Source organism: Rhopalosiphum padi, chromosome 3, assembly GCF_020882245.1.
Source record: "Rhopalosiphum padi isolate XX-2018 chromosome 3, ASM2088224v1, whole genome shotgun sequence".
Classification (NCBI taxonomy): Eukaryota; Metazoa; Arthropoda; class Insecta; order Hemiptera; family Aphididae; genus Rhopalosiphum; species Rhopalosiphum padi.
Genome location: NC_083599.1, coordinates 5,197,928 through 5,342,106, shown reverse-complemented (window position 1 = coordinate 5,342,106; position 144,179 = coordinate 5,197,928). Strand labels below are relative to the sequence as shown.

The 144,179-nt window shown below is 27.1% G+C and overlaps 7 protein-coding genes across 9 annotated transcripts in view; 3 read left to right on the top strand and 4 right to left on the bottom strand.

The window, feature by feature from the left end:
• The window catches only part of LOC132927156 (uncharacterized), a 6,813-nt gene extending 5,199 nt beyond the window's left edge, over positions 1–1,614 (bottom strand). For all 3 annotated transcript variants that reach the window (XM_060991622.1, XM_060991624.1, XM_060991623.1), the window contains exon 1: positions 1,379–1,614. In XM_060991622.1, the coding sequence (XP_060847605.1) occupies positions 1,379–1,384 (6 nt within the window). In that variant the 5' untranslated portion in view covers positions 1,385–1,614. The remainder of the gene's footprint in view (positions 1–1,378) is intronic.
• Positions 1,615–13,956: 12,342 nt separating this feature from the next.
• On the top strand, positions 13,957–15,956 carry LOC132927690 (mitochondrial import inner membrane translocase subunit Tim23-like). The gene is made up of 3 exons (XM_060992278.1): positions 13,957–14,192; positions 14,308–14,480; positions 15,699–15,956. The coding sequence occupies exons 1-3, from the start codon at positions 14,068–14,070 to the stop codon at positions 15,824–15,826; spliced, it is 426 nt and encodes a 141-aa protein (XP_060848261.1). The 5' UTR covers positions 13,957–14,067; the 3' UTR covers positions 15,827–15,956.
• Positions 15,957–20,283: 4,327 nt separating this feature from the next.
• On the bottom strand, positions 20,284–21,518 carry LOC132924726 (uncharacterized). Its single transcript, XM_060989171.1, has 3 exons — positions 21,258–21,518; positions 21,087–21,182; positions 20,284–20,373 (listed from the first exon to the last, which is right to left on the bottom strand). Exons 1-3 carry the CDS (start codon positions 21,516–21,518, stop codon positions 20,284–20,286), a joined length of 447 nt encoding a protein of 148 aa, XP_060845154.1.
• Positions 21,519–28,524: 7,006 nt separating this feature from the next.
• LOC132927149 (venom dipeptidyl peptidase 4-like) lies at positions 28,525–42,505 on the bottom strand. The gene is made up of 16 exons (XM_060991612.1): positions 42,384–42,505; positions 41,502–41,706; positions 40,496–40,590; positions 40,345–40,419; positions 38,759–38,811; positions 37,419–37,622; positions 36,709–36,880; positions 36,532–36,629; positions 36,234–36,366; positions 35,937–36,154; positions 35,044–35,251; positions 33,701–33,888; positions 30,923–31,117; positions 30,150–30,310; positions 29,384–29,589; positions 28,525–29,319 (listed from the first exon to the last, which is right to left on the bottom strand). The coding sequence occupies exons 1-16, from the start codon at positions 42,384–42,386 to the stop codon at positions 29,230–29,232; spliced, it is 2,304 nt and encodes a 767-aa protein (XP_060847595.1). The 5' UTR covers positions 42,387–42,505; the 3' UTR covers positions 28,525–29,229.
• A 9,891-nt stretch (positions 42,506–52,396) lies between these two features.
• On the bottom strand, positions 52,397–65,743 carry LOC132926828 (relaxin receptor 2-like). Its single transcript, XM_060991234.1, has 20 exons — positions 65,447–65,743; positions 64,919–65,020; positions 62,155–62,266; positions 61,272–61,340; positions 61,117–61,188; positions 60,863–61,006; positions 60,730–60,798; positions 60,545–60,616; positions 60,364–60,435; positions 60,213–60,281; positions 60,082–60,153; positions 59,145–59,216; positions 59,002–59,072; positions 58,716–58,883; positions 58,476–58,621; positions 57,909–58,059; positions 54,072–54,201; positions 53,782–53,972; positions 53,545–53,691; positions 52,397–52,974 (listed from the first exon to the last, which is right to left on the bottom strand). Exons 1-20 carry the CDS (start codon positions 65,451–65,453, stop codon positions 52,835–52,837), a joined length of 2,076 nt encoding a protein of 691 aa, XP_060847217.1. The 5' UTR covers positions 65,454–65,743; the 3' UTR covers positions 52,397–52,834.
• A 12,802-nt stretch (positions 65,744–78,545) lies between these two features.
• LOC132926847 (SRSF protein kinase 3-like) lies at positions 78,546–123,468 on the top strand. The gene is made up of 10 exons (XM_060991255.1): positions 78,546–78,800; positions 113,497–113,715; positions 117,226–117,313; positions 117,996–118,190; positions 118,314–118,461; positions 120,307–120,405; positions 120,754–120,878; positions 121,157–121,264; positions 121,909–122,071; positions 123,016–123,468. The coding sequence occupies exons 1-10, from the start codon at positions 78,730–78,732 to the stop codon at positions 123,198–123,200; spliced, it is 1,401 nt and encodes a 466-aa protein (XP_060847238.1). The 5' UTR covers positions 78,546–78,729; the 3' UTR covers positions 123,201–123,468.
• A 12,107-nt stretch (positions 123,469–135,575) lies between these two features.
• Positions 135,576–137,019, top strand: LOC132928051 (uncharacterized). Its single transcript, XM_060992613.1, has 6 exons — positions 135,576–135,704; positions 135,872–136,015; positions 136,184–136,327; positions 136,495–136,605; positions 136,723–136,780; positions 136,917–137,019. Exons 1-6 carry the CDS (start codon positions 135,663–135,665, stop codon positions 136,979–136,981), a joined length of 564 nt encoding a protein of 187 aa, XP_060848596.1. The 5' UTR covers positions 135,576–135,662; the 3' UTR covers positions 136,982–137,019.
• Positions 137,020–144,179: the final 7,160 nt, after the last annotated feature.

Sequence of the window (144,179 nt, the reverse complement as noted above, 5' to 3'; positions counted from 1 at the left end):
ACATTAAAAAATATCTTTGTTTAGGCTTTATGTTCTATTTTAAATTACTTACAATGCCTTCTTTATTAATAGTTAAATTGCTTATATCATATTATATATGATAAAAATATTTATTATGAATATTGCACAATATGTAACGTAGTACGTAGCGTTATATATATATATATTATTATTATAAAAATATATAAATATAAGCTTAAAAAGATTAAATTCTGCAATTGTTATAACTTTTTAAATTTGTATTTGTTTTTTTTCATAACTTGTCATAAATAAAACCGATAATAAAAATAGGTACTCGTAATTACTCGTTTTAAAATATTTAATTTCCGAAAATAAAATAAATACAATTTCAATGGGGTTTTTTTTTTATTTTCATAATTGTTTCAGTTTAATTATTGGTATCTATATTTTATAGTAACTTACAAGAATTTTTGATTTAATCATAATGGTTTTATAAAAATGAGTACGTAGATATATTTTCTTAATGTTTAGGCAAATATTTAGTGATTTTTATTTCAAAAACAATATATTTAACGATGACACAAATAATAATATTAAAATAAAATACATTTTATTCAAATATACAAAAATTAAATTCATTTTAAAACCGTAGCGGATTTTTTTTTATGCAATTATCTACTTTAATTTTATCTCTTAATTCTATTCAACGGATTGTATATATCATTGCAAAAATATTACTGATATAACTATGTACAACGCAGAAATTCTAACAATGTGTGGAATTTAAATAACGATATAATTTTTATAATATTGTTGTAAAGAATTGATGTAAAATATTCAAAATCTTAAAAATATCAACTATAAAATGTCTCGAAAATGTAAAATTAGTACCGTTTATGTTTTAACGTAAGTATTTTTCACTTAAGTAACTACAAAGCAATTAACCACATGGTCTTTTAAAAATATTGAGTTCAAAAAAATTATTTATAATTACGAACATAGTTAGGTCGTTGCACAATGGTGGTTTTGTTTCATGCAAATGGTACATTAACAAAATACAACATTTCAATTTTTAACTATTTTACGATTTATCAATTAATTAAAAATTAAGTAGATAGAACAAATTGTTTTTTTCCTTGTAGATTATTATATCGTTTTTTTTTTTGTTATTGTTAATACCTACATCAAACGAATGATTATTACAGTCCCGAATTATCAAACTATAGGCATATCAATTTATAATATACGTAATGTATTATAATATTATCTATATATACTATATTATAATACATGTTTAATAATAAATTTATATTTGAAAAACTACGGTCGGTGAAAAAAAAAGATAGATAAAACCGAAAAATTGATTTAATATTATGATCACTGGTTGTACTGCCCGGGTAATAGATAAGTTACTCACGTTCATATTGCGGACGGATGAGTTTGTCGGAGTAAAAGACGGACGACTTCTACTATAAAGTGACGATAAATGGATGGCGACGAAAGTTTGAGCAGCAGCAGCAGCAGCAGCAGCCAAGTATCGACGACGGCAACAGAGCGACGACAACCACGATAGCGATTCGCGATTCCTGTGTACTCGTTGCAGCTAGTGTTGTGCGACTTGGAAGACGACGATGCGAATGATGCGGTTTCGGGGTATGGTCCGCGGGCTTATATACCCCGAAGAGACGGGTCTGGAGACCGCGGTTGAGCAACGTGTAGCCCCTCCACCGGCGGCTGTCCGAAAAGGTTTCGGTGTCGATCGCCGATCGTCAGGACGCGTGAATATAATAACGACGAAGAAGATCTACGCGGGATTATGTGATGACACCACCCCCTCGCCGCCACCCGCCATTCATGCGTACACTTCGTGTGTATAATAATAATATGTGTGTGTGTGTGTGTGTCTGGTTATGATATCAAACGGCATTTATTGTTATTACAATACCAAAATATATTATGCGTACATCGGTCGTGACGACGGGCGAGCGGGCGATATTGTGTGTGTGTGTGTGTGCAGAAGAGACGACCCACTACGGGCGTTAAGTCCCGGCAACGGGGGCGGGGTGAGGAGCGGAGTCGGCAGTCGTTCGACGTGTATAGGACACCGTGTAGGATCACGTGCATATGTATATATTATAGACGTGTACGACGACGACGACGACGATGATGATATTATTATTATTATTATTATTATTATAATCTCGTGGACAAGGACGCTGACAGTCGTCATCTGGTGTGGCGTATACATGACCGCAGTCTTGTGGGAAACGCGGAGACCGGGCCTTCGTACACGCATAAAGATCTCATATCGCGGATATTATGTGTTACTATTATTATTATTATCATCATCATCAAAGGCATGTGTCGTCGTCGTCGTCGTCGTGTCTCGCTCGCGTAAACCCGAAAAATTCGGCAAAATTGCGCAACGCCGCCGCCGTTTGTACAGCGCGCACAGGTAGGTATACACACACACACGCGCGCGCGCGCGCACCGCAGTGATCTAAATAGATGCGTTAAAAAAATAATAAAAACACAATATAACAAAACGATTGAATGAGAAACGGTACTCGTACACGTCGTCGCCTCGTCGCCGCCGCCCGCTGTATCGCATCACTCAGCCTCCGCCGCCACGATTTGCGCGCACGGAGTTGTGTCATTTCGATCACGGACGACGGATGATCTAGTTTTAATGCGTCTTCAATAACGCGTTACGTTATTAATTTCGTGTTATTACATCGTCGCCCGTCCGTCCGCGTCTCGACCGAACCTATTATATTGCACTTATAGCGGTCGTCTAGCCCGCCGCCGCCGCCGATACAATAATACAATAATATAATAATATAATAATTTTTATATATACGAATGAGACGGTGTTATATTGTACACGATATATATAATATACGAATACACATATTATTATCGTCATCGCCATCGCCGTCGCACCGTGTGTGTAACCGTTTGGTTTTATTTTATTTATTTCTATCACGGCACGTTTCTTTTTTCTTTATTGCCATGTATAAACGACTCGTTTTCGTATCCTCTCGTTTTCGAAACACTTACTTTTAACTTTTATTATTATTATTATTATTACTGCACGCCAAAAATACGGGTATACGCGTCTGCGCTATCGCGGTGTGTTTGTAAATCATAATGTAATATCCATAATAGTATTCGGTCGGTTTGTTTTTTTACAATATACCTAGCTGTACCTACATCGATATATTACCATATTTTCACAACCGTTATCACGCGGGAACGGCTTAAAATGCGAATTTATATCAACAATACTTGCTCGCGTTAAGTGCACAATACATTATGTTTGCGTGAATTTAGGTTTTTACAACAGCTAAAAAATATATTTAACTTAAAATATATATAGGTACACTATGATATTTACCGATTAATTAACGATGTATAAATTTGTAATTATAGGGTTTGAGCGAGTTAAATATAAAAAATATACACTGTTATAAAAGATAGTGTAGTTACTTCTAATAGTTTTGCAAAACATTGTTTTTAAAATGAATGGAAATCTGACAAGGGTGACCAAGAACTTAAAAGAGAAGAAAAAAGAATCAATTTTAAATAATGTTTAGAGGCCGTTAAATTAAAAAAAATACATAAATTATAACAATACTTCAATACAAATATGTTTTCAAACTTAAAATACAAACGTTATAAACATGTTACTATACTACAGTAATAACACTAATAACATTAGCCAGTATTATAGTAGTAGTAATATTAGTGTGATATTATAATAAAAGTCTACTGATAATATTATATTAGTATATCTTTAAAAAAATAATGCAACTATAAAACAAAACACCTAAAGAAACTTTTTATCACAAAATATTCAAAAAAAATTATTATAAAATGATTAATAACAGCCAACAGGTAAGGTTAAAACATATACTTTCAACTTAATAATATAAACATTATATGAATATAATAATAAAAAAAAAAGTTCTTTACTCAAAGAAGCCAGACTAGATAAACAAATACATAAATTATTACTTAATTAAAAATCAAGATAAATAAAATAAGGCCGTTTCGATAATAATATTAATTAGTAATTACTACCAGTGGTGTATATTTTTTTTGTGGGGGGGGGGGTGACCACGGTGTCTAGACACCCCCCAAACCAAAAAAAAAAATATATTTAATTTTGATAAATTTTGAAGGGAATTTGGCAAACAATTATATGTGATTCGTTATAAACTAATTTAATATTATATCAAGTCATAAACTTATTCGGAAAGAAAATTAATTTAGTTTTAAAAATTATACTTATTATCCTATTATATTTTTAATTATTTATAAAACTGTTATTCTTATAGCAGCACTACTGGTATCGAATGTAACAAACAAAATATATAGTAATAATTAGTAAATTATTGTGACTGATGATGTGTTTTAATAATATTATATTATTATTACCTATCCTATTACAGTAATCATGAAATTTATATTTTTATCTTGCGGCTCCATACCTTATTTATGTGTCTGTGTTAATTGTTTTTCCAGCGGAAATTTGTGTACGTTTAGATTATTATTTGCTTTTATTTTTAAAAATAAAATTATGTTTACAGTAGCCAGTAAGTGTTTTATACCTGTATGATTTAGATTACATAAAAATTACTACTATTAATTAAATAAATAAAAAATGTTTCATTACAATATTTTATGAGTATATTATGAGCTTAGTGGTATAGTAGATGTAAAACAGAGAAATATTGCAAATAATTAGCAAATAAGTATATACCATATACCTATATTATCTGGACACCCCCAAAACCATATAAAATACGCCACTGATTACTACAGTGATCGCATACTTTTTAAAAATAACTTTTAAGTTTTATTATTATTATCTTTTTATTATTTACAAAACTATAGTGGATAAATATTGAAAATATATTTAGAAAAATAAATTATTAATTATTATATATACTTAAACGTATTACGTAGTACGTAAATCATCATCATACCTATATATAATATATATGCATATAAATGTAGAACCATCATAATATGGAATAATATATTATAATCTGTTGGCTCAATTCAACGGTTTTTTTTTTCAAACAACGAGTAAATAATGTCGATGTAATATTAAAATGCCAAAATTATTTGAAAATAATAAGACTATGAAAAACATGTACATTTCCAAAACAATTGTTCAGCAGTTTATACTTAATGTATTTGACTAGCTTTTAAACAAAATTTTAAATACTTCTCACAGTCCCGCGAAATAGTGTACTTGAAAAATGGTTTTAACGCTGACATTCGCACAGTGGTATCTATTTTAGGTAAAGGTCACGTAGACCATAGTAGGTATTCTATGATGAGTTAGTGCAATAGTGCGTTGCATCTTTATACTGCTTTACTACTGTTATTATATGGTACTTCACTGCTGTCTACTATAATACTGTTAATAATTTGGTACGTAGCACGTTCAACTGCAAGCAACGAGTGTTTATTTGTGATGAAACATTATACTATATCACTCAAGTGCCAAAAACATAAATAAAGAAAAATTGGCCAGCTCAAGTCTAGATGTAAATTGAAAATTGAAAATTATTTCATTTATCGTTATTCATACATGTCTATGGGCTATGATGGAGCGTTAATCGGCACACACGTTATATAGTTAGGTATATTGAAAGAGGCAAAATATTTCTAAAATAAGAAATAACGCATAAACAAATTACCATCATCCAGGTATTTAACATAATGTTACCTACAACGTGGGTGATGGTATATCGAATAGATACTTTATACGGAGAATTATCTAAAAAGGCCCTCGTAAAGACTAAAAAGTTTTAAGTCATACTCAGTGCTGCTATAACACGTTTAAATATCTGAGAATATTAATCATGCCGTATCTATAGATATATAATTAATTTTGTTTAGGTATATTAAATACAATACATTTCAATAGGTAGCATTATTATTAATCATTTCAAATATATCCATTTTTACTTACTATTAAAAATATTTATCATATATTTTAAACCGAAACATTTTTATAAATAAACCAATTTTGAAATTGAATTCACTGTAATTATCAAAATGGATAAAATATTAAAGGAATATCTTAGTTAGCGCACTCTATTCTCCGTGTGGATACCCAATACACCACGAGCTAAACGCCACTATTACGTAAGTGGGTAACAAAGGAATAGATGGCGCCGGGTTAACCATCATGCTCCGTGTGTCATTAGTTTTAGGTCAAACTTCGCACTATATAAATTATTTATATTATTATACAATATGTATAATATACGTGACATAATATATTATACTCGTACTATGTATTTAGTTATTGAAATTAATATGAATGTTTTTTTTTTTAATTCTAGTTATTCATGTTTTTTGTTTAAATGATTGTATAATAATTTAATATTATGATTTATTAAAAAAAAAAATTAAAAATATTATTTGACTTATCTATCTTAAACAAAAATGTATTTAATTGCCTATGCAGTAAACTATACAGTATGAACTAGATTATTTAATTGAATTAAAAATGATTCATATTTATTATAATATAATAATTTACTAATTTACTAATTAATCCTTAGACAAAAACTTGAAGTATCAAGCATTGTGATATAAAATAATGATTTCGGAATAATGTACCATAGCAGTTCATTAAAAAGTATACAAGATACCTATGTCAGTAATACAGACTTAAACTTAATTTACCTAGCTACCACCAAACCACATACTTTAACTTTATACTAACTAATTATACTATTACTTGTATAAGTACTAAGTACGTCTACCTATGTATCAAAGTATTAAACAAATTTTTATAACATAATACATACTTACTATGTAAATTATTAATAAATACATTAAATATTAAAATATTATTATGTACATAATTTAGAAATAAAATTCAACAATAATCAAAAAATAAACAATCTTATTATAAAAAATTATACAATATTTAAATATTTTCGATAGTTTTTTTTAGACAACACTTTTGAGCAGTTAACATTTAAAATTAAAATATTCATTTTTTTTTATTTAAGATTTATTAATTATTTTATAATTATTAAATTAGGTATTAATAAATTAATTGTATTTAATTTACGTTTAATTATATTAAATGTAATACAATTTTTATATTTTTAAGCACTTTTTGAAATACTATTAAACTATTTCATAGTTTCACTATTACATTAACACTTTTATTAACATGATATAAAAAGATAACATTTCATAAAACGGATGGGTACTTCCTACTTATATAATAAAAAACAAAATCTGATGTAATTGTTTTCATTGTATTTGGACAACCATCTTGGAAAACACTAAAACAATTTTCAGTTTTGTTTTTGTTAGTTTTTGTTTTATTTTATTATTCAATACTAATTCGTGTTTTTCTTTTTTTATTATTTATTTATTACAATAACATAAAAATAAAAACAATTAGTAACATTATACATCACCATAACGTATTATTCATTAAAGAGTTAAAGGTAGTCCATGAATGATGCCCATTAGGTTATGTTATTTTTGTCAATATTTAATATTACGGCAATTAGTGGCAAGGATTTGGGAATCTGTTATATAATTTTGAACTGATTTCGGTAGCTTTTATAGTTTATTTGGAACAAATGGGATATTAAATGCATTTATTTAAAATTATACTATTATAAGTCTAATTTGAAATATTCAAATATAGTAGTACATTTTTATTTCACTAAATGTCTGATATATTTTAAAGTGTAAGTTTTTACTAAATAGTAAATTTGGTATTTAAACGAAGAATAACGATTTTAATTAATTCCCTAAGATTAAAAATATTATTCGCGGGGACTTAACATTTTTCCGATTATGTATTATTATTTTATTTTACTATACTTATATAGAACCAAGGCATTTTTACAATATTTAGATTTATTTTAAGCTTTTGTCTATTAAGCAATGAACCAATTCACACCGAATTGTTCTGCAATAAGTCGGCTACGACACAAAAGTTAATAATAATAATAATATATTATGTAAATTTAATATATTATTATAATAATTAATAATGAATGTAATGTATTCGGAAAAAAATGAATTCAACCTGCCGTATTATTATCGTAGTAAAATAAATTACTAATAGCGTTATAATTAATACAGTAAGTTATAGTGTTACAGCTGGCTGACAGACGATCTCCAATCCGAATATTGTTTTACGTACGAAACTATGATTTATCATTGAATTCAAATTCAACACATCCATTACAGTGACATACTCAATGATGAAGTGCACTCCATACCTACAACTGGTACAGCAGAGTGGTTACCTACTTGCCCGATTTTTTAAATTCCATTTCGTAACAGTTACAAATTCTGTGATGGGTATTTAAATATTAAAAATTTGAGAAATGGAACCTATCGTGGCTTAGCTCTGTTGCCGATAATTTTTCAATAAATCGTTATCTGCAATTGCTGTTAAAAACAACTGCGTTATAAAATGTTTCCAAATCATATTTTATCAATAACGCAATACATTTACATTGGAAACGCACACTTGTGAATAAATGCACCATCGCTATAATGCAAAGCGACACACATGCTCCGTTGGCAATATGTACGTATATATGCCGAACCGTAAGACATAATATTATAGTTATACGCGCAGTGCGCACGTAGCTTTTCCTCGACGTTCCGTTCAACCGGTACTCGTCGAAAGTAGAAGGGATAACATCGCAATAATCCTAGGTATATAAGGGTTAAACAACAACAACGCCGCGGCAGTCTCTGTCAGTAAACATTTCAAGACACATCGCCCATGCCAGTATATGCGCTACGATTTATTTTATTATTCAAACGAATACTTGCCGTGCGCGCACTGTGCAAACTTAAACATATCGGGTTTTTCAAACGTCCGGGTATGATCATCATAGGATTAACTATCTTGTATTCTTTTACTATTTAACTAAACTTATTTTATTTATTTATATGTCAAATCTACTATTACCTTATTTATTTTTAAGTCTTAAACTCTAAGTTGCAGATATCTATCAGCTTAATGTAATTTAAATCTCGTATTTATTACTATAGTTATATTTTATTAGGTCGTAATATTACTTAGATAATAACTAATTTGTTTAGTCAGAATTTTAAGATTGGTAGGTTTATTTAGGTTCTTATTTTATATTGTTCCGTTTCACATAACTAATCATGGTAAAAATCACACTATTCATCGTATGATATTTAGTGTTTGTGAAATGAGCAGTAAGCTTCTTTTAAATTTTTGTATTATTTTAATTAATTATTATTAGAAGTATGATTTATTATTATTATTATTTATTACCACAATATAAAGTATCTAGTTAATTTATTAATTTTATAAATTAATAGTATTATAGTATCTGATTATTTAAAGACATTTGATTGCAAATTAGAAAGCACCTGAAAAGATATCAATAATTATAGTTTAGTCTCGTGTGTATTCAAAGTGTATAGTATGCTAATAATTAAGTTTTTAAACGCCATATACCCGGGGTCACCAACTAATTTCTATGGAGGTCCGTTTTGAAACTTACGCCATACTGACTGCGGTCCCTAACAATTTTAATAATTTATACACGTTAATAAATACATTTTTATTTTTAATTAGTATTTATATAAATTTATTTATGCAATGTTCAATACAGATTAATTTAATTTTTTTGTTGTAATAAAAATTTTAAAATCTACTCCACGGATAAGGGTCTGTAAAAAATGTGTTCGCGGTCCAGATGCAGACTGTGGTCCGCCAGTTGGTGACTCCTGCCATATATGTTAAATAAATTATAACATTATGACTACTGTAAGATTACCGTTTATCAATAGTAAATTGTATGAAATGGAGCACATCTCAATATTGTATTAACTTTCTATTAAATGTATTACATCATAAACACATAATTGTACGCGTTAAAAAAAAAATTAAATTAGGATATAAATATTTTAGTGACACACTGATAAGTGATAGTTGATATACCGACCATCAAAGCAACCCTTTTGTGACATTTATCTGCAATCATCACATAGAATAGCAATTAAAACCAAAGTAAGTGCAATAAAGAACATATTATATAATAATAAACAGTAGTATTATTATAATACGCACACGCGTTAAAAATAAAGAGATGAAAATCAGTAAACGTTCTTAATGACCTCAAATATTTAAAATTGGCACATATCAACTGCGCCGATCAATATTTGAATGTAATACATTATTGTATGTTAATTTCGTCAATAGATTTCTAAAAATATATACTAATGTGAGTAGTATGAAAATGTGTACTAATTTGTATAATACTATTGTAAATTATTATTTATTTTAGTACTCAATATAAGCCATGTTGATCATTTGATAAATCGGAAATTTATAAATATTTTTGGTGACTTTAGACTTGAATAACTAAGAATCTGTTTTTAGCTGTCGGATTCCCTAGGTTTATCTAAAGTTTTTAGTTATCAAAAATCGACATTCAAGACATTTCAATTTAATGACATTCAGTACAAATACAAGTTGCAACGGCCGTGAAACTTGATAGTTTTTTAACATACTGACTCTGATATTAACGAGTTATAAATTAAAAAAAAAAAGATAAATCATAACTATATTAACTATACTATTTATACAAACTTAAATTATAAAAATTAAATTAATTAAGATTTAAGAAAGTTTTATAATAATATAAGCTAGCTATTATTTTTTAATGCACATACGAATTTTCAGTTTGTTAAAAATTCTTCGGCGTAATTGATGTGTACCTTTTTAATATAAATTTGTTGTACTGGTGCAATAAATGTATATTATATAGATAGTTTCCCAAATTCCGTGCAATTGATGATGAACACCTAGTATACCGTTTTCAACCTTTTTAGGCAGCTAGTCACCCATTATTAGTTTTTGTTAATTTCACTGGTCGAATTTGTAATAAAAACTTGTAGATATTAAATTATTAAAAATGTATCAATTAAATTATTAAAATTAAATATATAAATATAATATTTATATCATATATTATTATACTATTATTATTAATTGTTGAATCAATACCGCCTTACCGTTAAACAGTGATGTGAATACGCGCATGGTATAAATAGGTAGGTAATATCTTCATATCTTCAAATTTATCTACTTATTTTGAAAAATTCATTCTCTATAATTAATAATATATATATACAAGTTTAAAAGTAACTAAAATATTACAAAACACTTATTTTAATTGTATTATTGGATTTCCGTAAACATTACCGTTTTTTCTTAATTTTTTTTTTTTGTTTATTCTGATTATAAAATAGGGAATTTTATCTCTCCAAAGTGCAAACTAGATTCAATTTACTACCCAAAATCACGCTCAAAGTTGATAATCAAAGCTATCGAAGCTATTTTCGACTACATCTTGTACATAGACACAGAACAAAAGACATATCTTTGAGAAATCAATACAACACTGAATCTAAAATGTATTGAAAAATACTTATTATGTTAAAAACGTGTTCCCAAAATACCAGACTCTAAATAAAGACCAGGAAGGACACAGGTTGAATACCCCTAGTCTATATAGGCTCTGCCTTATAATGTCTTTTATATAAATACATGTATATTATATACTCGTACATATAACACAATAGCATGTGACACAATATATATAGTGGCCGGGACGGCCGGCCGGCCGGGTGCTTCGTAGCATTTATCTTTTGTAAAAGGATTACAACAACCAAACGGTGACAACTACCCGGACGGCTGTGCCCTAGGTAAAATGAAGGCAGCTGTGTTATGAATACCCCTGTTTTATCTACCTGTTTTATACGTATTTCACTGTTTATCACGTATTCCGTGGAAGCCGGGTGTCCTTATGGCATCTATCAAAAGTGAGAACACAAAACCGCTCGTATACGCGATGTCCTTTCGCCCATTCCTCCACAATCCACACAATGTTTTCTACATTTTTTTGCACAAAATATTTCCTTCTCATATTTTTATAATTATTGTATTTCCCTATACAACCATCTCAAGATTCGCGTGTATCACATCGATATTTAATTTCCTAATTTGTTTTAATTATAGTTCATAAAGATAATATTATTAGTTTATACATTCAAACAAATAGTTGACATAGGTATGAAATATGCAACTAAATTTATGTGTGATAGTATTTTTACTATATCTCAATATTTCATTCAGATTATTATTAATAGAGAACCATATTATAGATGTTAAATCATTCAAAATATTCATTGTCATATACGAATATATTATATTTCAAATAAGTTTGACAATAAATTAGATAAATAATTATTTTTTATGATGCGAATCAAAAATATACAGAATTATAATATTATTTGTAAATGTTTATTGTTAATTTTTTTGTATACACACAAGTGATTATTTCAATTGTATGTTTGGATCTGTGGAGAATATTGAACTTGATTCGAAATATTACTTTTAAACGAAAAACCGGTTTCACCGTGGATTACACTAATAACTGAACGTCTCAACTATACTGTACAGGCATAATACAAATTAAAAATTGTGAATATAAGTTTAATTCATATATTTTGCGTACATAATAAGTACCCGATAAGCAATAATTATAGGTTCGTACGCGATCGTATTTCGTTGTTTGAATAATAATCAGGCTTGGTTAGTATATTTACTATAATTTATATCATACGTCGTTTCAATATTGTCATTTACAACAGTGGGACTCAACCTAGGGAGTTGACTCCTAAAAGATGCACGTAATTTTTGTGAAGTCTAGCCAATCATTTTACACTAAATGTAAAAGTAAAAGTCATATATTGTGTATATTATTTTATACTATGTACAATTATATTGTACTATCGATGACCGCTTAATCGCGTGAATTATTTAACAAGCAGATTACGTAGAATTTATTATTTGACTTTGCTTATACGAATATAAATATAATATATATATATATATATATATATATGTGTGTGTGTGTGTGTGTGTGTATGTATACTTCATACTTATTTAGTTTTGGTAGGGGGTCGTCTTATCGAAATGAATTAATTCGATGGTCATGGTTCAAAGAAGGTTGCACATCACTGATTTACAATAATAACTAAGGAATTCTATTAGATACGATTATCGAATGTCTTTTCTGTGTATTATCACGGAGCGTTGACCAGTCACAACAATCAATAGGATGGGTGATCTGCGGGTAGGAGAGGATAAAACAGATGTACCTCGACCTCATCACCATTTGCATACCATCGTTAGTTGTTTTTGTGACGTGCAGAGCTACCCGGCAAGAATCGATCACAATATATCGCTGTGTCCAGCGCTAAAACATTTCACGAATAAAAACTACTATTATACTTCCTGCAGAAATCCGGTTTTATAAACGAAATACTTGATATTCTATCCCGGGAGTCGTACGCACTCGGGAATATTTATATGTTCGTCATCGACCACCGTTCGCAATGGAATCAATCCGGTATACTTCTATAGGTGGCGCCACTCCCGTGCTCACCGACATCAAAAGATGTGACCCTTTGGCACGACCCTGGTAAATAATAATATGTTCATTGGGGGCCGTCAGTACGTTCAATCTTTGTATACGGAGAAGATCGTATGTGTGCCGCAGTTTTCGTAGCGCTGTGTTTGTAGTGTACACAGTAATCGACAAAGCATTAGCATTTTTTTTTTTGTTTTGTTTTTTGTACACGTATTCTTCAAATCCGTATCGTCGACGCAAGTCACTGTGCGTGCAATCTTTGTGAAAAACGAAACAAAACAGAAAACCAACAGTTGTTTGTGATATTATTTATTTCGTTTTACATCGTTCTTAGTTCGGCTATAACATGGTAGATATAAAAGAGGATGATAAAGGTATTTAGTTTAGAGCGCTTTACACGCGCATAATATACACATAATATATATATATATATATAAATCACTTAATGTGTAAATAGCAGTAAACTTAATTATTCATAAACACTTCTGTCATTATAGATAATAAAAATGAAGTATTGGTTACATCACCAAACTACGGTCAACCGGTTCAGCCTCATCAATCGGAGTATATATTTCTAGAAGGCGCTGGTTCCAAACAACGCGGACGTTTTGAAATGTGTTATATTGAAATCGGTACATGTTACACGATAGGCGCGTCAATCGGTATTGCACGAGGAATACAAAATGGTATGAAAATTGTGGCGCGTGATAAACTGACTCCTACATATAACAGAACACAGTAAGTAACATTATAATATCGTTATTCAATTTGTTTGCGTACTTATAATTTTATATACTGTTATCATTGCACTTATTAGGAAGTAATAATATGATTAATAATATGTGATTTTTAGGTTGATAAATAGCGTTTTAAAACGTGGAACTGATATATCAAATACATTTGGAACGATAATGGTGTACTACAGTATTTTCGGTATAATACTAGAGAAGACTCGAGGCGATGAAAATTATATCTGTAATAATATTATTGCTGGAACAGGCACAGGACTTTTATATAAATCTACAAGTAAGTTTTTAATACATTTATTAGTATTTTAATTTTATAATACAGTTTATTTAAGTTTATTGCATCTTTAGGTTTAGATTTAATTTTTACGGTTTATACAGAATATTAAACGTTATTTACATAATTTAATTACAATACACGTTAGGCATCATCTTATAACTTAATCATAATAATAAACTGAAAATAGGATAATGTACTTTTTAGTTTTTTTTCTTTTTGATGTCTCAGTAATGAAAAAATGAATTAAAACAAAAACTGCAAAAATTATAAAAACTGGTACTGGAAAAATAATTTCTAATGATGCCCTTTTCCTCCTTAAAAAAAAATTCCTTGATGAATATTTACTTTATATACTTTATTAAATAATATTTACTTTTCTGCTAAATTTTTCTATAAGATATTTACAAGTTACCAGTAAAAATTCATTAGTAATTACTCTCCCTTCAAATTAAAAAAATATTTAAAAGTATAAGGTTGGTATATCATATCGTATGCAGTGGCGTATTTAGAATTTTTTCAATGGTGGGGATATAGATTGGCAAACGTGTAATTTAACCTTTATGTTCACCTACCATCACCACCGTTTCTCAAAAATATTGAAAATGTATATACTTATTGTCTTATTATCAATAAGTACCTACACATAAATATATAAAACTGTATTCTTTTGTTTTGAAGATTTATTCTTCATAGTCATTTTTTTATAAAATGGAAAAAATCATAAAAATACAATAGTAGTAGGTACCAATTGATAAATATACAAATATATATATGTAGGACGAAAACAGTAAAAAATAATACACCAGCCAGTGATCCGAACTTAAGAGTCTCAGGGCCTCAATAGAGCTACTAAAGAAGGGCCCTTTTTCGGTACTTGACGCGAGTCTGGATCCCGGGAAGGTAAAGGCCGCTAGGCGACTATCTAGTTTGCCTAGATGGAAGGTCGGCACTGGCACTAGCGCGAGTGTTCGACTATAATGAGTAGTGAATTATTACTACTATTGGTTTTTCGAAAATAATCATAATATCTTGCCTTAGTTGTAATACATACAACAATTATATGTTTAAATGCATAATGTATATTCTACTTATTATAATATAAAATAAACGTGCATTACAAAAATCCTTGTAAATCTGAGAATATGTAATGATTAATTTGTTTTAATTTAAACGTTTATTTTATAATAATGAAATTAAAATAAACTGGAAATATTTCAGGTGGTCTTAGAAATTGTGGTATTGGTGGTCTGATCGGCTTCGGTATAACAACGATGTACAGTTTGATTTCATCGAGGGTAACAATCATTGAAAATATTAAAAAAACCGTCATCCATTCAAAAAACTGAAAAAATTTTATTTAACTACATGACAGGTTTCCAATGTCTCACACTCCCGTCGATTTTGTTTAACTATAATAATATATCGTATAATTATACATTATATACATTATTATACTATATATATACTGATATACAATTCAACAGTTTTAATTAAAAAAAAAACTTTATTAATATTTACAAGAAATAGTCCTTTATCTTGAAATTTCGTAAAATTAAAAAGTTTTCTACCTAGTTATAATAAATGTTGCTCTTTAATGGTTATTTTAATACTTAATAATACAAATATAATTTTCAAACATCAAATTTAAAATATAATAATTAAAAAAAGTTATTGACAAGAGCAAACACTTGATATTAATTAATATTAATTATTAATTTTTATACAATTTTGGTAAATTCTGTGAAAAATGCAAAAATCTTATCACATTCTTTGTAAAATGATTTATATTTTTGGTTTAAAATATACATAGAAAGATATTGTAATTGTTATACGATATATCTATTACTTCATAGTTCACATATATAATATTATCTTTATTGACTTTATTATTTTAAAAGATGTATATTATTACATGTTATTTAAACTTTTTTTTATACAATTTTATTTGATTAACATAAAATATATATGATTTTCGTTTTATAAATGTTTAACACATTTTGTTTGTACAGGAATAGATATTTTTCCTATAATCTCGCCTAAATATATAGGTCATCTATATATTTATTGGTTCAACTATTACTATGTACCTAAAAATGTTTTATACTTAATTAAAATAAATTGTATGTACCTACCAATGTACTCGAATTTAATTTATTGTGTTAAGAACTAATTAATTATTTAAAATGCTATTGTTCTATGAATACTCAATGTATTGACAATATATTGTGTACACGTCGATCAATATAATATTCAATCAATTATTGTACAATCACTTTACGAGTACATCACTTGGGCACGATGTTAGTCCTTTCACACAGTTTTATTGTAATAATTTATTCAAACTTATTATAACGTTATAACAACTAATCATAGTTGTGATAAATTAATGTTCAAAGTAAGTTAAAATAATTGAGAGTCATGACATTTATCTGTATTTTTTTGTTGGATTACCATCTAAGTGATTTTTTTAAAATTATTATTGTTATTATTAACGGTGTACAATTAAATAATTTATAATAATAACTACCTCTTTTAAACAAGCTTGTAATAGCGACGGTAGAGAGTTACAATTTTTATACAATTATATTAAAATAACAATCATAACATAAATAACTATGAACACATATAAATAGTAATGTAAAATTATGTAATTAATAATTTATTATACATCTAACGTTATTATTGCATACTATATGACACTATACATAATAATATACAAACTGACTATTCCAATGATGTGAGTACTTAATTAATTAACAATTATTTTATTTATACTATACTTTTTATGAGTGTATATTTTGTGTACTTATAGCAGTTTATCACTCAACGAGAACTGAACATGTTCATTGTTCATCGAACTAATCTGGTGAATGCTAGTACCTACGTATTTGCAGGTGCAAGCCCGTATTTAGGGGCGGCAAAATATTTTAGCGAAATTAATTTTAAAAATGTAATGGAAAAAAAATCGCATTTTATTAAGATTTAAATTTTTTTTAACTATTAAACGGTTTTTAATTATTAACTGATCAGTTAGATTTTAGTAATAAAGAATCCTGATCATGGATACAATAGAATTAGTGTAATATTAATATTGAACTAATATTGTTGGTTGAGGGGGTTGCGTAAATTATATGCCCAGTGGCGCCAATTTTTTAAATACGGCCCTGTGCGGGTGGCGTGTATAAACTCATCACCGAGCAGCGATTTACGCACGCATAGAACGTATATAAGTTGATATTTATTAAGGATAACATGTAATTTTTAAGGTTTATTTACAAGTTGCAAAATTATGTTGTATTACACTAGTTTTATTACTCGCGTTAACATAAAATTTTGTGTTACGTGCTAAAAACATGGCCAACATGTTCATAGCACAATGTTAGTAAAAACTAATGTTTCGATAAGCATAAAAGATTTACCTATTATCAAAATATTTGTAAATTAAAAAATTATGTTTAAGAATAAGCTTATGAAATTATCCTTTATATTATTGTTTTAAAATAAGTCAACTAATTTTGTTGATCTATTTGTACGGTATAGTCACTATTACTTATCAGTGGCACAACTAGTATAATATACGGCTGCATACGAACTGAGTCCCAGTATAACCTTTTTTGACGAATTGAGTCCCGGGTTGTTTAAGGGTATATACCAATTGAGTCCAGTGAAATTTTAGGTATAATACTAATTGAGTCCATGTTTTAATACTAACTGAGTCCCGTCAAACTAAAAAAAAAAACATTTTCCTTCCCATTTTTATAGACTTAGGACTATCTGTAGCATGTTCTAACATGATGTATATTTTTTCGAATTAATTGTAAGTCATAGGTATTTAAAGTATCTGTATCATTCTCTCTGAGTTCTCTATGAATAATTTTTGAAGGTCTCTCAACTGGATCATCTAAAGCTTTACGTTTTAATTTATTGCTAATTTTCTGTCTATTTATTAAATTTTCACTCGGTTGTTCATGATTATGACTAATAGATTTCTCAACTATAGTATTAAATTCATTTAATTTAAAAAATGACTTACAGTTATTTTTGCAACAAGTCCAGCGTTGGTGATTATTGGCTAAATTCTTGTGAAAACGAAATTTGTATCCGTCGATTACAAGTATAGTTTTATTTCTTTCACTTAGTATAACTTCATCCATGATGCTTGGTGTACCTCGTAAACTAGAGTGTGTAATATAATAAAAAAAAAATTCCAAGTTGATATGAACAATATCAGTAGATATCGGTAATTATTTTACTAGCGACGATAGAAATAAAATCTAAAATTCCCGGCCTATAGTATAATAATATGTTACTATATTATCTGATGAAAGTCATAAAAATGATATGAACGAAATGTATATATAGTATTATATACGTATATTGTACATCCATTTTGACGCCCGGCACGGCTGTGCGGCATAATTTTCGCTTTGTCTGGACTCGGACGGTTGATTTTATATTTTACTCAAAATAATCCTCGGACTCAATTCGTATACTATTAGTTTCCTAACTCCGAACTCAATTAGTATATATCTCGTTAGTACCCAGGACTCAATTAGTATATATTATACCTGTCTATATTTTTTGTGATATAAGATCCAAAATAAACAACAACTGATTTATAAGAGGTTTATTTTCATTTTTTCTAACTGTCACTAATTGAATTCAAATATGGATAACATATTTATTGGATATAATAAAATTATTTATACCTGTTTAAAATAATTGCGATTTCAGTGTACTACTTAGGTTCCTATTTATTTTTGATTTTCAATAATATTACATGAGATTTTAACAATACATTTTTATATTTAAAATAAATAATAGTGTTATAAACAGTATATAATGTTACGTATTTATATTTTGTGTCAACATAATATATATTACCTACATTTTTATTGTTTGATGTTTGTATATTTTCTTTATTTAACATTATGTTCTATGCATAATTATACAAATTATTAAATTTTATAATATTTTGTATACAATGTTTTAATAAATTGTTATATGGAAACTTTTAAACTTTAATTTTACCTAACTGTTACCTTATGACTTAAATAATATTTCACGAACCCCTCATACAAACAAATATTACCTCGACGAAATAAACGTAAATAATTAAATAACTTGTAACTTTAAATATTACTAAGTTTCTTTAACTTGCGACCGGTTACTACCACATACCAGCCGGATATATATATATATATATATAATATTATTTAATATTGACAAAACTAAACAGAACATCATTACATTCATCGCCTCTCCCTACTCAGCACATCCACCGTGGAAACGATAATGAGTTTTACTCCATGATCATTGATGAGCGTTCTTGACGACCATCTAGTTGGAGGCAAGGATCAGGTCGATCAGGAATGTCTTTTTTTCTTAATATACTGGGCAGTTGTCAGCAGCGGCTATCGTCACACAAAGCGTAAGCGTAAGCGCGTGACGCGTTAGGCCTATAGATATTAATTTGTCGTATCTGTTTGTGTATATTAAATGTCACAAGTATTTTAATTTTTTCTATTTGCGATTATGTAGATAAACATTTTTTCTTAGTTAAAAATATTTAATATAAATAATATAATTATACGACGAGATTTCTCATAAGTTTCTTCTCAGCTGTTAGAAAATATTAAAAATACATAGTTACAATTTTTTTAAATGATAAATTAACAACGAAAAATAAACAATTTTAATTATTTCACTGTAATTCAAAAAGCATTAATCTTAAGCATTTATGTTTTTCATAATTCATTTTTAATATCTTTTAACACAATATATGTGTTTTTTCCCTTATTTACTACAATTGCAAGTCAGTGTTCTCAAATCCGCTAGTAATGTATTTCATCATTTCATTATACAAAAATTCCCAATCCTTCGACTCCAAATCCTATAAAATAGAGCAATTATATGTGTCAATTTCAAACCATTGTGTCGCTGATATCTAATCAAATAAATTTTGTTAGAAACCAAAATTACATCCAAAAAAAATTCTATAAACTTGTTGACTGCCAAACTATAAGACTAACTAATATAACCATATTGGATTTAATAACCTAACAGTATACTTTTAGTACTAGGCTTTATAGCAAGGGTGGCTAGCGAAAATAGACTCACGAGCCACCAAATATATTAATAATGGAAGAGCCAAAATGTAAAAAAAAAGGTCATACATAAATTTAATATAAATATACACAGAAAAATTCATATTAAAAAAATTTTTTTGTAAAAATATTACGATAAGATACGAGCCACGGTTTGGCCACCCCTGCTTTATAGGGTCTTCAAACTCTACGGTTTAAATTCATTTTTATGCCGCTTAGGGTTCTGATAACTGTCACAATACATAGTTTTATATGGGAAAATATTTTTCCATTACTTTCTTTAAAATTCTTAGAAATTTTGTTGAAAAACCAATATTGACCTATAATATTTTTTGTAAAATTGATATATTTAATGTGAAAAAATATCTAAGCATAAAAAATCATTAAAATTATCATGTCGATCTCCTCACATTGTTAGATAAATTCACCTTACATGGCAGTCGATCTTGTTTTTTTATCAATTTCATATAAACTATAAAGTGTTAAATAAATTACTAACAAAAATACTTTTTTCAGTAATAATATCACTATTTTTTAATTTAATTGGCACATCGTTTGGAAGTTTGTTGGTTTCTATTATCGATTGCATTTCATTCTAAAAATAAGCAACGCTCAAAAAAAAAATGTAAGAGTCCGTGTATGGGATGTAATTGGAAATTTTTAATATTACTTTCGGTGCTTCAGATTGACTTTCATTTAAACTTTCAATTTTCTCCTTACATTTATTTTTGTCAGGTACTATCGCTATTGAATTATCAGCCTGATTAATAAGCACAAATTCATCGTTTAACGTAGATACATTTCTATTACTTGATTTTTTAGGTTGATAGTAGGTCAATTTTTTACCTATTAAACCTTTAAAGAAAATAAATTTGAACAAACTGTATGAACATTTAAAAAAAAAAATTATTTTATTTATGATTTTAAACATATTTTTGTCTTCAAATAAATCCGACCTTAACAAATAATATGACAAAGCTTGCAAAACATATTATTATTAGGAAATCATTTGCATGGTGATTGCTTTAGTTTATTTTTTATTGTTGTTTATAGATAGATAAATTATTTACAAGGTACCAATCAAAATAATATCTATAGTAATATAATTGTAAATTCACAGCACTTTTTGGGAGGGAGATTTTAAAGTTAAAGGAGGATTATCCCTCTCAAAGCCATTTTTTTCGTGTAACACAAAATCACAACGATTCTCAAAAACCATAATGTGTGTTTACAGCATCTTTTCAAGATCATACACCCAAATATCATCATCGCACAAAAATATTAATCTTATACATATTATCATTTATCACACATGTTGGTTAAACTTTATTACTGTAACAGTTATTTTGCAAGAACGAGTGATCGACGATCGTGAAAAAAGCTGCGAACATACATTATGGTTTTGAAAATCACTGTGATTTTGTGTCCGCAAAAATAATGGCTTTGAGAGAGATGATCGATGATCCTCCTTAAACTTTAAAAATCTTCCTGCCAAAAATTGCTATAAACATTATACTACGAGTAAAAATATTATTATTATTATTGTGTTAAGCAATATTAGAATATACTATGAGTAAAATAAACTTATCATAAATATATTATAAGATTAGGTAACACTAAAACAAGATTTAAATAACATGAAATAAAATAAGTAAAATACAAATGGAATATAATACAAGTATATATATAATATATATGTATTTACTATAATGGTCATTCCCCTTTGCTTTGGTAGTTTCAATCTTTACTATCCAAACTGTCATAGTTAATTTACCAGTACTGAGCAATATTTAAAGCGTTCTGGTTTGCCTCTACGGGATCCTTGACATAGCGCAGGTTATTGGATATTTATTTCATTTCAGTAGATGCCAGATAGTCCATTGTTTGTTCTTCGCCACACTCGTATAATTTTAATGAGTCTTCTAAGTAGTCCCATTTTTTTAAATAAGCTTTGCATTGTATTACTTTTATTCGTAACCAGTGTAATATCCATTTTTTTTATGTCTTGGCGACAGGTTATCTGTTAGCATTATCCCTGTTGTTTCGTCCCCTATTTTTTCTCCATCTCTCGATTCTTTCTTCTTTAAGGTTTCGCGTAATGCACTTGGTCCTTTTCATGAAACTATTTATAGATTTAAATCGGTATGTGACTCCTTGTATCTAATAAATTATGTGTTTGAGTTCCCAGTCAGCCTGTACGAATCATCAGATTTTAGGCGGGGCTATACCTAATAGGGTGTACAGTTTGTTTACTGGTGTATTCTTTAAACGGCCGGTGATTAGTTAGCATGTCTCATTTCAAGATTTGTCTATTCTTATTGTGTAAACAAACCTTCCCTACTAGGAACTTGCAAAATCTCCGTTTGATAAAAAGAGTGTTAAAACTTTAACTCTTAAATCTTAATTCATGAGGTTCAGCACCCCCAAGGAGATCCAATTCGAGTCATCTGCATATTATTTAAAAATTTTGAAATTGTTGTCTTTAAGATTTGTTGATAATTTCTATATGTATTAAAAAATTTTTTTGTAACTGATGTAAGTAAACTTCTCCTTATCTTAAGAATTTTTCGTACTTTATGCAACTAAATAAATCTACTTTTTAGCCTTTGGTCCAAGGTTTTGAAGCATATATCATCGAGTCCGGCAGCCTTATAGATTTTCATTTTGTGTATGGCATTTTATAGACCATAGAAGCAAACTGTTCAAATAGGTAGCTTGTTTCATTAAATTTCTCAAGTAATATATTTTTTCCTTATTACACTGTTTCAATTACGTACGCAGGGGTAGGTTTAACCCTCCCTAAAATTTCTTCCTCCTCCCAATTTTTTTTATATGTCTATTTTCTATGAACTATTCTATGTTTATGTCTTTTGTCTTTTGAGAAAAAGAACTACTTGAACTAAGAACTGATTAAGATAGTGAGCATGGCTGAACTAATGGCCTAATGACTATGCCTATAACCTGGACTTACACCAAGGGCATTGACAAAAGACCTATTAACAATTTTTTTTTTATAGACTGCTATCACAACAACACTGCGTCATATTCATATCATAGTACAAATCATTATTCAAATATTTGATTAGATATAACATTTTTATTGATAATAATAATTTGTAGTAACTTTGAATAAACTTAATTTGTATCAAGATACTTAAATGCTGACTTAACACTTACAAATTACTTTGTTGAATTATTTTGTGTCATTAAATACTGGTGATATTTACTAGCTTATCTATAAAGTGGTGGAGTCCTTACAGGTCTCTGATCAATCCATAGTGAAAACCCAACCGAACTAAAATCCTGTATACACTACTACACTGTTTGTTTTAAGTGGTTTGCTATTTAAAAGTTCTGTATGAACGATTTAGTTTGGTGTTACTTGTGATTGTGTTGGCGGTTTTTATGGTGGGGGGGAGGTATTCGTTTCTAATCAATCCCAATGCTTTTCTATTATCTCTTTTTTCTATAATCTCTTTTATATATAAAGCTTATTTGTTTGTCTAGTTCTTTTATCTTTAGCAAAGGTCGACCAGCCAGCTTTTTTGAAATTAAATTTTCTTCTAAAAGGTGTGATAGGTGTTGAAATGTCACATAAAATAGACCTACGTTAGATACTTGGTATTGAAGACGTTAGGAATCGAAGCTAAAATCAATGCAATTAGGAACGTTTTACCAGTAAGTTACGCCATGTGTATCGAAGAAGAAGATTCATCCGTAGCCGTCTTTGACAACTATCATCAAATCATCAATGTGTCGTAGACAGTTTTCTGCTACAGATCCAAAAGTGGTATCTTTGTTCATACTGATTGACTCAAAGCATCTCAATCGTATTGTCCTTCTTGTTAAAATTCTAAATTAAATGCATCATATATGAAGCGGATTGTACGCTGGTATTCCTAATTCACACAACATTTTTCCGGTCATCATCAGGCCCAAATTCTTTATAGAGATAACATGATACTCTAAAGACTTAAAACATTATGATGACTAATGATTGTTGTTATTATTATTATTTTATGTAATAAAAATTGTAATTTTAAAGATTATTTTAAAATGAATAATAATTCAAAATATATCTTCAATAATATTATTCAGTCTTTGCGCGATGATTATCGTAACCAGTTGTGTTTCTGTAAAACACTTACTTATCTAATACCGTCGTATATAAGTCAAAAGTTCATTGCATGGTGAAAACCCTGCAAACATGCTGAATACCAGTCATCCCAAAGTTCTGGTAAACGTACAAGTGGTCTAGCACTCACCCAGTGGTATATCAATAAAAAGAAGAATTGATCCGCTCTCAGAGCTTAATGATACAAATTTCTCCAACACAGCAGTGATCAAAACGGACATCAAAGAGGTAAAGCAAAAAATGTCTTCATAAACAAAATCACGCCAATGATAGTTGAAAATTTCAATGTCCATAGTAAAAATATTTTTTAATGTTAAACTTAACAACCATCGATGACTATCGTAATGTTACAAAATATCTTTCCGAAATCGATATTTTAAACATAGTACATATCAACTTCTGTCATTCGCCTTCAAAACCTTCATAAGTCACCAATCCCAATTATCACTGCTATCTTGGATAAGTTAGAAAAAAACATTTTTTCTCTCGATCACCCCTTCAGTATGGTAATAACGGAAAAAAATCGTAAAAACATAAACTCTATTCATCAATCTCAATACTGTCAATGTTTCAATCATACAAAAAAGTACAGTAAGCTCCCATCTAAATGTATAAAATGCTCAACACAACACAAATACTCCAAATGCACTAAACATAAAAGTATTCCACCTACCCGTATAAGCTGAAACGAAAATCATCGTGAAAACATGCAAACTATAAGATTACAAAAAATGTATAAACAAATTAAAAATCATAACAAAGTCGATTCTTACAGAAATCCGTCTAAAGATAAACCTACAAACTATTTCCAAACTTCAAGAACAATATTAGACCCAATATTAGTTATCAAATTTTAAATCGGCAAAGCGAATCTTAATCCGGAAAAGTTAGAAAAAATATTAGGAAGAGATCAACTCCATCGAAAGAACAAACAAATGAAAAAAATATTACCAAATCAATATCAAATCTTTGATACTTATTTCACATCTCTTATTTTAGAAATTTTTTTTTAAAAAAGTGACCACTAATTTTATTTCTTTATTAACTTATCCCGATGGTCGATTAATTTAAATCATTTTGATAACCTCGTCATCATTAATTGGAAAGCAAACGGTATTAAACGTAATTATAACACCTTTGTTGCTTTATTATCTCATCAAACTCATCACAGTATCAATGTAGCCTATATAAGTGACGCAAATTCATGTGCAAATGACTCAATTAAATTTAATGGCTATTCAATCTATCATAATGATTAGTTAGCCGCTTAACTTTTAGGCAGCGTCGCGTTATTCATTTACATCAAAATTCAACATAAACAGGTAACTTTCACTGAGAACATTAGAACATAGAACCCATAGAAATTACACTATCAATCAATAATATTAATTCTACGATAGTCCGCGCATACTTATCTCCAAGTTGTAATATGCACACAAACGATTTCAATGAAATCGTAAATAACTACAATAAGATTATTATTATAGGTGACATAAATTTAAAATACGTAATTTGAAATTGTAACACAACAAATCTAAATGGAAGAAAATTATATAAGATAAGTAGGTATCTATCAAATTTCTCTACGATCATCGCTATATCTGATGGGCCCACTTATTACCCTTATGACCCTATGAAAGTCCAGATATTTTAAACATTATTTTACTAAATTCAACCTCTTTGATAATTAATTAAGAACCTTTATTCAAATTAGATTCGGATAATTTACCAGTTGAAATATCAGTAGACGCATCTCTAAGACTCACAAAACCAACCCACTCAATTTTAAAAGGAAAACCAGACTGGAATAAATTCAAGCAATACAATATGTCAAATAATATTTTTAATACATTAATGGCTTATGTTGCAATACGTATTTCACCTTAGGGAAACGATCACCTAAGCCGCTAAACAATGTACAACGATCCCAAATGCATTCCCGATAATAATTATGTCTAAAACTACTCCTCAAATTCAAAAATTAATAAAGAAGAAACATCACATAAGAAAACAATGGCAACTACCTAGAAGACTAGAAGACCATCAGAAACTAAACTTAACATAGCCAAAAAAGTCAAAATACTACTCGAAGAACTTTGAATTGACTCATGTCAACAATTATTATCTACGATACATCTCACTCCAAAGACCAAAACCTACATAAATAATAATTAAAATATCTGGCAAATATAACCTTGACCCTAACAATTATAGGTCCATCAGCTTAAAAAATCTGTTTAAAAATTATCTACTCTAGACTTCTTAGTTATTTAAACGTAACAGATGCAATTCCCCACTATCAAAATGGTTTTAAACTAAACCACTCGACAACTCAACAACTTCTTCGAATTACAGAGCATATAAATAATGGGTTCGAAAAAAAAAAACACACCGGATCTATTTTCACTCTTTGTGCGACCAAAAACTATAATAGGTACTCTTAAACTCAACGGACAACATATAGCATGGTCTCGTAATATTAAATATCTTGAAGTAATATTAGATTAAAAAAAAAAACTTACCTGAAATAACTCGCATATTTTCCAAATTACAGCAAGATTACCATCGCTTAAACATGTTGTTTCCACTAATATTAGTCGTCAAACTACACTGAGCTGGAACTATTCACTAATGTTATATAAATAAATTATTCGTCATCTACTACTAGATGATGTAATTGTCTGTGGTCAATGTGCTAAAACTCACACTAATAAAATACAAGTCCTACAATCAAAAGTATTAGCGTTATTTCAAATACCCCATGGTTTGTTCTAAATGATGCACTGCACATAGACTTCCGAATTCCAACTATCAAAAACTACATCAAAGACTTATCGGTAAACTTCTTCAGTCATTCATATAAAGAAATGAAGCAGTCTTCAACATTTTGAGTTTGAATTGAGCCCTAACAGACGCAAACTCCATTGTGATCGTCCTCATAACGTTTTAGATTAGTTCATTAACTTTACTAATGTAAGTATAGGTATTATAATATATTTTGCATAACTGTAACATTTCTAGCAAAACTGTACAATGTTAATTTGTAATTGTACTCTGTTCAATTTATCAACTAATCTTATTTGTTTTAAGAAATGTAAAAACATTGTAATTGTACATGTCTAAGTTTAAATGATTTTTTCAGGAAAACTTTAAAAATAATAAAAAAATTATAATATTATTATATTTATTAAGCTATGTAATATATTATAAAAAAAAAAATTACTATTTTATCAAATGAAAAATACAATTTTTAATAAAAATGAGTTTTGTTCGATAAAAAATATTGTTAATTAATGTGAGATAACAAATCCTCATAGAGTCAGTAAAATACACATTTCTACAGATGGGACAACGTTTAGGTAGCGATTTATACAATCTTTGCATAATAATCTATGACAACATAACATTAAAGCAGGCCACCTTTTATATTTTTCTATATCACTCCGAATAAAAAATACAAAATTGAGAATGTGTCATAAAAAATTAGTACTTATTATTTACTTTACAATACTATAATATTATAATATATAATATAACACATAATATAATATATTGTTATTTTATGTGATGCTAACGTGTCATTCAATAACGTCAAATGTTGTGCCACAAAAGGCACGCGTGCTACAAGTTGGTTCGCCCTACATTAAATCATGTATTCACTACGGCCTACGCCACAGACCACAGTACCTACATGCTATGCACATTTGATATTAATGTTTTGTAAAAGGAAATACGAGCGGAATTTGCACGAAAGGAATATTTTCCATCTTTAATTGCCGTTGCCTGGTAGTAAATTCCAGCATAACAGTCATGTTTTGATCTTTATTTTCCAGAATAAAATATTATATAATAATATGTTATAAATAAAATTCAAATACTAATAAATAAAATATATCAATAAACGTAATTTAATAATATTTAAACAACGTTATTAAAAATAAGGTTTGTCCTTTTTTACGCTTTTTCCTATAACATACATCACCATTCCAATGAACATTTGAATTTATATAAATATTTTTTTAAGATCTTTTAAGCACAATCAATTTATATTTTGCTAACTTTTATTAATAACAACAAATATTTTTTTTAATTTACTTATTAGTTATTACTTATTAGTATATTTCTATAATATACTACTATTACATATTTATATGTTAAATTTCAATGATGCTTACAATTATTATTTTTAATGTTAAACTTAAAACGTATAATTAAAATAACGTAAAACATTAACATTTTATAACTAAAATTAATCAAAAACGTAAAAAAAATAAAATGTATTTTTATCATTGTAAAAAAACCCTGATTTTCAATTAAAAAAAAAAACTTGCAAATTTTTGTTGAACGTTATTAAAAAATAAAAATTTTATTTAAAAATAGAATAATTTTATTAACAATTTAAAAAAATCTTGATACTCCATACAGTTAAAAACATACATAGGACATCGTTAAATTGTTTTCTTATAATATGACAACGTTTAAGGATATTAATACATCAAATTACACTTTATGTTAAAGATTCTAAAATAAATGAAATAATTGTACGGTAAAGATGATTTCTCACATTTAGAAGTCGATGAGATTCGTCTGGATAAAACTAAAATATAAAATTATTAACTCTGTTAGAATTTGTTCGAAAAAAAGAAATTTAAAACACATACTTGCTGTTGAAATGTTATGGCTTTGTGTTGTAGCTCTTTGGATAACATTACGGAGTGTTGAAAATGAACATTAGTGTCAGCTAATCCATGAATAATCATATATTTTTTGTAACGTAAATCATCTGATTTTTCTATCAAACTAGCATTTTGATAACTTTCAACGTTTCCCTTGTACGTGTCCATAAGCCGTTCGGTGAACATTGAGTCTAGAATTTATTTTAAATTAATATGAAATAACATTTATTAGTTTACCATTGAAAAAAGCACTCCACTCTGTGTTTGAAATTTAAAGATATTTATTATTTAGTTATTTTCATAGTTTTGTCTTCGACTACCATATATATTAACATGTATAAGTAAATGACATTTAATTTTAATTGTACCTAATAATGCGCCCTACCATTACATGTATTACATGACAAATGCTTCAAAACTAAATGAATCTTTTAGCTCTTTTACTCATAAACTATAACTAATAAAGCTAAAAATATGTATATTTTTTATCTTCTACCAATAGTTAGTATGTGGTCATAAAAAATAAGTCTTCGATAACCATATATCCCTTTATATAATACTAAAATGATTCTATGTTTTTATAAAATATTTCTGTAATTATATTACTATAAGTACCTAACACCAATACATTTAATTGTTTATCGCTGAGCTTTGGTCTTATGTAAGTAAATAAATAATAAATAAATAGGAAGTTAAAAATTACAATAATAATACTAAAAAAAAAAAAAAATGTTTTAAAAATATACAATACCATAATATATCCAGTCCGTGACAGGTGCAACGGACAATGCGCATTTAAATATCTTCTCGACATCTTTAGCTAAAACCATACCGGCAATGTAGCCACCAAAACTCCATCCCCAAATACCGACTTTATTTTTGTCAATAAACGATAGCTCGCTTTGTAGAAATCTATTTAGTATATTTATTGATTAGCAATAAGTTAATATTATATGTGAGTGTATCTATATAATATAATACATTAGTCGATTATCAACATTTTAATGTTACAAAAACAATATTTGCATTTGATTTAAATATTTCCATATTAGATATAGGTAATGCTAATAGTATATTGGGTACACCATTTTTAAGATATCAAATCAATCAGGTACTTTTTATTGAAATAAATTATTCCAAGACTAATTAACGCATAGAAAAATATTGATTAGTTTATAAAATATATTTAATATACAATTAATTTTGGTGTATATATTTCATCATATTATTATGGTCTTGCAAGACCTAAAATTATATTATTTTAGTATCATCTTTGTGTGTTGATTTTGATCCAAAAATCAATTTAAATAATAAAGTTGAATAATTTAGTGGTTTTTATTCAAATGGATAACCATATTAAATCATTAATCACATTAATAAGATATGCCTATGACTATTATAAAATATAAAAATATCCTATACATTTGCTGTTAGATTAGGTTATAGGTACATGTGTGTGTATTATATTATATAAATCATATTATATAATTTTAAAATTTAAGCGTTCTGTAATATTTTACTTACTTTGCGATAGTAATTTGGTCATAGATTTCAACTGTACCCAATTTTTTATAATTCGCAAATAATGTATTACTACCCCTTCGTTCTGTGCCACGACCATCCACTAAAGCCACAACAATCTCGTGGTTTGCACTTAAATACATATTCAAATCTATATTGAATTCGTCCAATGCTATATTTAATGTGGGACCACCATAACTATATCAAAAATAAATATCGTAATGAATTATTTTTAATTTTTTATCCGTCTGATGATTTTAAATATAATCAAAACTTATGTACCAGTAATACGAGTAAGCAGTATTTTTACAAAAAAAAAAGGTGAAGGCCGCATGTGTTTTTATCTTGGGCATTTAAAACATGTTTGATACCCTAGTTCAACCAGAGCAGAAGAGATGTCGGTACTTAAAGTAGAAAAGTGTAGGCTGCCTATCAAAGTAAATACCTACCCAATGATGTAGATGGTTGAGAATGTTGAGAAGCATTACAATAATGATAACATAATATACATAATTTGTGGTTAAAATTGTATATCCATTACTTTTGAAGAGGATTTCGTATCCTCGTGTGAGGTCACTGTTTAACTAACGCGGACCCATAGTTAATTCTATTTTCAGAACAATCCATTTTGTTTAAAATATTAGAGAAATTTGAACTGGTATACAATTTAAAGTTAAGAATATTGAATATTATTTAGGGAACCATCTCTTATATTTTAATTTTTAAAACAAGTTTTAAAGTGCTTAACTTTAAAATGTATAAAAATATTACAATGTTGACTATACAGTCCTTATTTAAAAGGTTATTTACTCGGATTGCTATTTTGTACTTTTATAAATAATAATCGTTATAAAAATTAAAAGGTACTAAAAAATAATAAAACAAACCACTTATTTATGAAAATAAAATATTAAATTTTATTATTATTATTATTGGTACTAAGAAAATTAAAATGTATAAAATAAATGAATTATTTATATTATATGCAATATCTACCTTTTTTAAATTTCTAACTTATCGTTATTGTAAATGTATTACTGAATCTACTTAACCCGAGTGTTTTATAAATCGGTTTTAATTTTTACTCGTTTTATATCTGTTCAGTTAAGTTTTTATTCTATTACACGGCCGTGATAGGTATAATTCCATTTTTATATTATTACTCTGTCTCTATATATACTATAACTACTACGATTTTAGATAAAAACGTTTTCATTATCGATTGGTATGTTTGGGATATTTGTCATATTGTTGTATTTATCAATAAATCTAATCAAACAATATCTAAATTATACACCTATATAATATTATGTACATATTACATGAAAAGACCTGTTTCCACGATAGATACCGGACCACGCTCTAAATCCTATTAGATTACCAGTTTGGCAGTTTCGTTTTTAAATTCTAACGAATAACTTTTCGAACAGATAATTTTTTGAATACATGAATTTTGTTGAAAAGACACGGTTTTTTAAAGACGTGAACACATGACTGTCATCCAGAAACGTGCTCAGCGTGTAGGCCTAGTAAGCCCATGTCTACCATGATTTTCAACCCTTAAATATATCCAAAATATGCATACATGCATTTTAAAATTAAAAACTAGAAATTTTTCATTTATATTTGTATTAAACACACCGAACACTCAATATGAAATGTGAACACACTGAATAGTGAGTACCATTGCGTAAGTAGTAGGTACCGGTGTGGCCGTGTAATGTTTATCGATCATATTTTGCGCCATAAAAAAATATCTATTTATAAATAAAATTAACAAACAAGGTTAATTGGAAATCGTTGATTGCTTCTACTGCTTCTAGGAAGAACGTGCATCTCCAAACAGTCAATAATAAAAAAATTAAAAAGTTCAAAGAAGAAAGAATTCAAAGGTTAGGTTAGGTCAATAATACATTAATACCATTTTTTTTTCAAAAAACTTATAATAAAATATTTATCCTAACATTTTATCAACTTCAACGTATTTTCAATAGATACACTTGCAATGTTCTCTCATGCGCTCTCGGAATAATTAAATATTTAAATTAAGTTGAAGCTACTATAACAAAGCTTGGATGTTTACATTCGGATGAAAGTTTTAGTAACTTTAATGCAAAATCTGAAACTACTGTTTCAAATTTAAATATTTCTTTATCAAATGATAAAAAACAATATAAGAAAGGTTATAGTGCATTTATTGATTATGTTATTACTTCAACGACTGGTTTCAAGATTAATAATAGGTACTACAATTCAAAAAAAGCTTGTTATGTTATTACAATGGTAGATAATATACTGGGTGAAATTAAAAAAAGGTTTAACAACAATGTCAATATTCAATTCGACGTTAAACATTTTTTTAAACGATAATTGTGTTTTTATAAAACAAAATGTTTATAAAAAATATTTTGAAGATGGTGAATATTTTTGGAATAATTGCCTTTGACTCGCTACAAAATATTTACATTGGCTGTAAAAATATTATCGATTTTTATAAAGAAAATAGGACAGTTATTTGAGGAAATGTAAATTAAACGCATGTTGGCTATACCATTAAGTTCGGCATCAGTGGAAAGAAGATTTTTAATGATGAGAAAAACAAAGACATTAAGTTTGGAATTATTGCAAAATCCTACAAAGGTAACGAAAACTCCTTAAAAAAATATTTATATTATTATACAACTTATTCTCATGACGTAACCGCCTCTGTTCTAAACTTTAACCCTAGACATGCCTCTGACCGTCACCATTTTATAATATAATAAATTAATCCCTACTTACGTGTAAATTAATAAAGGATATTTGTTTTTCGATGAAATATTAACTGTCGGCGGAATTAACAATTTGACACGAGCTTCGCAGTCATCAATAAGTGGCACGTTTAAAAATGTCACGCGAGGTAAAGCGACATTTTTTAATTCTGTAGCCAGTTTTTTATTATTTTCCCAAACAGTAATACTATCTTCATTCTTGAAAAAAAAAACATATTTATATATTGATAAATAAATAATAAAGATAAGAACTATTGACTAAATGTATGTATATTAAATATGACAAAAAGTTTAACGCATCTTATTATTATTTTAGTATTTTAGATAAAATATATGTCAATAATTGATTTTTCGTTGTCAAATTTATTTTAATTATTTGTTAAGAACTCACAGTTACATCATTTATAGCTATTAATTTTTAATAATACGACTCCTTTTTCGTTAAAATAATATTAATTATTTTATGATAATTTATAGCATTTCTCATATAAAATTCTTAATCATTTTATTTAACTACTCAAATAAAATAAAATATTATTAAAATAATTAATAAATTTTAATCTTTGAACGTCAAGGTGGGTATCAAAATATCTACGATAATACATTTTTATGATAATCGATATAAATATTATTTTATTTTATTTCCAAGATAAATTCATTATATTTTAGGTTGCATCCAAAAAACCGCACAATTTTGATTTTGATCCTAAAAAGGCCGATAGACAAAATCCGCACAGCTTATCGGTCATTTTATAAAAAACCGCACACTATTTTTAGTGAAAATAGTGAAAAGATAAGATTAAAAGATAAGTACTGTACAATAATCAAGTCTTTAGTTGCCACTAAAGTTACCTATTTATTTTTAGGAGCATTTGTTGCAATTTCGGGAAGAATTTTTACGTGACGGAAATCGTGTAAAGTTTTTAAATAACGTCGGCAGTCGGTTTCAGCTAATCAAACGTTGAAAGTTTTAAATTTTTTTGAAATTAATATTTGAAATTTTTGAATATATAAATTTTTTCGATGAAATATGAGAATAATGAAAATAAATAATTAATTATATATATAATTATGCATTTTTTGTTTATCGACCTTTATGAGGTCGAAATCATAACTGTGCGATTTTTGGAGACAACGATATTTTAAATAGATTTTGCATATTTGATATTTATATACAATCAATCGTTGTGGCAAACGACGAGGTTGAACTAAGTATAACATTTAACTATTATTGAAAAGAATAATTTTTTTTGTCTACAATCTACATATTATAATATAATTATTATATTATATGGTCGCTGTACGAAAATTTGACAAAGGAAAATAACGTTTATACTTAAGACAAGTGCATACAGTTTTCACTATGTTCACGTAAGGTATGTTTGGTCCTGTACATATATGTGCGTAATAGGTATTATTTTCACTGAGCACTGCTTTGCTGAAAGTACATCCCGTGTTACACGTCAAACACTCTGGTTTGCCGGGCTGTCGTTCCAAATCTATATGCACTCTGTACACGTGTTGTACTTCGGAACTATGCTCTGTATTGGCTAAATAATATCTGGAAAATTATTATTGCACATAATTTAACGAACGTCAGTCTGTCTAATAATACTTATAAACAAATATATCTAATACCTAAGTAAAAATAATGACTATATTATCACTGGTGCGTAGTATATAATTTGAATAATCACTATTGGCTACAAACTTTAATGCTTGTATATTATATAATATCATAAAACATTATGATGGCGTAAAAAAAAAGAAAAAAGTGTTCTTTTATCTTTATTTTATTAATTTTATGCGTAGAAGGAAAAAATATAAATTATTATTACGTTAATATTTTAGATTTTGAACAAAGGGAGGAACTTATTGATTTATGGTAATGTAATATTATTTCTTTTTTTTTTGGTTTTTTCTGCTATTATTTTACTAGAAAAATAAGTGTTTCAAAAGTTCCGTACAACTTTTTATCGTTTAATTGTAAAATGCATCTATCTAATTTCTAGGTACTTAGGAGATGAAATATCTGTGATTTTCTTATTAATTTCTTTAAGGGTAAAAAATTACTGAGCAACTCAGATATTTATGGAACAACTGTTTTTTGTTATTTACCCTTGTAGTAATTTCAAAAATAACGATCATAAAACTTAAATCTATTAAACTTTTGTAGTTTTAGATAATTTAAATAATTCAATCCTATCGTACTGTATGGTACCTACGTACAGTTAATTAGGGCTTACATATAATTCAATTCGAAGTCCCATTTTATGAGTTTATCAACTTCAAATTTACCAGTGGTTATTGGCATTACTTTGCCACTTGAGATCACACAAACATGTCTGTACATATCACCGTCGTCTTGTTCTATTGGGTATATTAATGCAATCTGATTAACGGGGTTAATAAAGAATGACTGTCGAAAATTGAGCCAACCGTTTTCTTGTCGAAATTCCATCATCTGCCAAACACGATTTCGATTTTAATTATACGTATGTTATACGCATCACATTATTTTATTATCGCTATAGTTTACTCACTTCCGAGACCTCAGCCGTATTATTGTGAATATAGTAATGTACAAGATGAGATTCGTTTTGAATTCTGTTCATCCACATTGCATACAGATGTTCATCATCTGACCATCCAACCGTATATAATATTGTCTCATTACTAGAAAAAAATGCACTGGTTTTTATTTTTTTTAATTACTTTCAAAGTTGCAATGTCTGTATAATATACGTCCCCTGATACTTTAAGTATATTTTATTCAATAGGTTTAATAGGTATATACTAAACGTACATACTTCTAAATATTGATATGTTGCCGGTACTTACGGGTATTGTTTTACTGGTTTTATTGGTATAGGCATGGGCTCATTTGTTATATTTAGAACTTGTACAAATAACTCGACTATTGGATTGGGGTCATCAACCTATATATTATAATATTGAACATTTGATTATTTAAATAAATTACATGACGTTTGAGTGTATACTATTTTGATAATATACTTTTGGATAATGATAACTAAACGTTCTGCTGTATTGGTCGTACATAGTATCTGGTATGCCATATGTTGGTAAATATACCGTTGGTACTAATTCTTCGTTAAATGTCGCGTAGGCTAAATTTTTTCCCCGTTTAGAAAACCACATTGCAGAATTTGATTCAAAGATTTCTTCTAAAACGTTAAATAAATAATTACTATACTTTTACATTATAAAGCTGTGGTATAAAAGTTAAAATTATTTATCAAAAATCCTTGTGAATAAATATTCTTATTATTTATATTAATTATTTTTAAATTTCTATTTCTATATTATTTAATATCATGATTATGCTAAATGTTTATTGATTATAACGTTTTATCAGTGATAGCTAGAGTGAAGAGACTATTGATTTAGTTTCTTTTGTAAATGCGGTAACTGGCTAATTGACCATACTATTATACCACTGATATCAGATGGGACGCAAGCTGATCATAGCCTACCATTTATTATTTTAGACCATTTGATGATTTAAAAATACATAATTTATACTGTGAAATTCACACGTATCAAAATGAGATAAGTACATATCGATTAAAAAAATTGTAAATGTTTGTATTGGTTTAAGTAACGATATTACAGTGAAGTTGATATTTCACAAACATAAATTATTATCTTCATACTCGAAATATCGAAATTCATACATCAATAATTATAAATAAATATACTTTCCTGTGTACACCCAATCAGGGATACCGTTATACAAATTTTCGGATCCGTGGAAAGTTATTTGCTTAACATGGTTTGGTTTTGCAGCTGTGGGGATATAATATATATTGTAGTTGTCGACAATGGCGAGACTTGAATCGTTAGGAGACCATTTGGCGACCATTATTTCCCTTGGATCATGTTTTGTGTCTCTAAGAGTTACTTGTTTTCTGACAAAATAAAATACAATTATTGAACAATTTATAGGTAGGTAAACCTAAAACTATACATTAGCACATTTTTTATTGTAATTTATAGACTTGTAATACACGTTACATCCCTTCTACACAGAAAAGGTTTAACGAACTCGGTTTATTACACTTTCAGTTACCTCTCAGCAATTTCATCACAGACCTGACAAATTATTTTACCGGTTATAATATTTCATGTTAACGAAGTATTATTGTACTGTTAGCCGTGTACACCACTTGTCGTAATGATTTGACCTATGCAGCTTTAATATAAGTGATTTTTTTTATTGGAATAATTAAAACACAAGTTAAGAATAAAATTACTTCCTAATTGCTCTCTTTCATTAATTTTCTACTAAATTGACAATTTTCATGATGTAAGATATATGTTATGTTGCAAATGCAACAGTGCTCCCAATGCTAAACTACGTATACCTACCTACTAAAATATTACGATATGCTTATTTTTACCTATTAATATTTACTACGCTATAATCTGCGTGCTAGTTTGCTATAATATGTCATATTAATATGAATCACCAACCATATCTAACTTATAATTTGTATACGTATACTTTTAAGTATTCTAATTTTTCAAAAATGTCTGAAACGTATGAATAACACAAGCAATACAATTAGAATGTTCGTAGTGAAAAAATGTACGTTAGATACCTGCGCAACCGAAATTTGAGCTCAAAGTAAAATTCTAGAATAACACTATGTTATATTGATGCCATTTAGTAGTTGAATATTAAATAAATATTTAAATATAATTTAAATATTTGAAGACTGAAATGACTTTAAAATATCATACGAAAACTTATAATTGGTTTTAACTGTTTTAAGTACTGAACTACATACAATCATAATACTTGTATTAAAATTGTATATATATATATACCTACATTTACATTTGATATATATTTGTCTGATTATGTTATGTATAGGAATACTATATCTTCTAATTGATTTATAACATTATTATTATTTATTACTGAGACATTGTACAATAATGTTATTCAATGCATATATTATTATTAAAATATGTGAATTTATCAAAATAATTCAAAATTAGCTTCGTAAATGTGTGAATTAGTTAAACGACTTTGACTTACCCAGTTTTGATGTTGATAACGTCATAGGTTGCAGTCGATAAATAACTATAAGTCTTCATCATGAAAAAAAAAAACATTTCAGATAAAACTTGAAGAGCGTTGTATGAAACTAGGAATATTATTTATTCAGAACACTTAAACAAAAATACAAACAAGTAGAAAATGTTATTCTGAAAATAATCATATACCAGAATAAAGTGGACTACTGAGGCGAATTTTTTTACATTTCAAAGGAATGAAAAGTTATTTTATTCTAGAAATGATTAGGTTGGAGTTTAGCTTAGTCAAATTGTTCAAGGTTTTGTTTTAAATGTATACTTATATAGCTACTTCTTTTCCATTTTTTATTATATCTCTCAGTTTTTTTTTCGAAAACATATGTAATGACCACTCTCAATTTAAAAAAAATAAACCAATACATATATAAAATGTTAGGAACTTGCCTTATTTTATTATTTAAAAAATATATGTAGCTATAATTAGTAATTATGTTTAACTTTACATTAAAATAATTTTAAGTATTTATTAATTTAAATACTAATTTTTTTTTTAAAAATTACTCACATACACAAATAAGATATACAATAAACTAGAAAGGGAAACTAAAATCAAATTATTTCAAACATTCTAATATATCTATACAGTTATAAAATTAATTTTATACGAATTTAATTTTTAGATGAGTATTATTTGATTTTAACAAGATAATAACTTCATTCCAGCCATTTTTTTTTTATCTTTTAGCCCATGAGTATTTCATAAATATTAAATACTATGTAATTAATTTAACAGCAAAAACTCATTATTTAAAAAAAAAAAATATAAATATAAAAATAACATAATTTTAATTAATTAGGTATAATAAAATTATTTTTCTCTTTTTATCATGTAGTTATAAGTTATAACTTTTTTTATAGTGCATTCAATTTTAATTTCATAGCAGAATATTTTTCTAAGAAATTTTTGTATAAAATCATATTTTTATCTAGTTGTTATATCTACTTTATAGATAATTAGATGCTTTATACGTATTTAAAGTTGTAACGAGCGGAATTGCGTGACACAAGGATACTCCGAAAAATTTGCTCTTATAAACTTTAGATAGGTACTACAATTAATTGCTTGAAATTCAATTTTTATTATGGTTTTGAATAATTAGAAATATTTAAAAAACTTTCAGAAAAATGTTATTCTTTATTTATTAAAAATGCATGTAGAAATTCAAAAAACTGAATACTTCAAGTATAATCAATGATGAAATATAAGTGTAAATAGATATTTTTATATTGTTTTGTAATGACTTTAAAAAATATTTTCAAAAACTTAAATAGTTTCAATGATACGAGCACGAGTTCACTAAGTCACCCTGTTATTATACCTAATTTAATACCTTCAATGACTTTTAAAACCTTTTTAGATATAAATTTATATTTAATCAATAGAATGAGTTACTATATTTAAATGTTAGATCAATTGTACTGCCTTTAAAGTGTTCTCTGTTGAACTTATTGAAACATCTATTGACTTACTGCATTTCTATGGCTTGGAATAAAAAATATGCTCGTAATATAATAAAAACAATTTACCTTATTGAGGTTATAAGCTATTAATAAATATTTCTTGTCAGCTGAAAGCTCATATTTATGACAGTATTTCATGTGCTAAAAATATAAAAATTTAAATAAACATGTTGTTTACATCTATGGAATCATTGAGTTATAAGTTGTATGTGTTTACCTGCATTGAATTGAATGCTAAAATAGATTTAATAGATTTATTTACATCCAATAAAATAATATTTCTTTTATCATCTTGTGTCAATATATGATCATCTAATTGGCAAATAAAAAAAGCAAAATTAAAATTAAACAACAAAAAAATTAGAGTATTCTATATTTAAAAAAAAAATATATTTTATTTTATAGATACATAATGGTTTTTTTAATATTAACAAAAAAAAAACATAATTATATACTCGTACATAGAAATTGCAGATAAAAAAAATGACTAATATAGGGTTTGAAAACCACATATATTTTGAGTCAAACATTTTTGTACGTCGGAATTAAAATCTAAAATATGTACCACGAATTCGTAAATTGTTTTCAATAAGCCGATGCGTGAATAAGGGAAACAAATATATGATCCACTTATTGGCTGGCAGCAGAATTTCCGAACGTAACAAAGGGAGATAAAAATGTTTTAGAGATGTTAAGTTTTATTTTCTAAAAATATGCATGATATTTCAACAAGTATTTCTTACTCTAAATTTAGCATTATGTTAAATATATATTGTTTTTGCTCTGCTTAAATTATTTTCATGCCGGATATATTGCTTATTATTTACAAAATAATCTAATGTAGTATACTTCTTATTTCCTAGTATAGTGTATTATTCAGACTGGTTATATTATATTATGGAATAAATTAATATGAATTTATATTCATATAAATAACAGTTTTTGAACATAAATTACCGCCAAAATACTGTTTTGTTAATAAGTACATTTGACAATTTCAAATAATTTAATTAAATTAAACTTTTTAAATGTATTAATTAAGCCTGTTATGTTTACAATTGTATTTAGAAAGCTATTATTTAGGTATAGAAAAAGACAAATATTGAAATAATTTTACTTAATAAATATACAAAAATAATATAAAAACCCATAATACTTATAAATTACTAAATTCCTATAACCAGATGAATTATAAAAATGATAACATGTGTATTAGAATATACCTGAAACCCAAGTTGCTTCGAAACCATGTAGATCATTATCCAATAATGTTTCAAATCTAAGTGGTCGTGATTCTATGATTTTATGTTTAGAATATTCAGGCTCATCAATAGTGAAGTAAACTATGATAGTTATTATTGTTACAATAAAACAGAATGATAACCACACTGTAATAAATCCCTTTCTAATTGTCATTAAAAAGTGTTCCTGAAAATATTAATAAAATTAAAATTAAAATATCAAACACAAAAAAATTATTATTTTTAATTCGCATTTTATACTTAATTTTCTAAAATTGAATTGGAGAGTAAGTTAACAAATTTTAAGCAAAGAAATTGACTTACGTTATCACTCACGTATCTTAATCACTTTTTATTCAATAATTTCCCAAAATCCCCCTATATTGTGCACACAACCTTGAATCTGCATCAATACAGTAACACATGTACAATTATTTAACTCTCGCCATATTTAAAAAAAATCGATCACGTAATAATTTATAAATTTATATTTATAACATTATATTGATGTTTGAAGCTTTCTGACAAGTAATTCCTATACTTTTAAAAATATTAAATTTAAATTATACATACTTATGTATAGTAAGTATATAATATTTCAATTACTAAATTTGTGAAATTCAAATATTTCCTAAATAAAATCCTTATATTGAATAATATATTATAACTATTTGAATTATTAATTCCATATCATCTAGTTGTCTCTCTAAACTCATTATTACTTATTAGTCTATATTATGTTATTAATCTTTATATTATGTTATATTTCATCCGTTTTTATGTTTAAATTAATTTTCAATCATAAAATAAACGTCAAATTGAAAAATAAATAAGATCAAAAATTCAATATTAAATATCACTTACCATTATCAAATGTTCTGTTTGACAATTTTTATTTACCAATGAAACTGTATAATGTCTAAATACAAAAACACGTATATGTGCGTATTACATACGTTCGCGTGCATTAATATGTTAAGTATGACTGCTTAGTATTCACTTAATGACAATCCACCAACCATATCTATGAAAACATTTGGTATTTAAACAGATGTTTCGGCATTGTGCTATTTAATAAATATTAAAATGTTATTTTCATTTCAATTTTAATTTATATTTTACTTTATATAGTCTAGTTAATATTAATATTATTATTTTTATGATTGGTGAAATAAATATTATTTTCTTTGGTTTTTTTTTTTTTTTATATGCTTATTTTTCTTTAAAAACCTATAGACATATTTAAAAGTATTAGTAACAATTATTTGAGTCCTAATGAGTCCTAATGAGTAGAACCAATTATATGCATTTGCATATTTTTCTTTATTAGTTTTAAAAGTAAGAAATTAATGCATTATACATTTGAATCTTAGCCTAATGAGTTAGTATTTTCATTGCTTTGCTTATTTTCAACATTTACCACAATACCTATAGATAAGTATATTATTTTAGCGTGTTTCCAATATAATGCATATATTGAAAAAATAGTACTAAATCATATTATAACCTAACTTAGGATATCATATTGACATTTCAATCATTTTAGATTTTTAACGGAGTGATGATAAAAATACTTTAGTCATTGAATTTAATATTTTTTCTGTTACTAGAAAAGTGAATATAGTTGGTACTTTGGAAGATTAAAAGAAAAAGTCCCCAGTACTTACTTTTCTTAATAATTGGGAAACACGGGAATTTTTACGCAAATCGATTTTCTTATTTTGTTGTGATTCAAAAACAAATTACCGTAGACACTTAAAATATTCACCTAATGTTAAACACTAAAATATAATTAAATATTAAAATGTTCAAATAATTTTACGCTTATTATAATATTATGTTTAATGTACACAACGACATTTTCAAAACATTAGAATTAAATATAATAATAGATAAAAGAATTACCCTATACATAAATATGTCTGTCATTTTTTAATAATATTAATTTTATATCAATTACCTAAAGAGTTATAACTGATGACTAAAGACGGTACACATTTTCAAATAATGATACAAGATATTTTTCATCCAATATGTTTATACTGAAACCAAAAAATTAAAAAATATATATATTTATAAAAACATTTGAGTTTCAAATTTGTTCGAAATTACATATTTAAACGACGAATAATGATATCAATCATTTTATTATACATATAATTATAAACCATTATTTTTGAGGACATAACTTTTACTTACATTACGAATTTTTCTGTATGCAATTGACTTTAAAAAATATGTAGATTGATTTATAGATAATAACTTATTTATACCACGAACCTATTCACACTGTTTTGCGTTAAAATGATATCGACTGAAAAAGTCAAAAGTTAATAACAACAATATTATTTGAAGTAAATACATATTATTTTAATAAACAAATATATTACATTGTATCTTTATGTATTATTAAAACGTGACAGTTTTCTCTGGACAGCTATATTATCTGCTATAAGTTCTACTACACCGAGTTTCGTGATTATTTTTTTTTTCAAACACAAGTACTTATAGTGAGCACAGCAAAAGAGCCATCTAATGAGAAACGACCGTAAACGTATCAATTAAATAGTTTTTGGAAATATTTTCTGTGAAGTTTCGTAGCGATGTGCTTCGATCGCCGCCGTGTGCGCCGTGCACACACACACAATATCATTACTAACTTTTGCGTCTACTGCAGTAGTATTGCCGCATCGTCGTCGACGTCGACGGCGAAGTGCGTTACTGTTATTTGGCGTATACATTGTACACTACGCACACGTCCTATATTACAGGGGTGACCAACTTTAATAGACTTGCGATCGACCTCCGAGATTTTCTAAAAAAATCTTTTCTTAAAAAAAAAAGGTTGTCAATAAAAAAAAATATGTATATTATATAATGTACATGCGTGTTACACTTCTTTTATTCGATATCTGCGTATAATCTCGTTTTGCATAGTTATTTATTGCATTTTCTAAGTATAATTTATATATTCGTTGATATAAAGATATACAAATGTACATCAAAAATTCAAAAATTCAAGAAAATCGACTCAAATTCATCTCGCGATCGACTGGTTGGCCACCCCTGCTATATTATACCTCTACTGCTGCGTTATCGTCGCCGTAAAAACCCTTAATAAAAACACTGTTTCCGATTTTTGTCATTTCGTGTACAACACTTACAACAGAGTACACTGAAAAGTAAACGTACATCTCTTACGGTGACATTTTTATATTATACATTTAGAGATTTTGATTAATATCCTTTAGACTTAGAATCCATAACTGGTCAAGGGACTAGCCAACGTATTTTATTGCGTAGAATTGATTTGACCCCGTCACATTGTATACTCTTCCCTTTTCGTTTACTATAGACGTAAATTTCCGATAAGAATGGCTTTTGCGCTATGACAATAAACAAAGCACTACAGGGTCAAACATTGCTGGATAAAGTAGGGTTGTATTTACCCCAACCTGTATTTAGTCACGATCAACGTTATGTCGTCCATAATTGAAAAATTAAAAATACATATACATAATACCAAACAACAGAAAAGATACAACGAATATAGTTTAGAAAGAATTTCTATATAGTATAATAGCACACGCATTCATTGAAATTTTTATTTTTGTTTGTTATGTGTGAAATATTTTCAGTTTTCCCGAATGAGAAAATGTCTTGCGTATAAATTGATTCATCTATAAATGTAGATAAGACTTACAACATTCAATATCTTTCCATTTCATGTTTTTCCTAAACATTAATGGCACATTATCATAACGGTTTCTACATTTTTTTGTACTTATTTATGTATATAATTATTCAACAATCTTATTTTTTTACCGTAACCCGGTAGGGCGGTAGCGACAGGTAATTCAGCTAGTTATGATAATCATATGTACAGTCATTAGGCCTAGTGTCGGGATCTAGCGTTTTTCTCTTTTAATATCTCGTTTATTTAAACGATGTTCGTTGTAGTAATTTCAATATGTTCATCAATAATTAAATCAACCTACCGTAATACCAATAATTGAATAAAATTGCAATATAAAAAATGAAATAAACTTAGTTATATAAACTGACTGCAGATCATCTCACTTGGAATCGTTCACGATGATATTATATCATTGTATTCAAAACAAACATAACATCCACCAACAGTGACCCACTCGACACCTAGTGTGCAATACAGCGGTACCCACTTACCTATCTTTTATTTTTATTTTTTTTTTTATTAAAATTTGTTAAGTTTTGATATTGAAAAAATAAAAACGTCACGGTACAGAAAAATAATATTCTTTATTGTAACATAAACATTTGGTTAATTTAATTTTATATAAATAGAGTATTCGTAAGTTTGTCTATATAATTTCATTATTACACAACAACCATTGTTGGTACTGGCATGGAACCAAATTTAAAATATTTTTAATTAGTTGTTATACATATTTAAGATTAAACATTTTAATCCTTCTCAAAATGTCATTTTAGTTGCTTATAAGCTCCTAAAATATTAGGTGTGTGGTTTTTTCTAAATCAAAATAAATTACATTAAATATATACATTATACATATATTATTTTAAAACAAAAAAATTCAATTAAAAATAAAAACACTGATTAAAAATGAATGATTTTAACATTTAATTTATAAACAATGTATAAACTGTACATACAATACATTTTACCATCTTTTTAAAAAGTTTATCGAGCAAGGATAAGACGGAAAATTCAAAAACAGTGACACACAACATAACCTGCAAGTTCCATAGACTGTAGAAAACTCTTTTCATTACCACTAAGTGCATTATTCATTTTATCTGTTTTATCTTACATCCCCACTCGTATATAATTTTTTTAAATCTTAAATATTTGTTAAGTTAAAATAAAATCTTTTTAATTGGTTCAAATTGTATTATTTTAAAATAGTAATAAAATGTAATAAATTCTTAATTATTGTAACCATTATTATCTAATTATAGAACGATCGTTCTCTGTATTTAAAAATGTGTTGACAGAAAACGTCACAGATTCACTGAAGAAAAATTAGAAATCCATAATATGGTTATTAATTTTAATAAAAACTATATTAATTTATAAATTTATAATATCTTTTTTACAATATTTAAATATAAGTACCAATATTAATATTTCTATTAATTTCGTAAAAAATTATGATGTATATAACTAAAATATTCTTGCATATTATATAGCCTATTTACATATTATTTTTTAGTGCATAAAAATCCGCGCTCTAGCTTATTATAACTAAATTGATTTGCGATGTACAATATTAAAATCCAGCGAAGGCTAAGTCAGACAGTTTAGATTATTGAAATGATATATAAATATAAATTAGTACTTGGTTTTATTTAACTTCTTTTTTGTTGTAATTTCCATTAAATATAAATGTATATTATAAACTTAATGTAATTGTTTTTATTAATATATCAAATCACATTCAACTTTCTTATTTTGTTCTTCGTGACTTCTAATGATGAATTGCACGAATAAGAGAAAATTCGTAGCTTATCGAGTTTTGTACGTTTTGTTAAATTGTTGAAAAGATCTAAAGGATCTTGTAAGGCAAGACCTTCAACACGAAAGCTATTTTTCAATTTTATACCCCATTCAATAAGTTTACCATTTTTTGGGGGGTCAAAACCTAATACATCTGGATTCATCATTGGAACGTTATACATATTGTCTTTGGGTATAGAAGCTCCAATAACTGGACAAAGTAAATTCGGTTAAGTCTATTAGAATCTAAATAAAATTTTAAAAATCCCAATAATAAGTTCCAACGAGAAATAGTTGGTACTCTCCATATTTGTTTGGCTTTTTCTACAGTACAGAAGGTACAGTTCCAGCCTAAAAAAAAAAACATATCAATTAATATTACGTTTAACATATAAAATAATGTACCTACTTATTACCTTCTATAAATATGACATCTGATGTAAATGAATTCGAATGATCTGCATGTTCTCTGAGTAATAATAACGGAGGTACAACTTTTATGACCATCAAATAAAAGAGAACCAACCATGCTAAAGCATAGCTGTTAAACATACATTGTTCTTTTATATAACTGTTTAATGCCCAACATTTAGCAACTGCACAAACTACCCAGTAAACACGTTCGTCCAATGATAAGTACAACCTGAAATGTCGAATGCAAATAGTTAATATTACTATAAAATAATCATTAATAATAAAATATGTATAATTTACTTGACTAATTTAGTGCTATATATACTTAAGCCACTTCTAAAAGATAAATCACAATGAAAGCCAGTAGGGACATGCAAAAATTTAATAATAGGCACGCGTGCAGTAGTATATTTGTGAATATACATATTTTTGAGACCGAAATAATTTTTCAACGTAACGTATTAGATCATTTTGAGAATATAGATCATAACTTAATTCTCCGCAAAAGCTGTTAGCTATAGTATTTAATTAAAATTTGTACTGTTATTATTTAAGTATCTTCAAAAAATGCAATTCAGTTTGATAGTTAATTAATTTCTAACATTATTTATTCATAATTATATAAACGAACATAATTCCTTTAAAAGAATATATATTCAGGGCAAATCCAATTTATAGCATTATTATCTACACTGGAAAAATACTCCTTAAACGTTCAACACTATAGTGATTAAAAAAAAACATACCTACGTCATACATCATTAAAAAAAGTACAATCACACAATATATACAACATACAACTTAAAGTCCATGTGAAATATAAATCAAGCAGTTGACATACACACTTCAGTCATAAACAGCTAGTAATTAATTCCAAGATCTACCACCATGGATATGGGGGAGCTTACACTAAACACCAATCTCCCCGGTCACTGTAAAAACGACGTAAACAACGTCATATTACTTCTCAATTTTAAAATATAAAACAAACTTTCTCTGACTATTTACAAAATATACGCAGGCGCATCAAAATCAAAACATGGAGTAAACCTCGAAGACGTCAAAGATAAATTTATCATACAGCATCAACTACCAAAAATTTACTATTGAATATAACATATTCTATACTACAACATTTCCACGAACAATATCAAAATCTCTATTCCTAAAAACAATCCTAACTATATGGAAAAATCATTGGAATTCAATACTAACAACAAATAAACTCAAAAACATTAAAAACATTAAAAAAAACAACTTAAAAATTGCATACATGTATCGATTTATCGAAGACGAAACATCGCATTATCGCAATCATCCATATCATAATTAGATACACTTCTACTCGATTAGTAAAGAATAAGAACCAAAAAAAATGTGACATATCCCAAAAAACACTAATAATAAAACATATATTCGAGCAATATATAAAATATTTTATAGTACACACGAATCTGAATACCTACACCACCCAACACAGCAAAAATCCTCAAAGAAGACAAAACTATGGAAATAATCAAATTCTTTAGTAATACTTAAACAAATTATAATTAAAACAATATAATATATTTGTAATAACTAATATGTATTATGTTATGTAAAACTATTTTAAAAGCTATTTGTTTTCGATTTGTAAAATATGAAAACAAGAAATTTAAACAATACCAACCAAATCCAAAATAATAATAATAATAATAATAACAAGATATTTAATAAATGACGATTTTACTTCATCAAAAGCCTTACTTAGTTTATAGTTATATTATATAGTAATAATTAAACAACTATTAATAACTTTTTTTCCTAAATAAATGACAGCATAATACTATTGCTTATTTCTGTTGCTAGTCATTATTATATTTTTATTATTATTTTTACTTATGTTTTTAAATATATAATATTAATATTACCGATTTTAATGTATAAATCCACGTCACTATGTTTATTTTCAAGACCTGTTATACGTGATCCAAAAGCGTATATTCTACTTCCTTTGAAATGATGGCAAACACAAATACGTATTGAATTTAATAACAAATCTAATCTATCGATTATATCATAATTGTAAATTTCTTGATTAATTGCCGCGAGTTGCGTGTTAATAGACTTTATAAGTGATTTATTATTTACAAACTGCATTACTTCTGTTTTATTTAACTCGGATGGATAAACTGTCGCCTATAATAAATTAAAAATAAAATAAAATATTTTATATTAATGACTACACAGTACAAACCAATACATTTATAAGCAATAATAAATATATAATAATATTAGATAATACCAAATAATTTTAAAAACTGTATCTAGTAGTTTCTGCCGTTTCAAAAAATGTATAAGTAATAAACTAAATAAACGATCTATGATCAATCTGCCTTTTTATATAAAAAAAAAAAATTATAATTAATTAAAAGCTCACCGTATATTAATCCAATAAACAAATAAAATCCATTAAAACGTTTTTCAAACACTATAAGTAAAAAGCTTAGTTTTTTTATTGTACCTTAGAAAAAAATTTATATTTGAAGTTTTAATTTTTTTTTCCACTAATTTTCGATACTACTAAAAATTTTAAATCAAAATTTTAATATCTTTATCTTAACATATAAAATATTTATCAAGAGTAAAACATAAATTAAAAATATAATGGAAACTTGCCTTCAGTTAAAATACTTTTTTTTTCCAACATTTTTTCATTATTTAAAAAATTGTTCATTATATTATAATATTAAAAACGATACACTTAAAACTTAAGTTTAAAATAAAATAACAACTTCACTTTTTTTTTATAATTACCTTTTAATTTCCTAATATTAGTGTTTATTTAAAAAACTTTTTTACTAACATTGGAATCACAATATATTTTTTTGTTATGGTATTTTATTGTTTTTATATTTTTAGTACTATAGAATGAAATCTGTCATTTGAACATTGACATCAATGTTTTTAAATATTTATTAAAATAGTAATCTATTATTAATTATAATATTTTTTTTTTTCATTAACCTTGTGTATTACTTGGTACTTACTTATATCGCTTACACCTCAGTTTAATTAAATACTAGACATAAAATCCACAGTTATTTTTATCAATATTCATATTTATTAGTTCCAACTTTACCTCCGTATATATTTGCTTGTACATTCACTTTCATCTAATTTATAGTTTTTACCTATACAAAATTCCACTAGAAAAGTTGATAATTTAATGTGAACTCGAAACCCATCATCGAGTAACGCCGTGAGGCCTATTATTCCAAATTGTACATAGTGATACGACTATACGAGTGAAACTATCACTCATTATGTATTTATGCCTGACTACGTGTACTTAAATGTATAGTACATATTTTATTACTCATACAAACGAGCAAATGCGCATCAACACATACAAATGTTCTACACGTATGTGTACTACTTCACGCAGCTAAATGTTCATTTCTAATCCTCATCATGATTCCCATTCCGCAAACGACATAGGATCGAAGGGAAAAACTATAGGTAATTCTGTGGTGTTATTAAAAACAATATAAAAACACCACGTCGTTTATCCATGATATAAATATAAATAAATCAACGCACTTACCGCGTTTAATAGGTTTATTTTTAAATGTTAACACTACATTTATACTTACAAGCAACAACTTGAACGTAAATTGACTCCATGTGATCATGTATTAAGCGAAAAATATAGTCACGAATAAAATATCGTGATGCGATTGATAATATAACAGGCTGAAATACAATATTATAACATGATGTTATCCCTTATTAGACGATGTTATGCTACGCGTGTTTTTAATAATTTGTTTGTATCAAATTGTAAAATTTCATTTAAGCAATGACGTAGCCAGGATTCTTTTTTTTTGGGGAGGGGGGGGGGGGGTGGGCGGGGGGTTGTAATAAAATAAAATAAATCTACAACCATAGTAAAATAATAAAATAATTGAATGATAATGATTATTATCACCAGTGCAGTCGACAACGTGAATACGGCATAACAAAATACATTTTACCATTTACCACGACCAAATGATCGTATTTCTATATTATAAACAATATATTTTTGATAAAAATACGGGCTGAAGGGAGGGGGGGTTAAATACCCAACCCTCCCCCTGGCTATGCCACTGCATTTAAGGGTATAGATTTAACACAATATAATATCATATTTTATCATGTGTATATAGATTCAGTATATATAATACGACGCTACACTCGAAACGTTTCGATCGAAAAATATAAACAGATTTCCTAGCGGTTCTTACGCCAGTATAAGCACTAAGCTGTCCTCAGATCTCGTCAATATCCCTCAGCACAATATGAATGTCTGAATGTCCTATGGTATTTTAGTAATAATCTAACCACACAACAAACATCTGAGTAGGTATAGCTTTAAACTTTAACAAACGGTTCCACAAAAAAAAAACTACATCTTTATTCAAATCCTCTGATTCCAATATATCTTCTCTTAATCTAATAAATGTCACTCTTTGTCTAAAAAAAAAAAAAAAAAATAATAATAATCTAACTTCACTCGTTCTCGTTATTTATATACACACATATACAGGCGCTAGGATCATTTCTCATCGTTACGCAGGAATCGTATAAAATAATGTAATAAATTTAAGTGACTACACATATTTTTTGTTGTTTATTCGTTTTGTATTTACTTAATGACTAATGCTATAATAAATTAAAAGCTTCAAGTGTAATAGATAAAATATGATATGTCAAAAAAAAAAAAAAGTACAATAAACGTACAACTTGATAATCCCGAATATGATAAGTCCGATAAAATTTTGACTGTTTCAAAATATGTGCATCATACAGTGTATCATGTGCATTGTAAAATACCTATTACGAGTATATTATAATATATGTTAAACATAATTCAAAAGTTAAAATTAAACTACAATAATGAATACAATAAATATATTTGCTTCTAATGAGAAGCAGGAAAAAATATAAAATTTAAATACAACATATCGTTTAATATTTGTTTGAAAAATATCATAAAATGCTTCAATACACATAGACTGTATGGTTGGATAAAATGTAAATTTATTGTAAAATAGGCTGTTTTTCAACACTATTTAGATATTCTACTATCATAATAAATTTATTTATAATATTTGTAATTAGCTGTTACGTATTATAACCGAAATAAATATTAGGTATTTAGTCTGGTACCCATTATTCCGTGTCGTAAATAGCTGAATATTCGGCTTGTAGGTAATGTGGTCTCGATTTTTTTTACCTACCTACAATGTACCTATCCACCTACAGTGTAATGTAAATGCATTTTTGGTTAATTAAAAACAGACTAAATAGTATTTACTTAAACTAATTTTAAAAGCGGTTTACACAATACTATACATAATAGTATTTCGTCGAGAAATTATTCACCATTTGTTGTTTCTAAACTGTTTTCTTGAGTTCTATTTTTTTCCTCCCGCTTTTCTTCAAGTGCCTTCTTCCTATTTTTCTTGATGTATTTCCTACTGTATATGGATATTGGATGCGATGATTGTGACATTTCTACATTTGGAAAATTATCAAAATAAAATTTACATAATTCATATCAAAAAAATTTATCGGAATGTCAATATCAATATAAAAGGTATACACTTTTAATTCGTCCCACTTTTTACAAAAAAATACGTTTTTTAAAAGTTATAAAGTATAAATACATATTTATGACATAATTAAAATAATAAGTTCTTAATAGTATCTTAAGACCAGAATAAGTCTATTAAAATAAATTAGTTTAATTACTAATTAATATTAATATTTTGTATATTTTATCATCATTATTGTATTATACAGTTACTAACTTACTATCACCAGTTATCACATAATATTATATATGTTATAAACTATTATTGGAAATTTTATACAGATATTCAGAGCCCCCGTAAATTCTAATTTCTGATTTTAATTGTCATTCCAGTTTCTCGTTCTCATATAATTAACTACCTTAGAATTTTCTGAGCTTGTACGGCGTACGCGTATTAATCACAAAATATCAATAGTCCAATTTTATGAGTTTAATAACAATTATTAATAACTATGAGATTTTTATGGGATTTTAATATTTAATTGGATTACCACTGCTCGAGTAACGGTAAGTCATCTTGAAAAAATTTGTTGAAGTTACGGCTGTTATATATTTCGGTGTTGTAAAAGTATATAGCAATGGATTTACTAACGCATTGATTGGTACAACAAATATAATTAACCACACGTACAGTTTACCTACAAAACATATATTATTGTAGTTTAATTAGAATACAATAGCTATTATAAGAATGCTTTGATTCATCAATAATGAAAACAATACTGTACTTGAAATATGGTACTTCCTTAACGCTGCCAATTTCAAAACGATTATGGGTGACCAACATAAAATGTTCGCCAAAACAATGAAAAAGCAACGAATTGCAAAATCGAAATCACCAGCGGAAATGCGAGCAGCATGTCTTGTTTGTCTAACATTTATAAACATTAATGCATACAGAACGGACATCAGTAATAAACTGTAAAATCAACCAAATAGTATTACTTATAACCTTATAATAAACATTACTAACTGTAAATAATATTGTGATTGATTGAAAATATAATTTTAAAACTACCTTGTTGTATATAATCCCAAAAACATAAATGCCGAATATTGCCATCCATTAACAAATGGATCTTCGATATATAAAGGATAGCACAAACCGTTGGAACCGTAGAATTTTGACGAATGCTTCCATAAAATCACTATAATTAATTATATTATGATATATAATAGTCATATCAAAAGTATATAAGTAAATAAAATGTAATATTACATTATATAGAATTATTCAATAAGTATGATCACCCCAATTTTTCTTCAGCAATATAGTTATTTAAAATCTTATTTTTGAAATTTTTAAGATTTCTTATACTGTTAAAAGATTGTTCTTCGTTAAATAATTAACAGTATAAAATAGGAGTTCTCTAACTAAACTAAGAATTTTTATAGCCACGGGATACTTGTAAGTATAAAATAATAATTAGAAATTGTATAATTAATAAACCTGCAATAGGGTATTAAGATAACACCAACCATGTATCTTTTAACTAGAAAATTAAAAAATAACAATGGTATATTAAAAAAAGCACCAAGATTTTTTAATACCAGGCTTACAGAATTTCTATGCAAATTTAAATAAAATTCCAGTGACGTAGATAGCTGTGTATTTATAAATAATTTAAAATTATGAGAAAATTATTTTGGTTTTATTTATCGAAGATGGGTCGATAGTAGCAAACAATTGTATTTTAAATGTTTATATAAACAGTTAAAAACACTAAAGCAAAATTTCAAATAACAAGTGTTTCGTTCAATTATTTTCTTGGTATAAATAAATGTGTAAGTTTTAAAATGGGTCAATATTATACACAATATAACCAAAGCAATTACGCGAACAAAATAATACGTAAATATAAAATGTTAGATGGTAAGTAATAAATAATAATCTATACCAATATATAGTTCATTTACAATTAATGACCTCCAAATTCAAATGCAATTAAGAATGATATACCTATTACTTAATCAGCAAACAATAATATTATCCTATTGATTTTATCTAAGATAATTAGACCAGTGAGAACATGTTAACTTCGCCACAAGTATCTTTTTTTAGCATAAACCCCGCAAAGAAAAAAAAACAAGTAAAATTAAGTTCATGTAAACTCCGCCAGTAAAGAAAATCAGGTAATACTATAAAATTAATACCTATTATTATTATTATTATTAAAAAAAAAAAAAAATGTCCACATTAAATAGTAGTTAGGCACCTATGCGTAATATTTCGTATAAAATATACAAAACTTAAAAATAAAAATAATGATTGTCTGAACAAATCAATAACACAAATTTTGTAATGTGTATTACGTTAAATAATCTTAATAAGTAATAGTAATAGTCATTAAATTTGTAGGTTATTATATTATTAATATTTTGAACCGTGAGCTAAAATGATGTGATACAAATTACAATTTGTAGATATTCTAAGTCTAATCTATAAGTTGTATTTATTATATTATTACCATGTATAGTATTGTCCAACACAATCATTTTTTTTTTTTAATTTTTGAGCTTACTTAGTACAGAAATTTAAAAATCAACTTTAGAAATTTCGGCGTATGTCATCGCACAAAAGTATATTTAATGTGAGAAAGCTTTAACACTGGTGGAATTTCCATACACACATTAAAACTTAGAAAATAAAACTGGAGGAGTTTACATTATACCTTTTCATCACCTTTTTATCTAACCGGTATTCTGGAGGAGCTTACAATCGCCCGAGACCAGCACAACATAAACAGTCAGTTATGTAAATTATTTAAGTGATTATTTTTATCAAACCCTAATCAAGAAAATTAGGAGCAAAAATGCAAGTAAAAGTTTATGTTCGTAATAAATAAAAGACGGTTAATTATGGACTACGATATAAATCAAATATACGTAAGTATTTTCACTAGAAATATTACGAAATACTATTTATATTTATATTTTTCGTAATTATGCTGATTCAAAAATAACGTTCAAACAGGATGTTCATCACCAGGACAAACATTTTAAATGGGATCTTCTGGATCTTCAATAAATTCATAGACATCACAAAGGCAACACAATAATTTACTTTCATCGGCAGAACCGTTATAAACTTCATTGAGTGAACTAAAAAAAGGTATTGTAATATGGTTGATTAGACTTATTCACAACATAAAAAGGTAGACAAGTGAGCACCACTCTGCTGTACATTAGATACCGAGTAGATAACTATTATGGATGTGTTAAATTTAAATTAAATTAAATAGAATAGAATATATATTTTTACAAACAAACAGATAACATAATACTTTAGTTATATAACAATAATTACAATTGTTTATACACTTTCCTTAAGCTATAATGCTTGTGTTGAAGGCGTGAGTTCATAAAATAATAATATATCATTGTAAACAAAAAGCGATTCTGAACGGAGAAGGTCTGCCAACATATTATATATATATATAAATCATTAAGTTTATTTAAAATGGTTTTTTGGTATAGGCATTGAAGTCGTTTATTTTATTTTTAGTATTGTGGAAATTTAATATAGCATTCTCTGAAAATATTGCATTTTTATCGTATGATTAGAATTTAATTATTATAATAATATATATTTATAACGTATCTAATGTAATAACTCAAAATATAATAAGATTTTTCTGTAAAACCCGTAAAACAGTAAAAATAGATATTATATAGTATTTATAATACAATCTATTAAAATAAATCAAAAAATTAATTTTATACAATAAAATTCATAATAATATAATATACGATAAGGTTTTGGGTTCCCATTAATAATGTTTTTAAACTATAACAAAATAATTTACATCGTTATTAATCTTTAAATAAGCAATTGCATCCAAACTTGAACTTAAAATGTCTATAGAAAATAAATGCCTTGATATATTTTTTATACTTGATGGTTTCAGTATGAAATACCAACGAGAAATCTTATATTACATTTTTAAATCTTAGGTATAAGAATAAACTTTTATATAAATTTACAACTAAAAAATAATTTGCTAATTTTCGCTATTTTATTAATTTTGTCAAAATTCTAATTTTAAACACTATGAAAAAGTATTTTATTGATAAATTTTCGATATTTTTTGTATTAAAAGAAACTAAAAACTTATGAAGAACTTTGTATTAAATTTTCAAACAATTATAAACCCAATGAATAATTTTTAATAGACGTTTATAAAAAAAAAAAATTAATTTAAAATGTATCATCTCTTTAAATAGCTCAACAATTTTCGAAATATTTTTAAAATTTTATCGTGAATATAAAATGCTGTTATAAACGTTTTTTAAGAATATACTTTACAAGTATCGACGAGTTATACCATAAAAACAAAATCGGTTTCGTCAAAAATTCAATTTACTTAAAAATGCCCGGTTTTCTTTTAATTATTTATTTTTTGTTTTTCCTAATTAAAAAAAAAATATTGGGAATCAACGTAAAAGTATCGATTAGATCCAATTATCTACCAGAAACCACGCTCTTTTTAAAAATCAAAGCATTTTTACTTTACTTTTACAAGAAGATGATAGAGAAAAAAAAAAGAAAAAACACATCGTTGTAAATCAAATCATTCTTTTCATCGCTCCGCTCAGAATCTAAAATTAATAATTACGAAGGCCAAGTTAATCTTACTATACATTGACAATCAACAATCAGCTATTCAATTAATGAATAATTAAAGTACCTATAAATTATAATACACGTCAATTGTTTGTTTATTTGTAATCATAAGTCTAATAGTATTATTACTGTTAATCATTATATCTGTGTATTATTTAATCCAAATACTTGACGTACATTCATATCTCCTAATTCAATAAAAAAAAAAACAATTTCTTGCTTAATACTTACATGGTGCGATTGATATACTTATACCGACCACCCAAATTGATAACATACAGTATACGGCTGTTTTCATTTTCAATACTTGATAACCAGAAAATGGCACAGCTATGAGTAGAAATCTGTCCAAGCTGAGAAACACCAATATAAGCATAGATACCTATAAACAAAAATATTTAAAAATTATTTCGAAGTGGTGAATGTTCTTACGCATTTAGATTAAGGTAAGCATATTACAAGTACGTAATTCCAGTTGTCAAATCGTTAAGACATACTACTTTAATGATAATTTGCATAATATTTGGTAGATTATGAAATGTGAATAAAAAAGTTTTAAATTTAATTATTAAGCAATTGAAAAAATCAAAATACATTTAAAAAGAAGCAAAAAACAATAAGTTGTTTCCACAGATGCTTGAAAAGGAGCAAATGCGTTTTTAAAAGATTCATTATCAGTATCTAATTTCTTAATGTTTTCTTAATTATTTCAAAAATAATACGTTGTGCAAAAAAATATTAAACAGATTGCTCTAAATGACTTTTTTGTAATTATTATAAATATTTCGAATAATATACTTCTGACGAAATCACAGCCATAATGCCGACTATGGTACACAAATTAGATGACTCCCACTCATGTGCATATAAATAATATTCATTCCTGTATATTTGATCGTGATAACCAATAAACATTAAGTATATCACCATGAACAAATCAGCAACTGAAATTTATTTGTATATAAATATTATTTGTACGTTTACAATTTATAATATTATATTGACTTTGAAAACCAATATAACATTATTTGTTTTTACCAGCTAAATTCCGTATGACAAAGTTTATCGCTTTATTTTCATCTTTGAATATATTAAACATCCGACCGTATAAAACTAATGAGTTAAATATCAAGGTTAGAACTGTTACCATCCATAGGAACCATCGAAAAGTCGAATTTGGGAGGAGATTATAACTTGATGATAACCCTTTATGTATTGTATAATTTATATTTCATGAAACAATAATATTATGCTTAGATGATTATTAAAATTTTAATCGTTATTAATTTGCCTAAATAATATTTAATTGTCATTGGGCACTTACCATCTGTGTTTGGATAACAAAATTTAACATGTTGGGCGTACAAAACACAATAATGAAATTCTTTTAAGTAACTGAAACAAAATCATTAGAATAGTTTAAATTGCAGTGTCCACAATTTTTAATTTTTAATCAATTTAACTCACAGAAATTCCAGTGTAGTCAAGTTATTAAATAATGACAATTCAATATTTTCTTTATTTATGCCTTTCATATCTCTGTAAAATATATTAAAATGTATATTATACAAAGTATATTATTTTATTTCAATTTATATAAACATTCAATATATTCATAATACTAATAATAAATATACTTAAATTATCTTAAAAATGGCAAAAATAACAATTATTTCACAAAAAAATTGAAAAAAAACTCAACAATCACCTATTACTACTAATTATAATAATATCTAAAATAATGTTTACAATGAAGTAATACAGTTTATTTAAAATATTAAATTTGACAATATAATTTATTAATATTGTAGTGTACCTAAAACGTAAAGCTAACTTATCTCTTACTCCTATTGATCTTAAAATTACCTACCCTCCCACCATTCATAACATATGAACATTGCTTTTTTATTCAATATCTTCTAATGCCCATTTTTAAATTCTAATTATGAATATTATTTGTTAATTGTTGTATCTTAAAAAGTGTGGGCGTATTTTCGTTCGAAAATAAGATATCGTTTTACTCTACTGTTCTCCACTGTTTTCACTTTATTTGATTTGCAATAAAATTTGTATTTTTAAAAATAAAATATTATTTACAAAATTTTACTATTTTCGTGTTTATTTAAATACATAATTATTTTACGAGACATGTTATGTCAAATAAGAAACATTAAGTTTCGGCACGTACTTAAATAATTAATATCTATATAAATAAAAGCGAAAAATACTTATATAATAGTTTATTGTATTACGTTTATATCATAAATATAATAAATATACATGTTTTTTAACTATGTCAATTTAATACATCTCAATTACCATAAACAAGGGTATGCATTGCGGGTAATTAGGTTAATACATATTTAAGTAATGTAGTATTCGTCTCTAAATAAGTACTACTTACAACGAAAAGAGATTTTTCATTTCTGAGAAAACAACTTTGTTTATTCTTGTAATTGGATTATTTCCTAAAAATCTAAAAAAATCAAAAATAAATCTTATTCACTGAATTCAAAAATGTTTACGTAACATTACAATTTATTTAATATTTTTAATGGCTGTAATTCATGCGTGATTGTTGTAATCTGATTGTAAGCTATATCTCTGTAAAATTCATTATACAATATTATTATCATATAAAAATAAAAATTTCAATATTATTTATAAATAAAACTTGTATCATTACAATTCGGAAAGACTCAATAAGTTTTTAAACGCATTTTTATGAATCGATGTAATTGCGTTGCTACTTAAATTCCTGAAAATAATAAAAATACTAAGTACAAATACAATTTAATAATTTATAAGAACAATATTGGTATGTTATTATTATTTTATTTTCAATCAAATTAAATATATTGTCTTACAAGGCCAATAGTGTTGGCAAGTATGCGAACAGGAACTCATTTATTGTTTCGATACGATTCCCTTGTAAATCTCTATTACATAATGTAAAGGATAATTATTTATAACAATTATTATTTTTTATAAACTGTTATGTTCATCTAATACATTAGTAATATAATAAAATTATATACAAGAAAATACTTACAACATAAAGAGATTCGGTAAGTGTGGAAAACATTCGTTCTTAAAAGTCAACATATTATATGATAAATCTCTAAAAAAAAAGTATGATCGAAGCAATTGAAAAAAAAAAATATATCAAAAATTTTGATTCTTACATAACTTTTACATTGATCATGTGTTTCCAGGAGTTTAAATTTAAAAATACCAAATAATTATTATCCAACATTAAGTGTTCAACATTAACCAATCCGTAAAGTGCATCTTTTTCCAAAATACTCAACTCATTATGTAGTAAAATACTGAAAAAACATAGGTACTTGTATTAAATAAAAATTAATTAACATTAATTATTTATTGAAATTTTTTTAATTGATTAAGTTATTTATAAATGCAATAACAAACTACTTACAGAAATTTTAATTTATTTTGATGTTTAAAGACAAATGGAGGTATTACAGACAATCTATTATATTGTAAGTGGCTGAGAAAAAAAATATTCTATATAATTTTATGATTTATATTGATTTTGTAGTTTTTTTCTTTTTGCATATTTTCATAACTTACATAACTTTCAACGAATAATACCCATCAAATGAATCGTTAGAAAGAACTATATTGTTGCTCCTCATTGATCTAAAATACATTAAGACAATGTTGCATGACTTTATTTATGGCGGTAATAATATTATTAGGTATTGTTTTAAAAGGAATTAATTATGCATGACATTTATGATAAATAATATTACTCTTATATCAGAAATTGTGAGTTAAAAAAAAAACTATAAAAATACTTAAATATTTAATTATGTAATAAGATTGATTCATATTCAAAAACTAATACATATTAATAACATTTTATTAATAAATAATGATAAATATCATAATTTAAGTCATACAAAAATATTTGAATGCTTTTATATAAATTTATGATTTGTTGAGACTCTTCAGAGTATTAGAATCCTAGCTTAGAACTGCTGGTTTTTTGGTATTTTAGAATACGATGATAAGGTATTCATCGATTTTACTAAAACTAACGAGCCAGCCATGACGAAAACAACTGTTTTAAATACTGAGTTTGTTTTAAACTATAATATAGGTATACTATGATTCGAAAATTACCGAAAATATCAAGTTTCAATAATTACCAAAAATACCGTGTAGAGTTAATAACTAAAAACACAATATATTGTCAGTTATATGTTATACCGTTGATGTAAAAAAATATTAACATCGACATTTAAAAAACACCATCAGCCTTATGATGTACTGAGTGAATTAAAAAATTATGTAACTTATGTAACATAAATAGTACAAAACATATCGATTACTATGAAATACTTATTATTATGTGCATATTATTAATAAATTTGTTACGATTTCGGATTAGTAAGTTATTTAGATTATTAAATAATCAAAAAAAAAATGCAAATATACATTTTATACTTACATTTTTTTTAGATTAGAAGATATATTTCTAGGCACTTTTGTTAGTCCAATATTATTACATCGTAACCACGTTTCATTGAAACAATCGCATTCGGCGGGATAATTGCTTAAAGCTAAAGGGCAGTACAACAGATAGTTAAAAAGCGATTATATTATACTATATACGACGATATATTTTGTATTTATGTCGTTATTATGTTCTTAATTGTATTTAGTTTTATTCTAATGTATTCGAATTCAACACTTTTATAATTTTTCATTGAGGTACTATCATATTTTACGTCTATGATAATTTTAATATTGACATTGATATTTTATCATTTGGATACCAGTTAATCTGGAATTTAAACTATTACAATTATTCTTAAAACCAAAAATGTGTGACAACTCAATGTACAAGTAGGCAGTGCCTAACTAGCACACAAAAAACAACAAAATATTCGGCACGGCGTAATATATAGGCAATATAGCTACATACTCGTGTTCAATGAACTATAAAGAACTCCGAAGAGGCTTGAGTTTAATTGAATGTGTTTCGTTTAATAAAAATATATTCCCGCATAAAGATAACAGACAGATAAAAATAAAAATTGCTTCTTTAATTAATCCTTTTATATTTATTTTGTACACATATCTATGTCGGGTTGAGGTAGGTTACGTACTTACGTATTCTGTGGTGGACATTTCGTTAGGAAGTGAGTAGGTATTAAAATAACAAACATAATATATTATTCAATTATTCAAAAGGTTATTTAAATTTGCATAACAAACTAGAGACTAGTGGTACCGAAATATCAAAGTACCGACTACCGAGTATACAGTATCAACTCATTTATGTTCAAACAAAAACATAATGGAAATACGTGTTGTTAATATTCTAAATGATTAATTTCAATCCATATTTTAAGCAAATATTCTTGAGTTGTTATTGATTCAGTAGTCACAACATGATGATATTTAAGCGATAACGCAATTTGTTATAACATTGAGTTTTATAACGATTATATAATTACTATGTATTATAATTTTTTTATATAAATTATATATATAATATATAAATAGTACTTAATTAATATTTATCATTATAAATTCATAAATATTTATTTGCTAAAATATATAAATGCGAATGTTTAGATATATATATATATTATATATGTATAATGTATATAATCCGCTGTAGTTCGTCAATTTTAATTATAGGCAAATGAAAAACTAATAACAGTGATCAAATCTCTCGTATTTAATACTCATCCATTACAATAAATTACTTTGTGATGAAGTGTTCTCGACATAAACTCTATAGGACTATAATAGCAGACCAATTTAACCATTTTTTTCTTACAAAAAATATAAAATATAAATATGTTATCAGATTAAGTTTATTTTCTTCGAGATTTTTAGTGATTATTCATTTGAATATTAAAAAAATTATATCAAAGTTGACGATTTTTTATAAAAAAAAAATGGTGTAAAGATTTAAGTTCAAAACTTTTCATATTTCTCTGCTCCCAATAAACAATACAAGTATACTACGTGATTTATTAGTATTTGATTATTTTGTATAGTTATTACTTATTATACATTTTGTAATTTTTGTACTTATTTCATAAAATAGTTGCTAAATTGAAATTTGTAAAGAAAATAAATTAAATAAAACTAAATTTACAATAACTTTTGTCATATTATTTGTTTAGATATATCAAACTTGCTGTGAGCTTTACTGAAAATAACGTTTTATTTTTACATTTCCGTGAATATTTGTTAAACTTAGGCATAAATCAACAGTTTTTTCATTTTTTATTTAAAATTAAATAAATCGATATGAAAAATTTGCATAATAAATCTTTTTATTTTAATAGTATTATATATTTATATTGATACACACAATTATAAAAACAAGATAAACTCAAATACCAATTATAATGTTTAAAATATATTTACTCTATAGTGTTCAGGGGGGGGGGGGTTCTGTACTCAAAATGCATTATAAATTTTAGATTAGTACTGTTTGCTTATTTGCATGTCAATACATTTACTAAAAAATAAATGTGAATTTAAGTAAATTATATGTTCTAAGTAATAAAAGCCTTATGCTGTATTTTGATATATTTGTTATAAAATACAATAATATACATATATTGTATATAATAAATATATATATATGCATAATATACAACGTAGTATTGTACATTTTAATATCCAACGTAAGTATATTAATCTAACACAGTATACTATAATAATATTGTAACCTATTTTCCCTACCTTTCCTGCTTTTGTAAATGTAAATATATGAACTAAATAACTAAATATAAATATAAATAAACGTTTATTGATACATTTTTGTTTATTATTTTTTCGATTAACGGATTAACCAACACGGCTTTGGTATTGACGGTGACGGTTATTCGAAATTCTACTGTACTCAACAACTTCAAACTTAAAAAAAACTCTATCTATTTTTTGCCTAGATTGTACTAATTATATATTACTAAGTTATGAATAAATCAAAAATATTATGATATTATTAAGAGAATAAATAATATTACAATTTAAAGTCACTAATCATCTATATTTATTAAAATGTTCTAGAAAATCTAAAAATCATTAAAACCAATAGTATTTATGCATTTAATTTAGATTGTATATTTTATCTACGCGATTCAAAATATTTATTGAACCTAAACCCAACTAATTTGATAATAATTAATTATATTAATATATATTATTATGTAGGTATAATAACTTTAATTTGGTTGCTAACTTACCACAAAGCGGAATTGATTCATTACAAGTTGAATTTTGTTCTGGATCCGGTTTTGTAATATTAATCACTTTGTCATAATGTTGCATACTTCCAAAAAAATCGGCTATAAAAGTATTAATTTGATGAAATACCTTACATATTATTATAAATACATTAAAAACCAATAATCAGTTTTACATTTTATATTTGCAAGTTTGCATTATATAATTAACTCTCTATTATATATGGAGTATACTCGTATATATATATATTGTATAATTAATTTAGATTAAAGACTTAAAAACTTTTTTAAACAACATTTTAGTCGGAATTTTATACTTAAAGAAAAAAAATGCGTATTTAAATAATTAAAATACCAAAAGATAAAATATACAAATTTATCACAGTTCACGAGATAACGAAAGTAATTTTTTTTCTAAACTTTAAAAATATTTTTATGCAACATAGTTACTTATCGCTAACCTGCCAAACATAACGTTAATATATATTTTTCAAATAATTTAAATATTTATAATTTGTATATACTAACTGCACATAAGAATGTCTTCATCTTCTCCATCTTGGCAATCAGAAAAATTATTACATTTATATTTATTTGCAATACAAATGTCTGACTGACTGCACAAAAATGAACCTTCGTGACAATCGTTTGAGCCTAAATGTGATTGAATGACATTATCCGTTTATAATACTAATAACATACTTAAACATTGCAAAAACAAAATTACTGACCATAATTTAAATACAGAGTAATAAGGGTCAGTGAAAAGAAACAGGAAATAATGAAAGTACTAATAATGGCCGATCGAGATGCAAGCATTGTGATTTTCAGAGATATGAACGTTGTTGAACACAACGAGATAGTGACTATATAAGCTTGGACATTTATTCAAATTTGCCAATTGTTTACAATTTGTGTTTGTTCGACATTATCCCTCACTGTTCTAATCTGTGATGAACTCAATGATTACAATATTATTTAATGGCAACTAAAATTCAAATTGAATGCAGTAGTGGGTGGACGGAGTTCGCATTTAAACCCTTCGGTACACTTTGCATAATAATTTATTACAATGTATAACTAGTGTGTTCGGATTATGAATAAACAAATCTAAATGTATGGTCTATTCGTGTCAATGGATTATTAGTACATAACACATTAAACAATTTTACAATGGAAAATTAAATCAAAAATATTCTATTGACCAGTTTAAGTATACAGAATGACTTGCCGATCATGTTCATCCCATTTTTTTCACTTAATAGTCTATTCAAATTATTTTTTTTTTTTTTTAATCTTTGTATAACACTATACCTAAAAACTCTTGAGATTTTTTTGTACTACTTAGTATGTCCTGTTTTGAAATAAATTTCTGTTTTTAAAATAATAATCCCCCTTTTTTACTGTAAATTATTTAATAAACATTATTTTTTTTTTTTTATTTTGATATATCTATAATTGGAAAATTAAACAAATACATTTTTAGTTATTGAAAAATTTATAGGTACTAAGAATAAATGTTCTTAAAACTGCTTTTAAATAAATATATATATAATAGATGTTATACTGAATCTAGAATTTATTATACTCGGTCACTTGGAATATTTTTACAAATTGTCATTGTTGATAGATTAATATTAATTATAAAGATTGTCGAGTCATCACTCATATTTTTTAATCCATTATCCTTAGTAGGTACACAAAGTTAAATTAGTTAATCACCCTATATATATACAATATACAAATTTGTAATATTACTATATACAGATTTTTTTTTTTATTTATATTGAAATAACAATATTTTGGCCTCGACTAATGGGCCATTGCCATTTACATATTATTATCGATAAAGTATAAAGTAAATCTAATATTTTAATTTTCTTGAAGAATTCTATGGTGTTAATTTCGTATCTGGAATTTGGACCTAAACTTTTTCCAGAATACAAAACTATTATTATTACATAGGATGATATATTTTTCAAATTAAGACACTATAAAATTTCTAAAATCTTTCTAAAATTAAATATATTATCAGTAGTATTTTATCTTATTATTTATTTTTATTTTTTTAATATCATACCCCGAAGAAGAATGTTTTTTGGAGAATTTAATTCAATGTATAAATATTGAACTATGAAAGAATGGTTAAATAATTTTATAGTCAATAAGCATTTATATTTAAAGTTTAAATAAGCAGTGTATTGGACCAATATTCTTTGGGGCACTCGTTTATGCTAATTCATTCAAACTTTAAATACTTATAACTCAAGATATAAGTTATAAACTCATAAAGAATAATATATAACTAGTTAATTACTCCTTTGAAGTTTAACTTTTAGACATCAAAATACTCCGACAAAAATTCTTCTTTAGAATTTTAAATTATAAATTAAAGTTGTGATTCAAAAAAGTAATACTTAATACCTATGAAGTTATAAATTATAATGATAAAAAAAATAATAAATATGTATAATTTTTTAAAGATTATATTATGTAAAAAAAAATTTTAAAAAATAATGTGTCTTATGTCAAAAAATTCTTCCGTATATATTTAAAATTTAATATAGACACAATAGTTAATACTTTTTAAACACTATTTATTATATTATCAGATTTATTATTCTTATAAACCTAATGTAATTACTCTATTTTGATAATATTTAATTCAATAACATTTTAAAACGATAAAATAACATTAATAGTATTATTATTAATATATTTTTTATTTATTAAATTATATTTTTTTATTGTTATTATTCAATATTATACTAGTGTTCGCTGTACGAATAAATAAATTAAACTGTTAATATTTGCAAATTCAATCTTCGAGCATTATCATCTTTGCAGTGTTTTAATGTGAAATCGTCTAAGTTAGAAAATTATAATAATATAATAATTGACATTGAAATGTATTATGCATTTTATATTGACATAGGGGACATAGTGTTTAGAACCATATTTTAAGATAAATAATAACATAACTTTTTATTAAAGACTAGATCAGGCTCACCTATTACACGTGTGTATAATATCTTATATAAGTAGTGGTCAGTCAAATAGAGAATATAAGAAAAATAATATATTAGACGAGATAAACAACAATATTCTGAGATACTATAAAAACAGAACCTCGGCAGTGGCTGATTTGCTTGTGGTTTTTTATAACGCCATTTATGCTCATAATATTGTACTATTGATTTGCTTAGTATTGATTCTTACGTGATACCGTTAAGTCTGAACCTAACATTTCTATACATGTATATTAATTGAAATAAGTAATTGACTAAATATATGTACTGCAACTTTGGTTACCTCCAAATTCCAAACAATTAACCTAATTATACTCTCGAAGTCCCGAATATATTCTGTAAATATTTTTACCTGCGGGTTACCATACATTTTGGTAAATTAATGATAAATGGCCATAATATGATCTTTGTGTTAGCGAATAATATTATGATGATAAGTTAAAAATATATTGGCATTATACATTTACACATTGAAAATATAATAATACATATAGGTAGTGGAAACTGTCCAATTGAATATTTAAAAATAAAACAACAAAACAAAATATTTTTCTGAAAATTTTAATTTATAAAAATCGAATTTCCAATGATTATTATTTTTTTAACGTTAATTAATTATAAGTTATAAGTATTCAAAATTTAGAGAATAAAAGACCGACGTTTTGCGTCGTACACTCAAGCGTCTCAAGCCAACATAAGCCAAAATTCTAAAACACAACTGTGCTTAAAATGCCTACTAAAAGTGTTTGAGGCATTTAAACATTGTATTTTTTTATATTATTTATATACAAATATATAGTATAGGTAATAAATATTTACAATTTTACAGTTATAACACAAAATCTAAATTTTTTTTTTAATATAACCCCCCCCCACCACCACCACCACCCAATGACTTAATCGGGTGTTATGATGACTTATGAATGATCAATAATATAATAATAAAATTTCAGTTACTTGGACAATGGACAAGCTAAACTATTATTGCTAATAGTACATGTATCAATAAACAAGGCAGAGTATTAACGAGTTAAAAAGTTAAAGTTAAGTTTCTTTTAACTAAGTTACTTAACGAGTTACTTTTATTTTCATAAATAACTTCTAACTTAACGCGTTTCTTTTTTAAAGTAACTTCTAACTTAACGAGAAAACCCAGAATAATCTTAACATATTGTTTGTTCATAACAATAATTTGTTCGTATTGTTTCTTATGACCTTTCATGTAATTAATTATACAAGAAAAAAGAAAACTAACTTATTTTTAAGTAAGGCAAGTTACTTTTTTTTCAAATTAACTTTTAACGAGTTAAATAAATAAAAAAAAAGTAATTTTTAACGAGTTAAATAAATTAATAAAGTAACTTTTAACTTAACATACATTTTCTGTATTAACTTAACTTAGAGTTCAAATCATTAATTAACTTGTCCAGCCTTGTCGATAAATTAATTTTACATAATATTAAATTGTATAAATATTTAAAATATCCCTGGTATATTTTCTAAGAATCAACATTGGACATTATTAATATTAAAAAACATTAATAAATTATTATTGTTGTTATTGACGTCACTCGTGGTCAAAACAATTGTTTCCAAGTACTTACTATAACGTGGTTTTTCTGTATATTAAAAATACCCATCTATGAACATACATTTCCTTAAGATACGAATTAGGGAGAAAAGGTTATGGGGAGATATCCATCCCGTCTTTATCCAGCTCTGCAATCCCTCGTAAATACGCCACTGACTAAAACATAAATTATGATTATTTAGAGAAAAAAAGTGAAGATTTATAAAAGGCCTATATCCTAATGATGTAACTACTCAAAAGTTAAAAGAAGAGGTATGTTAGCAGAAAAGAATGTCTCTTTCGGTAATCTCGAGAGACAGACCATAAAATAAATGGAAATGTTAACTCGGTCAACCAAGTGTCAACATCTGGGGACAAAAGATTATTAGAATGTTTTTAATATTATCAATTGAAAACCAACCAGCTATAGTTATAATTGAGGTGAATTGCACGAGAAGTAAAAAAATAGTTTGTCCAATCAAAAATGTTAGAAAAAAAACAAATATTATTTCACTATTAATACTTGAAAAGTCTATAATAATTATTTATGTTTGGTGTTTTACTGTTTAAACCTAACGCCACGCCCTGTAGGTTAATAGCTACTAATGTTTTAAAATTATTTTGTTTTAAAGTGGTTTATATGACATGTACTGTCTTAATATGTCTTCATAGAGTATCAGAAAAGGCGTGAGGGAATTTTAGTGCTGTCAACAATGTAACTTTTAATGGCAAAATAATTTACAAAAATCACCAAGACATATTATTAACATTTTCAAAAATAAAACGCCTATTTCAAATTCGTTAACTGAACCAACCCCAATAACATGAAAATTTAATAAATAATAATAAGAATAATTAACAAACTAGAATGTTTTTTTACTTGTTTTAAAATTTTTACCGCATATTTAAAAGTTTATACGTATATTTTTAAGAGCCACTTATCTCAAAATACTGCTTATAACAGTTATAACTTATAACTAATTAATTAATATTCATTCAATTTTTGGGAAAATATTCTACTTCGGAAAATGTAATCAAAAATATAAGCCATCGTCCTTAAAAGTAATAACTTAAACATTATAAAAGTAGTTTTTAAAATGTATAGTCACGACTTCAAACTAAGCAAAAAAAATATTTGGAAAAACATTATTTAATACTATTCAGTATATTCGGTAAAACGGGTGTTTACTTTTAAAAGAATCGACTTATATACATATTCATTGTGTATAATATATAATAACATTATGCAAGTAAAGTAGGTCTGACAAAAATATAACGGAGAATGCAAATGGTCTCGATGAACAAAATTAATTAGCATAACACTTAATAGCTGATTATTTAAAATCATTCAAACAACATTAATTTTGCATAGAGATCTCGAGAATGCAATTAATTTTCAGCGGGGCACTGCGGTTCTCTGTAATTGCACCTCTGATATTTGATTTAAATAGATCTTAACACAAATCGTCCGTAATAACTTACAAGTAAATGAGAAGTTTAAATAATAACATGTAGGAACAAGATGATCAATTATTTTAATTTTTGAACATTGTACTTTCGAATTCATTTAAATTTAAAAGACAATAATAAACAATTAAGTTTATCTTCAGGACATCTAAGATAAAATACTTCTATTTATTAGTTATACATATATGTAAATAATTTACTAGTAGATAAATCTGAATCGTTTTATTTAATTAATATATAGAAGAAATAATGATGTATATTTATAGATATTTAAATAACTATTGGATGAAACCAATATAATGATATGCCTAATACATTATAATATGGGCTGGACTATAATAAGTCATTTGATTACAGCGATTAATTAATAAAAATTATACATATTATTCTTTACAATTTTATTTTTAGATGCAACAATAACTGTTTTAAAATGTTATGCATATTTGTCTATTTAACTTCCACATTGTCCATATATAATATTATAGTGTACTTATTTAATACAAATAATATATTCTTATGTCCATACTTTTATGGTTATACTTTAGAATATTAAAGTTTAGATGGTGATAAAACATGTAATTAAGTTTAGTCGGGAAAAATAAATAGATTTACCACTAAAAAGACTTAGTAGAAAAGGCTCTTTGAATTGCATTTATTTTACCATTGTATATATACATCGTTTGTATCACAATATTATTATTTATCAAAAAAAAAAAAAAAAATGCTTTGATTTTATCCATTTAAAGTGAATTGAAAATTCAATTTTATTTATTTGCATGACATGAGTTATATTTATTTTAATTCAAATCGAATGCACACAGTTTTGAATTGACATTCTTGTACATTGAAGTTTAAAAAATATTTAAACGAATATCTCCCTACTTTTTTTTACAATTGACTTCGTTTAAATATTGGTATTTGTGAGTGAAAAAATTAATTGAAAAAATTCTTAAAGCTTTTTTTATTTACTTTTAGTATTATATTTTAATTATTCTTGTTAGCACTAAGCTGCAACTTGCACAGTTTTCAATAAATTCACAACGAAGACTATTGATTTTTTTAATACATACAATAATATGAAAACATAGATAATAATATTATTAAAAAATTATACATACAATAACTTTTAATATATATCTTTGTATTTATTTATGATAAACAAGTATTGTCTATTGATTTTAGTAAACACACACAGAGGAAAAAGTAAAAACACTAAAAACCTTACCCCAATGATACTCATATGATACATACCTACTCAATAAAGTATATTTGTTTTTATTATACATAAATAACTATCTAATATAATATACTTAGAAAAGATATTTAAATGGTCTTGCATCTTTCTATTGTTTTATCAAAACAATAGCTTGTTTATATTAAAATCATGTTCATCACATCACTTATCAAACGGTTCTATTGACTCTCCCGACGTACTAGCCACTGTTTCATCATTTCGTATTCTCGCCCATTCTACGAGACATCATTCCCTTTTCCTCTGTCCCCACCCATCTCATTTCGTATGGTAATAACCAGCCTCTCCACAGAATGCTTCGCCTGCTAAACCAACCTTAGTCTTTCAAATTTACTTCTTTCTGTTTACTTATTTACTATCTGTTATCTGCTTTTTGTCTAATTTATAACTACTTTATTGTACTTTTATACAAATGCCCTCTGGGTCGTATTATAATTATCAAATAAAATAAAAATGTGTTTCATAACCTAACAGTTTTAAACAAAAAAATGTATTTTATATATTTACAAATAATATTAAGCAATGGCAGTACTAGAGGTGGGGAAGCCGGGGATTGATCACCGGGCGTAAAATTTTAGTGGGCGTATATAATTATTTTGTGGGCCTTTATTTAATTTTTGATGTTAGAAGTTAAAAACTATTTTTATTTTACATAATTTGTTTTTAAGATTTGGTGATGACCACGTTTAAAGGAATATAAAAAACAAAAAATAAAACCATGCACAGCGTAAAATAATTTAATAATTATTCTGTTATTAATTATTATTAGAGCGCGTAGCTGCGCGATCGGCGTACGTTGACGATCAACGCAGACGACAGTGCATAGAACATAGAGACAGAATAATAATAAAAATTAAAAAGAACATATATAATGAATAATAATTATAAATAATAAATATAAATATTATAATAAAAAATATATTTTTAATCGATGATAGTACAAAATTAATGTAATTTTTATTACTTATTAATTATGTCGTTGTCATGACAAAATAAATTATTATTTTATTTTGTCACGGTCGTTGTATTACGTTGTGGTTTTTTGTAATATAAAATTCGGAATTCGCCATTTTGGTCATCATTCTAGTTAATGGTATAAGATTTAGACTCGTTTAAGTATACTATAATAATTAAGATTTTGAGTGAAACTAGGCACGTATTGATGCTCAATGGCGTAAATACCGGGTAGGCGAGGCAGGCAACCGCGACGGGCTCACAACTGACGAGGGTAGTCTAAACAATAATACTCTATATTTTATATTAAATTCGAAATTTCACAATAGAATAAAAAATATAAAAAACATATTATTTTGATATACATTTTTTAAGTTTGTACAACTATCGTGCATTTTTAAATATCGGATTTCTATTTAAATATTTTTTTTTTCAATAAAAAGGTTCTTTCATTTAATTAAATAAGTTTGTTATTATTACTAATCTCAATAATCGCAGCAAATAGTTGTGTAAAAATCAGAATAGAATAACTTTTATTTAATTTAACTATTGTAACATAAGTAGGTAATACGATTGTATGAGTAAAAACTAGCTTGATATTTATAACACTGTTAGTATTACATTTTGAAAATTTCAAATCTATAAGCCTACATTTGTATAACGGCAGTCACTTAAGAATATAGCGATGATTCGAGCGTTCTGGATCGTTTATCTAATACGTTGATTTATTATACGCCAATTATCATGGGCCATCGCAATTCAATTTGAAATGGGGTACAGCATATGTTAGTATTGCTCTGCACCTTTCAATATTAATCCCCGTTTTATTAATAGACTGCGTATTGCCTTATTATAAATGTATAAATGTATATTATAATATCGGAGAATAAATGAAATTTCATAATACGTTTTACGTTTATACATGTTATTGTTCATATCATGTTAAAAAATATAAATTAAACAAAATTGCGTATTTGTCTATAATATTATCAGTAACGCAGAATAAATGTAGGAAGTATAAACTATAAAGTAAATAGAAAACTGTCAATATTTTGTAGCAAAACATTATTGCTTACATTTTAGATATTGTTTACTGATCAAACATAAAGCAAAAATAAAACGATAACATTTTTGAAAACAGTCACGAATTTCTCCTAATGTTAACTTGAAATTCGATTTTCCACTTTTTTTGATTTTTTAGTTTTTACTCTAAACTTTGACTCAGATTTTATTTTACAATCTCAATATTTCATAAATTTAAAACATTATTATACCATGCAATTAAAATAAATAAATTTAAAAAATGATAAAATTGTTCTAAAGTAAAACTTATTATGAATTCAATTCCATTTTCAGACGTCTTATCCGATAAACAGATCAATCAGTATGATAAAAATGAAAATTACATGATTTTAGTATATAAAAAAAAAAACGAAAAATAATGACACCATTGTGTACGTGTGTCCGGAAGTTTAATATAGCTATCCATTCAATCGTACGAGGTCCATACACACGTACTCTTCATATTGCCTACACAAAAACTCCTTAAAAACGGACCTAACGGATTAGCTTTAATATACTTTTATACTCATAGAATCGACTACTATGGCCGTAGAGAATAGTTTAACTTTAAATAAGTACATGTATGCAATACGTGTACACATTTTTTCCATAAAATAACAAATCGCATGCGATTGATTGCAATTCTTTCCGACATACACTTAACACGTATAGCACGCGCGTGATGTACAACAACATGACAGAACTTTATTTCGTGTTATATGTACGTATATGCGACTACTGCGGCTACACCCTACACGAAATAAAAGTGTAGTATATCACCACAGCAAGTTTCAATTGAAATTTACGAGTATAGTACTCGTTTAACCGCGATATTTTATTTTCGCGAAGATGAATATTGTAGATGTAATATTATATATAGAACGTATTCATCTACTGGCTGTGACACATACAAATCGCAGTGCAAATCGCGATGACGGTATGTTATTAACTGGATCCGTAACATTTGGTCAAAAACAATTCGTCAACAATTAATCTGTCGACAACACCTTTTGTCGAAGTAATATAGTCGTCGTACTCATCAATAATAAAAATAATTTATGTATCTACTTAATTTCGAATCAGAACAATTATTTATTGTACTTACTAAAATTAAATATTTTTAAATTTTTGGGAAAAAAATATTTTTATTTGTTAAAATCGTTTTTAAATAATTATAGGTAGACGTCAATAGTTTTCATACAAATATATGCGATTTTAAAATAACATAGTCTAATATCGTTGTATGTAATCATATAATCGCATGTCAAACCACATATTTCAACTACAACAAAAATGTTAAAATGTTTTTTAAATTAATATCATTATAACACAAAACAGAAGTTAGGTAAAAATAATATATGACTGCGACGACGTATACCACCATAACTGTATGATGTATATACATTGTATACCGTATTGGGACGAGAGCGATATGGGAACAGTTTTATATTATTATCTATTGAACGCTTCTACTTAACGTAGAATTTCAAACCAAACCTAAAATAAGTATTGATTGCTCAACTGTCAACTGTGCTTTTAATGAATTATGAATTTGGACCAATAAACCTTTTTACCGCGAAATTTCCTTTTGCGACGAATGGTCGCTTTTAACGAACTTACTACCTCGTTATCCATAAATTATATACATATGGTATTATACTTACTTGGTTTGTGACCTGCTGCGACGACTAAAGCACAGTCCACCTTTTCTCGTAAATCTATTAATAGTTTACTGTTTAATTAATAGTTTGAGTGTGTAAACCGTATATAATATGGCTGTTACTGCACGACCATTTAAAACTTCAACAGATCGGTGTACCTATAATAAACGATTTATGGTGGTTTGTAATAAAATTCGTGAACTATTATAGACAATCGTGGATTAAAAAGAAAAAATACAACCACCGCTTATTTTCATTTCATCGTACATAATTTCTCTGTTCCTTGCAAGACGAAATGGCTGTTGTAACGATTTACGGCTTATTTATCGATTCGTACACGACGTGTATTGCGACAAAACCCGTAGTCGTTACGACTTTAATTCACGATGACGGATTTAATAAAATGTAATTATTGGTGGCCTGCGTCATTCGGTCAGACCACGATCACCGCCGCGCTTTTCGTCCCGACTTTATTGTTCTTCCGTAAATACTCGCTTTACTTATCGTCGAAATCTCCAATAAAGCTTTCGGTAATAATTGAAGATTACATTTTATATCGTGCACGTGTGTATACTGGGTGGTATTCATTTCAAGTCCACTGCCTGTAAGCTATATACTTTAATATTATATAATATATACTATATTGACATTGTCATATTATCAAAAAAAAATATATTCCAATTTTTTATTTATTTATACACATCGCGTGATAGTTTAAGTATTATACCCACTGGCTACTGAATATTTTATGATATATTGTCCATTTTCAGATTATCGTTCTGTACAAAATATTAAAAAATAATAATAAATACAATTCGAATATGTAACGGTGAAATAATAATGTATAAGCTTGTCATTTATAATATGAAGATTAAATAATGTTTAATACTGTTTTATCGAAAAGAATAGTGTTGGTGGTTGGGAGGGGGGGTGCGAAGGGTTGCAAAAAACGATATAGGCACGATTGTAAGCAAACGCGTGATTTATAAGTATTTTATTTCTTGAATAATATGAAGAAAGTCGAAGAGACCGCAACAACATTCGCTGAAAGACGCAGTCGGCTCGAAATAAAAAAAAACCGTCCTGTGATGTGTGTCTATGCGTGCGTGTGTATTTTGAACGGCTCTCCCCGTACATCCAAATTGATTTTTCGGCGGCGATTAAGCGTGAATTTCAGCCGAGACGCATATCGAAGACAAGTAGCGTCGTCAGAGTCGTTGACCATCGCGAGTCATCTCTGCCGTATGTACGTGTGTGGTCGGGCGAGGTGCAAAAACGTCGTGGCTTTGCCGCAGGGGGGGGGACGCCGGCTGTGAATCGCAGCGTACGACTAACGTATATTATAGGTAATAACGCATACGGAGTGATCTGATTAACGTGAGATATTCATTATTTTTTAAAACACACGTTTTTAAAAATATGTCTCTGACGTAATTTAAAATAGCCATAACTAGATAACGACATTTTTGAGGGGGAAAAATATGTTTTTACTACATTATAATCGTTATGGTTTTGGAATTATTTTGAATGGCAACATATATGTTTAACGTCCGGAGCAGAATATTATTTGGAATACTTTGAAGTACACGAAAAATCAAATTATATACACTTTAATATATAGTAATTGACGAGTTATAAGTATATATTTGATAGTTGACTCGTCCGAACGTTAAATTTTTACAATTTATAAACTACACTTGAATAATAAAATATCGTACATTGACTATCATTTTGACGACCTAGTAAAGATGATATAGATGTGCGCAAAATAAATGTTTTCAAAAACGTTCAAACAGTCTTTTTGAAATGATAATAAGTGTCACGCGCCAAACGGATCACCCGGTATCCACGTAAAGTGCGTGCGTATAAATCGCCCGTACACGCACACGTACATGTACATATACATACGCTTCACGCACCGCACACGTACACACGGGGCCAGCCAGCACTCCAACGGTGGGTGCGATTGTGCGCCGGCGCCCGCGTCCCCCGGTCCAAACGATTTACGTCGCCCGGCGTTACGGCGACGGCGACCCACATAACGGACTCGGGGGTGGCGGAGGCGGCGGCGGCGGCGGCGCTTTCCCCCTATAAAAGCCACGCGAGTGCAGCACATACGGCGGCAAGCGCATAGCAGTCGCATTCGGTCGTCCTATCGACACGCACTGCCACCGCGGTTATCGCACTCACACGAGCCCGTGCCGTCGTAACGGTATCGATACAATATCAGTACGAGACGTCGTGATATATCATAATATTATAGCCGAGTACAGTCAGTCGACGACACGGCGGTAATATTGTCTTCGCTGTATTTTTCAAAGGTCCGCGAGCACAATATTATTTCCGACGGACACGTCGCCGCTGAATCGAATATAGAAAATACCGTCGACGCATCGCACATGGTGAGCATGGCCGATACGGACGGCGGTGCCAACCACCGCGCAGACGCCGACAACGGGCTACTGCTGCTCGAGACGGCCACAGACGTGGACGGCCGTGGTCGTGGCCGCAGCGGCTCATCCAGCAGCGGCGGCGGAGGCGGCCGGCGCAAGGGCAGTCAGCGGCGAAACGGTTCGGCGGCCGCCAGCGACCGCCGTCGCAGCCGTCAGCCCGACGGCTCGGCCAGTTGAGGGTACGAGAGACCGCAGCCGCAGCGGCCACCGTCGCCACCCGGGAGACGGGCCGACGATCGCGGCGATTGCAACAGCAGCAGCACCAGCAGCATCAGCAGCACCGGGGCCGGCACCGACACCGACAGCACGTGCACCACGGGGCCCGGGACCGTGTTCAAGTCGGTGTTGGCCAAGTATCCGCACATGTCGTTGTCGCTGTCACCACCGTTCAACCGGCGCCGGAACCTGCCGTCGTACAGGGGACGCTGTAGCCTGTGAGTGTGCACATCAATTATTATAATTCATTATTATTACATTAATTATAACGCATAAGGTAATAGGTACTCAGTGGCGGCTCGTGAGGTTCACATAAGGTGGTGCACAAAAAATGTATAAGATATATGCATAATGTTAGACAGAGCCTGATTTAATAAAATTAGGGCCACAAGCACAATTTTTTTTTGGGCCCTCAAGTCAAAAAAATGTTCTAGAAAAATTATTCTACATAGAGAGGGGGGGAAATGTAATAAAAAAAAAAATATTTATATGTTATAAGTGTTAAATACCAAAATACCTATCTCATAACTCATCAAATATTTGTACATTATTTCATGTACTATAAATACAATTTAGTTAGTTGGTCTAGTAAATTAAGAGCAATGAAAATACTAATTAAATAACATAACAAAATTATACACTATTAAAATATTAAAAATACTTAAGGATTTTATTATATAAATTTAAATTAATTAATTTTAGTCTTCCGTAAAATTATAAAAATGGAAAATAACTTATTAATTTAACAATTTATTCTATATAATTAAAATTAAATAAAAAATTACCAATTTCTATTTACATTTTATCACAAAAGAGTTTAAATTAGTTATTAGGTATCAAATATTTCTGATTTTCAAACAATTTTCTATTATTATTATTTTAATATTTTGTGATGGTAACTTATTAGCACTGGGATATGAAATGACAAAAATAACCAAAATTCAACAGACAATTTAATGATAAGAATATACTAAAGTTTGAACAATGACAGTTGGTATTACATTTTAGAAAATACATTTTTGTGGAATTAATTTTCCCAGAAATTGGGGGCCAACTGCAAGTGCTCCATCTGCACTTACATAAATCAGGGCCTGATGTTAGATGGTAAAAAAATTAATTTTGCTATAGGTACATACAAAAATAATTTACCTACTTATCTTATCTAAATATATTCACTGACGGCACGTCTTGATGGATAATGTACACGAAGTTCCAAATTTGTGATCCGTGAAATTATTTAATCGTTTATAGACACATTTCTTAACATATAAAAGCTGCAAAAACTTTGTTTTTATTAGTATATATTTTTTTATATTACAGACCATTTGCATAATAATCAATTATATGTTACTATTATAAGAATCTAATAATTTTTTTATATAATTTTTTGGGCTGGTTCACGTGTTCCTGTGCACCATATCACGAGCCGCCACTGGTAGATAGGTAATGCGATGACACAAAAATAATTATGAAATCGGTTTACGTTTAGCGATGTCTCTGTACGCGGCGAGTCCGGAAATTTCCAATCGCCAGCGCATAACGTTGTGCAATAATAATATTTATAATATCGTCACGGCGAGTCGGTCGCACGTGTTTTTCGGTTAGGTAAATCGAGGAAATCGTGGAAACCGGCGGAAAACGACTATACCGACGTATATAGTATATATTATCGTTTGCCCGAGACACGTCGATTTCGTATGTTATAATGAATATAATACGTGTACGAGATTGCAGTGCACAACTCTATCAGCCGCTGCTGCGCGATGTACAATAATATCGCGGCTTACAGCAGGATTCGTCTCTTCTGCACTCGTGCGTGCGTTATATATTTTATATACCACACAAAATGCTTATACAATGATATGAATGAACTACCAGAAAAAAAATTATATTATAAAGCTTCAGTAATGCATATAATTAAAAATAACCTAACTTTTAAAACTGAACATGAACATAATACTCGACAAATATCTAATATCTAAGTACCAACTATGCACAAAAAGTTAACACAATCCAGATACTTATATATTGGTCCAAAAATGTACAATATATTACCGTTAGAAATTAAACAAAGTAGCTCTTTCAAGATTCTTAAGAGGACGCCATACACGCATGTGTTGTCTGTGTCTTACTAACGTACATCATAACAAATTTTCATTCAAAAGAATACATTTTGTGATGTTAGCTTTAATATTAGAGTAAATTTACCTATTATAAAATTTAAAGGTAAGAATATTATCTAGACAATGATATATGTTTTTATTGATTTTATCATTTTAAAGCATATGTCATTGTCTAGATAATAGTCTTACCTTTAAATTTGATAATAGGTAAATCTATTCTTATATTAAAGCTAACATCACAAAATGTATTCTGCTGAACGAAAATTTGTTATGATTTACGTTAGTAAGACAGAGACAACACATGCTGGTATGGCGTCCTCTTAAAAAAAAAATTACACTGGTTACTACAAGAACAAAATATAGACGACAGACTCACAATAAATATATAGGATTATTGTATTATTTACTAATATTAGTTAATTTATTTAAGTAGATAATTATTGATAAATTTAGTATTATAAATATGTATTGTTTAATTAAACAATTTTTTACACAATACTACATTAGAATATTATATTGCAGGGGTGGCCACCATCATGACTATGTACGCGAGCCGCATATATTAATGCAATTATATCAAGAGCCAAATTATCTAATCTGTACTTTTATACCACAAAAATAATAAAGATAGCTAACATCCGATAAACATATCAAATTACGAAATATGAAATTATAAAACAATAATAATAATAAAAACATTTTTTTTTTTATAAATGTAGGCAAAAAAAATTAAAATTTTGGTATTTGTAAATAAGACTGCGAGCCGCATACGTCGATGAAGAGAGCCGCATTTGGCTCGCGAGCCGTAATTTGGCCACTCCTGTTGTATTGTATAAACAAAGAAAAGATATGTACTTATCTATACCTACTGATATTTTAATATTATGTGAAAATGATTATTGCAAATTGTAATCTTTTAATTTTATACTTAGTAATTATTGAATTTATTTTAATTTTGAACTCGTGGGCCCCATACAAATATGTTCTTGAAGAATAAATAAAAATAAAATAAAAAAAATATCGTATGGGTGTGCTTGGATATCGAAAACGGTTTTTTCTTCGGCGGCAAGTCGACGGCAGAGCAGGCGAGTTCGTTTGATTATATAAATATTATAATATATTCGATATAGGTAATATAATATTTACCCGCGATATCGCGTTTACGTATATCGGACGTACGCGCGTTCGACAACCCGATGTTATGGATAAATAATAATAATAATAATATCGTTATCGTTTACCGCGCGCGCGGTCGTCAGCCGCACGCGGTCCACGTCATCGAGAGCGCCTCTGATAACAGAAATCGATAAATTTATATTATTATTATTATCATCATCATCATCGTCGTCGTCGTCGTTGTACACGCCGCGTTGCACAAACCGAATATAATTCGTAAACAACGGACTTTAACGGGCGCAACGGGATTTGCACGCGTTTATTGGGTGCTGCTGCACTATGATGGCTGCACAAGTAGGTATATTATAATATTACCAGCTATATACGTGTACGTATTGTGCACGATCGATATTCGTTCGACACGAATCGTTTTTCACACAGTATAATATGTATATACCTATAATATATAAGTACGTATATATACAGTGGCGTAGCGAGGGTATGTCGAACTGTGCCCAAGCCAGGGGCGGAAATTAGTGCTTAAAAATTGGTAATTAATTTTGCTCTACCTTCAAAACGACATTTCTTCGTTATACGTTTTGAAAATATGTGTATGATTTGAAATTTACAAAAAAATAAATATAATTTCGTCAATTTTTTAATCGCTAAAACAGCGCTTTTTAGTATAGGTTTTCCAAGGGTGCTGATAACGAGTCGCCACTGTACACGTATGCTGTAGTACATTGTATATCTATATAAACGACTTCTGCGTCTATAGCTATTCCGTCTTATGTCTATGTAGATATTACAAACGAGTTGAACTGATCTTTCCAATCTAAATAAAACTGATTATTTGAGCTTAATTATCTAGACAATTATTTTATGTTAAGATTTTCAATCCACGAGATTGAATACATTTTTGTTTCTCGTGGAGAATCGTTATTTTCCCAAGCTCTCGCTATAATTTAGCCTATTTATTCGATTTTATATTTTTAAGTTATTTTATGTACCTACATTTATTACGTGCGTCTAGGTATAGTCGTTTTCTAGACTTCTAGTATATCGTTCATTCTTTGTAAACACCAATGGATAATCGTATTTAGAACACACGCACATAATATACGAATGTAAAATATCAAACATATAATATATTAGTATATACATAGCAAGTTTTAAATTGTGTAAAAATATATTCAGATTTATCTCTATAGAGATTATATCTAGGTAAAACTCCAATGAATTATCTATTAATTTTTATAATTTTTAAGTTACTTTTGCACACGCTACAGTGATGCAGTGACATAATCTTCTTACTCTTCGTTACTTGCACGTGCAGCCTATATAGTTTTGTTGTAGGTGGTGGAAAGCGGGTTAACGAAACGACGCTTATTAATAATCAAACGAAAAAATTGAGATTATCACTAATTTACACAATATACGTCGACAGACAGAAATTAACTTGATAATATTTTGTTTTTTTTGTGTCTAGTTTAGTGTCAAGTCTGTGCTTGTAATACTCCCAAACGAATTACAGTGTGGACCCACGCGAGTGCAGCGATGATACCATGTTTTAGTCATTACGCATAGCCGCATAGGTCTTATCGAAATAATAACAGTGTCAGGCGCCAACAATAACAGATTATCATTGATATAATATTTGCATTTAATACGCGTATATTTGCGTAGGTCGTATATAGTATATACCTGTGTAATGGTGTAATATGTAGTATTTCGTCGAAGATAAAATGTGTCACCAAACTGCTAAAACATTCAAACTGAACCAAAATACTAAAAATATTTCTTCGAAAGCCTAATCTATTAAATTACTTTGACGATAGATATTTATAAAAATTTCTATCTCGAAACCTGCAATGCTCGTGTTTATATTATTATTATAATACATTTTGAAACAGATAATTCATAATTTTTAGAAACGAATTGATGCGCATTATATTATCGTGTAGCCTTCGGACAAAAGCTATTTTATATGGGAAAGGTATAAAAATAATAATAGTCTTTCAATAAGCTTTCAAAGTTGATTGAAAAATTCTAAGTTTATAAAACGATAATCAGTTCTTTTTGGCCGCAATATTTTTTTTTATAGTGTCAAAATATACTACGCCGTCCATCACTCACAATAATGAAATTTTTGAATACTTATATATTTGAACTTTTGTCTTTTATTTTTAATCAAATATATGAGCATAAAAGGAAGACATTAATTGGTCCGTCAAAATAAATTTTGTTCAGTTAATTTACAATATAATATTTATTAAATATATTTTTATCAATTATGCAACGACTGCAATAAGTACTACAATAATTTAATTATATTTATAATTACATTTTATTTACTTATATAAATACAGTAAGTTAATATTCAAAAGGTTAATTTACTGTATTTGATCATAATTATTTATGATTCTACGTAGTACTTAAAACGACAGACTATATTTGATTATGAATTTTCCATGGTGATAAATAACACGTGATGTGCATATATATATATATATATATATATATTTTAATCAATGTTTTTGTTGTACAATAATTGAAACTTATTTTGACCCGTTGACTATATTAAGAACCCCCTCGAGCTCTTGACAAGTATGGCTAAAAGGTTTTTTTTTTTAAGATATTTTAAATTTCACAGGTGCCTCTTTAATATGTCATGATATTTCTCAACATAAAATAGTAATATAAACTATAAGCCATTGTTGTTTAAATTAAAACTAAACATTTATTAAAAACACTTGACTCTTTTCAAAAATTATTATTGATTATACCAGCATATTATAATAAACCCACGAACCTACCCGTACGAGACACGATCAAAACTAAGATTCTTGATATTTGTATAAACTGTAGAACAAATAATAATAGGTACTAGTTCAGAAATTGAAAAGTGTGATTTAAATATTTAATACCAACGAACCAATAATATAATATTATTATTATTATTATTATTATTATTATTATTATTATATTATAATTACGAACCATCTTTAATAAAAGTAAAAATTTATCAAGTAAATTATAACACGTAATAATATAGCCACGTATAAAACGCTGGGGCAATTCCGTAGGTATAGCATACGGTTTTGCCACACAGTAGGTGTATTCAAATTAACAGCAATTAACTAAAAAGTATAAGCAACATTCCTCCATATTATATCAATAAATAATCTGTACTTACTTTTGCGTAATTTGATGCAGTTTTTTTTTACATCAAACAAATATAAGTATAAAAGTTTTTAATGACAATATATGAAAAAAAAATAGCGATTACACATATTTTGTGATGACAAGAATTTGAGCGGGAATTTGTTAAAAATGAAGTTAATAGTTATCGATAACAATAACAATAACGGTCATGGAAAAATTAACATCAATAATTTTTTTTCTATCTCGACTTATTGTTCAAAAAACCTTATCATACGGTTTTGCCTCTCGTACGGACTTACCCCGCCTTCCCCTACATGGTAAAACGATTACAATCTCAAAAGAATAAATAATTAAATCGTTTTATGATTTCATTAATATAAGTGTAACTTCTGATTTTACTCGTCATATTTTTACCTTTAGACGTTTCTTATTGTCAAATTTAAAACTTTGTTTTCTCAAACAAAATGATCATTAATAATTTAGTAGAACACGTCTATCAATGTTTTCCTCCGCTATTTTTACAAGTCGTAATTTAATATTCGTCATAATTCAGTATTCCTGTCTACTGTGTGACATCCTCTCAAAACTGATTATTTGAGTTTGTTATCTATGCTATATTACTAATTACTATAATATTCGTAAAACACCAACACACAACACACTTTCACTGCAGGATCAAGCATCAACTATGTAACATTGCTATTTCAAATATTTATAATAACCTCATACCTAAATCAAGAATCTGTATTCTATAATAATAATGACATAGTGGTTACTGATTGGTGAATAGTTTATATTATGTTAAATTGTTAACCCATTTAGATCTGATGTTTTTAAGCTCAACATTTTTTTTTAAATTTTTTTTTATATCTTTAATCTTAAAATTATTTTTTGTGAGTCTTAGAATTTTCGAATTTTTTTCGCAAAGCTTTTATATTATTTTTTAGAACCTGCACGTACATTCGCTCTTTAAAATTATGGCAAGTAAAAATATTATAGTTTGCCCAAATGCATATTATACACAATATTATTTATTATAGTATATTATTGTATACGAATTTCAACAAATTTTGAATATACTAGTGGTTAATAACAACTTTTTAAATCGAAAAAAAATTTAAAAAGTCCTCAAAATTAAATTTAGTACACGAGTCTCGAATGGTTTAGTTAAAGTACTGTAGTTTTTATCATGTAGCTTACTTAAATTCATGTAATGTTTTAATAATATAAATTGAAAAAGTCAAATTCGGCAGGGATTTAAAATATCATATCGATATAAAATTATCAGTTATATATTTTATTTCGTAGTTATACAATAATCCCAAGAACTTAACACGTAATTTTCCTTACTTATTTAAATCCTACTTTTAAAATTGTTCAAGAAATAATTAACACTGAAGTATAATGTATCTATACATATAAAATATTATACAGAGTTTAATCTCATCCTAAGATGATGAATTAAGTTTAATTTGATCAAATAAGATTTTATAATTAGATTTTATAATCTTAGTTTAAAATGATTTCATTCACTAATATAATTTAAAGTATTAACCATTCGAAAACTTTTTTAATGTTCGTAAACATAGGATATATGAGTAATAATACATCAACATTTCTGCATTAAAAATTGATATACTATTATCAGTAATAGAATGTTTAATTAAATTAAATTTCATAAGATCCAAAAAAATTGTTCAAATAAAAAAATATTTTTTATTGAATGTGAAATCATCTTAATATGATTAAAATTAATTACTCTGTAATTTTCCATAGGTAATAAATATAATAAATGTAGTAAAACATATAGTATAATACATGCAAACATAATTACATTTAATTGTATTAAATTAATATTTTGATGTATATTAGATAAACTGGACTTGAAAATATACTTCAAGTTTTTAACGTATTTTAGTTTTAATTTTTAAGTTACTATAATATATAACTATAATAAATGCATCTATTTTTACTTACGTAATTACTTTTTATTACAATAGTATCACACTATCACTTTTATAATAGAACGTATTAAAAAGTTACAGCGCTTAAGGGACGTTCTTTATTACGTGGTTTATTTATATTTTTATTTTCCTATAAAATACGCTATATTATAAATTGAGAGTCCATGTTTTTATTTTTTTCTATAGGTACTTACTAAATAACTTCACTGCTGCGTATTCATTTAAAATAATAATAATAAAAAAAAAAACGATGAGTAGAAATCGTAACCTAACGTTTTAGAAACCAGGACAAAAAGGTCATAATAGTTATAAAAGCAAAATTAAAAAAAAAAAAAAATTAAATTACTCCGTAACACTCGTACATACACCTACACAATTGGATAGATGAAAAAAATCTTGTGTCATCATCTGCATTATAAATCTAAACACATTTTATAAGATTTTTGAAGTATAATATAATGTTGTAAACAATCAATCATTCATATTTGTTCCTATAAAAATATGACGTATAAATACCAAGTAAAATAATTCACTTTGCTATCGTGCTGCTCTGGTTTTTTTCTTTCGTTATCTTTTGAATGACATCTAAGCAAAAGTTGATGAAATATATTAAGTATAGTTAACAAAATGATTTAACAAATACGTTAGTGTTGTAACAATAATAATAATAAAGAAACTTCATAGTTTAAATTACTTAATAGAGAAAAAAATATTTTTATTTCAATTGTGTGATAGAGTGCGCCTATTATTATATTTATTCGGCATAAATATTGTGTAGCATTTATATTTTGACGAGTTGTATTATTATAAGTTAATACGTAGTAAAGACTTTTGTACACAAATAAAAACCTTAAGTCCGTAGAAATTGTAAAAAGAAATTATTTCGATTCGTCTTTTTTAATTATACAAATATTATATATAGGTAAATTAAAATTAATCATTATCTATGTCGCCATCGTCAGTCTTAGAGAGCGCCACTAGTAATGGTCTAAACAGTATAGCTGCTATACACATAGGTAAGAACTACGTTTAAACTTAATCGTGAACACAAACTTTAAATGTGTCTACCTCGTAAATTTTTAATTAATTAAAATAAAATACACCAATACAACTATATTAAACTTTTTTCGGATTAAGGGCGTGCCCAGACACACTTGAAACACTTCGTGCCGTAGCTCCACCTATAATATGATGAGTGCAGGCTGCAGTATATACATAAACATATTCTCAAACCCATTATCCATCGTCATATTTACCTCTTGGTCATTATTGATATTTTACAGTGACAAACAGTGTTTTTTTTTCACTTATCAGCAAAAGGAAATCGTAATGAGAAACAACAATGGATCGTCTCAATTGGCACTTGACATAAATGTATCCATTTTATGAAACAGTCCTCTGATAGTCTGATGTATACATATATAGTATAATAGGTATATGTATCATACATATTATATTATAACATTGAATACGTATCATTGACATAAGGATTGGGATCCCTTTATTTTATATAATAATATGGGTATTAGGTAGTGTTGAATGCGTCATACTCACCACTAGGTTCAGTATTTCATCAAGCTGTCATTATTGTATTTGTATAATATATATATACATTTTATGTAGGTACATAAGTACATTTTACGCGGTTCGACATATTATAATATATTAGTTTAGTTACAGTGTTTTATAACCTTTTTTTAATATGACAGCCCACTATAGATCCTTCTTCTACATAGTGACCCATAAAAAAATTCTAGTTGTATATTGTAATAGTCTTATACAACTATGTATAGTATAATCTTTTAATCTTATAATATGCTTGTAAATTGTGACCCGTCAAAATAATTTCGAGACACATTACATTTTCGTATCGAGTAGAGAAATTTACAATAACACATGCGCGTATTATTATATTTGATGATTGAATAATTTCGATTTATCGTAAATAAAAGGTACCTACTACATATTCTACAGTATTTATCTTAGAAGTTTAGTATATAATAATAGCTAAATGATTATTAAGAGAAAATGTTATACATTTTATTTTAAAAGATTTTACATCGAGATTCGAAATAGATACATTTTACAAAATATATTTTTAATGTATTTTTCAAATGTAAAGAAATTACCATATTTTAAATGGGTACCTACTTATTTATAAAAAAAATTAAATAACTAACTGGAAATAGTTGATAATACTAAAACACGATCTAAATAATATATTTTTAAGTAACACGTTAAAAAAATGTGACTTACAAATATCTCTTAAACTACAACATTTCAGCGATTCATAGTCAGACACAAGTTCCAATAGTTGTAACTAACTCAATTTAAGCCATAACACGAACTCAAAAACCGCACGTTTCAAATATCAAAGGTACACTTCTCCTAAATGCATACATAATAATAGATACGATAATAGATTGTAGTTCGATATTTATAGTTTTTTCAAACTTCTGATGTTATAGCCCACAAGCCACAGGCACTTTAGGGTGACGTGGTTGTACGTATCGACCGAAACAATACTTAACTTTTCAGACATTCATCTCAAAGTGTTCCCTGCACATGCACATGTTTAAACATGTACACGCTGTAAAGTAAATTATAATTTTATTTACAGGCTACAGTGAGTCATTTCAGTATAACGGAAACCTATGGTATCTCCACTCGTAAAAAATAACACTACAACGGCTCAGTTACAGCTTAATCACATTCAATAATTTCCTTTTGACAAATTTTAACGAATTTATAATTTTTATTAATTGTCAACTAAAATACTATAGGTCGTTTATAGACGGTCAAACGCCCGTACACCGAAATCTGATAACAAAAAATATAATAAAAAATGTATAAGATAAAAATAATTTTCCATAAAAACGTTTCAAATAAATATAAAAATTTAGAACTTAATAATAAAAACCTTCTTTTAACGAACTATAAAATTATGCTGAACGTAATCATTTACGAATTTTTTCAATCGTAAAACTATTACCATCCTGCTCCACGTTTTAGCAAATAAACGTACACCACTATCACTGATCCATTTTCCAATGACTGAATATTATTTAATAAATTTCATGGTGAAACAATCGCACGGCGTCGTGGATAGTCAACTAAATGTCATTCAATCCGCTCTCCAAATCAGTCACATAAAACTACGGCGAGAATTAATGTCTTGTATTTTCGTGTGTGGTCTTGTAGTGTATTGATATGTAAAGTTAAAAATTATTTTTACTACTTTGAGTATTTAATTATCACACGTCCACACATGTTATAGTGAAACCCCATTTAATTGTACCTTATGCTCTATAGTAACCATACACTTATGGTTATGACTATTATCAATTATTTTGAAATATACATATGATAAGAGTTGTATATAATATAAACTACCATAATATGATTAATATGTGATAAATAACTAAAAAAAAAGACATTCTGACTTTAAATGGATCATTTAAAATGGTTTTTTTGACTTTATGTATTTATAAAAGTACTGAAACAACGATTTATTTATTAAAATTTGATATGTAAATTGTAAATGTTCCATAGTATTAAATGATTGGTAATAACTCCAAACAACGCAATAATAGCGTTTGATTGAATATAATATAATTTTCTATACTACCATTTCATGAGTTTATGGTACAATCAAAATTTTTAGTGACTAACATGATAATAATATGATGTATTATGTCGAATATATTGGGATTTATAGTATTTATGGCTAAAGATATACAACAAAAAGTGGATTATCATATTTTCTATTATTGTTTGTTAGAGTGTAAGCTTATACGTATGAGTACGGTGTGACATAATTTAATGCTACACAAACAATTTTCTCATTATTATTTATTCGAAAAACTGAAGAGATATTATGTAAAGTCTATAAAGAGCTTATAGTGTAATTTTTTCCACAACACTAACATTTCGGACATGGATACCGTTCGAGTGAAATCTAATTCAGAATATTGGTAGTTTTTTGGGTGTAAACTTGTGGAATAACACATCATAATAATATTGTGGGTAATGAACCGTATTTTTTTCTTCGAATTTTATAACTATTAACATTCCTGAAATTCACGTTGGTTGGTTGGTTTCCGTGAAAAAAAATATAATATAAAACGTGTGTATAAAATTGAGAACTTTGAATTCGTTTAAAAAACTACACGAGTCATGGCCAGATACGACCTACAACAGCTGGCCAGTTACCTGACATTATGAATGATAAATAATTATACAACTTCCGCAAATTATTCCGTACATTGTTAGAACACGATCAATAGGTAACAATTGTAAAATAATCAGTCTCCCAATCTGATAAACGTATTTGTATCGGGATTTCCTTGTTTATAAATAATTGTTTTTTTTTTCATTAAAAAAGTTTTTATTCAACGACTTATAAGTTGATTGGGTACCAAATGTCTATTCAATAATAATCATATATAACAATATTGAATATAAATTAAATTTAAAGTTAAACCAAAAATAAATAGGATTATAAGTATAAAGAAATGTCAATGGTAATTTAAAATTAAACTAAAAAAAAACCTTAAATTTTAAAGCAGCATATTATGAGCTATATATTGTGTATGTAAAAATTAATAATTATGAATATTATGATGATTCAATAAAAAAATGTTGGCCCAAATATTTATTTATATCGTAAACAAATAAACTATTATATTATAATAAACGACAATGTTAGCTAATTTTAGTAGTGTTGTACCTTTGTCATATATTTATTTCTACTAAAAATCCACGGAAAAATTACATTTTTATTCAGTTCTTGAAAATATGTTTGTTGATTATAGTCCAAAAATGAATTAATTACACTGAATCGAAGTAGGAAGAAGTGCTCTGATAAAGGTAGTGGTGAGGGCATGGGTCAGGGGCACAATTCAAAGAGAGCTGAAAATTTCAATAGTAGTTATGTAATAATTATTTCACGTAATATTTGAAAAATATTTATTTAATTCAACATCTTACTACAGCTCTAGGTATTTTTATTGTATAAAAATTATTTATATTAAAGCTGATGAGTGTTGGAGTACAAAATTTGAAATATTGACAATTCATTATGCATGGAATATCTTAATTTCGATATATTCTACGTATAATTATTAATTGATATGTGTGGTAATATTCTCGTAAAATAGATAGGCCGTAGGCATGTATATGTATTTATAGCATAACTGCACCTATACGAAATGTAAGTGTTAAATGCATATTTTCCATTGAGGAAGTGTGGGGGGGCAGTGATTCGTCAGGAGCGCCACCAAACTTCAACACGGTCCTGCTCACAGCATAACCAATACCATTGATACTTACATTTTGATTATAGAAATGGAAAAACGAATTGAATCCAATAGTGCAGGGGTCGGCAACCTTTTTACCTACACGAGCCATAATTTTTTTCAGTTTTTCATCGAGGGCCGCATACAAAAATAAAATATTAAAAAATATAATTTATTATAATATATATACATATATATTACGATATATACATTATATACGATTAGATTATGTTCTTGCATCTTGCTCATAGCTTATATCATGAGATGTGTACATTGTTATATTAAAGTCATGATTAAATTTAATTTATATCAATTTAAGTTATAAAATTGAAATTTTAAACACCATGAAATATATTTGGTGGGCCGCAGAAAAAATGTCCGATGGCCGCGGGTTGCCGGTGCCTGCTATACGAGTAGTGCCATACATAGCCTATAGTATCTATATATCAATTGCTTTTGATTATTTTCTAATGTTAACATTATTATGCATTCCTACCAGCTACCAATGATAAAACTAAAACAGAAATTAAACGAGATATTAAACAAAGCATCCACAATTTAATTTTCACATATTATAATAAAGATGATGTAGATAGTTTTATTTATAATGATGAAATACGAGTAGTGCAGTTCCAAGAGTACTCGACTATACACAACCCATAAATAGTTATACAATTTTAGTATACTATAGATATGTGGTCATGTGAACAATTTTTAATGATAAAAACCAATAAAACAATTACTTCTCCTAAAACGATTTTTAATATTTTGTTGTAATTCAAAAATAAAAAACTGTAGATACTTTAAATTCTCATTAAATTTTTATATTTAACTCGAATTATAATTGTCTAAATATTTTTACACCTTTTGAGTTACCTATATAATAAAGATATTTTTATTTAATTTCTATAAATATTGAAAAAAGTATTGTGCTTAGTTAAATAGTTTGTAATACAATATCACTTATTGACATAAGTTATTACTCTTATAACTCTTGAAAATATTAAAAATACATACGCACAGTTTTTTTTTATAAGTATTTGGAGTTCAAATTTTAATAAAAATCGCAAAAATTTGAAACTTATTTTGTAGTTAAAAATGTATAAAATAATGATATTTTAAACTTGAAAATTTATTACAAGGTTGCTCATAAATATTTCATACTGAAACCAAAAAATCTAAGAAATATGTAAGCACATTTTATTTTTTCATTGACATTTAAAATTCAAATTTAAGCGAAATTATATGTCTAAATGAAGAATGATGATGGCGTCTGTTATTTTGTTGTAATACAAAAACATTATTTGTAAAGATATAACTTTTTTTATGTATTTTATGAATTTCACTAAACTCAATAATATTTTCAAAACATCTAGGCTAATTTTAAATTATTGTCTGTTTAATAATTATTCCCCAAATTCACGTTATTTTACGGTAAAATGAAAACTGACTTATAATGTAATAAGTAATAATAATATAATATTCTATATAAATATGTATATATATATATATATTATCATTATAATAACTAAATATTAATATTATGAATTATAAATATATAATAAATGAAATGTTTTTGGCAAAAATTTGAAATCCGCCTATCATAAAAATGATAGTAAAATTAACTATATAGTTTAAGAGCAATATCATGAAATATATCTGGTGACAGACCTTCTCCACTCAGAATCATTTTTTATATACAATGAATGATGTCAATAATTAAATTCAAATTTATCACATCCATTATAGTTACCCGTTTGACATTACTGTAACAAAACGGTACACACTTTTTTAATTTATACATTACTTGAAAAATGGACTTAATACGTTTAAGTACAAATTGTTCAGCAAAATAAACGTCATCAAAACTTGGAAAAATAAAAAAATGAATATAGAACATCTACATACAAGAAACTGCATTTTTGGTATTGATATCTGCGAATAATGTCTTGCATATACAAATAATATAAATACCCATGACAAAATTGGCAAATTCAATGAATAACTATAGTACCAACTACTGTACATGTTATCGTGTATTTTTTTTAACTTGTTTTATTTAATTTCACTATAATATATTATAATAATAAAATAATATTTATTTTAAGGACCACATTGAAAGTTTTGGCTCAGGACTTCTAAGATTAGGTTAATATAAATTACCTTAATCCCAAGTTTGATATTGTCTGGTGTTCCTTATGCGTTTTTATAAAATAATAGTATAAATAATCCCATTCAAGAAGGGGTGGCAAAGAAAGCAGTTTCCCCGGATAATACATTTTTAGAGGTGACAAATTGTTTGGAGGTAAAACAAAACAAAAATTTGTTTTGTTTTAATGAGATTACCATGTATATTGCTCCGGAGTAACTCTGATCCTTAATCCGGCACTAAAGTATGCTTATTGAATTTTATACTTAAAATATTTCATTTGTATATAATCTACTAATTATTTTAGGACAGATTCATTGTTTCATCTCTCACTAAGTCACTAAGACAATCTAAGAGTAGTCGAGGTCAATTGATAGAAAAACAAATAATTTCATTTAACACCAAATTACCAAAGGTTTAATTTAATATTTTATTAATCAGTTTTTTTTTTTTATGGATGGAAAGCTAATAAAATTAAGTGGTGCTGTTTCAGAAAATAGCCGGGAAAAAGCATTAATTTGTTTCTTATGAGTAGTAAAGTGTGCCTTTTAAAATCTGCCCTCAGGCGTCGTATTCGTTAACACGAAACTGCAGAGTTAGCCACACAACTATAACAAGTAATATGAAACTATTCTCTTTGTCTGTTTGTATTTCAAATGCATATATACCTATCTCGTATCTATACATATTTCTCTACTCATCTCCGTTAGTTATACTTGCTGAACACCGTCGATATTAATATAATATATGTATTATATTATACTAATTACTAAATTTTTATTTTAAATGATTTGGATATAATACAACATAATTATTATATTCTGTATATTTTATGTGAAGTACATCGCATTTTGCTAAATTATTTTGATTAATTAATAATAATTAATATCCACAACACATCATACACAAATAAATTTAGTCAAATTTTCCCAAAAATTAACATTTCAAAACTTACCAACAACAATCGTATTTGTGTATTAATAATTTAATATAAAGATTAAAGATTTTTTTCAAAAAAATTTAAAGAATAACCCTCAAAATTGTTTACTATTACTTTAGTTACAATTTTTCGATAAATGTCACATTATATATAGTGAAAGTACCAAAATAATATAAATTATATATAGATTATACACAATATTCTGTATAAATATCAGGAAATAATTTAAACATTCATTTTTGTTAAAATTAATTTATTGGGCATTGGAACTTAAAATATTCCAATAAAAAAAATATAAAATATATCATTCAATCATAGTATGATTATTTCCTCGTTATGAGTAATAATATTTCAAAGTTGTCGTTGAAATGATAATTTTTATTACAATAACTACATTATATATATACTTTAAATTAAAATATAATATAAATATATTGACTATAGTAATATAGTGTAATACAGAGTTATGCGTGTTCTCGTTTCATTATTTTCAATCGCGATAACTATATTATTATAAATAAATCAAATTAAAAAGTGAACAACTCTAAATTAAATTTCACGTTTTGAAATTAATTTATTGAAAAATGTAACGAAAACAAACCTCGGCTGGTTCGACTTGCTTGACTCTTAGAATTACGCAACATTTATTATTATAAATAAATTATGAAATTTAATATTGCTATAAACTTATATGTTATATCCATCAAAAACTTTTGTTAAAATCTATCGATTGAGTTTAAATAACATTATTAACATATATATATAATATTAATCATTTTGGTATAGACAATTTGGTAGTATAACTAGTATAATACCTAGTTATTACCAACAATATAATACTCCCAATTACAGAAAAGCTACTCGCGTATTTTTCGTAGAAGGAAATTTGTATTTTGTTTTATTCAAAATTTCATTCCATGTCAAAACAATATGATTTTAATTATTAATAATATAATAAAACTATATTATTTTTCTGAATATTAAATACAAACGAGTAAACAAATTATTAGTTACATTCTTTGATATGTTCATAGGATGATAGCTAGGTAAACCAATTGCAGTAGCTTGTTGTAAGCAGAAGATTTAAGTATCTAACAACCCAACTGGCTTAACTCATTTAAAACTTGTGTAAGATTTTGGTTGAGCTAAGACCATCTATAGAATCAAAACTTAAAACAATATAATATAACATCCTTTATGATGCTGCAATATATAATTATATTAAAATGTTTAATGATTGGAAAATTGATAACATTGTATACATGTAAGTAACACAACTGAGCCAGCTTTATAATAATACAATTTTTGTTTTTCTTTGCCTATATTTTTTAAATTGTATATACGTACAAACTAAGGAATGACCTAGTTCTCGGAGATTATACAGTAAGTAGACGATTATTTAATTAGTTTATTGAGAAGGAAATTAATAAACTTCAATAATTAAATTTAATAATCCGTTGTTTAATTAGTTTATTAGTTTCTTAATTTCAAAACCTAAAATTCAATTCATAAATTATATTACTATAATTGTAGTTTATAAAATATTAATACTTTAATTTATAACAACATACAACGCCTCGACGGTTAATTATTTTGAGTAGATACGCTAATGATCGAGAACAATTATATATGATTTGATTTTATCATACCTGCTACGTAATATTATGTACATGGTACATTATATTATTAGGTACAACTATAATATTTACCTATGATAGTTTACTAATTTAATGAATAAGACATTTTAGGCTTATAAAGTTATAATGTAATTTATTTTGAACTTATTGACGATTACCTACCAATTTGACACTATAAGTTCAGAAAAACTAGAAAAAAAATCAAGTTAAAATTTTTTTATCAATATAACGTCATTGTATGTAGATATACATTTTTTGTTCTACCCCATAATTCAGGTATTGAATGTAGTCAAAAAGATAAAAACATATTTACAATTATTTGTTTTTTATATTTCATAATTTTATAATCAAGTTTCTAAATTAACCAGTTTAACTGTGATCAGAGCCGTGCCGTGGGGGGGGGCTAATCTTAACAGCACGGCTCTGACTGTGATATTTATTGTTAATTATACAAAAACGTAATATTGGTAATTTTTAGTTTAAAATCCATCGTTTCTAAAGAATGCTCTAATATTGTATCCATATTTTATTATAAATTTGGTTTAATTTTATATAAATATAAAATTTTTATTATTAATCAATATAATTTAATATGATTAGTGATTACAATAGTTTTTTTTTTTAATGCAATTCTTAGATAGTTAGGTACAACTTATACAGGTCATTATCTAAATATAAACTTAACCCATATCGTATTCTAACAATATGGAAAATAACTTTTACTTAACAATAAAAAACATATTTTAACATAGAATTTATTTTTTTGAACTAAAAAATTAGTCACTCGTTTTTTTAACCTTCCTATATGCTATATCACACTAAAAATTGTTATTTTTTGACTCCTGAAGTTATAAAAATTATCTTTTTTCTCAGTTTTTAAAACAAATTATATGATCAAATTCGATTATATTTTCAACATAGTAATAACTTGAATACGTATAATTTTTTTTTTTTTGCAACACTTTTATTTTGTAACATGTAATCACAATATTACATTTACATTTAATTTAAGAATTTATCTCCTATTGCAGCCACTGGTTTTATTTTTTAATTTGTATTAATCAATTTTATAATAAATAAACTAGGTTAGATTCTTAACAAGTTTATATTTTAAAGTTTAAACTTCAATATGTATAATAATATCAATAAACCCTTATACTTATTAGTAATGTTTACAGAAATACATTGCAAAAAGTTAAAAATTGCAATGTACATACTATATTATAGTAATATGCCCCAGCATTTGCAAACTTTGTTTTTTCTAACTTATTTTTCTGAATTTTAATTTCTAAAGATTTTACTGTATTCCATGGAAATATATTTTAATATCACTTATTTTAGCATAATGTATTTAAGATAAGACCCGAACATTTTTTTTGAAATTGTTGAAAACCCAATTTATAAAACTGATTTTTAATTAATTATTAGTTCAATGAATATATACTATCTAACCTCTTTAATATTGGAATTCTATCAAATAAAATGCCAAATAATACCAACTAGTATGAATATGTATAAGTATATGTATACAGACTGTTTAGATAAATTAAACCAGTTGTCTTTAAAAGCATCAACTGCTTTAAGAAACAATTTTAAGCATCCCATAAGTATTTAAATTCATGGATTAAGATTTTCAGTAAAGACATTTTGACTTATAATCGTTTGAGTATAATATAGTCAATTTTTAAATTGCACAAGACGTATCGTATATGCGCATATATGGTATGGGCTATTATAATCTATAATTGATTGTCAACTCCATGTCCCCATATGTTCATTATATAAGGTTGTACTGACATAATTTATTGAATAATATTTAAGTTCACACTGAATAACTAGTGGTGTATTTGCAGATAGTATGGTGTATGGGGAATGAATACTGACGTAATTTTTTTTTTTTTGCTTTTATCAAGAAAATGTAGTGTAGAGAAGAATTTCTATAATACAGAAAAAGTAGGCTATAGTACTTGAGAACAACTATTTGTATGACGAGTGACGTCAATAACTATAATGCTCGTGTTAATAATGCCAATGTTAATCCTAAGAAAATAAACATAGGATACATACGATATATTTATATTATATATTATGTAAAATTAATACAGCCATATTATAATAGGTAGGTACTATAATAATTACAGAAGCTAATAGCTCTCACAGCCTGGCTAGTAGCGCCAGCCCAACTAACCAATCCATCACACACGACTGAAATAACCAATTCACAAATAATAATGATAATAATAATAATATTGATAGCAGCCAGTAAAAAAAATTGGCATGTTTTCGATAATTCATAATAACATCAGATAAACAGATAAAGTCATTTAAGATGAGCTAAGTGCCTGTCACAAAAAAAATAGATTTTATATTATACCTAAGTCCTATAAATGTAAAGTTGGAAATATTAATTATTATTGTATATTAATAATATATAATGAAAAATTAATATTTAAATGTTATTTATATACATACCTTTATGGTTATATTATGTAATATGTATATGTGGGTAATGACTGACGCTTCCAAACTATTATTATTTATTACTTTACAGTTTACACAACAACCAAAATAATAGGTAAGATGTATATGTTACGGTCCAAGTAGATAAATCAGTCATTGTAATACAATGCCTGGACACTGTATACAATATTTAAGATGTTTGGGTAAAGTAAATAATACATATGTAATTCCCATATAGACTAATCACTGTATAAAATGTTATGGTACACAATGCTCTAATACTGGTGTGGGCAATGTGAAAATGTGAATATTAGAGTTATCATAGAGTGTTATATCTTATAACTATGACACTTGGACCGTAACATATACATTAAATTAACTTAAAAATAGTAGTTATATCGCATAAGCATGGGCTCTTAAGGATAGACCTGATTTTGTATATAAATACAAGAACTATAAGTATTAAGCTTACACATCAATAAAGCTAAAATGGAAGTTAGGTTAAATATGTATACACTCGTGGCTCATACGCTGTATATAGTTATCAAGAGTATCTCTCATCATTGAGTTTTGAATATAGATAACTGTTATTGGATGTGATAAATTAGAATTCAATAATAAATCATTACATACGAAAAACGATTCTTAGCGGAGGACTGTCTGGCCAACTATATTACTATAACGATATTTAACTACATTTATATCGCTATAGACTGAATTCAAGTATATAATTTATTATACAATATGCCGCAGTAGAATGTCATGTAAATAATAAATAGAACCATGGTATAAATAGCTTAGAATTGATTAAAATATTTAAATACAATCTCATTGTGTGTATGAACTATGAAGTATTAAATATAGCCAATATTTAGGTATGTAAAAGTTTTAAGTACCCGCGAATAACATTTTTGAATTACAAGATAATAACTAAAATCTTTATTTTCATTTAAATATCTAATTTCATTCTAATTCCCACATAAAATGTTACGAGTAAGTATTTTTGAGATTTATAAGTTAATATATGTATAATGTATTAGATTCACAAATATACAGATATTAAAATACAAAATTTATACCTAACACATTGTTAACTACAAAATAATTTGAATATATTTTATATTTTTAAATAACTTTAAGCATACAGCGTATGAAGAGTCATGCATTAAATTATCAAGCTATTTGACTGATCAAACAAAATGTTATAAAAAAAAAACAAAAAAAATTTTAATATTCCAGATATTTTCAAATAGCTTAAAATTGATGTAGAATGTAGACATATCATTGTATATATAAAAAATAATAATTTTTTCAAGCTTTAGCGATTAATATTTTTTGAATTACAACAAAATAACAAAAATTGTACAAGATAAATCTTTAATTAACATGTGAATGTGAAATTCGTGTCGTTAAAAATTGTAACATTAATTTTTTACCATAAATAATTAATTATTGTTCTTTTACGCTATACATGACTTTTTTTTAATTCCAGATAAAACTTTTGAAGAATCTTGAAACAAATTTTAAGCTTTCAATCATATACATTTTAATCAACTCTAAGTGTGTTTTATAAAAACAAATTAAATAAATCGAAAATATTGTACATTATAATAAAGCCAGTACATCTGGCACATAACTTCACTCATATAATCTTATAAATAAATAATGAAATTTTTTTAACGTAAATGGATAGTTTGTTAAAACAGTTAAAAAATAAGCCAATGGGAAAGTAGATATTTAAAATGAATTATTCAAATAAATAATGAACATTAATAATATTTAAATATTAAAATATTAAAATAGTTGGCAAAATATTGATCCTGTAATCATTTTTCTGGTATATCAGTATTCTGTAATATTATATATACTTAGGCTTGAAAGAAAAGAAATTTCTTTTAAACTTTTAAGCTTTGAAATGATTATTTATTATAATAATATTTAAAACTGTAAAATTTTAATTAATTTAATTAAAACACTTAGATATGTGAAGTTTTTATCATTGATAATAAACTTATTTGTTTGAATGTTAGCTAATATAAAGTCATAAAGTCTTGTCTATTTTTTTCATAAAAGTACAATCTTTTTCTTGAATTTCACCCTACTACTATTCCATACCAAATTCCTAACTTTTAACTGATCTGAAGAGAAAATAGTTTTATTCAATGATGCACATAACTGCCTTAAGAATATAATTTACAAGAGTACATCATTAAAACTTTATATTTATAGTTAAAAAGTATTTTGAATTTTCTTTGAATTAAGTTCTATAATAGTGCCTTTAGTGGAATTAGTCATTTTACTTAACTTATGTAAAAAAGTTTTTACTCGAGCAATTTTACTTCGTACTATACAATGCGTGAATTTTTACAAAATAAATATAACTATTTGGGAAGCGATGTTGCTAATTGTTTAATCCATCAACACAAGACTAACCAAAAAAATAGAAAGCTTCAAAACCTCAAATTTTTTCATAAAAGTTGCACCCTGATAACTCATCAACACACGGTTTAGTACACGGTATATTGTCACTATATAAACATGCAATTAAATTTTGTTAACACTTAACACCGTTACAGTTTTCGATTTTAAACTTTCAATAATAATTTATAAATACTTGCCACAGATAAAGGCTGTCTGTTTGTATTTGTATAAAACTGCTTCATCGTTATTTTATGTCGATTTACTGCACCTCAACCAGATCGATATCAATTCAATTCAGAGTTTCATATAGCCTCTACTTTATTCACGGATAAGTCCATTCTCTTTCAAGCCAGATAAAAACTATTTTCGTTTCCACAGATATCTTGCAAACGAAACGAGATGATGAGCCATTTTTAATTAATTATCATCCTAAGACTTACCAACGTGCTATTTTTGTTTCTTGGCTTAGATTAATGAAATATTATATGATATAATAAAAAAATAAATATGAAGTTTAAATTATTCGGAGCATAATGTTACATTTGTATTATAGTAGGTATCCTTAATTCTAAATAAGGTTATAAATAAAACTTTTATGATATATAAATACTACATTAAATAAAAATATAAATATAAACAAATAAATAAAAACATATATGCAAAAAAAAAATCTAATAAAAAATAATTTTGTTTTGTGAAAAATAGTTGCATATTATATGTGCTTATTTAAAATCGTCATTACAGTTTTAGAAACTCATTTTTTTTAGTTTATCTAATTTAATTTTGTATATATATATATATACACACACACAATATTGACTTCGATATACTGTAACAAACATCAAGCACAACAACCAAACTAATTAAACCTAGGTACAAAATATAAAGTGACTATTATAATAGTTTTTTCAATTACTATTTGAAGAAGGTACTAGAAAAAGTGATTTCAAAAGAAAATAGTTCCCTTTGAAACCTTTATCCTATCCCAAAACACGCCCCTTTCATCTCCTTAATTGGGAATTATTTTTAACTATGTATTCACAGTCACGTCTTAACAATATACTTGGCGTAAGAGATTTTACAACCGTCCGAATACCTACTCCGAATTATTATTATTATTATTATTTTGTTTATTAACGCCCGAACAGCCAATTTGACAATTTGTTTATGTATATCACTGTATTATTAACGAGAATACTAAAAAAAACATATAATAATTAATAGGATCATAACACTTGAAAAAAGTCATAGCATGGGATTTTTCATAATGCAATCTTGAATAAAAACGATTAGCCTAAACGTGGAAAAACAACTAACTCGGATTAAGTGTTTGACAGTAACTATAGGAGTGTAAATCTCCAAATAAATATTCAAATCGTTATCAAAGAGAATAAAGAGGGGTTGTGTGCAAGTAACGTAGTAGTTTCTAATGGTATTATTGGTGAAAAGAAAAAGGAAAAAAATCACTCAGGAGAACACTGCTGCAGGAAGAAACGTTGTATCGAACTTAAACACAGAAGTAATTTTGTCTGTTATCGTCGATGTAAGCCGTTTCAAACTCGCGGATTATGTAGGGGTACCGTCATGTATAATAAAACATAATAAATTACAATGAGTGTAACGCACATTTTTTAACAATTATTTGGTGAATCTTCTGTACAATACAATTGCATACAATATATTGTGTTCTAAATTTCAAATCACTCGTTGTCTAGTACTTTTTCCGGGAATTTTTACGGCAAACTTTATATTATTGTTTGTTGTTGGGAAATCGGAGTGAATGTGGGTAATAAGATTCGTATAAATTGTGAGTACCTCTATAAATATCTCGATTCTGGTTTCGGGTTACCGCCATTAACCGAGTATCACAACGCCGTGCTTATATTATAAAATTTATATAGGTATATTATATTAAACTGTTGTGTGTGTGTGTGTGTGTGTGTGTGTGTGTGTGTGTGTGTGTGTGTAAGTGCAGTTAAATTATTCATAGATCGTTTCGTTTTTTTTTTTAAAGTTTCATAAAATATACGCAATGGCAAACGACAGAGAGATAAACAATATTCGTACACTGTAATTCGTCAATACGTACTGGAAATAAAACCACTGTCCATTAGACATCGGCTGGCTACCAACGTATATACGGTTATATATACGAATTGCAAGTACGGCGTTGGAATATATTATTATATAGCGCTGAATTATACATTATATAGTACAGACATTATGGAGTACTTACTATTTGTTATTACATCCGTGTCCAGTGTCCGTTTGTCCAGACTTGGGCTGTAGAACTCGCGAGTTTCGGATAAAACGCAAGTATCCGATCAAATGCAATCAAACGCAGAATAAGTGTACCAATGCAATTTATTATTCGTGCGGTCGAGAATAAAAAAATAAAAAACAATTTTCCAAAAACAAACCCGTCGTTTATTCCTGTTGGATACACCATCAATCATCATCGTTCATCGTAAACAAGAATTTTATACCCGGAAGAGGAAATGTTTCCGAAACGATACCGAATTCATCACGTGATTTTCGGGGGGTTTGTGTGCATAATAATATATTATTATTACGTTGTGCGAAGGTATACGACGAACCGCAGCCGCATATAATTAAATAGAATAAAATACACCGTCCGGAGGATGATTTAATCGAAAATCGACGGTCGTCAATTAATTTAATCAAAAACCCGATGGTCAATTAGTCTAAGAGCATATTATTATTATATCGGTACACAATATTATATACACACAATACATATATATATATATATATACATATATATTGCATACTGCAGGTGCCGCGATACGTATAGATATAGCGATACCGCGTAAAATCCATTGTCTGTGTACACGCCAAAAGTCGTGTCATCGCCGCCGCCGTCGGTTCACGTGTGTTCAAACGGCGGCGCGGCTTTTGTTTCGGCGGCGCGCCGGCGTCTCGTTTTGTTTGCTCGACCGGGCGGCGGCGGCAGCCTTTTCCCGTAATGAAAACGACGACTGTTGTATAATAAAATTAATAACGGGAAAAAAAAATGTCATTCGACACGCTCCTCGGCCCCCGTGACACGCCAAACTCGTATAATATAATATCTCATTTCGGGCGTGTAAAATAATATTTACCGTCGGCGAGGCGGCGGCGGCGGTGCGCTCGTACTCACCTGTCCCGCGCGTATCATAAAATATAATGTACCTACGGGCGCGTCCGTCGCCGTACAATGTTGTTGTTGTTGTTGTTGTAATGTGCGCGCGGCTTTGCGGGAAACCCGATGCAGTGTATACACACACACGGCACGCGCCCCGCCGGCGCAGGGGCAGTGTTGGGCAGGGGCGACGCACCGTCTTAAATAGATAATAAATAACGGTCGCGCGTGTGGGCGCCGCGCCGGGCGGAGCGGCGGCGGCGACATTGACGGCGGACGAGCGAGCGACGTTTGCGTCACATAATAATAATAATATCATATTATTATTATTATTATATATATTGTATTGGCATAGCCGCCGCCGCCGCCGCCGTTGCCGGGCAAAACACGCGAGTGCCAACACACACACACACACACACACACACACACGAGTACACGACTATACGGCGGTGGCGGTCGTTTAGACGATCAGTCCGCGAAAAAGCGCCGTCCACGCCGTACGCGTACAAGCGCGCGCGACAAACACCGATCGTCGTAGTCGCGCCGTCGTCTCTTCGTAAACGCGCGACTCCGCGGGTCAACGTTTACCTGCCGCTGCTGCTGCTCCTGCTGCTGCACACGACCGACTATCGTTTCGTCATCGTCCACATACAACAATAATATTATATCGTCGTGCGGATCGGCGAAATGTTGTCCGCTTGAAAAATGTCCGTTCTTCGGAGGTGTCCGTCGGACGGTGAGCTCTGGCCGTGCGCGCTATAATAAAATATACATTTGTCTCGCCGTCGACCTAGCGAAGAGCGGCGGCGCGTCATTGCTGTCGTCGTCGACGACGCCGGTCAACGACGACGGCGGCCGCGACGTTCGCCGTGGCCATTGCGGCGGCCGCTGCCGCGGCGTGGTACGCTTCTGGCGGTGCGGGGTCGCCGCCGCCGCCGCAGACATCGGCGGTGGCCGACGCGGTGCTGATTCATGCCGCCGCGTGCGCGTGCCAACTGATCGCGTTCACGGCCGTCGTGTACGCGTTGTCCGCGTGCTGCGGCGTGCACGTCGTGCGGCCGGCGACGTGCCGCGACGGAAGGCGCAAGGCGTGCCACCGCTATCCCGGCGGCCCGCTGTCCGAACCCGTGACCACTCGCGACTCCGATTCCGCGGACGGCCTACGGAACGACGGCGGCCACCCGCCGCAGACGTGCGCCGACAATCACGTGCACTACCACCGGCGCAGGAAGATCAGATCCGCCGCGCCACTACTACAGCGGTAAAGATGAATGCCCGCACAGGCCGCTTTTCCCGAGATCGTTAGTCGGGACTATTTTCTAGGTGTTTTTCGGCTGATACGCGCAATAACAATCGTTTGAATAATAATAATAATGCGTGTACTCTGCAGGAAACTCTCGTATTATACATATAGGCGGTAATCCGCGGTTCTATATATCACTGTTTGCCCACCAACCCGACCTTTGCTCGTGCCTACCAATACTAACAGACTTAATGATCAACATAAAATACTGCAGGTGTTACACGGGGTAACCGCAATAACTTAGTGATAAATAGGTGTGCCGCACAAAAGTATTTATTATAATATAGTATTGAGAACCAGTAGGTAGGTAGGTACTAGGTAGGTGTACGGTTATACGTTTAAAGTGGTACCTAGTCCGGAACTAGGAGATTTTAACGTGTTAATAATTTACATAATATAACACTACCAATAGGTACATTATTTAATATGCTTCGTACCCCGTGTTTCTCAGACGGTTGCCTATAACGTTAAAATAATGCGCATCCCATTGTTTTCTTTTAAAGCCAATCGGTTATTGCTTTTTATTTATTTCAATATATGTACATTAATGTGTACCCACTACCTATATCTTATACATACATTTTAAAACGGATAAAAGATTCATATATGCACAATGCACATATATATTGTATTTAGTATTTACATGATATATTTATGTGACATAACATATTATGATTATATAAGAACCATTTAATTCATATAATTACATAACACAATACATGTTACTTGTATATTTTACAAAATCCTTAGAAACTATACATAAATTCTATTCGTGTAAAAGTGTAAGACTAAAAGGCTGTTTGGTAATAAGGAATAAATATTACAAAATTAGTTAAGTGAATATAAATAACAATTTCAATTTTACCGTTATTTTATCATTTTTTTTGTAAATCATTACAATTTAGTATTTACAGCGATTTAAATTGTATAAAAACAATTAAAAAAAAAAAAAAAGATAAACGAGTGGGTATCGCTCTGCTGTATATAATAGAGATGGAGAATTAGGTCACTATAAATTATAATGGATGTGTTAAATTTGAATGCAATGACAGGTACCATCGAAAAAACGATTCTGTACGGAGATGATTTGTCAGTCTAGGATAATTAGTAGGATATATTATATTATTATCTATATTTAAATTGTAATATATCGCTATTTTACTCAATTTCGTAAAAAAATTAATTTCATATGCTCCTCAAATTTTTTTTTTATATTGACGCTGGAGTTTTTTTTTTTACAGTTAGGTATTTGAAGAAAAAGTCATGGAGAACCTTGGGTTTGGTTTTTAACGTTAGATATAAATTACAAAAATGTTATGCATTTTCAACTTCACAATTCTTTGCAAATTTTCGTGATTTTGACATATTTCGTAAAAACGCTTTTAAAAACTACTGGAATTTTTTTACTTACCACAGTACCAACTACTTTACCAAAATACCAATTATATTCAATTTCCATTTCAAAGAGAGGCTGAAGCCAAAAATCAAAACACTATACTACTCAGTACTCCAAAGCGTGATGACAGACACAAAAAAAATAAATAAATAAAAAATAACCACACAGCATTGTAAAATTAATACATTCATCACTCCGTTCAAAATCTAAAATTATTAAACGTATTTAAAAAAAATAAATAACAAACAATAATGTATTCGTATAAATATTTTATAACGTAAAATTAGTGTATACAAAGCTTCAGAATTCAGCTACATCATTTTTATTGAAATAAACTTGTTACTAGACCAGAAATTTCCTGGATCATTTCCATCGATGAGAATTAAATGAAAAAATACGCATTCAACTAATTAAAAATCTTATAGCGTTGTACAATTTAAGAGAAAAATTACCGTGTCAAAATACCTATGGGCTCTATTAATATATTCTATCAAAAGTTGAGGTTGTTAAATACTTAAATCTAAACAATTTTATTTAATCTATATTTTAAGATAACTGGGTACGCGGTCGACCTGCAATTTTTAAAAATAACTACTATTATACGATTTTAGCTAATTATATCGTAATACAACTGTTTATATTATACAATTTATTTTACCTCATAGTTCACGATACGGTTTAATTAACAAATTACGATTTACAATATCCGATTTTATAAAAAATGTCAGAACATAGACACCAATTAACTTATTCCCTTTTAATGGTATTTATAATTTTTAAAAATATATGTTTACTTATTATATACATTACACCTATATATTATATAATAACTTATTTGATCCTATACAAAAAATAGTATTTTTCATTTAGCCGTCACCTAATATGGTACGAAAATTTCAAGCACTACAAATTTTAACTATAGTGCATTTTTCTGATTATCTAAAAATAAAACACCATTGTGATAATTCAATAGGGTGGTACAATGAAATTGATACACTTAAGCCATATTAAAGCGTATATTATTACACGTTAGTGTTTGAATTGTATTATATTAACTATATAATATTTCGATAAATTGTAATACTTTAAATGTCTTATAGATAGGTAATACATTAAGCATCAAAATGTATTAAAAACGACCCGAAATAAATCCATACATTTAATATTGGACCACGACTCATAACATATAGATCTCGCTATTATTTACAGTTTTTATCATATTGTTACTACTTGCCATTTGGGCCATTTGGTTTATACCATACAAATAAGAAATACAAAGTTTCACTAAAATTATTATTGCACAATTTCATAAATATTGTCGGGCACTTGACGTTGATTTGATGTAAAATAATTATTATAATTTATGCAAAAAAATAATATGTACATATTTTACCTTTATCGCAATTTTCATCACCACAAAAATATTATTTTTTAGCTATATTTACAAACAAATATTATTCATTTACTTATTCTACTGTAAATTTAGTATTCATTTGAATACGAAAAGGTTATGGTATATATCGTGAGGCTTTTACTTGAACATTGTATTGCAATAGTAACAGCTAGAAGTCCTTGAGAATAATTGATCAAATGCTTTTAGAACGCAGTCAAATAGTCAATACAATATATTACCTATAAAATAGTAGGTGTATATGCGTAACGCGTAAAGTGGTAAATAATAACCAAAATGACTTTCTTTATGAATATGTTATTTTGAAGAAAAACTAATCAAAATTGAATAATAACTATAATAAGTAATTACTATGAGTATTATTTTAATAAGTTATTTGTGCCATAGACCGTTGTTATACTATTTTATTAGTAAAAAATACCTAACCTAATGTCGAGTTATTGTTGTTCCAAATATTACATTAGTATAGTATTTTAGACACAGTTATTGGCAACAACTAACCATGAATACTTAGCCTGAAACTCGCATTTTATAATAGGTCAGGCCTTCGAACGTCAAAATAGTAAATACTATTTAGTATCTATTTAAATTATATTGTGTTCAATATTATGAACATTTTAGAAATTAAGTTTTAATATTAAGTATTAATTATTGTTGTATTGTCGATTGGCTACAGCACAAACACCTTATAAACTGGAATCTCAAAGATGAAATTTAGGCTTTAAAAGTTTAAAATTGACTTGTGTGATTACACGATGTAACGTGTAAGAAATTAAGTATTATTGGATCAGAGTAAATAGACAGTCTTATTAAAATTCTATGAACTGTATTATTATGAGTCCGATTATCATCATATTAATTTTTCAAATTTTTGTACACATTAGTTTGAAATCTATTTTTTTAAATGATTACTGCATTATAGATCCACAGGTAATAATATAATATAATATAATATTTCGTTTACCTAAACTCATAAGAAATAGTTTAAATTTGTTTAATAATGTCCCTTAAAAATTGAAAACGGCGCTAATTTTACACAAAGTTATATCCAATTAATTAATAATTAATGACAATTTTTAATGGCTGAATAATTAATTGCCATCAAGTAATATTCAATTAGCATTGAGCTTTTAAACTTTGACAGGAGGCGGGCATAAGAGTATAATATAGTTGACGGGAAGGTGTGTATATTATGTATTATGGCTAATATGTATACTGTATAGACTATAGAGTACCTATAAAGCCGCTATTAAGTGATCAAATTCTATGCGAGTGGCAGCTATTCGACAAACAATTTGCCGTAAAGAATTGCGGAGATTCTATAATTATATTTACATACAATATATACTCCTCTTATACCACTTAAAACCATTGAAAATTATAAATCTGTTTTCCTTATATTATACGAATAAATTATAAACAAACGTTATATGATGATTTCCTTGTACTTAATGGTTTTCCATAAATTGGAGGTATTTAAAAGAAATGATAATATGGTATATTCATTATTCATGAGTCGTGACATCTTATTATCAATTAATACAGTTCACAAAAGTATATCTTTATTTATCTTTATTTTATTCTGTATTTAATTCTGAAAAACAATTAAATAAATAAATTTGTTAATGTTAACTATGAACGATATAGTGATAACAATTTGTAGTTATAAAAATGGTATCACTTAGTCTTAGGACTATCTCTTAATAGTTATCCACATTATTAATTATTGTTGTAACATAATATGCATTTATTTTCAGTTTTCACAATGGTACTTTGAGTAGGTAATATTATTTTAAAGCAATACAACAAACACATTATTTATTATAATTTATAAAACCGAGTAATGTATAATAAAAACAGTGTTATTTTTCATATTTGTGTTTACACTTTTGTTCAAAAAAAACGTAATATTTGGTTGTCAAAAGTCTTATAAAACACCTTAATTTAATTTTGTGAAAACTATTAAATTTACATAAATTTACAATAAATAAATTATTTACCAATTTATCACCATGTAATAAATACATCAATAAAGGTCCATAAATATTGAAAAATCTCAATTTAAAAAATATATTATTTGTACTTCCGATATTCAATCTTGTATAATGTTATGTATTTCTTTTTAGATTCTTGGTGGATATAATGTGATTGTATATTGATTTTACAATAATGTATTTTTTTTATGTCAAAAGACACTATTCTAATAAAAGAAAAAATGTTTCAATCTCTAACTTTCAAAGCAATTTACGGTAGAAAATTGGATCTAGGTAGTTGGTATTTTTGGAAATTCAAAACAAAAATAATTTTCTCATGGTAGAAATCTAAAAATGAAGAACTGAGACTAGTTTCCAAAACAATGTTCTATTTGTATTTTTTAGAGGCGATATATTTACAAAATATATTTTTGTGCCATTTATAAACATTTAAAATTTTTCTTTTTTTAGTTTTTTCGAATTATATAAAATAACATTTTTGTGAAAACAGCTCGAAAATTATATACAAGTTCCCCTTAAGTTATTCTTATTATCTTACTGCAAATTTTAAATATCAAAAATAGTAGGTACATAAAAATTTATTTTTATAAACGTTTTAAGTTCATATTTTGAAAAATATCAAAATGTGTAAATACATATAATTTATATGTATACAATTAATAATATTTAAAATTAAATGTTTGATTCTTTCAGTGAGATTTAATTAAGTAATAATATCAGCCATTTAATAAAGTTGTGCAATATTTACTTTGAAATAATGGATATCATTTATGAGTAGTCTAAGACCCAAGTAGGTAGGTTTGTGATTCGCAGTTATCTATAAATTATAATATCCAAAACAAGTCCCAAAGTCTCAATTTAGTATACTGTTTTTTATGCCCCCCACATATTAATAATATGGAGATAATTTATACATTTTTTTTTTTACAAAACTAGTGTATTTTAACAATATTAAGCCTGTAATTAAATTTGTAAAATACTTTAAATCCAACTAAATAAATGAATATAGTTATGCTCTGTATAATGTATATAAGTACCGATCTATATATTTTATTTTTCTTAAAATTTTCACACAACTATAATACATAGTGTGGATCATCTTTGTCATAGATCTTATCTAATGGCTATGACTTTATCCCCTACCTCACCTTTATTCCTATCACGTATTATCTATTCTGTCTATCCATCTCTTCATTGATCTTCCACTTCCTCTCTTTCCTTCTACATTACATATCCCATAGCTATCCTACATATATTATGTAACTTTCAGGGGAGAGGCTCGAGCAAAATACGTGCAAGAACATATTTAATATATAGTACATACCCATGGGATTTTCTGGTAACTGAAAATAATATTTTACTTACATAATAATATGTACAGTGAAGTACACATTTTTAAAACCTCGAATAATAAAACCTAAAAAAATTAGTGTTTATCGGACACAAATACTTCCAGATCAATGATGGTCAAATAAATTTGACATATGGAAAGGGGGATGTTATTGATATTTTATCATTAAAAATATAAGGTATGGTTATACTAATAGTACTATACTATTAATATAAAAACCAATGTCATATGAACGTTGAAATCAACAGTCTAATACAATAATTTTAATTAATATTATCATTTCCCTCGCAAATAAAACATTTGAAATTAACTTTATTAAAAAAAATATTACCAGTAAGTCCACAACTTGATTTTCTGCAATGATCTTAGTGATCTTACTAATTTTTTCATCCACCGAGTGTTTAAAAGTAGAGCAACTTGTATCAAAATAGCCAGTAATATTCCTTTCATTAGCTAGACATCATAAAACAGTAAAATTAAATATTACAGCAGTAGACTAATAGACACCGACAGTATAATAGTAATAAAATACACAACACTAAACACAGAACAAAAAACAAATACGAAACACGAAAGACGGCGATAACTAAATATTATGACAAACAACAATCAATGACCAACTAATGGCCTAAGGCTACGTAATATAGTGTAAATAGTGTAATACGTATTAGTGTATTACGTATCCGCCGATACTCCGGGCTGTTATTGAATATTCTCGATCATTGGTCGGGATAATTCCCGTAAATTTTGTATAAACAACTAAATATTAACAATAACAATAGCCTAGTTCTTAGATACGAGTCGAAATAATAATTTACTGTACACAGTGACACAATGTATGAGAATATATTCATAGTACAAACATATTCTGTGGAAATATAGCTGTTGATTATTTTTTTTTTATAAAAAATACCTATACATACAAATATACATTTGTATAATATATTAATCTAATAAACATACATCATGTCATCATCATATTATGACTTGTTTAAAAGTTATACAAATTATATTACACAACTGTAACTGGTCGAACTGCTTACAGGTCTGAACCACACGAATCAGAGTTGTTCAAAAGCGTTGCCGACAACAACCCTGAAGACTTATTGAAATCATCAGACTCGGACCTGGACGAGCCGTTGGACTATAAAGAGAATTCCTATTTTCCAGTCCGTGTGGGGTCTGTCATCAACGACCGTTATCACATAATAAAGAAACTGGGTTGGGGTCATTTCTCTACCGTTTGGCTCTCTTGGGACGACGTGTGAGTATAATAATATAATATAATAATACATCGTATTTTATTACTCGAGCAACTTGCGCAGTTATCATGGCTCCGAAGGCATATACAGCGATATAAATACGTATATAATACAAGTTAGTGCCTGTACGGAGGTTCGTTAGCCGCGTATAGAAACAATAATAGGGGGTGGGCTTTGATACATCAAACCCCTCAAACATATTCCAGAAAGAAGTAAAAGTATATACGGGTATTAAAGTAGTTGAAAAAATGATTAGTAATATATTAGTATTTTAAGTAGTGAATATTGTCCATCTATTAAAATATTATTTTTACAAAATGTATTAATAGTTACATTCATATACAGATATAAAAAAAAAATAAAAAACATAAAAATTATTAAAAAGTGTGATGGTAACAAAATATTGAAAACTATATTAATATTAGATACGCAATGAACGATATTAAAAACAATTTTAGAAACTGAAATACGAGTAGGTATATATGCAAATAAAATTATTATAACTGTAAGTCTGTAAAAACTGTTTAAAAAGTTTCTAATGTTACTAATCTAAAAAAATGTAAAACACTACGGGGCTTTGTCTTTGCTTCTGAAAAGTTCTGGAACTTCAAGCATTTGCATTTCTCTACTATATTGACTGTATTTTTTCCTAATTTCTGTTTTTTCTACTTTGAAACAAACGGTAACCACTAACAAATCCCAGTTTTTTTCTATAACCTGTCAACATGATATTTACAACACAATTTTTACTTTGTTTGTATTACTTAATGGCTAATACCCATAGACTCATAAGGTATAAGATCTATACTAATATACCTAATAGGTATATGTTCAGTTTTATTATCTGTTTAGTCATTGCTGTGGCCATATGTAATAAACATAATCCAAACGTTCTATAAGTAGAAATAATAAGTAATAATATTGCTGCAAAAAAAATAAACTTTATAAGTGATACCTATAAGTGATTTTTTGGTATAGGTACCGATATAGTTTGCATATATAGTAGAGTGATAAACACTATAACGTATGATTCTCGGCCAAGCTGTTCATCGTATTGGTTGTGTTCGTGTCTTCGTGAATTAATTTAATTTATACATTTGCATTAGGAAAATATTAGTGATCCGCAAGTGTAGTTTTTAAAAGTTCCATACCTAAATTAAATTATAAAAAAAAAGAGGAAGATTTTAAAAGAAGACCGTATTTTTTTTTTTTTTTTACTAATTTGTTATTATTATCATCTACTTTGTTTGTATTTTGTAATCTACTATTATATAATATGAATACGTATATGATACTAGAGTACTAGACGGTGTGTAGACGAGACTGCCGCAGTACATATATTATACACTGTTGTAGTCTTGTACAGCTGTACCTGACACTAGAATAATACACAGAGGGTTAGTATATTCACAAGTTATATAACGCATAATATGTAAAGTTGTAAAACGAACTATCGGACTTTGAATATAGTGTCGTCATGGTACACATTAAACATAATATAACTGCGGACAGTCGGAATAATAATACTTTCATCGTTTTCAAGATTTTGAAAATTATCATTCATTCGGTGCACGATTCCGATCATGACGGAATAACCACGTTTTTACATTTAAATTTGGAAGCCACTAACTTATTACGTGTATCTTTAAAATATTAAATAATATAAACGTGGTGAAAACGAGAATAACAAAACTAAATATCGTAACATAGTAGGTATTTTAATTGTTTCAAAACCTTATCCGTCACTCATAATTAAAATGGTCCTGAGAATATTTATAAGAATACGTTGTAAAAGGATTTGCATACTTCGGAAACTTGTTTAAATGATTATTTATTTAAATTATTACGGTGATGTTTTTAATATCTCAAACTTTGAATATTTTATTTAAAAAAATTATAAAACATTACATTTTTTGCATTAGTGGTTTATTAGTACTATCAATCAGATTATTAATTTATTTAACATTGATTTATTAATATATTTTTTTAATAGAATGTCATTAATTATGTACTTATATGAATCAGCTATCAAATATCATAATATACAAATATATTTGTTATTTTTTAATTTCATATAATACTAAAATATTATTTAATCATTTATTTATTATCATCTTTCATTCATATATACCTAGATAATATAGAATTCAAAATTAATTATTGTAATGCATTTAAAACTTATTTTGTAGATAATATCTACGTATACATAAAAAAAAGTTGACATAAAATTTACCAATGAATAAAAATTCTTAAAAACTTTTTATGAATAAAATATTTTTTAAATTTACTTAATTTTATCTGTATTACCAATCCTATTCTCCTTGAACTATTTGAATTTTTTGTTTTTGAGCTTCTACATTGTTCAAACTACCTGTAAGCTGTATTCATTTAGTTTCCATTAGTTTATAATTGTTATTAAAAAGTAAAAATTAACAGAAATATAAATCAATTTTATTAAACGATATTATTGTTATTTAATTTTTCCTTATTTTACAAAAAAAAATATATTAAATTCTAAGAAATATGTAAAAAAAAAAGCTTGATTTTAATTAAAATTTCTTCAAACAAATTTGTAACTCATCACATTTTCATTACTCGTTAAAAACATGTACAATAAACTCCTAACCCTAGTAATAAACATAAGGACAATAATTTATTACTTTCGAAATATAATCAATTATTATAGACAATAGTGAATATTTCAAAATTATAAATTATGACTTGTTCTAAAATAATAATTAATTTCAAATCATCTTCCTAATGGTCAAAATGTCGCATTAAATGAATGTAGATGTAGAATAATATTGATTATAATATTTGAATGCGATTGTTTTGAACCTTAAATAAAAACTAATCGATTTAAATTATTTATTAAAATAAACTCTCTAACTTAGATATTTTATCGGTAAGGCTTGTTTAAATGCATTCTAGTTGATTTTCAAATACAGGCCGTTACCTAAATTTAATTTTATTTGGCTAAAATATTAAATAACAGGTCTCTGATATTCCAAATAGAATTTATATGCTATATTAACACTGCTACAGTTACAAAATGCCTTTTGTAGTCCTTCAAATTACTTTTCAGTTTACAAAAATAATATTAAACGTTATCAAGGTTAGCCAATTTATCTACCTCTTTAAAATAAAAGAATAGTGATATAATATAATTTAAATGTTATTTAAAATTGTTTAGTCTACTGTATACATTGGTAACAACATATCACTAACTTATATATACATATATATATATATATATATGGTAATAATGAAGTTTAAAAATAAATGCTGAAAAATATAAAAATATAATTTAAATAAGCTTTTTACAAATAATATGATTTTGTATACAAAAATTGAAAAATATAGCCCTGTTATTATTAAAATTAAAATTCTTATTATTATAACAGCATAAGCTAGATATTTAACGTAATAGTTTTCTCGACAGTAGGGCATAAAAAATCTAAATAATTTAATTATTCTAAGTTTGTATAATAAGATTTTTTGTCATTGTATAGGGCACACAACTTTTCAGCTCTCAAGGTCGTGAAATCCGCAGTTGATTACACAGAAAGTGCGTTGGATGAAATTCGAATGTTAAAAAGTGTAAGTATGTCACCGAACTCGTACACATATTACATACCACATACGTCATACATATTAATATTAATAATATTTAATATACTCTATACCACGGAAATAATAATATGTTATCTGACATTTTTAGGTCATTTTCCCACATTTTTAGTCATTTTTATTGATTTCACATTAGTTCACTTCTTATTGTTTCTTGTCGATTTCCATTATACCGATAACTTACTAAAAACTTTGAAATTACCACGGACTAAAATTAGAACCTATCCGATTTTATTTCACCGATTACAGTCGTCGTTGTCGTATTGTAGTGAATATTATAGTACCTAAATTTTATTATTTTTTCGTAATATTTTCGAAATGCCAAAAAATAAAACGTCGGTTACGTCTACTATATTTGTAATTTTTTTAGTTAGTTTTTAAGAACATTTTTTGTCATTTTTATGTCATATTTTGAGTAATTTGAAATCTTTGATAAATGTATATAGAATTGTATAGTAAAATAGAGTACAATTTTTAAAAAAATTCATTTTTATTAATTTAAAACTAATATTTGTAATTTTTTTAGGTCATTTTTTGTTATTTTTATGTCATATTTACATTTTTTTAGGTCATTTTTTAATGTTTTTAAGGTCATCAACTTCCGAGCCCTAGTTATCATAATAATAATAAAATTATATTATTCACTATTTAGATTTATCGTCATCGAGATTTGGATACAAACCGTACGAAGATCATTCAGTTGTTCGACGATTTCCGAATAGACGGTTTACGGGGTATGCACGTGGTTATGGTATTCGAGGCATTGGGACCCAATTTGCTGAAGCTCATCAAGAGGACCAACTACCAGGGGATACCGTTGTACTTGGTAAAACATATCATCAGACAAGTAAGTTGTTTGAGTGAACATGTTCGCAGTAAATAAGAATATAACAACGAACTGCGCGCATCATACAAGTATCATTTACGCTGTATGCATAATACCGATTGTTGTGTATATTTATATATTTAGGTGCTACAAGGACTGAAATACCTTCACGAGACTTGTCACATAATTCACACAGACATCAAGCCTGAGAATATATTGATTTGTGCACAACATCAATACATAAAGCTAACAGCAGAAAACAGTTGCAAACAGATGTCTATACTGAGCTTACGTAAGTACACATATATAATATAATAATACTATGTGCCAATGTGTCCACAACATAACAATATACTGTGTAATATTATGTTCATTACACGTTGCGTTCTATTTAATTTGAACTTCAAATAAAAGTATTTAAATACTATTTATATTTTCAATTTATTATTCAAATTATATTTACTATAGGGATAAAATTATTTGGTAGGTATTTATTCTGAATACGAATGTATTCTTTATAAATCTGGGACACAAACTCTAATGGGTCGTGAAAGTTCTATTTAACAATGATGGATTTACAGCACAGTAAATTTTTCACCAACAATTCTTAGAACGTAATGTATATATTAGGTCGAGTGGCAGACAATTAAAAATATCCTTAATAGGATTTATCAGAGAGTCATCAAACCAAAGTAAATAAATAGATTTGGCCGGAGAAAAATTTAAATCAATTCAAAATGAATAAAGAAAAACATTAGATATATAAAAACCACGATTCTACAGATAAATGTAAATTATCGGTTTATTCATTTAATTATATTGGTTGTTTGTGTATTAATGTTTTTTAACAGAAGCAGTTAGTGCTTTAAAAGTATTACTAAAAAGAAAATTATATTTTTTGAATTACTTGGTTTTCGACAAGTGAAGGAAAAATTACCGAAAATAATTGTGATAAATTTAAAATACTTAAAATAACGTATAATTTCTTATAATTTCGTTGTATTACGAAAATAAATATTCCCAGGAATTTGACTTTATTAGGCGTTATAAGCAATATATGTAAGCAATTATATATTTATAAATTTAATATTTTTAAAAATAATTACTTTTCATTCTAATGAAAGTCTTGACATCTCAGTTTTACCCAAGGTTATATCTGTTCTAATTATCTCGCTAGTCGGTGTGAATTATACGCTTTTACTTGAATACATATTTCAAATTGAAAATCATTAAGGATGTCGTTACCGCATGTATTTCTCTGTCTTATTAACGTACAATATAGTAAAATTGCGTTTATTAGAATTCATTTCATGCTTTAATATTGGAATCAATTGACCTTTAATCAAACTTAAAGGTAAGAATATCATCTAGGGCATCTCGTAGGTTTTATTGGTATATTAATTTTAAAGTTTGAATATTTACCTACACGTCTATACAACTCAGTTTAAAATTAAAATATCAATAAATGCCTACGTGTTTTCCAAGATAACATCCTTACCTTTAGGTTGAATAGTATGTAAATTTACTCTACTATTAAAGCAAACAGCATAAAATGGATTCTGCTTAATTCAAGTTTGCTATGGCGTACGTTAGTAACACAAAGACAGCACATGCAGACGCCCTCTTAAATATTATTCGATAAACTAAAACATAGGTCGTCAAACTTATTTCATTCACCGCCCATTTTGAGGATCAAACATTTTCCAGTCCCCAAAATGTTTTAAGCTTACCGTATGTAGTGTATTTTAAAAACAGTAGTCTTTGAGTCTTATACCGCCCCCCTGAAGACTATATCAACGCCTACGGGGGAATGCTATCACCCACTTTGAGTTTGACTGGACTAAAATAATAATATTATATTTGATTTCCACTATACGATTATAATTTATAACTTATAGACAAAGTAAATATACTGAAGAGTTAAGACAGAAAAGTATCTACATCAAAGCGTATAATTGCTATGATTTTAGGATATTGTTTATTCTTATACCGCCATATACTAATATATACATTTCCATACACACTTATAGATGAGATATTAATTTATCATTTAGTTAAATACATACAATTTTATGACTTTATGAGTTTAAATCAGTTTTCATGTAAAATAATTGTACTAAATATATTTTACTTTTAGGCAACAGAAAAAATGGAAAAAATAACGCTGATGAAAGATTACAGGGTAATTATCGATTAGATGGAATTCGATCGGAACAATCGTTGGATATGGAAAGCGGTTAGTATAAATATGAATTATCGTATTAAACGAGCGGGAAATACGAAATTAGTTCCAAAATCAAAATTTCAAAATAAAGTGTACGAATTGATTCCTGATAAAAATTACTTACTAAAACAACTTTTCAAATTAGTTCCCGTGCGTACAAATAGGTAATACCTATTATGATGACTGATTTGTTCATTAAAAATCTGGGAAAAATATTCAACTACGTGAATTTTTATATATATTCGTTCAAAACGAATTACAAAGTATTTACCTAATGTCCCAATAACTATAATATTATTAATTATTATTATTTATTATATTTGTTTTATAAAATATTATTACATTGTGTGTTTTATCTAGAGAGTTATGCCGAATCAAATTGTTATTTTAGAAAAATTAGTAAATTCAAAAGATTATACGAATTGTTGGATGATTTGGGAAGTGTAAATATCAAAATAGCTGATCTTGGTAACGCTTGTTGGGAGGTAATAATTATATATTATATCTTAACTATTAATAGCGTGATGGTATTTGCACCATTAAATAATAATATTATTATGTTCACCGTAAATTAATGTTTGTGGCTATTAATATCGAGTGTATAAATCCTAAACTGTCATATTGAACACTTGATGCTGTAACACATTATTATAATACTCACCTTGAGAATATTATACATATGTAATATGTATTTGTGTAGTATTGCAAAATAGACATAATTTCTTTAGACAAAATTTGTTATAATTATTTTTATTTTTCATAGGATAATCACTACACAGAAAACATTCAAACACGTCAATACCGAAGTCTGGAGGTTCTCCTAGGTGCTGGGTACGGCACACCTGCGGACATTTGGAGCACAGCTTGTCTGGTTTGTGTGCTTATATAAATCATATAATGTATTATACATATATGTATGAATATTTGTCAACTGTGTCCAAAAAATTCTAAATAATTACTTTAAACCTTTTCCTAGAAATATTTTATCACACATATAATACATTTAAAAAATACTTAAATACCTAATATATATTGTATTTCTTAAATAAATACATATTTGTAATGATTTAATGTAGGTAATGAAAAACTTTTAATTGGTTTTACAATATATAGTTTTGTTTGAGGGAGTTTTTGCAAAACTCTTTATGGGATTCCGGATTTGTGTATTAAACTAAAAACTATACATTAAATAGTAGATATTTTTACATTTTCAATTGAAAACAATATATATTACATTATTTATTAAACAGTTATTAACAAAATGTAAGCAAGCTCTCATAACATACAATATGGTAAGATATGTGTAAAAACAACTCCGCTGCAGTTGAAAAACCTACATTTCGAACTCGTTTATAATGTTTATATATCGTAGTGGTAGTTTTATAATGTACAATCGTATAAATCGTATATACAATCTATGTATACGTATAATATACATTTATACATATTTATTGTAGTTTGTAGGTCATAGGTTTGAACAATAAACACTTGAATGAAAAATGTTAAAATTTTCAGGCATTCGAGTTGGCTACCGGTGATTTTTTATTCGACCCGCACTCTGGGGCCACTTACAACAAAGACGAAGACCATATAGCCCACATAATCGAGCTCTTAGGCCAAATACCGATGTACGTAATTCAAAGCGGCAAACACTCCAGCAGCTTTTTCAGGACCAACGGTAATGTTAATGGTTTAATGCAACTCATAAACTCATTGTTTTTATAACGCTACACGATTTTGATAAATCACGTTCATGTGCACTTGAGAAGACACTGCAAGTTTTATTTTTAAGGGATTCTATGTAGGCAATTTTAAATGGGAAAAAATCAGGAAGACTACATTTATATTTTATAGATAAGATTTGCACAATAAAAATTAAAGAAGTTTTACTGCGTGCTATCGTTTTTATTTTGATATACCATGTCTGTAAAAAAGTTGTTCAATATTAAATAAATCTAAACATATAACAGACTCTAAATCTATATTTATAACTATATTATAATAATTAACTATTTTAGATTCTGAGTGAAGTATTTAGTGTACCTATTGATTTTTTAATTTTGTGAGATTTTTACTGTCTGTTAGTCATCAACTTTTTAGAACAGTAAAAATGCTTTAATTTTTAACTTTTAAGGGATTTTTGATAGAAAATTAATTAAGATTTTCTTACGAGTATAATCTAAAAGTAAATAACTTTAGATACTTAAAATTTTCATTAAATTTATATTAGCATTCTCTATACATCGTAAAATGTTGACATCTGCCAATTTACAAATTATTTTGTAATTAATAATGTATACAATTTTTAGTTATTTAAGATTTGAAAATTTAAAACAAATATTATAGTCTTATAGCATTTTAATAGGTATTGGAAAGGTGGTTAATGTTCTTTATAAATTTATTAACTATATTAATATAACCTGTTAAACCTAAAATATATTGCTGATTCAGAACTCTTAACTAACGGTGCGTCTTAATACTTCTTTAAATTAACCTTTAATTGAACGCCCACGATGGCGCAAAATAATTATAGGTACATCATTTAGGTGAACCTTTATGTACCTGCTATAGCGCTATACCTATTATTATTTTTATTTATTTTTCCGTGATTCTCCGTTACAGGAAATTTGAAGCACATCAGTAACCTGAAACCGTGGTATCTGTACGACGTGTTGACAGAGAAATACGAATGGAACACTAAAGAAGCCAAAGCATTCTCATCATTTCTAACACCGATGTTGGACTTGGATCAGGATAATCGAGCTTCGGCGACCCAATGTCTCTTGAACCCGTGGATGTTAGCATAACATATTCGTAATTCGATTATTAATAATTATATTATCATAAGTAGGTAGTTATAGTGAAATTTCCATTATTGTATTAAACATGCGTGTGTTTGAAAATTTTTTTTTTAAACTAATTACACAAACAAATCATTATACATTACATACATACATATATAATGTTTATATAGTAAAATAGTACCAACTGTATAAGCCCGAATGTATACTGCGTCTGTATAACACCAATTAAGTTATATTTAAATGTTGTAAAAATATAGAATATACTCATGTATGACTATGTATTTTTTTTTTTTTATGATAAAGAAAAAGAGATGGAAATTTTAAGAATTCGTACTTTTCTCCAAAAGAAAAACGGGCTTAACTATCATATTAAAGGCCACAACCTTACGCACTACATTTATATATGACTCAATTTTTACTTATATAATTATGTATATTAAGATTTGCAGAGAATTGACATATACTTGATATTTATTGTATAAACCTACGTTAAAAATGTTAAATAAATAATAATAATTTTATATCAAGTAATATTGATATAAAAATTATAAAATTTACAATGTATTAAGATTTTGATGAGAATAAAATCTTTGTAATAAATAATGATATACCATACACGGGGTGCTCGATTTAACAGTAAAATAGCAAGACACTTAAATAATTATTGGGTTACGTTAATCGATCGTTTTTATTACTATTATTTATATAATATAATATGTACCTTTGAATTTGAGTATTTGACCTAAAATCGCTACCCGTTTCACAAAATTGTACATGTCGTTCATGGCATTTATGCGTGTATTTAAGTATAATTTTTAAGTACCTACTCGTATAATAATTACAACTTATTACATATCACCAAGCTATCAAGTTAATTTAACGTTATATTACTTTATGCAGAATGTTAATTTCAAGCCAGGCAACGTTTGAATTTATGTTGCATAATTTATTGTCAATTTTATCTTTTACGTTATCGTAAAATAATTTTTTAGAATGCCCTCTCGTATAGGCTCAGGCTTAATTAAAAGGGTTTGGTAAATTTCCACGTGAAATATGGCAGATAATCAGTTACATATAACAATTCTTGCATGAAAATAAAGTTACCCTTACGTGTTTATATAATTCCTAGATATAGGAATACAATTAAATGTAATACTTACTATTCAGTGTACACGGCGTGCATAACATATAGAACTAGGTACATTATAATATAATCTTAACTATTTAGATGTATCTTATGTCTTTTTATATAAATTATATAATCTAGCTGTGTATCTTTTTTAAATAAATAATAATGGAATTAAAACAATTTTTGATTGAAATAAAAATTTAAAAAAAATAATTAATTCTAATTAAAAATTAAATTTTAAACTTTTTAATGTAACACAGAAACAAACCAATTTCAATGTCACCAACTGTATAAAAGTTATCACTTTATCAGTCTTATTATAAGTCTTAATATAATAGGATTGTAGGAGGGAAATTTGTATTCATTGAAGTATTTATTCGTATTTATAGGAAATTACGTATGTATACGCATAAACATGGATGATTTTTACTTACTATATTTCACGTGGAAACTTACAATCATCTCAAATAAATTGCAGCTCAGAGGAATTAGCTCCCCCCACCAAAAAGGAACATAATAATTCATTTCACCGTCGACATATCCGTAACAGATATAATAGGCCAATAACTATATTTTTCAATTTATGTATAAGTAAATCTTAAAAAGGTATATATTTGTTTGAACCATAGAATAATAAATACGATTTTATAAAAAAAAATTTCATATCTTTTTTCATATATTTTGTTGTTTTTATTTTGTTTAATTTTGTATAAGCAGTAAATACTTAAGCTATTTTTCATTTGTATACGCTATACGGTATACCTGAATACATAACGATTCAAAATGTCGAGTATTATGGTGTAAAAAATTAATTTTTAGTTTTCAGTAAGATGGTGTAAACTTAAGTTATTCAATATTGTTATGACTTATGATAAAACGTATAATGATGGTGAATGGGTGCACTGTGAAGTGTGAAATCGTTATGGGTAACTGTAACCTAAAAAATCTAGCTTTGCCCCCCCTCCCCAAAAAAAGAGTTTAACTGTAGTTTTGTCTATGTATCATACTGGTAACAAAACATTTTTTGTACAACAATGATTTAAATTATTAGTATATTTATTGGAAATAAATAAAATCGAATTATATAAAATACCGTACTTTATGTTTTTAAATCTTAGTATATATAGGTATATAAGAATTAAGAAGGTACATTATAATCATTATAATATATAATGTATATTGTAAATACATATAGAATATTATAAATCTTACGATTACCTATTAAATAAAAAACATACAATTTGTTAAAAAGGATTAATTAAACTATTTAACTATATATAACTAAGTATATTATATTCTATAATATAAAATATTATATACTGTACCAAGTACTGACAGCCAAATAATAATTTCTAGAATAATATTAACAAGTTGAAAATCAAATATTTTTTTTGTTCCTTTACTATTCAATTACTCAATAAGGTACAAGTAAAATAAAGTTATAGTACATAATGAAACTAATATTAAATATACTTATAAAATTTAAATAAATGATTATAACATTTATAAGACTATATAAATATTATTATTGTGACAATACTATTGATTAGTAATTAATGGTTATCAGTATTATTTATTACTTTAATAGTTTAATCGTTTATTTTATTTAAAATTATGTTTCAAAAATTGCTAATACTATGGTGTATGAAATTTATATGTATATTAATAAATCATGATAAGCAAAAGACAACACCTTTACATAAACATGTATGGGTATAAACTAGGACTAAATATTAGGTATGTTTTATATAATAAATTAATTTTATAAATGTATACTACTATAAATACTATAAATACCTTTTACCTAATGCCTAGTGTTACGAATATTTATATTATTTCTAATATATGTAAATCTTGAAACGATGTTAAACCTATTTTATGATTTTTTTTTTCATACATTAGGAAATGGATATAAAAACTTTGTTAATATAAGTATAAAGAGCATCATTTTTTAAGTTTTTGGTAAAAAATTATAGTGAAATTTAAATTTAATTATCGGGCTTCAATTTAAATTATATGATAATTAATTGAAAATTGCCTATTTTAGTATTTTACTGTATTTAGACCAGATCCGGGTAATAATAATTATCAAATTCCACTACACTTTTACACTATTTCTAATTATTTTCGTTGTTCAATAACGTTGTACAAACAACGAAGTACGAACACTACAAATACTATCGAAGGCCGTCACGCATCGTAAATTCATAACCAACTAATTTTTGTGCACATTTTTTTTTTAATATTTCTAGTTTGTACATAAAGTCACTAAACATTATGAGGTTTTGTAAGTTGCACAATCACGTGCGTTTTTCAGTTAACATTTCCAAAGACAACAGTATAATAGTGCGTACTGCGTAGTGTGACGATTATTTTAAAACATTTATTGTACCTACCTAAACTTGTAAATAATTAATAAATAATACACATATTGTCATATTCGGATATTCATAAATAAGGAATAGAGAATTTATGTAAAATAGGTACCTAATAAAATAATATGATATTGATATACATATATACATAATTTTTATATAGTATTAAAGTTATGATTTTATTATTTTCCATGTATGGCTGTGGGACGCTATTCGGTGATCGTCGCGTGCTTATAGCACCGACGACCGAACGATCCCACATCTACTTTTATTATGTTTATATATATAATATGTATTTATTGTGCGTGTGCGTGAGACGACCCGACGACGGATAATATTGTTCTATTCTATATTTGTCAATTATTATATTACACCATTGATTATAAATACTATAGAATGGCCCACTGCTATAGAAAATAATATGCTGCGCCGTAATTACTCCCGATAGAGAATGCTAAGGAATTCGGCATTTCGGCCTATAATAAAATAAAGTAATTATTTCTAATCGTCGTACTCGTCGCCTGCGAAAGAATAATCAGTGTTTGGCATCAAATGATTCCGTATGATTGTAATATAGTGTGAGAGGCCTATATGATATTTTTGTGTTGACAAGATTGAAAATACGCTGCACCGTAATTACTACCGATAGATAGCGCTAAGGAATTCGGCATTTCGGCCTATAATAAAATAAAATTATTATTTCTAATCGTCGTAGGTACTCGTCGCGGACCGCCGCCGTGGACAACCGTTGTCGTGCGTCGTCGTCAAACGTCACACTGCGAAAGAATAATCAGTGTTTGGCATAAAATGATTCTGTATGATTGTAATACAGTGTAAGAGGCCTACATGATATTTTGTTATTATTTAACCTTTTTTTACTTTAAACACAAAAATCGGCCATTAAAGAGTACTTGATTCCTACAATAGTAAATAAAATAAAAATAATAATAAATTTAAATTATTTTAAACAGCAATTCAATTATCCAATTATATATTTATATACAACACCAATCATAATTTAACGCTAAACGCTGTAACCACGGTCTTAGATTAATAGTAGCCAATAGTCGACGGAAAATCTGAAAATAAAAAATAAAATGATATAAAAGAGAAGGGTCTGGATTTTTAGGTTTAATTAGAAATTAAATGTAAATATATTATAATGCAAAATAATCAAATACTAATTAATCACCTCTTTACAACTTAAATTCATTATAATTTTTTTTTTCAAAAGATTTTTTTACAATCTGTATTTTAAAAGTCCATACAATAAGCAAATAAGATAATACTGAACCCTTACAAGCAGTGGCGGCGCCAGGATTTTATGCCTGGTAGGGCCAACTTGAGGCACATAATTTTACTGAAGAGCCAATATATAATACCTATAGGCTATAATCAGGGGCGGATGAGTGGGATAGATCCCCCCCAAAACTTTTTTTACTGCTAACATTTTGAACAAAGCATTAATAATGACAATTCATGTTTGCTAAAAATCTATTATCCCTCCTCCCAAACCAAATTCTAATAATTCCATTGCCTATAATAATATGTGAAATCTTTGCTCCACATTTCCTGGCTCCTGCCGGCTGCCAAGAATACTTTTAACTATTTACATAGTGAAATAAAACTATATTGAAATAATATATATATATATAGAAATTATAAATTATAATTTGATATAACACTTTTGTAAAAACAAAAATCACTTGATTTTGATTAAGATGGCATGTTAATAATGTAATATTTTTCTATAAAATATTGTGTTTGGATAACATATAAAAATGGATTATACCAGTAATATTCCCGTCGGACGTTGTTGTGATGTAATGACCCGATAACAGTGTTATAGTAAGTCATAACACTCATAATCATTGATTACGTATATTCAGTGGGATTAATAAAAGACAATGAAAAATATTTTATATATATAGGTTTTGATGGAAATTTTAATATTTAAAATTTAAAAATTTCATAAAATTTCAGGGCGGGCCATGGACTTTTCAGGGAGGGCAATGGTCTGACCGTGCCCACCCTTGGCGTCGCCACAGCTTACAAGTTACACACTGTAGGCGAATAGTTCGGCGCACAGACGCGATTTTGAATCGCCACGAATTTGTACTCGCTAGAACACGATGCTTACACACTATAACAATATTTTACGCGGTTAAAATGCGAGCCAAATCATGATTACCTCGTGTGAAACGTCGCGAACATTCGTCCAGTGTGAATAGACAGTGAATATACCCAGTCAAAACAAAGTGTTTAATTTTAGCCGTCTTCGGCGAATATTCGTCTAAAATTAGCGTACAGCGACTGTAGCGATTAATCGCGGACGATGGCGGATTTTATACACTCCCTTTACACAGTGTGATTTTATACAAAATGTTTAATTTTTAGCAAACTTCACGGGTGTTCATCAACTGTTCTTCAATAAAAATCATATATATTAAACATTGGATTATTAATAAGTAAATAATATTTACTGATTCACGATATGCGTACCACTCGAGGCGAGGCAAGATAATAAAATAATTTAATAATTATGTTTAGGTGTGAACACGATTGAAGATAATAATCGTGGGTTGAATTACAATATTGTCGACGATCAGGGGGTCAATTTTACATTAGTACACCACTACATCAATCATATTATTACACTAAAACATCATGTTTTAGTTCAACTATTAAGGGGATTACACACTAGGCGATTCGAACGCGCGCGTCCGCGTTTTTAAAACGTCGCGATTAATCGTTCAAAATTAAACGTGCAGTTTTATATGGGTATATTCACACACATAAATGAGACGCGCGTTCGGTCGCGCTTGTTTAATTTTGAGCGTTCGGTTGCGTTTTTCAGCTATAATTAAACAATATTTTTCCCAATATTTTTCAATGCATTTCTGATTTTACACACGGACGATTTAACGCCGCGATTGCCCGCGTTTATTTACGTTCATTCATAATTCGTCTGTCGTAATTTTGAGACGTATACTGCTTGTCTGCTTATATTACTAAGTTTTAGCTAGTACTTAGTAGTTAAGTAAAAGTACCAAATGTCTAAGTACTAAGTAACTACTAAAAGTAGTAATATTAATTTACAATATTTAGTTTAATACTAAAAGTATTTACCTAAATAATATTTTAAATTTGTCAAAAATAAAATGTTTGACAATGAACAATTTATTATGGAGGTGTCGAAGGAGGAATCTATATGGAATATAGGTAAGTTGTTTTCATCAACATATTATTTAATTTTTTTCAATAAATTTAAAATATAATTTACCTAGTTATTTTGAGTATTATTATTAGTTATTTATACTGCATATACCTTGTAAAACATCACACATCATAATATTACATATTAAATGAATAGAAAATAAATTATACCACGACAAAAATGCTAAGCACGTAAGCTGGACCAAGGTGGCTAGAGCTTCTATCGAAAAGTTCGACGAATTCGAAGAAAAAGTTAAAAGGAAAAAAAGTAAGCATAAAATGTATCATGTTTTACGTTTTATTTAATCTTTTATACATAATATGATATTCTTAATATATAAATAACAATTAAAAAAAAATTAAAAATATTATAATTATATAGGTACCTATGTAAATAGATAAATATGTTAATACATTATATTATTGCAAGGGCAAAAACCGTATTTTTGAACGGTGGCACACTAAAAATTTTTTATTAGTGCACTAAAATTTTAGTTAAACTTATTAGAGTGGGTCTATCAATAACACTAATCGTGTTTTAGCGTATAAATTAACATTATTTTTTATTTTTGAGTGAAAACAATACAAAAATTTGCTCACCTACTTCAAATTAAACAATTTATTTGTGAAATCGTGGTCATTTTAATATAGTTATTTTTATTATTACCTATTTAGAAAATTATAAAATAAATACAAATTTTAATAATATGGAACATTTGATGAACTTATATTATCTCCAAGTCATAAACAATTTAGAAATCGTTGAAGAAAGGCAAGTTGTAGTTCGATTTCATATAGCTAAGGATCCTTTTGTTGGTATGTTAAATAAAAAATATACAAGTCACCTAATATATATTGTTATTTTATTAATAAGTAATTAATTACAACGTTTATATACAGCAGTTAATGTGAATTAACACAATGCGCATTAAATTAATTAGCATTAGATAACGAGTTTATTTGCATCTAAACTATCAAGATTAGATATTGAATAAAATTATAAGTTAATGCAAATGTTTTTTAGTCCATGCTTTATACTTTGGATTTCATGACTAAAATAATTATAATTTGACATTTTAAAATAGGTCTATGCGCGTTAACTTATAATTTTATTCAACGTCTAATCTTGACATTTTAGATGCATATAAACCCGTTCTCTAATGTGAAATAATTTAATGCGTATTTAGTTAATGCACATTAACTGATGCATACAAACGTAGTAAATAATTAATTACCTACATAATATATAAGATACAAATAAATAATTTTATATTTTTTATTGCAGATTTGACTGAAAGAGCATTTGTCAAAAATTCAGGTTAACCAAACCCCTCGTAAGTTTATTAGTAGACGAAAAAATATGATACACTTTTTAATTTTTGTTTTTTTTTTCATTTTAAACAATAAATACTTACAATTGCACTTAAAATTGAATTTTAACAAAACTATTTTAAATTCAATAAAAAAAAATTTTTTTTTTTATTTATCTTGTTATCAATATTTATCAATTTATAAATTAAAATACCTAATACAATTTATAAAATGCAGGTAATTAGTTATTAATTACTTATTAATATTAATAAAATAACAATATATATTAGGTGATTTGTACATTTTTTATTTTTTAACATACCAACAAAAGGATCCTCAGCTATATGAAATCGAACTACATCTTGCCCGGCGTTTACTAGTTGGGTCCGGGAGACCCTTATTTAACCTAGTTAGGTCCCGGTGTTTTTCAGGTACAAAACTAATTGGGTCCGGGATATTTTAGGGTACTACACTAGTTGGGTCCGTGCAAAAAAATATTTCCCTTCTCATTTTTACAGACTAAGGACTGTCAGTGATCTATAAATCAGAACTGGGGTATGATTAAAAATATTTTTTTGCGGTTCTATATATTTTTTTTTTAAGTTTAGTAAAAAATGTAAAATGTTAATATTAGTAGGTATATAGTGTACAATTTTAAAAAATATCATTAGGTATATATAGTAAAAAATGTTAACATGCGCATATAAATTAATTGGTTTATTCATTATAATATTGGTCACCCGCTCCTTGTACGACAGTTTATTATATACTTCTTAGCTTGCCAGTTGCCATCCTAGGCCAACCGCCTTACGTAGGAACCTGGTGGGGGCGTAGGTAAATTGAGTCCCAAACAAAATTACTGTTTTTCAAAAGAGGTGAATTGAGTCCCTCGTATATTATTAGACTAGTTTTCAAAATTACCTATACGTACAGTCGCACGTGCACTATTATAGTTATTGCGAGCATATAAGCACACCAATGTCGCGCATTAAAAAGATACTTATCTTATCGTATTTAGACGCGATTACTGTTGACTAATTTTCAATATTACCTATACGCACAGTCGTGCACCATTAGTTATTGCGAGTATAAAGCACATCTATATCAACTTTATAATGGACGTAATGAAAAGTGAACGTAATAAAACAATTTTTATTTCTAATGGTTTCAAATTTCGGTTCCATAAAATGTTAAAAAATGAAGTTCAGCGGTGGACTTGCTCCTTAAGTACATGTAAGTGCTATTTGAAAATCAATAATTCTAACACAGTTGTTGATAGTTTTGAAGATCACAAACACAATAAACCAGACGAAAAAACTTTGAACTGGCAAAAAATTAGCAATAGCCTCAAACGAAAAGCTGTCGAAGATATTTCAAGTAAGCCATCTAAACTTTTACATTCCGAATTACAAAGAGAAAACGTAAATACATTAACTTTGTCAGATACGGCTCTTATTAAAAGAAATATACGAAATATTCGATCAACTGTCCACCCTAATTTACCAAAAACTGTAATTGAAACGCATGAAGTTATTAATAAATTAATAATTAAAACTAATACGGACGAACCCTTTCTAATGGTTAATGATTACGATAATAATATTATCGGATTTTCAACAACGTCCAACTTAATGGTTTTATGTGAAACAAATACGATATACGTTGACGGTACTTTTAAAAGTTGTCCCAAATATTTTTTACAAATCTTTACGACTCACGCACTTGTGAATGAAATGTATGTCCCACTAGTTTTTTTTTTATTGCCAAACAAGGAAACCAAATCTTATTTTTATTCCTTTAAGTATACGATGGATCAGTGTACAATTGTTGGTTTAACATTTTCACCAAAATATATTTTTATTGACTGAAAAATCTATCCATAATGTCGCGCAACAAGTTTGGCCAAAAATTAATATTAAAGGTTGTCGTTTTCACCTTGGACAAAGTTGGTGGAAAAAAATACAATGCCTTGGTTTAAGTACAAATTATAAAAAACGAAATTCGGAGGAGAGTAATTTTTTAAAAATTTTTTTTGGTTTACCATTTTTAAGACCGAAAGATGTTTACGATTGTTTCATTGAAGATATTATGCCAAAGCTTCCTGCAAATGAAAATATAAAATTATTCACCGATTATATTTTAAAAACATACATTGCACCAGATTCTACATTCCCGCCTAATCTTTGGGCTGAATTTTCGACAATATCTAATCGTACAACAAATAGTTGTGAATCATTTCACGCAAAGCTGAATAGTTTATTTTATACTTCACATCCAAATATTTATATTTTTATTGATGCACTCAAAGAAATCCAATCTAATACATATATTCAAATAAGAAGTAAAGATTTATGCAAAAAATCAAAACACAACATAGAAAAGGAGAATATATTAAGAGAACAAATGACGAAGTACAAAAATAATGAAATTAGTAGACTTCAGTTTATTAAGCTCGTATCATTAAAATATTTACCCGTTTAATATCAAGAGTATTATTTATTATTATTATTAAAAATATTAATTATTATAAATTATTATATGTATTATGTATTATTAATTTAAAAGTTGACATTGATTACCTATTATTATTATTATTATTGACAATATTAATTATGTATTATTTATTAAAAAGTTGACATTGATTGCCCATTATTATTATTATTAATTTAGAAAATAAGTACTAATTATTATAAGTATTATTAATTTACTAGAATAAATATTTTATAAGAGACTCAATTCACCGCTTTCATTTTTTCACAAGGGACTTAATTCACCGCTTTAACTTTTTTACAGGGGACTTAATTCACCGCTTTCGATTTTTAAAGGGGACTCAGTTTACCTAAAAATAATAATATAGGACTCAATTTACCAAATCCGCCTGGTGGTACAGTTTTTATAAACGGACCCAATTAGTTGTTTATCTTTATCATAAATGTTATCTCGGACCCAACTCGGATACGTCCATCTTGCCTTTCTTCCACAATTTCTAAATCGTGTACCCACCTAAACATAATTATTAAATTATTTTATTATCTTGTCTCACCTCGAGTGGTACGCATATCGTGAATTTTTTTTATTTATCTTGTTATCAATATTTATCAGTTTATAAATTGTATTAGGTATCTAAATTTTTTCACGGACCAGACTTTATATTATGCTCCCTGTGACAGCAGATTTGAAAGTAAAGTTTTGTCTGATCTGTGATAAAAATTAAGATACCTATTATAATTTATAAACTGATAAATATTGATAACAATCTTAATAAAAAAATTAATTTTTCTTTATATTGAATTTAAAATAGTTTTATTTAAATTCAATTTTAAGTACAATTGTAGGTATTTATTGTTTAAAATGGAGAAAAATCAAAACTCTAAAAGGGAGCATATAAAGTGTTGGAAACTAATATCACGGAAATCAGACGTTACGAAAATAATTAAAAGGAAACGTATTTTATTAAAAATGTTAATTTCTTGGAATATAATTTTTTTAATTTAAATTTCTATGATTTTAGATTTTTAATTCTTTTTTTCATTTTTATTATATTCTATGTAAAATATTTTCCATGATATTAGGTTTCCAAGGTTAGGTTAGGTTAGGATTTGTCAAAAAATTCAGGTTAGTCAAACCCCTCGTAATTTTCTTGATAGATGAAAAACAGTGTTACACTTTTAAACTTTTGTTTTTTCTTTATTTTAAACGATAAGTACCTACAATTGCACTTAAAATTGAATTTTAACAAAATTATTTCAAATTCAATAAAAAAAAAATTTTTTTTTTTATTTTATCTTGTTATCAATATTAAACAGTTTATAAATTGTATTAGGTATCTTCATTTTTTTCATGGTACAGATAAAATTTTACTTTCAAAACAGTTATCACACATCGCGTCACGGTGATAAACATTATACCACCATTATTTAGGTTATACTATACTATACCATTACTCATAAATTCATGTGGTTTTAAAATTTATTTTTTAATTGAATATTGTTTGTGATTTATTCAAACCTCTGACTTAATTATTATTATTGAATCGATTAAATATCTACGTTAAATAAATTTTAACATTTTGATTGTGAATTTTTCAAACTAATTTATTGTATTATTGTTTCGTTTTTTATTTTTATATTCCTGTTTATATGTTTACAATTGGTTATAGGTAATTTAATATAACATATTATTTTGTTATAGTAATTAGTGAAATAGGTAAGTACTTAGGTACTTTATATTTAGTTATTAATTTTAATAAAAAATAAACTGTTTATAATTTGTTTAAATCGATCAAAATATTATAGACATTATAATAAAATATTTTTTTTCAGAATGTCGTCAAATACATATAAAAAAACTTATACTACCAAATTAAGAACTAATGAAACATCAAATTATTCAAATTATCGTTCCCGACATGGACCAAACCATGATTTTGAGTGGATGAACGATTCTGTAGCGTCTGGTAGTTTACCGATTTCAAATGTAAGTGCACAAAATTGTATTAATATATATTTGCAGTAAAAAAATAAATAAATAAATCTATCTATTAATATTATTAAAAAATAAAATATTAAGATTTGTGTAACAATTGCATAATTTAATGTTTTATTGATTTTAAAATAATCATCTTATTTTTTATGATTCAATAGTCAAAAATAATATCTAAGCATTCTGAACCAAATAAAACTAATGAAACATCAAATTATTCAAATGATCGTTCCCAACATGGATCAAACTATGTTTCTGACTGGCTGAACGATTCTGTAGGGTCTGGTTGTTCACCGACATCAAATGTAAGTGCACAAAATACAAACTTATATATATTTACAGTAAAAAAAAAATAAATAAAACTACATATTAATATAATTAAAAAATAAAAATATTAAGATTTGTGTAACAATTGCATACTTTAATGTTTTATTGATTTTAAAATAATAATCTTATTTTTTATGATTCAATAGTCAAAAATAATATCTAAGCATTCTGAACCAAATAAAACTAATGAAACATCAAATTATTCAAATTATCGTTCCCGACATGGACCAAACCATGATTTTGAGTGGATGAACGATTCTGTAGCGTCTGGTAGTTTACCGATTTCAAATGTAAGTGCACAAAATACAAATTAATATATATTTACAGTAAAAAAAAAATAAATAAAACTACATATTAATATAGTTAAAAAATAAAATATTAAAATTTGTGTAACAATTGCATAATTAAATGTTTTATTGATTTTAAAATAATAATCTTATTTTTTATGATTGAATAGTCAAAAATACCATCTAAAACAAATAGAATCAAATGTGGAGGTAGAGGAATGGCCATTCAAGAACTAGCTTTATCTATGGGTATAACATGCAGTATAAGAAAATCAAATTTGGTTTGTTTTTTTATATTTATAATTTTTAATATTTTTATGTGTTATTAATTTGTTTTATAACATTATTTACTATCTACCTAATTAGTTATCTTATTATTATTATGTATCCCTTTATAGAGCTTCTCAAATTCAAAAATAGAAAGTCATTTCAAAAATCTTAAAGAAAATTTACAAAGTAAGTTAGTAACATGACTATTAATTACATAATTTTGTTTTAAGTAAGTATTTAAATGTTGCTATAAAGGATATATTTTTAAATTTGAAACATACGTAGAATATATATATTATAATTTCTTATTAATTTTTTCCAGAACAAAAGGAAGAAGAAAATGAAAAGAAATGGGAAAATTATTTTCATTCATATAAGAGCACATAACATGTAATTGGTAAAATAAATTTGTATACATTTTTTAATTGTATAATACATATATTAATGTACCCTTGATAATTCCAAAAAAAATCTCACCAATAGGTGGTCTACATTAGTGATTTGTCTGGATTATTCAACATTTTTAAGTTTACTCTATTTTAAATCCACAAATTTTATTTATTAGTTTTGATAAGTAACATCTGACAAATTACAAAAAAAAGTGGTAGACGATTGCACCGCTTTGCTGTACATTAGGTGTTGTGTGGGTCTCTATTTTGGGTGTGTTAAATGATACATTCAATTCAATGACACATGATTGTATACTAAATAGTAAATACTTAAATTTAAAATGACTAATATACTATAGTCACCTTTTTAGTTTTTAAGTTTATATTAAAGTATAAATTTTAAATTCAAGATATTTAGTATTAAATGAATAACAACGATAGAGATAATAATACAATTAATATATAATTGTGAATTGTATAAATTGATATTTGAAATATGATTAAAGAAATCAGCCATTAATATTAAACCTTAATAATAACTTCTATTATGTACAAATGTGCAATGCGTACCCAAGGGGGGGTTTTCGGGTCTGGACCCCCCCCCATGGAGGATAAGGTGCAAACCTCTGATTGTATATTGTGTAATATGGTTGATATTGTATACATGTTAAAAAAATTTAGACCCCCCCTTTGAAAAATTCCTGGGTACGCCCCTGCAAATGTGTCTACATAAAATTTAATGATAGTTCTTATAATGTGTTATTTGTTATCTATAAACTCGATTTTTGTGTGTAGAAGTCGCCTTTGTGGTGCTTGAGTGAAAATCGTTTCACCGGAAATACGATAGGAAATGGTGATCTAGAAATTGGTCACTAAAAATGTGATAAATTCGAATGCCATGTTTGAGTATTAAATAATCCAATATTATTTTTTTACCAACCCGTACACCAGAACACTTTTTTTGTATTACAGAGCATATCTTAATTGGTAACTGCGTATTTTCTTCTTTTGGTGTGTTAATAATAAATAATAAGCAGTGGTGGAATAAATGAGTTCAATTTAAATTGCTTAAACAAATATTCCAAAACCTTTATATAAATTACATTAAAGGTAAAAAATATAGGTCAAATTTTTAACCACACAAAAAAATAAAGTTATCAATTCGGCTGTATATGATGGCATAAAAATATTTATAATCTGATATTTGGTCGGTCTTTTACAAAAGGTTTTATGTATTGGTATAAGAAAGGATAAACTTATTATGTTCAAGTACTACTAATAGTATTGAAAAAAAATATATATATATAGTGTGCAAGGGCCCCTGAGTCGAAGGACAGAAGAGGGGAAGACACCCATAGCTCATTGGCACCTCAGAGAATGAATTGTTTATATTATTACATTATATAAAATAAAGTTTTATCTATAAATGAAGAATTATTATCTATATACTCTATTTATAATTATACTTTGTTTTTAATAAAAAGAAATTGTGTATTTGTAATGATTTCTTGAATATAAGTTATAATAAATTATTGTAAAATGGAAAACTTATGAGTAATTATGCAAATAGAACATAAAATCATCAAGTCAAAGGAAAAATTATTATTTTATTTCATTTTAATTTGTAAAGGTAGGTCTTAAATTAAAATTATGATTTAATAACTGAATATAAAAATATACAAGTATTTTGTTCTTAGAATTTACAAAATATTTAAAGACATACTAGATTTACAATTTAATCATATTTTTTAATGGAACACTAAATATTCCCTAACCCATTGTAATACATTTTCAAATATATAAAATAAACTCTTTCTTGTTGAACCCGTACACAAATATTGTTTACTCTGTTAAAACTGAATATGCTAAAAATATTGGTAAGTAAAAACCTAAACATCCGGATATTAATTCCTAGTTATACTTTTTTCAATGGACATTTATAGAGACTAGTGGTTGAGAATTAAAGAGAGAAAATAAAAAATATCCACCCACTTACTAGTTTTCGACTATAGTACCTATAGACACACTTGTAAAGCTTATAATATTGAATAAAAATAAAAATAAATTATCTTAGCTTTTTCATATTATCAACGGATATAAGTAGTTATATAGTTTCGGGTTAACGGTATATGCCACCTGAGGAGCGAGGACAGATATTAAATTTCATCCTTTACAACCCATGATTAACTAACTTAGTTAATCATGTTACAATCTTTATACCTGTTATAAAAAAAAACAAATTACATTATAAATAACACTATTAATATTGTTTAATGAATTTATGATTATAATATATGTATGAACATATTGTAACATCACTCATTTTTTAATTAATATTAATAGAACTTTCAAATTTTCAACTTAGTACTAAAGCCGGCTAACATGCAAAGTTCTAGTAGCGCAAAAGTTTAATATTAGCCTAAGTGGCTAAATATACACATTTAAGTACAAGTTGATGTTCAGAGTTGGAAACTTACAATAATTGTTTAGCTATTTATTATTTATTAGAACTTATTTACACAATATTGTTATTTTGCTTTAATTATAAAATATGTATCATTATTTTACGTTAGTTTTAACTTTTTTATGAAACTGAATTTTAGATGTCTGCGAAATAATTAGTCCGTTTTTTTTATTTTTTATTAAGCTCTTTTTTGAAACTCAGCATTACTTTATACGCTTTCCAGTGTAAGAAAGTATTTGGCCCATTTGATTTTTAGTCAAACGGACTTGTCGAGACTACGATTGAGACTACGATTACGACATTACGAGAGACGAATAGACGATAGTGTAATAAAAACAATTGTTTAGTAATATAGGTAGGTACGAATAAAACTTATAAACCTATATTAATATCAAATGGTTATATAAACTATAATACAGCCATACAAGGAATATAACAAACGCGATTATGTGTCAGTGTACGTACTGCTGTGAACATAATATTATATATTTATATACAAATAAACAATACTCGAAAATGGATCTAGGACAAATTGGTCCCCTCGAAAAAATGTCGTATGCAGACAATTGGTCGCCGTCATAATTTTATACTCGGACAATTAATCCACGGTGTAAAAGTAAAAAGTTAAATACAAAATATTTTTTTACCTATCAATAAACGTTGTTGAAAATGTTTTTTCAATAACATAATAGGTAATAGTTATTTGTTTAAAAAATAAATAAAAATGAACATAAAATATAATATAATATTGGTCCCCGTCATAATTTTATACTTGAACAATTAGTACCCGGCGTAAAAGTAAAAAGTTAAATTCAAAATTTAATTAAAATTTATGTAAATCTCGAAAGCCTAAACAAATAATTTAAAAGATCGTCTTTTGAAAAATTATTATCAAAACTATTGCAAATAGAAATAATGTTTTTTTCTTTGTTGCTTACAGGTTTCGACGATATCTATTATTTATTATTATGTTCATTTTTATTTATTTTTTAAACAAATAATTATTATCTATTATATTATTGAAAAAACATCTTTAAGAACGTTTATTGATTGGTAAAAAAATACTTTGTATTTATCATTTTACTTTTACACCGGGGACTAATTGTCCGACTATAAAATTATGACGGGGACCAATTGTCCGCGTACCCTCGAAAATAATACAAACGAAAAAAGATATGTGTCGGTCCGAATATTATAGTTAGACTCCCATTTTACATGTGCCATGTACATAACTGATATCGGTTATCACTATTATACTACTATATCTATATGGTAAATTGGTAACCAAGGTGGATATCCATCTTGACGGTAACACTACGAAACATAGGCGAGCGAATCTAGAAATTCATAGCAGGGTGTGCCTTTACAGTTTACCTCAAAAAGGACCTATGTAGCTCAAAATACCTCTCGGCTATCAGTTATCATACGTTTAAGTTTAAGAGATGTTTCCCATTTGAAATAACAATAAATAATATTATAAACAGGGCCGGGCCGATCATTAGCGGCGCTTCTGGCGAAATAAAAATTTGCGCCCCCACAAAATAAAAAAATAAATGATTTTAAATTTTTTTTATGTAACCTTAAGTGTTTTTTTGTGTTAATGACATTGGTGTGATTATAATTTTGATATACTTTCTAGTTTTTTATAAAAGATAAAATTATTATAGTCAATTTCGTAAAATTTGGTTTGCGCAACAATACAATGCGAGTTGTGAACTCAATAATTTTACTAAATTATAACTTATAATATGTATGCAACAACAAATATATTCAATTTTAAATCATACCATCGTCTTAAGCACATAAATATACTTCGGATTATGAAAAAAAAATTCTGAAATACAATTTTAAGTTATTAATATCATTGTGTAAATCAAACTACTTTTACGCGTAAAACAGGCGGCTGCTCGGTCGTCGGCACTATGACGTCACGCGGCTATCCATCTACTAATTATACTCTCATTATTTGGTTAAATAATCAATTTTTAAACTTCGGATTTTAATCAAAACATTTTTCATTGTGTTAACTACAATAATACACCAATAAACTTAAAATTAAAAAAAAAAATAGTGTTTTGATGTCCTTTTATCCAAAAGTACGCAAATTTGTGCGAATAAAATAATAATGAAAAAATAATGGGAAAAATGATACAATATTAATGCTAACAATTTTTCATAATCGTTAAATTTTAAATAAATTCTATTAGAATATTTACCTAATTACCTTGTTCTATTTCAGGCTTCACTGTTTAAGAGCGTAGATTAGGTAGGTATAACTCCGTAATGCGCGTTGTCATTCAATCGAATGTCTATTGTAAAATAACCGAATAATTATTATTGTAATTTGTAATATAATAATACGATTGTGTGTGTGTATATTGTATAGCTTATTTCAATACTTTAATATAATCTTTGAAAATATTATTTTGGTCGATTTAAAACTGATAACCATTTTATATACATAATATATCATAGTTGTTCTATTTTTATAATTGTCGGGCATGGGAAACGCATTAATATTTTTTACATTATTATAAATAAAATATAATATTCCTTTTACGATGCCATTCAATAACAGCCATCGTCGATCGTCGTGTATGAAAATTAATTTCTGTAGTAAATTTGTTGCTTAATTATAAAAATTAAGTGTTAAATATATAGCACAATTAATGAATTAACACAGTATTAATCAACTCGCATCTAATAACAGATATTAAAATATTTTGGCTTAGATTTTCAAATTCAAATTTTGCGCCCCCATTCCTACTCGATATTTTGCGCCCCTGGCAGACGCCCACCTTGCCAGACCCTAGGCCCGGCCCCTGATTATAAATATTAATTTTTATTAGTTTAGATGCTATTTTTCAAGCTGTAAAATACACATGTATTATGTAATGTTTAAAAACTATTCAATTTAATACACAACAACTATTGCAAAGTTCAATATATTATGTTACTCAATTATTTTCGAACACACTTATAACCAATAATTAAATTGTTAATCAATTATGTTTAAAATTCTTGGAAGTTTAATATAACATCTTAATTTTATCATCATTAATAACAAAGTATTGTATTAAATATACAATATATATAACTGGGAGCCAATTCTCGATGTATGACTAATTCTCGCATGCTACATGAGTCATACATTATATCAACTGTGACTAATTTTTATCGCATGCGACATATCATTGGTATTCTTTTGCTTGGTACATTTGCTATCATGCTTATCACGATAATATTTATAGACAATATTTGTACCCATAAAAATGTATTAAAATTAAATGATAAATTGTTTAATGTTATACTCAATAGTGAATAGTCAATATCTTTGTAACTGGAATGAGTATTATTGGCCCTACACAGCAGGGGCGTCATTTGCGGTACGCAGGGTATACATTTGCGTACCTAAAATTCTAAATTGTAAATTTTGGCCCGCAAGGCCAAATTACAATAATGTCAAATGTCGAAAAATAAATAAATAGTGCCCTGCTCAATATTTTTGCGTACCAAAAAAAAAAAAATTGAAATGACGCCCGTTACGAATCGCGGAAAAAAAGTCCCATACTAGGAAAAAAAAGTCACGATGAATATAAAAATACATAAAGTCATATAATATCATAAAAAATATTAATTACTTACTTAAATCACATATTAAAATATAATTTAATTTAATTTAATACAGTCCCGATAAAAATGAATAAATTAATGAAAATATATCAAAATTTAAGTATAAATATGGTAAAATTGTATTGAAAAATACATTAAAGTTACATAAAAAGTCATATTATATCATGAAAAATGTTTATAAATAATAAAATGTAATAATATAATAAATAGTCAATAACAAATAAGTCAATAATAATAATACAATTAAAGTAGGTACCTATATAATTATAATAATAATGTTATAAAAATGTAATATTATAATTAGGTACACCTTTTTCGTATATTATGACTTACGGCTGTTAAAAAATCTAAAACACCGATATTGCCCACTTGTATTTGTATACATAAATTTATATATATTTTCATTAATTTATTCATTTTTATCGGGACTTTGTAATAAATTAAATTAAATTATATTTTAATATGTGATTTAAGTAAGTAATTAACATTTTTTATGATATTATATGACTTTTTATGAATTTATATATTCATCGGGACTTTTTTTCCGATTACCTCTGCCACACAGGTTTATACGAGTCGCAGAGTGTGCACTGGCACACTCGGCACACCCTGTAGATTCGCCTATGCTACGAAAGGGAGTCTAAGTGTGCGTGATGTCTCTTAAAAGTCTAAAGTAGGTTTAATATAATAGTATGGTATTATTATTATTATTATTTATATTTGTTTTGCAAATTTGTCATTAAGAGGACGCCACGCCGCATGTGTTGTCTCCCAGCAGCTATTTTTTCTGATTTTCCGTACCTAGTGCACATTTAAAAAAAATAATGTATTTCTTACGTTCAAGGTATGGTTGCAGATATAGTCATAGTACTATAGAGGTGATGCACATTTTTATGTTTTGTAGTGCACATTTGCAATTTCTTAGTGCATAAAGTGTGTCGTAGACCGTAGTACAATGTCTCCGTCTTACAACTACGTAACATAGTAAATTAGTAAATTTACGCTCAGCAGATGACGTTTAGCTCCGTAAGCTTATAAATTAGAGTGAGTCGACCTATTATGAAACTTGATGGTAAGTGGTAACATTATCTGTGTTTAT

Excerpts from the sequence above, each read along its gene's own strand:
- LOC132927690 (XM_060992278.1), top strand. The coding sequence starts at position 14,068 with ATGTGTTATATTGAAATCGGTACATGTTACACGATAGGCGCGTCAATC. Across the intron at positions 14,193-14,307 it reads CCTACATATAACAGAACACA|GTTGATAAATAGCGTTTTAA; the intron begins GTAAGTAACATT and ends TGTGATTTTTAG. Across the intron at positions 14,481-15,698 it reads ACTTTTATATAAATCTACAA|GTGGTCTTAGAAATTGTGGT; the intron begins GTAAGTTTTTAA and ends GAAATATTTCAG.
- LOC132924726 (XM_060989171.1), bottom strand. The coding sequence starts at position 21,518 with ATGTTTAAAATCATAAATAAAATAATTTTTTTTTTTAAATGTTCATAC. Across the intron at positions 21,183-21,257 it reads GTCAATCTGAAGCACCGAAA|AATGAAATGCAATCGATAAT; the intron begins GTAATATTAAAA and ends GCTTATTTTTAG. Across the intron at positions 20,374-21,086 it reads TTACTGAAAAAAGTATTTTT|GATTTGGAGTCGAAGGATTG; the intron begins GTTAGTAATTTA and ends TCTATTTTATAG.
- LOC132926847 (XM_060991255.1), top strand. The coding sequence starts at position 78,730 with ATGTCGTTGTCGCTGTCACCACCGTTCAACCGGCGCCGGAACCTGCCG. Across the intron at positions 78,801-113,496 it reads TACAGGGGACGCTGTAGCCT|GTCTGAACCACACGAATCAG; the intron begins GTGAGTGTGCAC and ends AACTGCTTACAG. Across the intron at positions 120,879-121,156 it reads TTGGTAACGCTTGTTGGGAG|GATAATCACTACACAGAAAA; the intron begins GTAATAATTATA and ends TATTTTTCATAG.
- LOC132926828 (XM_060991234.1), bottom strand. Across the intron at positions 61,007-61,116 it reads CAAAATAAATTAAAATTTCT|TATTTTACTACATAATGAGT; the intron begins GTAAGTAGTTTG and ends ATGTTTTTTCAG. Across the intron at positions 60,282-60,363 it reads TTATTGAGTCTTTCCGAATT|AGATATAGCTTACAATCAGA; the intron begins GTAATGATACAA and ends TGAATTTTACAG.
- LOC132928051 (XM_060992613.1), top strand. The coding sequence starts at position 135,663 with ATGAACGATTCTGTAGCGTCTGGTAGTTTACCGATTTCAAAT. Across the intron at positions 136,328-136,494 it reads GTAGTTTACCGATTTCAAAT|TCAAAAATACCATCTAAAAC; the intron begins GTAAGTGCACAA and ends ATGATTGAATAG. Across the intron at positions 136,781-136,916 it reads TCTTAAAGAAAATTTACAAA|AACAAAAGGAAGAAGAAAAT; the intron begins GTAAGTTAGTAA and ends AATTTTTTCCAG.
- LOC132927149 (XM_060991612.1), bottom strand. Across the intron at positions 40,591-41,501 it reads CGAAGCAACTTGGGTTTCAG|ATGATCATATATTGACACAA; the intron begins GTATATTCTAAT and ends TTTGCCAATTAG. Across the intron at positions 30,311-30,922 it reads GACCAAATTACTATCGCAAA|ATTTCTACAAAGCGAGCTAT; the intron begins GTAAGTAAAATA and ends TATACTAAATAG.